The sequence below is a fragment of the Dromaius novaehollandiae genome, chromosome 16, assembly GCF_036370855.1.
Source record: "Dromaius novaehollandiae isolate bDroNov1 chromosome 16, bDroNov1.hap1, whole genome shotgun sequence".
In the NCBI taxonomy this organism is placed as follows: Eukaryota; Metazoa; Chordata; class Aves; order Casuariiformes; family Dromaiidae; genus Dromaius; species Dromaius novaehollandiae.
This window is the reverse complement of record NC_088113.1, coordinates 10,059,630-10,170,139: the sequence shown is the minus strand read 5'-3', so window position 1 is coordinate 10,170,139 and position 110,510 is coordinate 10,059,630. Positions and strand designations below refer to the sequence as shown.

Below are 110,510 nucleotides of genomic sequence, written 5' to 3'. Positions count from 1 at the left end.
CGCAGGGCAAACCTGAAGCGGGGAAAGGGTCTACCTGTTTCCCCGCGGTCTGTGAAAGGCAGCACGAAAGGTCTGTCAGACCGGCAGGGAGTGGGGGACCTCTTCACCTGCAGATCTGGAGGTCAGCGCAGAGCGTGCGAGGCACGGGCAGCGGAGCGACGGCTGGAAATAAACCCCAGAGGTCTGGTTTTAAGCTGAGCAGGGCTGCGGGTGCAGCAAGTGCCAGATTTGTGAGAAATAGCCTGGCAAAGGCATCTGCTAACTCCACTGCATCTCAGAGCAGGGCTCCTTAAAGGAGCAGGCTCTGCGCTGGAAGCAGGCGCTTCACCTCGCCGGCTCTGGAGGAGGCACCGTCTGTGACGAGCCTCGGAGCTCGTGGACTCGCTGTCTCGCCTTCCAAAAGGGAGAAAAACGGCTCAACTTTTTTAATGCTTAAGACAAAAGCATAGGAGCAAAGGGGGGGGTGAGCACTCCTTTCCAGAGATAAATGGGAATTTCTGTGACAGATTAGCTTCTCCAGGGAAGACATCCGCACAGCCCATCTGCGGGGCTGGGATGACTAATCCAGGTTCCTTCCAGACGGAGCTTGTGCATTCGTGCGCCAAACTCACCCAGGGCGCGTGGGGGGTGCGTGTGGGATCCCGTACGGCCCGTCGCAGCGGTCCTGAGCCGTCACTGCACAAGAGCAGAGCACTGCGAGGCCAAGCAAAACGCCACAACAATCATTGGAAAGACACGGATGAATTTTGGGAGCCGGGGCTGGGGCACGGTGCCAGCCGGGTGGTCACGGGGGCCACGCTGGCGAGGCGGGGACGGAGCCCGAAGCAGTGCCACCGCTCAGCCCTTCCCCTCACAGCCCTTCCCTGCCACTGGAGACGCAAAGTGGGTGTCAGGAATTTGCGAGCCTTTGTGCTACAGGGAAATCCCTCCTTCCATGCAGAGAGCGGCGGGAGCAGAAGGGTTGTGAACTGTCTGGGCTTCTCCGCTCTGATGCTCGGTTTTGAATAGAGCAAATTATTTCTGCCCACATGCAGCTTTCATCTGGAAATCTAAAGCAGCAGTTAATAGTTTGATAGCTCTTTTTTGACTACCCATGTCATGAATAGCTAAACTCACCTTTAAAACAAAACTGAGGCATGAACTAAGACCTGGTATGATCTCCACTGCTGGATTATCAAAGCATGCCCCGGCTTACATTTGCAGGAATATCTGGTGGAAAACAGAAGCTTACTCTGGGAAAGTTGGGATTTTCTAAAAAGCACAATGGACAGAGAATACACATGTGTCTATCTAGAGCAATGCAATTTGCAAAATTTCCCTTTAATTAAAAAAAAAATCCTTCCTTTAGTCACCAAAACCTTGGAATTCCTGGTTTCCTTTAGTCACCAAAAATCTCCATAAAATATTGGGAAAAAACCCTCAGATAATGCTAGTCTGATAAATTTTGATATATATTGTAAGCTGTTTTAAGGGAACACCCATCAGAATTACACAAGTTCAACGTGAACTGTTGGGCTTTCAAATGAATTTGTATCTTGTGGAGAAAAAAATCTCTGATTTATGCATCTGTGACAGTAAAAAAATATAAAAACAGATCAAGCATATCTGTAAGAAATGCTAGAAGAGTTTCCCTTGACAACGTGTTTTTTTCTTAAAGGCTTTCAGATAGAAGTTATGTATATTTATTCTAACTGGCAGAGGGGACCCAAGGGAGTAGGAAGGAAGATGCTAATAGACTTTCAAGCGAGGATGCAGTGAGTGCAGGGAGTAATGCACACAGGGGCTTTTCCAGTCGGGTACAATGGATTTAGATTAAGAGGCCAAATAAAAAGCCCTGTACTTACAGCTCAGCGAGGCTTCCCAGCCCGGAGTCGTGTGGCTTCTCTCAAAGGAGCCGTTAGAAATGGGGAGGGAAGGAGGAAACCCTTCCTCCTCTGCCTGTAGTTCCCTGTGGCGCTGGGACCGGGGCCCCGCATGTTCCAGGCGCGCAGGAGTGCTGGCTGCAAACTGCTGGAGAAAGTCCTGCCTGGGGCTGCCTGGGGCCCGCGGGACCGCAGCGGGGACGAGGGTCCCCCGCGGGGTGCCAGGGAGGGGAGTGGGGCTGGCTGACGTGCTGGCTCACGCAGGGGCTGCCGTCCCCATCGGCCACGCGCTGGGGCAGCTGGCGCAGGACTGGGGAGACGCTTGCTTTGCTGTCATACGAAAGTGCCACTGCAGAGTCGCATGGATGAGATGAGTCATGGAGGATGCTCAGGACCAAGCCCTTTCTTTGGGGATGGGGGGATTTCCCTGGTGGGAAGCACGGAAAGGGTCTTCCTGCCGCTAGCCGTTCTCTGCAGCCAGAGCGTTGCTGCTGCTGCCGTACGCAGAGAGGCCCATCAGCGCCCAGGCTGGGCAGGCGGAGGGTGAGGGGTCCCTGCTCCCTTCCGAGTGCAGGCTGCGGGTGCTGACAGCCACTCGGGGTCTGCTCCACGCCGGCAGCCCAGCAAACGCAGTGGATGATGCCAGCCCCCTGCTCCCAGGTCCATGCAGTGGGTGCACAGCCCTCCAGAGAGGACGCCCAGCCCCTGCCCTGCACTCAGGGGCTCCCGGGGGGCAGCTCCCGTGGGGGGAAGACCTGGGCAGAGGGGATTCCTACGCCTGCCTGCGGAGAGGGCAGCGGGAGCATCCCAGGTCTCCGTTCATCCCGGGCTGCCGCTGCTCCGGTTGCTGCTCATCCCAGCGCGCTGCTGCCCCGGGTCCCTGCTCACCCTGGGGTGCTGCTGCCTCGGGTGCCTGCCGCACCCCGGGATGCCGCTGCCCCGGTGCTCCGGGATGCCGGTGCCTGCTATGCCCAGGGCTGCTGCTGCCCCGGTGCTCCGGGATGCCGATCCCTGCCCAGGGCTACCAGTGCCCCGGGGCTCCGGGATGCCGGTGCCCCCGTCCCCGCCGCGCCCCGGGATGCCGGTCCCTGCCCAAGGATGCCGCTGCCCTGTGCTCTCGGACGCCGGTCCCTGCCGTGCCCTGCCGTGCCGGTGTCTCGGTCCCCGCAGCGCCCGGGGACGCCGCCGCCCCGGTGCCCTGGGATGCCGGTCCCCGCAGCGCCCGGGCACGCCGCCGCCCCGGTGCCCCGGGATGCCGGTCCCCGCAGCGCCCGGGCACGCCGCCTCCGCGGTGCCCCGAGTGCCGCCGCCCGGTGCCCGCCGCCCCGCGCCGCCGCTCACCTGCCTCGGCGCCGCCCCCGCCGCAGCGTGCGCGCCCGGCGCGGAGCCGCGGAGCCCTGCGGGGCCGGCGGCGGCCCCGGCTCTGCGCTCCCGCCCCGCCGCCAGCGCCGGGGAAGGGCGGCCGGGGCGGCTCGAGGGGCGGCGGCAGAGGCCGGGCGCCGGGGCCGGGTCGGAGCCCGGGGGGCTGCCCCGGCTGCCCCGGCCGCAGCGGCACGGCGGGGCCGCGGCAGCGCGCCCTGCTCCCGCCCTGGCTCTTGCCGGGGGTGATTCCCGGGCTTCCTGCGGGAGGTGAAACTCCGGGAAACCCCATCCCGCCCGCCAGGAAACCTGAAGCCTGAGCTGTTTCCGCAGGGGAGGCAACGCAAGGACCGATTTGGGGCCCGGCGGGCTCGCAGATTGGCACAGCTCCGGTGCTCCGGTTGCCCGGCCAGGGGCTGCCTGCAGCGGAGGCAGGGCTGCGGTGCCCTGCGGGGCGAGAGCAGGGCCGGCGGCTGGGCCTGCGGGGCGGACGTGGGCGAACCGTGGCTGCTCCGCCGCCCCCGCTGCCTTACCTGCTCGGAGCGCCCTTAGCAGCCGGCAGAGCCGGCGGGACGGCTGGCGGGAGCAGACGCGGCCGGGGCGAGGGCAGGACGCAGGCCGCTGCTCGCCCGGCACTGGCCGCCCCAGCTTTGCGGCGGAGCTGCGGGAGCGGTGCGCGGGCTCCTGGAGCTGCACGGGACGTGGGGCGCTGCCCCCGGCGCGGCGGGGGCCTCCCTCGGCGCCTTCAGGCTGAGCGGGACCCCGGCACCGACCCAGCCCCGGGCCGTGCGAGCAGCGCGCCGCTGCCCTTGCAGCCGCCATCCGTGCAGCCCGGCTCCATCTTCCTCCGCGGGACGGGGCGTTCGTAAGGCGCCGGGGCAGAGCCCGGGCGAGGGGCGTCCCTGGCCCCGTCACCTCCCTGCTCTTGCCTTAAAGGCTCGTTGGGAGCCAAGTGCCGGCCGAGAGTCCCGGGCATGGCATGTGCTGCATTTCAGGTCAGTAGGTTGCTGCTGCCGCTCGGGGCCCTCCCTGTGCGGCACGGGGACCGTCGCAAGCACGCGAACTCTGCCAGGAGTCGGGTAGCAACATAGCGAGATGGTGAAGGGAAAACCTGAGCCAGTCCCTGGGCACAGGCCGGAGCTGCGTGTCTGTGCGGCGACGGCTCATTGCTCCCGCAGCCGGCACAGAGCAGCTGTGCCAGACCAGGCGGCGTGCGCAGGGTGAGACTTCACACCGGGCGCCAGATTTTATCCATCGGCTTCGTTGTCGCAGCGTGAGCGGCTGGTCCCTGCAAGCGTTCACCCTTCTCCTGGGCTGCGCGCAGCCGTCTCCTCGCTCTTTGCGGGGAGAGCATCATCTCGCTTGCCGGCTCGCCTGCCTCCCGCTGGTTGTGCCAATGCCAGCCCCACCTCGCTCGCCGCTGCGGGGGGATCAGCGTGTTTCCATGCGTGTGATGTGTCAGACTGTGTGCGCCGGGTGCTTGTTTACACGGGCAGGAGACCACGGAGGGAGGGGGGAGGGAAGCCTTGGAGAGAGGCCTCAGGAAAAAAACACACCAACAGGAGAAAAAAAACCAACTGAGGGAAATTCCTCTGTTCTGTGATATGAAGCAAAAAGCTTTTATTTTTATGGCAATTAGGGATGGCTGAGCATCCCTGGAAACTGCAAGATAAACAGACCCAGCTTTGTCTGCTCTGAGCACTTTGCATCAGAGACGCGACTGCACAGCTCCCCACCGATGCTGAGCCCCCGGCGGTGCGAGGCCGGGGTGGGAGCAGGGCTGGCTCCCAAATGCAGTTTTCTCTGTCTGCCACTGTGATCAGGGCGCATTTCCTTTCGCCTTCTGAAAAAATCTTTCAGACAGCCATTTTCCTGGGAAGGAGGCCTGCCCCGGTTTGCAGGAGCTCTGAGGGCCCCCCTTCATCGAACGCTTTGCTTTCAGCTGTTTGCAGTGGGAAGTGAGGCCAGGGGTGTTAGGAATTTCCATGGAGAGCAGGATTTCACCCTGAGCCACTGCCCATCAGGCCTCCCGTCTGCCATGGCTCATCCTTAGGGTGTTCTCCCACCTGGGAAAGGAGGGGGGGGTCCATGTGAGAAAGTTCCCGCAGGATCCTTGCACCCCTCTGTATTTCCCTGTTGCACCGCGAAGCCCTGTGTGGAAATGGCTGCAGGAGAGGAAACCTCACCCTCTGGGCTGCAGAGGCTTCGCGCCGGCTTGTGCTGATACTGCCAGCATCCTCCCCGAGGGGACTTGGCTGCAGCACAAACGGTGGCTGGAGTGAATTTCCCCTTTGCTGCACAATGTCAAGATGCAAAAAGATTGCTTCACCCTTTAGCCGACCAGAGCTTTTTGACCTGACTTCTCATTTCCACCCCGACGCCGTGGCAGGGGAGCCAGACTCCCTCTCTAAGGCTGTTTCACGGCAGAGCGGGGTGCACGGACCCCGCCGGGCCGCGGAGGACGCTGCTCAGCCTGCTCCACCGCCGCTGCCCAGCGCCGGCCGGCTCTGTGCATCGAGCCCGACTTCTGAGCTAACGCGCAGTGATGGGGAGATGGAAACGGGCAGAGAAGCAGGTCAGCTGGAAAGGCCTCGCCATCTCTTCCTTTCACGTCTTCTTCGGTCCTCGCAGAAGGTGTATCTCCTCCCCGCAGAGCCTGCGGGGGATCCTGTCGATAACCACATGGCAGCTCCTCTGCGCAGAGCCGGCGGGAGAAACCTCTCGCCACGCTCTCTTTGGCAGCCTGGGAGCGAATCGCAGAGGCAGGGCGAGTCTGAAGCCAGCAGCCATTTCAGTAATGCAGTGAGTCATCCGAACGGCGCTCAGCTTGTGTCAGCTCTGTTCCCTTTTTCTTTGGGCTTTTTTTTTTTTTTTTAATAGCTGATGGAGCAATAAATGTAAAAATAGGAAAGATATAAATGAATATAGCATGTCTGCAGAGCTCCTTTAATTAAAAGAAAAATCTTAAAGCACTTTTCAGACCCTTGGACATCTGTTGTGAAAGGCCAGGGCCACTGCGTATCTGCCACGTGGGAGGTCAGGAGAGAGAAGAGCGAGCGAGAGCGTACCTGGAAATGCAGGGGGGCCTGGGGAGCAGACTGCAAATGGTATTTGATTAGTGCTGGGGGCATGAACACAATGCATTTAAAAATATTCCTTTCCGGAGGGAAAGAACTAAATTAGGGCAGAAGCAAAAGCCTGTTCTTGTGTTTGTCAGCAGCGAAGACATTTGGGTTTTCCTTAATACTCTTATTTTCTGCTGGCTTCCTCACCCCCAGGTGTATTTGCCTCCCCAGGCTTCCTGTGAGCTCGGAAAGGCAAGTTGTTCTGGCGAAAGGAGACATTTAGGACTTCTCCTTCCCGGGCCAGCTTCTGTCCCCGTGCAGCACTGCTCTGCGAGGCATCCTCCATCGCCTGCACCACTGCGGGCAGTGCCAGCTGCCGGGGCCGCAAGCCAGGACACCACGTGTTTGACTGCGCCTGGAGAAGCCCCGGGGACCGGCTGCACAGATGGCACCGGCCCCCAGCTCCCAGCAGCGGTCTGGTCCATGCATCCCCTCTCCATCATCATGAAGCATCGTGCCCCGCGGTCCTTCCTCCACTGCGGGACACCAGCACAGACGTGGCAGCTGCTTTCAACAGGGGCTTGAGCCCTGATGTGGGCTCCCTTGCTGGGGCATCACCCTCCTGCCTGGCTGCCTTTTAGGCCGTTTGTGGGGCGCTGCTGCCGGGATGCAGAAGTGGACGGGATCTCAGTCTGCTCAGCAGGAAGCTGGGGAGATTATTTGACCAGCCTCCATGGAACTTGAGCCTGCCCCAGAACTGTGCCAGAACCCGTCAACGCACCCATCGGCTTCCAGCCTCCCTCCTCCCAGAGCTAAGTCCCTGCGTGGCCGTTCATCTGCGGTGGGTACAGGACATGCTTTTGGGGTATTGCCTTGGAAGCTGCCCATAGCTCTGACAGCCAGAGACATCTTGGGCTTGGAGTTTTCCTGAGAGCCAGGGAAGACTAATGAAAATTCCTTGAACTTGCTGGGGATCTTGGCTCACCATTTGGCTCAGAAGCTATAACAAGAAACATGAGAAAATGTAGAGAGTCTTAACACAGCGGTGGCTGTTTTTTACAGACATGGGGAACCTCTGGCGAAGGAACAGGGAGCTATTGCTGTGTTAAGGTGTAATAAGCTGCCCAGCTATTTCTGAGCACTGATTTACTACCTGGAGGGCTTCTGCATAGCTGGAGGGCATGCATTGCCTTCGCAGTACAGGCGTGTGTTGCTCTCCTCCTCGTCTTCTCCAGCGACTTGCAGTCTCCCATGTGCTATATCCCCTCCATCTGCTCAGTCTCTGCCCCAGGTGGGACAGAGCTCTGCTTCATGGCCCTCTGACCCTCAGGACACATCCACAATAGCAAATTCAACAAAGCCAAGGTCGTTCCCAGGCTGCATCATTAAACTGCTGGAGCAGTCTTGGGCAGGGACTCGCCGTGGGTCGCGTGGCCCTCCCCAGCCCATTCCCCGGCAGCGCTGGCAGCTGCCGTGGGCCAGGCACTGTTTCCAGAGGCAGGTGACGTGGGGCCACGCTGCTTGGCAGAGAGTTTGGTGGTGAGGACTCGGCCTGTTCCCTGCCATCTGGCTTTGGTGCCAGAGCGGTCCCAGGCACATTTAATTTACTAGTGTAGACATAGCCACAGAGACTAATCAACTTACCCAAGCTCACACAAGCAGCCTGTCTCCTGAATCTGGCTTCCTACCCCGGCACAGGCTCGCTGCTTGCTTTCTGCTATAGCAGAGAAGTAGGTTAAGATGGAGGCAGAAATTTTATTGTTATTAAATCTTGCAGTATTGCAGTCATATCATGTGAGTAACAAAGAGCGCAGTCTAGCCTTCGACTGCCCAGACTCTTAAAGTACAGACACTTACTCTGCACTTTTCCTTTTATAACCACACACATCCATGCAAATGTCACTGGAGGGAGCGTGTGGAGGGCCCGAGCCAGTGGTCTGCCCTCCGCTGGTCACAGCCAGGTGACGGGTCCAAGGTGCCCTACCCTGATTTGGGGAGACAAGTTAGAAATCAGCCTCTCCTAGCAATAAAGGGGTTGGGATAAAGGGAGATGCAGTTTCTCAGAGGCAGTTTATCCTGCAAACACCTTTGCACTATAACAAATACGGACAAAGCCACCAGATCCAGCATTGGAAGAGGCAGAGGTGTCAAAACCTGCCCTGGGATTTCTTTCTCTCTGCTCAAGCTGGGGAGTGAGGTTGGTCCTTTGGGTTTGGGCCCCTTCAGTCACAGCCTCACCGTGATGACCCAGCTGGAAACTTTGAGCCAGAACTATTAATTGCTGATGAAGTGTCATTGATCTTGATATTTCGCAAGTGGGAATGGCCTGGTGGTCTGACATTCTCGGTGCGCTCCTATCTTCTGCTCCAGCCCTGCCTCCAATTAACTTTGTGCTGGGCTCTGTGTTTGAATACAGAATCAATTACTGCTGGGAGATGAGCGGAGCCCAGGGCATGGGCTGAGGGGGGGCTCGCTCCGCTCCTCCCCAAGGGACCAATCACTTGGGCTCCCTGCGGGAGTTTTCATCGGAGCTGGGGCTGGCGAGTGGTGTTCCCCGTGGCGGAGGATCCTCAGGTCTTCAGGCTCGTAGGGACACTGAGGGACCCCCTATTCGCCCCTGCACCCCCTAGAACTCAACTTGGCTGAGTGGGGAGGGACTGTGGCTGTCCCTCGAGCCCAACAGGACATTTGGCCGTGGCTGTCCTTTGAGCCCAACATTCCCAGCACTGTCCCCTCCTCTCTTCCCACATGTCCTGCCACCGAGCTGGCTGCAGGTGGCAGAACCACAGGGAAAGCTTGCGAAAGACCACACTTTCGCTCATTTTTACTTTTTCCCCTCGCTGTTGGCCTCCCTTGTCCCCAAGGGCTCACCTCCCACCTCCAGGCAGTGGCCTGTGCCTGCCTGTCCACATTTAGGCAAGCTGTCAGATTCGATCCATCCAGGAATTGCCCTTGGCTTTCTTGCTCCCTAGGAGAAACTGAAGCAGGGCCAGGGGGCTGCAAAAAATCCTGGGGCATCCTGGAATGGGCCTGTCCTGTCCCTGTCCCTGCCCTCCCAGGGCAGCCGCCCTGGCCGTGCCATGTCCCTTCTGCTCCTTCCCACCTTGCACCAGGGCAGCTTCCCTGTTAGCACCAACCAGTCCAGCTCCCCTGCCTTCTCCAAAACCCCCATTTCCCCATGGTGTATTCCTCCTTGGTGGGGTGCTGTGGGGCCACGGGGCCTTGCAGCAGCCAAGTGTGACCTGCCAGCGCGGCAGGAGCTTGGACAGCAGCCAGCTCCCCCCATCCCCATCCTTCCCAGGGGTCTCCCGACCGGGGATCTGCACAGCTGGGGTAAGGCCCCGGGAAGGGCTGCAGAGCTGTGCCCCATGCACAGTTATGACAGTAAATGGTACTGTTGCAGGGGAAATGCATGCTGGGGGGACCACAGGCCTGAAAGACCGATGTGGCCAAGGTCTGGTTGGTTTTTCCAAAGGGTTTTGCCACCGCAGCATCTGTGCACCCATGCATCTGTGACTCCCTGCCATAGCCGTCCCCACTGACACCCCGTCCCCTGGCTCAGTGCTGCCCGCCACCCCAAAGCAGCTCGCACCAGGGTCCCACCACAGGTCTCTGGTCACCCAGGGACTCAGACTGCTGCATCTCCAGAAGCTGATGCAGCTACGGCAAACGACAGCCCGGGCTCAGGGCTGATGTAGCTGTGGCTTTGCTGCTCCACGCAGCGATAGCGGCGGGGGCGAGGGATGCCTGCAGCTGTGCGGCTCGACGTGGCGGGGTAACGTGCAGACGTGCTGACCTCAGAGCTGCGACGGTGAGTCATGGGGCCCACGCTGGCAGCGGACCTGCTCGCCAGAGGTGCCCTTAGCAGAGGATGAGCTCCGTCGTGATTCAGGGCTCGGTGACTCACTCCCTGTGCTGGGAAGGCAGCAGAACTGTGGCTGATGGAAGAGGAATGTTTAACACCTTTTAGGCCTCCTTTTTGATATGCCTCCGCTGCTGGATGGAGAATCGTTGGTGTTTTCATTTCAAAGGCCAGAACTTACCACGCCAGCTGGGGATTTTTCCTTGCTGTACAGTTGGCCTGGCTGCTTGTTGCATATGTTGTAGTATTATTTCTTTAGCAGGAGTCTTTAGTCTGAACAAGCAGCAAAGCAGCAGCAGGGGATGCTGAGCCGGACCTAAAGTGAGAGGCTGGTGACTGAGCCTGGCGGGTTTGCGACAAGCCCAGACACTTGCTTGGGCACAAGCTGGCAACCCCTGGACTGCTTCGTTGCCCTCTTCCACCAAAAGCACCGTGCTGAGGGCAGCCCTCCCTCTGCTTGACATGGGGGGTCCAGGGCTGGTACTCAGGTACAAGGAGGTGACACATCCACTTACCTCCCTTCTGAAGTCTTGGAACAAAGGAAGAGTCATTTGCGTCCTAAGAAAATATCTGGTTTTGGACAGTGCATGCTGGGACAGAGTGTGGCATCTAGGTGGAAGCCCAGTTTGCCCAGCCCCTGGAAGGAACCTCACAATGACATTTCAGAGAAACATTCTTCTATTTTTAGTGCTTACACTGCACAGAGCCAGGAAGTCATTAGATGAGTCCCAGGCTGTCGCCCATTGGCCCAGCACAGCGCTGGAGATCAGGGCTAATGTGAAAAGCAGTCGTGCATTTCTGAGGATGCTCAGAACAGCAGTGCAAGCCGCCCTGGGCTTATTAATACAATCGAGTCACAGGAACTCCTGAAGCAGAAAGGCATGTGGGCAACGGCCCACTGCCTGCGTTTGGGCTCTGATCAGCCGGGCTCTGTGTTGGGACCAGGGGTGTTTCTCTGATTTGCACCATATCTCTGGTTGTTGCTTTGTAGGTCCAAACCTCATCTCTCCATTTGTCTGTCTGTGAGAGAATATAATACAATAGTCTGTAATGCGGTTCTTCTTTTGCCCATCTCTCCCTGATTAATGTGAATCCCAGCTTCATGAATCATTCATGAAGCTTTATTTAGTATAATGATTTCTGACATCCAGTGCCTGGGAATAGCATTTTGGGACAGACCGTTTGCGACCAGCAAACTCCAGAAATAATGAGGTGACGTTCATCCCATCCGAACCAGGAACATGCAGAAAGGGAGGGAGATGGGTGAAGCGGGCATGCCTCCTTCGGAGGGAATCACAGGTTGCTCTCTAATTAGCTGAATGTGTAAAAGCTAAATATTGACATAGCTTTGTGGTTCCCTGTGTCTTGCCATCACATTGCATGTTATTAACCTACATAATTGTCAGGGAAAGGAGCATCTGTGTGTGCTTTGGCACAGCTAGGTCTGAAGAGAAAGGATTCCCTGACTGTGATACAGCTGGCACTAATGGGGAATGGATGCCTGCTGAGACCCAAAGGAATGGGAGACAACTTCCCCTCTGCAGCTGGGTCCAGTGACTAGAAAGGCTCAGTCTCCTCTGTCCTGACTGTGCTCTCCTCCTACAATAAAGCTCTCCTTCCTCTCCCAGAGCAGTTTGCTGCAGTCTGGTACTGGGCTCAGCTGGAAAGGTCTCTGTGCAGGTGAGCTGTGCTGTTTGTGGGGTGGGCAGGTACCCTGGTGCCTGTGTGTGTGACTTGCAGGTGATGGTTGGTTTATGACCCTGACCTTGCGTGGAGGACGTGCCTGGATTGCAAATGGAGACCTTTGCTGGAATCTGGTGGGTGAATGGAGGATGTTGCAAGGCACAAGCCTATGGGAGGTGCTTTACTTGCTGTTAATGCTTTCCTTTCTGCAAACTGTTGAAGTGAGAGTGTTCAAGTGGTTTGCAAGCCTTTGCCAAAGCTATTGTTTGCATAAGGTCTGAGATGCCTTGCTGCTTGGCTGAACGCCTGCGTCAGCCTGTCTGAGGGGCTGTGAGTCCCACTCTGGGGCTCAGTTGGGGGTAGGCAGGGAGGGAGCCTTAGTCAAGAGCAGGCAACTGGCCCTTGCCAGAGCCCCCAGCTTGAGTGCCCTTCTCTGCAGCTTTGATGCAGAGGTTTGGTTTGGTTTGTTTTTTGTTCCTGGGCCCAGGTATCTGCATGAACCCCACGCAGTCTGACTTTTGCTGTGTCAGAAACAGAGCCTGGAAGGGGCTGAGCAGAGAGTGCCTGGAGAGCTCAGCACTGCCTTCCACAAATAAGCTATCACGTCGGTGGTCTGGGGAAATAAAATATATAGCCAGTGGGGAAAAAATGGCCTGCCAAAACAGCCGTACCAGGGAGAGCCCCCTGTGCAGCAGGGTGGCTCAGTGGAGCCTGTTGTACTTACTCCAGTGTCAAGTGCTGTTCCAGTATCCCAGGGTCTTGGCTCTTCCAGTGCGCTTGGTGTTGTCTTTGTCTGGGCATCTCTCACAGCAGTTTAAGAGCTGCTGCTATTCCCCGCCCCCCCCCCACCCCCCCCGAGGAAATAATGAAAAAATTGAACTGAATCCATTTCCAGCACAGGGAGCAAAGGAAATGGAGGGGCTAACAAAGCAGCAGGGGTTGGCTGGAGGAGGAACAGGAGAAAGGCATGGATGCTGTTTCCTGCCTGGTGGGATAACACTGTCTTGCCAGAGATCTTGGGGTGCTGTGAGAGAGGGCAATGCCATGGTGGGAGGGTTGAGGCTGCTTTGCTCAGCAGTGCTCTGACTTCCCTTGCTCCGGCCCCTGTGGCAGCTGCTGCTCCATAGACCCTACCTGTAGCCCCAACTCAGGCATCCGCCTTCTTGCTGGCACCGAATCCCTTGCACCCGAAGGTCTGTGCCTGCCTGGTCCATCCTGCTGCTGCTGCCTGTGGCCCTGGCTCTGGGCCAGGGGAAGGAGGTTTCCAACCCCTCTGCCTGAGAAAAGGGACCACTGGCATGCAGGGATCTCACCTGCTTGGGGGTGCTGTATAGGGTTTGTAACCTTATACAACGGTGTTGTCTGTGTGTCTGGTGGGGGAATGTGGGTGCACTTCTCTCTGGGACCCCCTTCTCCCCCTCCCCCCCCCAAGTGTATTTTGAATCCACTGCCTGGATGAGTCTGGCATTATGCAACAGGCTGAGCTGGCAAGTCCCCACCAGGGCTGTGTCACAGGGACTGGGGCAGCAGGGAGGCAAGTGCTGTCCATGCGCCTGCTTCAGGGCAAGGCTCACTCCTTATTAGACCTCAGAGAAGCCACACTGGTGCTCAGCCTGGTCCCAGAGCTCCCTGGGAGCCCTGTGCTTTCAGTTCCCCAGCTCAGGGAAGTCCCACTGATGTTTTCCAGGCTTCCTTGGTGTACAGCTCTGTGCTGCTCTGGCAGACAAGAATCGGTGAGGATTCCTGGTGGGATTAACGAGGGAGAGGGAGCCAAGACATGCAGCTGAGCGAGGCACAGCTCTGCCTCCTCTTGGCATGCGTGTGGCTGTCACCGGGCATGCAGAGCCAGTTCTGTGCTAGACCCAAGGGCTTTGTCATGAGCTGTTTCTGAGACCTGGCCGCACTTCAGACAGGAGGCTAACCATGGTGGATTACTCAGTGATGCCCCAGGGACCATCCTTGGTGACGCAGCCCCGTCCCCTGCCAGCCCTGCTGCCGTGAGCTCTCCACCACACGTGGGGATGTGATGTGCAGCTGGGGTGACGTGCCAGAGCCATGCCAAAGGAACAGCTCCCACCACAGCTGCCTCCAAGGCTTCCTGCTGCTTTGGCCCAGACCCTGGCTCCTGTTGCCAGCCCTGGCGTTCCTTGTCATTCCAGCGGGAGAAGTGCTTCCACGTCCCCCTCCCAGCACTGGCTGGAGCTGGTGCTGCATGTTTCTCCCTGGCAGTGTCCTGGCTGCATTTGGGGAGGATGGGTGATGGCTTTGCACGTGCCATTCTCGTATGGGAGAGCTAGACTGTTCAGCGTACTGCCTCTGCAGGCAGAAGCAGCTCCCTCTGCCTCCACCATGCTGAGTGCGTGCGGTGGAAAATTCTCTGTCCACCTCTACGCTCACCTGTGCCAGCACAGAGGGCAGCAGGCGGAGCACCAGCAAAGGTTACTGCCGCAGCCTGCCAGACAAGCCAAGGCATGCTCATGGCAAGGGAAGCAGGCTCTGGAGAAGGAAAAAAGGCATCCTTGTGTCCAAAAGCAAGAAGATGCTAGAGAGCCTCAACTAGTGAAAGACAGCTCCGGTCTGGCTGTGACCACCCTCTTCCTGTGGCTGGGATGCGATTTGTCTGGGTAAGGAGTCAGGTTTATATAAACCATTCCACATAAGGAAGTTCAGGATGAATTCATACATACATTGACCTTCAGCAGAGACAATGCTTTCTTTTTCTACAGGGGCGTATTTATTTTATGATGAGGCCAAAGCAATATTGTTTCCTTTTCCCTTCTGAAATGCCACAGCTTCTCTGTGTGGAGGAGACCAGGGCTGTGCTTAGCACTCCAGCCAAGGGATCAGGACACCAGGCTTGGCAGAACCACTGCCACATGGATCTGCTTAGCCTGGGATTTTTGCTTTCTCTTCTGGATTTGATGTGATTGCTCCATCCTGCTGGGATGACAGATTCCCACTCCTGGGCCAGGCTGGTTAAATAACCCTCCTTCTTCAAAGACTTTGAAAACTGCAGTAATTCTTATTAGAATGGTTTGAATCATCCCTTGAAAAGGTCCCTCATCACTCTTGTGCCCTGAACTGTTCTGTATTCAGGTCCTGATCACCTAGTCTCTTAAGCCAGAAAATAAAATATGCAGGGAGAATGCTCCAAGAAAACATTATAAAGATGATCAGGTGTGCTGTGGGTGAGACCCCATTTCTCCATCCTCTGCCCCACCTCTGTCTCTTGAAGTGGACCAAAGCATGTTTCTCCATATGGAGCAAGGTTTCCTCTGATGCTGATGTCTTCCCCTCGCAGAGGGGCAGAGCACAAAGCTGGGCTGAGTCCCCACCATGCTTGCTGTGCTGGAGCTAGCACTGGACAAGTTAGATCTCCCTTCTCAAACCTCTCTGTCCCTGCAAGGTCATCTCTGGCCTGTGTTGGAAATCAGCTCCCCATGCTAGGGCAACTCTGAGCTCACCAGAGGCCCTGCAGTACTTGCCTGCCATTAGTGTTTTTGTGTCACACTGGGCTCTGCCCTGTGATGGTGAGACATGGAGGTGTCTCCTCAGGGGCAGGTGGAGCGAGAGAGAGTTGGATATTTCCTTCGGCATCCCACCTGGTGTCAGTCCAAGAGGGACTAGCCTCAAAAACTCCTGTCTTGAGGGGAAAATGGAATAAGCTGAACCTGTTATGTGCATGCAAAAGAAACGGTAAAAGGAGCATAAAGGCTCTCTGCTCTGCAAAGTGACACTGCTGTGACATGCCACGATGGGCATTTGCTGCCCAAGAGCGAGGTCCTGGAGTGCGGCCTTCAGCCATGTTCCAGCTCCAGACCCTGTGGTCTTGTCCCAGGAAAAGTTCACACATCTGAGCTGTAAGTCCCAGAGCATGGTCAGCCCCCAGGCAGATGAAACAAACCTTCCTGCTTCCCCAGGGTTAGAGCAACCAAGAAGCAGATGATGTGAGAAGGACCAGCAAGGAAATGTCACACATTTGGCACAGGACTTGCCTCTCTTCCTGCTGTCTCTTTGCCATATGCCTAGGAAGCAGAGAGGAGTTCCCTTCCCCACCAGCAACCCAGATCTGAAGGATTTGCAGTCAAAACACTGCCAGGAAGTCCATTATGGTTATGGTGATTACCTCGCTGGGCCTGCTGGAGCATTGCCCTGCTCTTCTGTACTGGAGGCAAAAGGCCCAGATGGATATTAGCTGCATGTGAGGATACAAGTGAGTCTCATCTGCTGTGACCTGAGCTGCAGTGACAGGCCAGATGTTGCTGAAGACTTACTGGATGGTGGTAGGGACCTGCCCCTGGGGACATGAGGGCAGAAGATTTGTCGAGACAGCTCCAGATGGGTGTATATGGCCAGTACAATACACATTTGCCATGGGCAAAGCTGGGCCTATCTCAGGGCAGGAGGGAAGACTTCCCAAGCCCTCTCCAGGGCTTCTGTCTGAGGCCTTGAGATCTCAGTGAGCAATCTGCAGAATGAAGTCTTCTCGTGCTGCCGCCTTGCCCTCATCTCCATGAAGGCACTGCTGCAGTGGACACAGCCATCATCTGGCTGGGCTGTTTGGTGCCTTCAGTGCTACCAGCTGAGATGTGCCCCATGCCTGGAGTTCTGTGCTTAATCAACCCAATTAGCAATTTGATCTTGTTAACAAACCAGGATAATTGCAGCATTATCAAATCGACCAGCAGAATGGAAATGCCTGCTTAATAGCTGATAATAGCTTGCCCTGACAGGGGAGGCAATGCTGTGATCTGTGACTGATTGGTGGGGCATGTGAGTGTGCTTGTCAGCCCGCAGCCTCCCCGCGAGCTAGGGCTGCCCTGGTGGAGGCACGGCCAGAGGGAGCGTGCAGACCCTGGGAGCTGCTGTGTAACAGCTCGCCCACTGCAAACCCCGAGGCTGTATTTTGCATGGTGCGTCTTGGGTGGTTTTGGTGTGAAGAGACATTCCCGTGGTTGGTCGCTGCAGTGCAGTGCTCACAAGTGACATCTAACTGCACACTGAAACCTGGTAGACCAGCTCCCAGCCCCAGGTTTTCGTTCTGCTTTTCCCTGCTAGCTCACCTGGCGTTTTCTTCCTTCACTGGCACTATATAGTGCTATCAAGTTACCTCTCGGCCTCCTTTTGACCAAGCTAAGCAGAGAGGTGGTTGGTCACTGAATAGCTTCTGTGCGCCTTTGCTCGCTCTCTCCTGTTCCTCCACCTTGGGGTGACCATGGAAGATGTTGCTCAGGCAGATTGGCTCTCCCCAGCCTCTGGCAGGGAGGTTTCAGCATCTGCCTTGGACCAGGTGAGATGTCCTTCCATCCCCCTGCAGGCATAGGTTTTATCCTGTTGCATCTCTGGAAGGTTTAAATATCTGACTGGTTTCTCTTTTATTTTTTATTCATTTTTCATTTTACTTTTTGTTTTTCATTTTTTTCATTTTTATTTCATTTTTTTCATTTTAAAATGGAGATATCCTCCATCACGCAGGGAAGTGGGGTCCATTAGCTCAGTCTTCATGTAACAACATCTTTTACCAGCTGCCTTTTGGTTAAGCAGGCTGTTCCTGTGCGATTCCCCACTTCACAGGGGACACAATGTTTTCACTCATGCAATTTGGAGGCATTGCGGAACTATGCAGAAAGGGCTGGGTTTATCACCAAAACTGGAAAGACAGTGGAGCAACAGCTCTGTCCAACATCTTGGAGTGAGGGACACAACAGGTTTCTTTCCCTCCTGGGAACAGGAGCCAGCTGACCCTAAGAGCTCCCAAACCTGGTGATAGCACCATGTCACGGCTCTCTCAGGGAGCCTGGCTCTCACCTGCAATGCCCAACAGATGGCTCAACACACTGGCGTGGGGTGAGGCAGTTGGGTTGTGGGGCGCTCACCCCACCAGCACCAAGCTGATGTTGCTGTTGGATAGGCGATCACCTCCCTATCTCCTGCAGCTCAGGGGTCCCTCCCACTGCCCTTTACCCCGTCCTGGTGGGTGGGCAGGGCCACCAGCCAGTCTGTCTGCTCTGGGCTGGGAGGAGGTGGAAGGGGTTGGGTGTCAGGCTCCTTGTGAGGTCTAGCTCTTCCCTGCATGTCACCCAGTGGGGTGGGCTTTGCCAAGAGCCACCAATTGAAGATGATGAATGTGGCCAAGGAAAGACTCCTCCCCAGCGAGCCACCCAAATGCTCATTTTTCCTGGTTATCTGAAGATCACTAGCTTTCCTCTCTGCCCTCCCCGTACTTGGTGCCCATAAGCCAGACCCCTCTCCCACCCTGGGCTGGGTTTGCCTCATTGCTTAGTGGAGAATATGGCAAAGGGACATGCGAAGCCAGCATCAGCCCGCATGCTGCTGAGTGCAGTTGGGAGGCTGGCCAGGGGCTGCAGCAGGCACAGTCTGCCGGATGTTGGCACAGCCAAAGTGCTGGTCCAACAGCTCAGGCTCAGTAAATGATGAGGGAATTCGGCTCTGCTTGGTGTTTATGTCTGTGTAACCCCCTCCTCTGTCCTCCAAATGTGTCACAAGTTTGGTACCTGCAGGAAGACTGGTGATGGTTCTGCCTCTTGCATCTCCCTGGGCAGGAGGGTCCACCCTGCTTGGGTGTCTCCTGCAGCTCTGCCCCATGAGGGGTCTATCCCCCCCGGGGACACACTGGTCTCCAAGACCTGTCACAGCCTGCCAGGAAAGTCTCCCAAAGTGTCCTGTGGCATTTTATTCTATCCCCTTCTGATCGCCCTCTCCTCTTGGGGTTTATATGCCTCTGGACAGGCTTCCTCCCCAGACTTAGCCCCTAGCCACACTCTAGGTCCATAGGTAGACCCATTTTGATGTCTCCTCCTCAGGCAGAAGTTTGGGGGAATGAGCAGAAGTGGGAACATGTGCCCAGGGTGGATCTGGAAGAGAGACAAGGAGAGGGTGAGGAGGCAGAGGCCAGGGAAAGAGGAGGTGGAGGAAAGGAGTCACATGTCACACAATCCTGGGACAAGCTCCTTTATTAGTTATACCAGCAGTGAGGGAGCCAAGGGAGACAGCATAGGGACAAGAAGGCAGCGCACAGCAGCTGGCAGTGAGGCAGTCCAGAAGCCAAGACAGATGCAGAATGCAGCGAAGTGTGGGCTCGTGCTGTCCCCATCCTCCTGGGACCTGGCGTGGGGCAGGGCACTCCTTAGCAGAGGTCTGAGCGGCCAGCTGGTGCCAGAGGTAACACAGGGATGCTGCAAACACCCTTGGCCCATCCTGGGAGCTGGAGCTCACACTGGGGAAAGGGAGAGAAAACAGAGGTTTGGGTCTAGTGCCCAGAACAGCCTCAACCCAGGAATTTGGCTAAATGGAAGGGTTCTGGAAGCTGGATGCAGCTTTGCCCACAGCCAGGTCACCAGAGCCATTCCCTTCCATCCCCCTGGTACCGTGGAAGGTCGGGATAGAAGATGGGCGAGAGATGCATTTCCTCCCGCAGAAGGTGTCGCAGCACTTCTTGGACCGTGGGCACTGCTGGTCGATGTAGCACCGATTCGGGGGGTTGGCCATTGCACAGGTAATCAGGACAACCGGGCAGTTCCAAGCGTTGCCTGAAAGAGGAAGGGGGTGTTTGCTCCGGGCTGACTGCATCTGAGGCACCCCAAGGAAATGTGCTGTAGCTGTGTCCATCCTCTCCCGCTGCACTCCTGGACCAGGAGCCATCCCCTTTCAATCACATCTGGTGGAAGCATGAGAAGGAGCTGCCCCTTTCTCGCCGCTGGCTCTACGCAGCCCCTGACCCCTGCGCCCAAGCCCAGCGTGAGGTGATGGCTCCCTGTGTCTGCAGCAGGGCCAGGACCCAGCAGTTGCCAGTGCCAGGCTGCAGCAGGAGAGGGTGGCTGCTAGGGCACTGCTCACTGCTGGGAGGGAAGGTCAGCCTTGCGGAGAAGTAGGAGTCCCTGTCCCCCAGGGCAGGCTGCACTGGTCCCTCCATCTTTCCTATGGCTTTGTCTGAATCACAGTGAAATGTCCACAGGATTCAGGGTTCGAGGTTCACCTTGAAACATCCCTTCCTCCTTTTCTCCCTTACATTTCTTACTATGTGTGATGCCCTTGCTGCATCCTCTCCTCCCTTGGCTTTTATCTGTAAGCATCTGTCAGCTTGACTATAGCCTGCCAGTGCAGCTCCTTCCCTTACCCCTCTGGCCTTTTGGGCTTTTCCTTCCCACACCTTATTCAAGGAGGTATCATACCTGCTGGCAGATCTGTCCAGAGGATGAGCATCCCCACAAGGAGGAGGGCAGCCACAGACTTCATGTTGTTGTGTCTCCTGTGAGGTCTGAGTGTGAAGAGCTGGGGGCTGCTGACATTTAAACTCTTTTGGGGAGGATGGGCGGCGAGGAAGAGGGCTGGATGAATGCCAGTGTTTATACCTTTTTCTTCTGCTGTTGCATGTGTCTTCCGGGAGCTTTTTGCACAAGACAAACATGAGATTGTTCAATTGCTCAAAAAGAGAAATCACCTCATTGCACAACTGCCCCATGTGGCCATGCCTGGGGAGGTGAGGGACAAGCTGAGGAGAGCTGGTCTAGGGCACTTTCCCCCTAGCAGAATGGCAGAGATGGGGCTCCTATCTCACAGGCAGGCACATCTGTCCAAGGGAGGTGTCACAGTCGCCCTGCGGTGGTCCCTTTTGGGATCTGCTACTTGGGCTTCCCTCAGTACCCTGGTCCCAGCTGCATCTGCAAACCAAACCCCGCAGTGTATCCCAGATCGGTGCCAATCCAGTGCATCAGGCTGCCTGCACCTCCCTGGGCACAACCCGGCCCTCTGTCTTGGAGGGTTTCCCGGAGCAGACTGGCCCATCAGAAGGGGACTAGCTTGTGCAAACTCACAGTGGCATAAGCTAATGTGGGAAAGTAACTTTGCAGCTGCCAAGGGTGAGTCTTTCCTGAGCTTTGAGAGGGTCACCCGAACCCAAGGGTCTTCTGTGGGTGGCTGGTGCCATGTGGGAAGCAGCTCTGTGCTAGAAGAGAGCTGCTGGATCCACCAGCATAGCTTTACCTCTGTCACCAAACATCACCAGGTACACAGGGACAGCGCAACTGAGGGACTCTGGTCCTTGCTTAGACAGCAAAGACCTCACCAGCTGTTCAGGCCTCCACTTTCCCTTCCCTCACAGAGAGTTTGTCCCCCCTCCAGGCAAAGTTGTTTTGTTTAGAGGCTCTTGGGCAATGGGAAATTACTCCATTTCCCACCAATGGGTCAATGTCCCGCTTGTCTGGTGTAACAGGTTCCTAAATCCCTTCCCTGAGATTTCTGGTACAGGTAGGAACTACAGCTGTGCAGGGAAACAGACCCAGGGAATGTCCCGGGGGAGAAATGCCCGGCACAGCCCAGCGCACCGGACCTCGGCTGCCAGGTGCCCCTGTCCTGGACAGCCCGCATTTCTCAGCCGGGCAGAGGAAGGCCCAGCAGAGCCGGCTGCCGCGGCGCAAGGCCGGCCGCCTTGCCAGGGCTCAGCTTGCCCCGCTCCTGGGCTCACCAGCCCCCGGCAGCGCCGACCCTGCTCCCAGGAGCTGCTGCACACTTCTGTCGCAGGCACTGCTGCTGTCTCGCATTCGTTGTGTCACGCTTCCTTTATTGTGTCTTGACACTGACATATTAACTGAACTTAAGCCCATTAATTTCCTGGATATTTGTTAATAATTGTCCAGTTACCATAATGATACTGCAGCTGCATTTTTTTTTTTTCTGAAGTCATTTATTAAATAGCCAGGAGAGTATTTAGCCAACCCAAATAGGCTTTCTCTGCCTCGCACCAGTAATTTAGCACTTTAAACAAGGAATACAAGCATCGGATTAATTTTTAAGCAACCTTTTTGAGGTCCTTTTGAGGTCCTGGGAAGATGCAGGACAATATTATGCTCTCAACTGTTTCCAGGGTCTGTTCCAATGTCATCCAATGCTGTCAGCACAGTTGCCCAATGCTGAGGCCCAACAAACTCATGGCACAATCGTTTCTACTGCAGGTGAATCATCTTCTGGCCTTGCCCTGGGAGAAGGAGGACCCAGGCGGGACCCCACACGTGGTAACATTCGGAGAGCCAGCTCTGAGGCCAAACCTGCCCCTAGGGAGGTTTGAGATGGGGATGTCCTATGTGCTGCTGGTATTATTTTGTCTCTGAGAAAGGGGGTTTTAAACATCTGAGTCTGCAACGCTTAAGTTGGCTGTTTGGATTCACGGATCTTTAGGGCTGTTGGGAAAATTGTCCCTCCACGTGCTTCAATGGAAAGTGATTGACTAACTGAAAATCAAAGAGCATGGCTGCTTCTTGCAGCTCCTGAAGTCCAGGGGGGAAATGCCAGGGGGAAATGGCAAGGCGCAAAGCTTGCATTCAATGGCAAAAAAAGCTAGGGGAAAAAAAAATATCCCTCGGGGTTTTTTGATAGTGCTTTCTCCATGGCAAGTTCTGCCATAGGGAAAAAGTATAAAATCTAAGTGCAAACTCCCACAGAATAACCCAGATGATGACACCTTTTGCAGACCCTGTGTTGCACTCTGCTGTGGGAGAAGCGCTTTTCCCACCCGCGTGTGCAGGGCCAGGGTCCCGCACGGGTGTCCTCGTCACCCGCCACACATCCCTGCCTGAACAGCACCTCGCAAGCCTCCCGCCGAGGCAGCAGGCCCGGTGCTGTGCAATGCTGGGGATGTTGCTGGCTGGCGCTGCAATTTCCTGGCCGGGGCAGCGCTGCGGTTCGTTCCCCCTCGGGGACGGCCGGAGGGAGGCCGGCTGCCCCGGCTCCCCTCGCGTGGCAGCTGTGCCCCAGCAAAGCCTGGCCGTGCTCCCGCGGGGGCTGCCCCCCCGGGCGAAAATCCTTCCTGGAGCCCTGCAAAGTGCCTCGGCCCCCTGCCTTGGACCTGGCAGCGTGGCAGTGCCGCAGCAGGGGTACGAACGCAGCCGCTGTCTTCCCCTGCCCACGGCGCTCGTGCGGCGGGCAGAGGGGCAGCTGGGGAGGGCTGGATCCCCGGCTCCTTCAGGGAGAACCTGCTGGGACATTTCGCTTTTTCTCAGCCGCCCGGAGGTGCAGAGACAGTTTGTGCTGCCGTCGGCTCACGCCTTGCTCCCTCCCGGCTGGATCGGACCCAGGGTGACGGGGTTTCGGTGGCTCGGGCAGCTCAGGGGGCCCAACCCGGCGGCCGGCGGCATCCCAGGTGTCTCCGCGCGGTTGCAGCAGGCGCATGGCCACGTGCGGCTCGACGCCGCTGCGAGCCGCGGGTTTCCCTGCAGCCCGGGACCCCCAGGGACCCCGTCCCACGGTGGCAGGGTCAGTCACAGCGTTGCCAGGACGCAGCAAGCCCCCGCGACAGCTCGTGCCCCTGCGAGCCGGCGCGCGTCCCCCTGGCACGCCAGCCCGGGTGACACAGCCCTTCCGCCTGGGGCCCGAGCCGGGCGACCCTGCTGCCGTGCGGCTCCCGCCGCCCCCGGGGTGCCCGGAGAGGGGCCTCCCCGGCCCCAGCGGCTCCAATTAGTGCTGGTGTCTGGTGCCACCTAGTGAAACGCCTTTAACGAGGCTTTGCAGGCAGCCCGGTGCTTGCCCTGCTCCCAGGGGCGCCCCACACCCCGGCGTCCCGGCTGCTCCGGCCTCTCTCTGCCCCGAGGCTGCTTCCCCCGCTCTCGGTGCCCGGTGCGGGCCCTGCGTTAGACCAGCTCGCTGTCCTCCTCCTCCGCGCTTTCCACGCAGCCGCCGAGCCCAGCGGGGCGGGCGGCCTCCCTGTGCCAGCTCTGTCCCGGTCTCCTCGCCCCGGAGCAGGCGGCCTCCCGCGCCTGTCCGTGTGCTGCCAGCCCGCGTCGCGCCCGTTCTGCCTCACTGTTAGACCTTCTCCAGGTTGTCTGCAGCCTCCTCAAAGGTCACTGGCCAACGTGCCACTAGGCCAACCGGGGCTTCATAATTCCTCCTAGGGAGAGCCATTGCCCACCCTAATCAAGGCTGTTATTAAATCTCTGAAAGCATTTATTACCCACCCCTTTTTCTTTTTTTCCTCTCCAGTTATTGTAGGTTTTTCATGGAGACACATGCAAAGCAGGGCCAGTCCCATCACTGTGTTTCAGGGTTGCAGCACACTGGTCTGGGTTGTTGGTCGTTGCCCCCCACACACACACACACACCACCACCATAGGATCAGACCTGGTTTATGACCCATTAACCCCCCCCTCCCCGGCAGTTCTCCTGCCTGACCAGTGTCCCTTGTCCGTACCAGCTTATGTGACGTCTCAGCCTCTAATTAATTTGAGCGCTTTGCACTTGTCCTTACTCAATGTCAGCACATTGATCTTGGACCATATCTCCCATTTGCCAAGGTCGCCCTGAGCCCTTCCCACTCGCAGGGTGTTTTCAGCTCTCCTCACCCGATGGCTTCTGCAGATTTTATTTACGTTCCCTTTATCCCAGCAGTGCAGCCATCTGTATAAATATTACAGAAACCCCGGGTGGGACCCTGCTCGAAATGCTCTTACAGGCTGATGCAGCCTATTGAGCCACACTTTCATGCAGAGGGTTACAGATTTTGTTTTGTTTTTAAACCACTTATGAGCCTTACGTGGCTTTTCTTGAGCCAACACTCCAAAGAGTGTCTTCTACAAGGGTGTGAGGCTGACAAAATACTTTCTTAAAGTCAGGCCATGCAGATACGCAAGCAGCGAGGCCATGGGGTTGCTGGGTGGGCCCTGGGGCTGATAGGCGGGCTGTGGGGCAGAGGGACGGGCTATAAGGCTGATGGGTGGGCTGCAAGTTTGATGGGGTGGCTTTGGGTCTGATGGATGGGCTCCGAGATTGAGGGGTCATGCTATGGGGCTGATGGGTTGGCTGTGGGGCTGGTAGATAGGCTGTGGGGCTGGTAGATAGGCTGTGGGGCTGGTGGGTGGGCTGTGAGTTTGATGAGTGGGCTGTGGGGGGCTGATAGGTGGGTTGTGGCGCTGGCAGGTGGGCTCCAAGGTTGATGGGTCAGCCTATGGGGCTGACGGTTGGGCTGTGGGGCTGATGGCTAGGTTGTGGGGCTGGCAGATGGGCAGTGAGGCTGATGGGAGGGCTCCAAGCCTGGCAGATGGGTTTCAGGCCGACAGGTGGGCTGTGGGGCTGACAGAGGGGCTATGGGTATGATGGATGGGCCGTGGGGCTGACACGTCGGCCACGGAGCTGATGGTAGCGCCGTGGGGCTGATGGGCGGGCTGGGAACGGGGGTCTGCAACACGGGCATGGCGCCGCCGGGGTCCCGGCACACACCGCCAGCGAGGCGCCTGGCTGCCTGGCAGGCCCCGGCCCCGGCGGGCCGACAGCAGTGCAAGCGCTGGGGGGGCCGCGGAGGGGAAGGCGGTTTCGTGCCCCACTCAGCGCCTCACCTGTGAAAACAGGGGCCGGGGAGATGGCTGCTTTCCAGGGGGCCGGCGGCCCACAAGCGCCCATTGACCAGCGCGCTCAAACGGCCCCGTTGTGCGCTCCGCGCTGGCGGGAGAGCACAGGGGGTATCGTTTGGGGGGGGGGGACCTCCTCCCTCCTTGGAAATGTCCTCGGGAAGAGGACAGGATGAATTTTGCAGCTGGTTTCGGCTGCCCTCAGTGTGGTCTCCCTGGCACTGACCCACGTCGCGCATGTGCTTGCGTGCAGCTCAGGAGCCGCACGTGCTCACCGCCCTCCGCCCAGGGAAGCCGCCCCTTTCCTTGCTGGGGTCCTGCTCTCCGGCAGGGCTGCGGGACGGCCGTGGCCTTCCCGTCGGCATTTCCGCCGAGCAGGAATGAGCTGCGTGCTGTGGGGACACGAGGTGACGGGGCTCTGCTTTAGGGCTGAGCTCCCCTGGCAGGGTGGTGGCACTTGCCACGACAGAGCTGTGCAGCCGGCAGTCCGCCTTCCCGCAGGCAGGGCAGCTTTCCAGCCGTTCTAGGTTGCTCCAACGGTAGAAAAGGCAAAGACATTGACCATGGCCTCCCATCCTGGGGCATCTCTGCTGGCCAAAATCACAGCGTGGCAAGGTGACGGCTAACACTGCAAGAGGAGGTGCCAGGCGAGAATGGCCGCAGGCAGCTGGCCCTCCTGCCCGGGGCATCGGCTTGTCCCTTTTCGCTTTCTGCTCCCGCATTCCCCTGGTCCTCCTGAAACCCAGGTCCTGTCCGCACCAAACCATCTCGCCGCCCTGGAGTGACTGCAGGCTGTCGGCACGTCCCAGGCGTGCCTGGGGCAGAAAACTTCCCAGCAAACAGCCGCTTTCTGCAAAACCCACTCAGATCTGTTTGAACCTGACAGCAAAGCCCTGGGTTGCGCCTTGTGCAGCGGTAATGGCCAGTGCTTCATTAGCCAGCCCTGCAAACAGACGTAACGAGGCTACAGATGCCCCTCGTCCATGCTGCCGGGAACGCGAACCCTGCTCACAAGCTTCCCAAACCCCACACTGAACTAGGGAAAAGCCGCTTTCAATTTCATGTGGAAAAAGCTAATCCTCTCCTCGTGAAGCAAAGGTCTGGATCCTTTCCAAGCCCTCCCCTGGCCGAGCAGTCCGAGCAAGCCCCCAGCCCCTGCCCAGGAGCTGCTTCTAGCCTTCTGCTCCTCCTCGCCACATCTCAGCCTCGTGCACACACCACCTCTCCCACCCCAGCGCTCACTGCCGAGGGCGAGAGTCCCGCGGATGCAAATCGCTCCTGGAAGCAGGACCGGCAGGATGCAGCCCACGGGCCCTGCCAAAAGCAGTCAAGAGCTGGGTTTTGAGTTTTAGGCCTTTGCTGAGCCCTAGCCCTGGATCTGCCGGCAGCCCTGTCCCAGGACCGTGCGGGGAGCGGCGTGCCGGGCTGGCCCAGCGGGATCAGGGGCCGCGGGCTGCCTCCAGCCGGGGTTGCGCCAAGCCTTGTGCTTGGGCTGGGCCTGAACGGGCCGGTCGGTCCGGCAGCAGCCGCCGCATCCGCTTACCCATGCCACAGGGGACCACCGTGCTGGGCTGAAACTACACCCACCAGCAAGGAGCGGCCGGACACTGCCTCCCTACCGCCGCCGTTCAGGGCTGGTAACAGCAGCCTCCGCAAGCTCGGTGCCGCGCAGTCCCGCCTCGTCCTCACCTCCTGGAGGGAGGAACGGCGAGCAAGGCCCCCCCCGAAAGCCCCTCGTCTGCCCTAGCCACCACCCTCTGCCTGCGCGGGGAGACAGCAGTCAGCGGAGAACCAGGGAAGGGGCTGCAGGACGCAGGGGTTACGCAAGGGGCTCCGGCAATTAAAAAAAAAAGCAACCACTTTGTCATGCACCTCTAGGGAAAGCATCTCCAGCTGCTTCCACATCCCGCCCCGGGAAAGCATCCTGCAGTGCACTGCGCAGGGAGCAAAGGGCTCTCCCGCCCCGAGCAGGGTCCCGGGACCAGGGCCAGGCTCCCCGCGGGCATAAACAGGCCCAGCACCGCCTGCCCAGCACCTTTACCCCCTCCAGGGCAGCACGGCTCTGCAACACGCTCGGGGCGCTCCCCAAAGCAGCCGGAGCCCGCGGGCAGCACGGCCGTGTGAAAGCTCGAGGCACCCGCTCTGATGCAGAGACACCCCCGGTGCCCCTGCGGGTGAGCAAAAAGGAGAGAAGTGTCATAGAAATCTTCCATGTTTTTATTGTCAGGATAGAAATTTATATATATAAAAGAAGTGTTTAAAAATAGTACTAACCTGCTCTCAAAATGAAATATATATATACACACACATAGATATTTATAGAGAGAATTATTATCATTTTGCTATTTGATAAAAACCAAACGGGATAATGACCGATTCCGATACAATTCTGCCAAACGGGGACGAAGGGCAGTTCCGCGGGGACCCTGCGCCCTGCCGGGGGCACGTCAGGGCTGTGCTCCGCCTTCCCTTGCTGCGAAGGGCGCGGGGACAAGCCGCGCGGCGGGAGCCAGGCTTCCCGCAGGGCTCCAGGCTTCCCTGTCTCACAGCTCCTCAGCAGACGTGGGGACAGCAGAGACGCCCAGGACACGCTCCCCACGTTTTTACTCTTGCAAAGCAGCCAGAGGAGCTGTGCGGGGGCCTCTGCAGTGAGGCTGGTGCCAGCAGCAGCTGGTCCATCCCAGCCGCTTTAGGAAACGGCCGTGCATCACATCTCTTCTCCAAAGGCCCAAACTGACCACGCAGTCACATCCCACTGCATCCCAAATGCCAGTTTGGAGGAACAAGGTAACAGCAAAGGCTGGACCCATTTGCTTTGCAACAGGGGGTTTTGGTTGAGTTCTTTTTTGGATTTTTTTTTTTTTTTTAAATACACTCTGAGTCCCCCTCAGGATTTTGTGATACAAGAACAAACAATGACGGTTTACAATAATCTAGCAATAGCAATGCCACATGGCTACTGCACTTCTCCGTGCTCCCGTCTGAGCACTTCTGGCCTCCTGCAAGGATCAATTCTTGTTGGCAATCTGCTTTTCCAAGTCGTCGAGTCTGGCCGTCATCTGAGCAAGTGAGAGCGCTAAGGAAACCAGCGTGAGCCAGGACAGGCCGGTGAGCCACGTACGAGGGCTGGGCCCAAAACCAGAGCAGACTGAGCCTTACTCATGTCTCCTTGCACCCAGGGACAGTCTCACCTTGGTGTGCTGTGAGACCTCAGACGAGACCCGGCTCCCATGCCGGGATAATTAGACACCGCAGCACTGCTTTTTGCTTTCCTTGAAATAGCCTAAATTCTCCCCGATCCTATTTATCCTTTTGTCTGACTCCTAGGAGCTGTGTGCAGTCTTCTGGCTAGACGCAGCTCTGCCAGCACCGTTGGCAAGGACAGACCGCACTGATCACATCTGTCTTCTATCCGCTGCCACCCCTGCACCTCCCAAACCACGGATCCGGACTCAACCCGCCCGGCTATGATGAGCCTGGTCTGTTCCGCAGGCTGTCCTGCACCCGGCAGAGCCTGCTGCGAGCTCAGGCATCAGCCCAAAGGATATTTTTCTCGGTCAGGCTCTCCAGGATGGCCACGGTGTTGGTCTGGAACTGCACCAGCGCCTCGCACTCGCACGGGCTGCGGATCTCCATCTCCCCTTTGCCCTCCTCTGAAATCACGGGAGTTTGGGTGCTGTCAGAGGCACGGTCCCTGAGGCCAGCGTCCCAGCGTCCTGGACAGCCCCGTGCCAGGTTCTCCCCCTCCCTCCCACACAGTGCACTTGGCTCTTTCCCATTTTCCCCTCTTTTTTCCAGCATTACTAAATGGCTTGTGTTCCTCAGGCTGGATCCCTGCATATCTAACAAAATCCCAGCAAGCTTATCTCCAGCGCCAACACCCAGCGAGCAAGTCCCCATGTGGGCCTCCCCTCTCCAGCTCTGTTTGCCACAGGCTGCAGGGACGCAGAGCTTCCCGACAGCCCTGGGAGCTGCTGAGCATGTCGCCCTGACAGGCCTGTCCTCCTGGCCACTGCGGTCTGTCACAGGTCCCAGCAATTCCCACCCAGGGTGCCCTCACCACCGGCTGGGTGCTGCAAGGGCTGTGCACAGACCGGGAGCAGGTGCCGAGCAGCCTGTGAAACGCTGTCTTCACAGCGCTTTGAGGAAAGGCAGTGCTGGGCTTTGGTTTGGGAAGGTGGTCGGCTCAGAGCCAGGCTAGCAAGGGTGGGACGCCGACCCGGCGCCTGGAGCCTCGCTGGAGCCCCATCGGATGCTGAGGGCACTGCTGCGCCCAGCCATGCCACGCTGCTCGCCCTCCCCAGTGCAGCAGGGCAGGCTGCCCGGAGTAACCCGGTCGGGCCTTTTTCGTGTGCCAGCAGCAGAAGGGCAGGTCTGGGCGAGGAGATAAGCCATCCTTGGGGATGTGCCAATATCCCTTAACACAGTGCGACCCCCCCAGAACCTGCCCTTGCAATGGCACCAGGAGCTGCTGCTCACACACCATCCCTTTTGCATTAAGCACCCCCTGGCTCTACCTCGTCCTTTTTCAAAGCCCTCCAAGATCCACCTCTCTCTCTATGTCCATAACAGCCTTAAGGATTCAGAGAGAGAGATGCTAGGACAACACCAGCCCAGCTGCAAACATGACAGCTGTCTGATGGCCCCCCACTGTTGACACATCACGCATCTTCATGGCTTGTAGGCAAGGGGTGGCCTAATGCTCAGAGCATGAGTCTCTGGTTTGGCAGCCAGCGCTGGACTCCTTGCCCTGTCACAAATTTCCTGCATGTCCTTAGGTGAGTTCTCTGGTCTCAGGGCTAGTGGCACTGCCTGTCCCTATGAGACTACTGTGAGTGTAAGAACATTAATGGACGTGACACAGGGTGGTCACAGCCATCTGAACTACCAGTGACATCCTGCCGGGGGAGGAGGTCTTACTTCAACCTGGGGCTGAGCTGCTCTGGTGCAGCTGGGGATGGGGGCCATGGGCCTGGCCTGCACCTACCCGGGCAGATGTTCAGCTTGAAGTTCTCCACGAGATGGGTCATGGTGGTAAAATCTGCCGAGTAGGAGAAGTGCTGCTCCACCGGCTCAGAGGCGATTGCTCTTAGCTCCTCTTCCACAGCTTTGCCAACACCAACAGCGAACATGACGATTCCTGTGCGGAGAATGGGATGGTTCCTCAGCACTGCACACAGTGCAGACCTGCTGGCCCCAGCCCCAAGCAGCCCCATGCCAGCCAGAGGGAACAACACAGAGTGGCTCTTGTGAGGGATGTGGGGTTCCCTGGGGGGCTCAGCCCTGGGGCATCCCCCTTAGCATGGCAGGGTTTTGGGGAGGAAGTGGCTTCCTCAGCCCTCTGCCCCCCATACCTGATTCCTTTGCTCTCCTGGCCCATTCAGAGATATCATCCTGGGAGCGCCCATCTGTGAAGACCAGCCCAATTCTGGGCACATTGTGGGAGAGAGGCCTGGCACCTTCCAGCTCGGAGAAGCTGTGCTCCACCATGTGCTTGAGGGCGAGGCCTGTCATGGTGCCTTTCTCCATATATTCCACGTTCATCACTGCCTTCTTGATCTCGTCCGCCGTCGTGTACTTGTTGAGGGGGAACTCGGTGCGCACGCGGCTGGAATACTGCACCAGCCCCACCTGGGTGCCGTGAGGGGACACGTCCAGCAGATCCACGATGCGGTTCACAAATTGCTTCACCAGCTCAAAGTTCTGGGGCCGGACGCTCTTGGAGCCGTCGATCACCATGACCAGGTCGACGTGCCCAGCCCCGCACTCTGCAGGCACAGGAGGAAAGTGAGAAGGGGCCAGCCCAGCTGGGGCCCAGAGGACACTGCAGAGGGCATGGATGGACAGGGCTGGGGCAGACCTGCTGGGCTTCAGGCCACTGTGTGGATGCGTCCCCTGGATTTGCTGCTAGGCTAAAGCTGGGAATCAGGACAAAGCATGTCTAGATATCTCAGCCTGAAGACTTCCACTCCCACCCCAGCATCCCCTGAAAGTCTCTCCCCTAGGTCTCTCTTGTCCTAAAACTTTCCCCAAAACTCCCACTACATCTGGGCCATGTCTCTTAAGCACATGAGCCCTGACCTGTCCATGCAGTGCCCCTTAGAGCCCCCATCCAGCAACCGGGGCCCTCCACCAAGCCCAGCAGGCTCTCTGCTCTCTTTCCAACTCAGCTCAAATTCCCACTTAGATCCACAGTCTAGTTCACATCTCAGCCCTGCCTCTGCTGGGTGCCCAACAGCCGTGTACCGAAGCCTGGCATCGAGGATGCCACACACTGCATCCTTGTACTCACTGTTACACGTCTTCCCGTCAGCCTGGAGCTGCTGTCCCTCGGGGCAAATGCAGTGGTAAGAGCCCTCGGCACTTATGCACTTAAACTCACAGCCGTGGTCCACCCCATTGCAGAGGTCGGTGGCTGAAAAAACAAGCCAAAGGCATGCGGTTATCTTCATCCAAGCAGCATGGCCTGGGAACAGCCTGCAGAAACCTCTCCCTCCCGGGGACCCTGGCAAGGCTGGGAAGATGGCTGGTGTCACACAGGCCAGTCAGCACTCCCCTTGTCCAGGAGAGGGGCTGTCCTGATCCATGGAAAACCCTTGCTCAGCTCCCTGGAGGACAGCTGTGGAGGTCAGATCTCAGCACCCCGGGTCAGAGGAGCAGAAAGGCTCAACCTTCAGGATCCACCTGGAGGAAGAGCATCCTACAACACCTCTAACGTGTGCCAGCCCTCTCCCCTTCCCTGGGATGCCAGGAGAACATAAACATATCTCCTGTGTGCTGCAGCCTGCACTTGCAGGGCTCTCCAGACCCACGATGCTGGTATGGGACTCACCCCTGCACGACTTGCTGTCGGCCTGAAGCGTGAAGCCGCTGCGGCAGCGGCAGTAGTGCCCGTTGGGGATGCTCACACACTCGTGCTGGCAGCTGTGGTTTCCGAAGCTGCAGTAATCGATCACTGGTGGGAGAAGGAGACGCATGGGCAGGGGGGCTGCTCTGTGCCCCGAGCCCCGCAGGCTTTGCCATCGCTGGCAGACCAGCCATTGCGTGGGGTCGGAGCGCCCAGGAGCAGGACTCGTGCATGCTCCTAGCACCATGCTAAAACCAAGAGAGCTCCTAGTCCTTGCTGTCGGCATGACCAAGGGCAGGGGAAGGTCTTAAAGGGAAGGGTTGACTTATTGAGAGATCAGCGAAACAGGAAGAGCGAGAAGCAGATGAAGAAGGAAGGGAAGAAGCCGCAGGAAGGGATGCAGCCACTTACTCGTGCAGGTCTTCTTGTCCTGGTTGAGGTAGTAACCTGCATGGCAGCGGCACGAGTAGGACCCACGAGTGCTGACGCACTGGTGCTCACAGCCATGCCTCCCGTCTGCACACGCATCGATGGCTGCAGGGGGAAGCAGACACCCCGTCAGGCTCCCTGCTTGGCCTCCTGGCACCACTGGCCCCAGTGGAGGCACGTGTGCCATCGGCACCTGGGGCAAGCCTGTCCCCCAGGGCAGCCGGAGCAGGGACTGCTCCAGATGGTCACAGGGAGCTCCTCTATGCACAGCACCTCAAGACAAGAAGGAAAAGTCCCGGGAGCAGTGGCCAGTGCCAGCTGATACAGCTTTGCACACAAAATATGGGGCCAAAACACAGTGCACTTCAGTGGCTGGGACATTTGTTCTCCAGTAGCCAGTGCCAGGAGTAACCTCACATCATGGACAGCATTTTGTGTCCACGTGAGCCCCAAGTGCCCAGCACAGAGAAGTGACCAGGATTTAACAGTGCAGAAGTCTAGTCTGCAGGCCTTTCCTACTGCTGTCAGCAAAGGTTCCCATGGTACAGTTGAGCCAGCAGGTAAAAAGCACAAACTCTTTAGCGCAGAGCACTGTTTTCAGCAATAACACAAATGGGAGGCTGTGACACCCAGTGAACAGAGCACCTCAGGTTGTCACTGGCCCTACAAGGTCTTTGCTGTATTTCAGCTTCCCTACATGAGACCCGTAACTGCAAGTCCTCCTATGGCAGTTAGAATAAAAAAGGGCTTTTACGGGAGCATGTCTTTCCGTCCACGTTGAGCCTGTATCCCGGGTTGCATTCACAGTAGAAAGAGCCGGGGATGCTCACGCAGCTGTGCTGGCAGCCATGGTCCCGCTCCACACACATGTCCGCCCCTGGAAGACAGAAGGGCATTACAGTGGTTCGCGGGTATGCCAGACGTGTGAGGGACCCCAGCGCCTAAACACACCCTGTCCCTGCAGCCAGGCACCATGGAGTGGTCACTGCAAGCTGCCAGCCCCAAACGCTCACGCGCCCATTTCCCAGGCAGGGACACAGACAGCTCTTGTACGCTGCACAGGGCCTCAGCTTTCACATGTACTTGAGCACTAAATCAGCGCTCGATATCGATACCGTTAATAGCTTGAGCTGAATAAGTGGACGCCTGAGCCCAGCTGAAAGGTGCTGTTCTCCAGCCCCAGAGGAGCCTTGCAGAGCCTGGGAGCATTTTTCCCCCTCTGTGCAGAAAGGAGATTGCGGATGTGGCTGGAAAACGAATGCTAAGGCAGGCAGGCACCAGCACGGCATGGCAAGCAAAGGCGTATGGCCCGCAAGCATATCAGGGCTCCAGGCAGCCTCTGGAGCAATATCGCTCAACGTTGCTGTGTCGGTGCAGCCCTCCAGGCTCAGGCGTCCCCCAGCAGTGCCAGTGCCACTCCGGGAAGGAAACACTGCCGGAGGGATGCTGGCAGTGGCCCTCTGCCCTTCAACAGACGCTAGAGTTGGAGAGCAAGGTCTTGCCAACTGGTTGCAGCGTGAGGCATCTGGCAAAGCCCATCGGCACAGGAGCTGCAGCCAGGCCCCAAGACTTGTGAGACTACCGAACTGCACCAGTGCGGTACGGCCATGGGGCAAACCGGCCTCTCCTCTTCCAGGCAAGACCAGCCGGATATTGCAGAGCAGCAAATACGTGGCCAGGGTTTTATTAAATACAAATGTGCATGGGAAACACACAGGCAGCAGATGTCACACACATGTCCGCGGAGGAGGAGACCCTGCGAGAGCCATGCTGAAACACATCTGCAGCTCTGAGATGGGTCATCTGCCCTGTCGCACCCAAGGAAACCCTCTCCGCTATTTAGTCCTCCAATTACTGCTACTGCTATGTCCTAGCCCAGGGCAGAACTACAGGGCACAGGCCAAGAAAAGCACTCAATAGCAGTATTTTTGCAGCTCGCTTTATCTCGCCCATGCAAAGGAAAGGTGACCAAAGGAAAGATTGCCTGTCAAGGCACTGCATCGGGGAGTCGACAACTCGCAGGGGCATTGATGTCCCTGTGCTTCCCCTTCGCACTGCCCTTGGCGAGGGCAGAGTGGCTCCTGGCACCTCTCTCGCTGCTGGGGAGCTTCAGCGGAGCCAGCGCAGGCTGCTGGGCTTGTGTCCAGGCCTCTGCAGGTCACACAGACAGGGCTATGTCATGCAACCAGGGGCCTGAGCTGCGCCTCGCCCTGCGCTCGCAGCTGCTCCCGCTCCCCACCGCCGTTGCCAGCGCCCTGCTGACACCGCGGGAAAGCCCCCAATTCTCCCTCAAAAGCCTCCTCCAGAGCTCATGCAGGAGGAAGCTGCTTGGATGCAACCACAAATACCCATCTGAAAGTCATCTTTTGGCCCAGTTTCTGGCCAGGCTCCAGAGGCACAAGGAGTAGGCACGGCGAGCACCCCGTACCGCCTCCTCGCAGCCATGCCGGACTTCTCTTACCGCAGAGCTTGTCCTGGAACTGCTTGCCGAACTGCTCGATGAGCTCAAATGACTCCACCAGAAAGACGTGCTCCTCCAGCGGTGGTGAGGCCATGGCCCGCAGCGAGTTCATGTCCGCCCGCTGGATGCCCACGGCATATATCTCAATGCCAGCAGCACGGGCCTGGGCGGCCACTTCACTGACGCGGTCCTGGGGCCTGCCGTCCGTCACGATGATGGCAACCCGGGGGATCTTCTTGTGCGGCGGGCGTGCACCCTCCTGCGTGGTGAACGCCACGTTCATGGTGTACTGGATGGCCAGCCCTGTCATGGTGCCCTGGGCCAGTGGCATGATGTTATTGATGGCCTTTTCCATGTCCTCCTGCTTGAAGAAGGTCTTGAGGGAGAAGATGTTCTGCACCTGGCTGGAGTACTGGATCACCCCCACCCGCGTGGCATTGGGGCCCACGTCCAGGCTGCTGATGATATCGATCATGAACCGCCGCATGGTCTCGAATTCAAAGGGGCGCACGCTGCGGGAGCTGTCGATCACGAACACGATGTCCAGGGGGCCCGTCTTACACTTCAGGGCTAGAAGGGGAGCGAAGAGATGGTTTAACCCCATGGCCGGCCTGGGCCGCTGCAGGGAGCAGGTCTGGGAGCAGAGCCATCAGGCAGCTTTAGGGCTGCTCCGAGGGCTGCAAGGGGGTACGGAGAGGACAGGCTTGGGTAGCCCCTGCACCGGCACCTTCCCGCTGCCAAATGAACCCAAGGCAGGTGGGTGCCTGGCAGACCAGGAGGAGGGCCCGGCTCTAGGGGCAGGCAGAGGAGACATGCCCTGGCTGTGGGGCTATAGGGGAATGGCACTGTCCCCTCCTCCCCTATATTGTCCTGGCAGCTAGATCCAACTCCTGCTTCTTGCATTTTCGTCCCCCTCCGGCTGTCGACAGCCTCAGGCTGTGCCCAGCCTCTGAGCTGCTTGGCGAGAGGCTCCCGGTGCCCTGCTCTGCTCCGAGGGGCTGCGGAAACACCTCTGTCTGCCAGGATCTGCCCTGGCAAGATGGGTTCAGGCAGTGGCGTTTCCACCTCTGGAGCATCGAAATATAAAACAGCCTGGTGCCCCGTGCTGTCCTCTGCAAACACGCTCCAGAGAGAGCCCCCAGCCTCTGCACTTTATGGGCTCCTGGGCCTGCAGGAGCCAAGCAGAAAAACATGAGTTTGGGCAATTCTTGTTCCTCCTGCCTCTCCTATTTTTCACTCCATTTTGCCTGCTCCTGTTTAAAAGCGGAGCCTTTACTTTACTGGCACAGTGAAAAGCACCACTACGGGCACGCACATCAAGTGGATTTAGCCAAAGAGCCTCTCTTTGATACGTGGATGTAACTCCCAGTGCAAACCAGGAGACCGTTAGCAAGTGAAATGCCAATGAATATATTTCGCTTGGCTTATCTGTACCCATGCGTGGGAGAACTTGGCCATAACTGTAAGCAAACACTTCAGATCCTCATGGGATGATGTCCAGAAAGGGCTGTAATCGCGATCGCTCCAGAATGCCCAGAGGTCTCTGAGACATACCCAGCTCCTTTCTCCATTCAGTGCCGCCACGGAGAGCGGGCATTGGGTCTCCCCACCTCAAACAGCAGGCTATTCTCCGAGGGTTTATTGCCCCACTTCTCTCTCTCCGCCAAACAATTCCCACCTAATTCCCACTGCCTTGGCCTCAGCTCACCTGCAGGTTTTGGTCTGGCTTCCAGCGCCGTTAGGACCAGCAGGAGGAGAGGAGCAATAGGTAGGATCTTCATCATTGCTATCCAAGGCCACACAGCTTCTGGGACTTGGGGAACTCACTATGGGGAGAAGATGACATGAAATCAGTGCTAAAGGCGGCCACTGCCTGCAAGCACTCATCTACGGCATCAGCACATCTCCCCATGCCAGCCCAGGCGGGATATCCTCAGCAGGTGCCCGTGGGAATCGAAACACATGTGCCAGCTTTTGGAAAGAAGGCTTCAACCTTGTGACTGAAGGAGTGGAAATGGGGGGAACAAGACAGCAATCCACTTCTTCCGTGAGAAAGAGCCCAATGAGGAACTTTCCCATGGGGGACACAAGTCCCCTGGGGCTCAGACTCCCACCCGCAGCTCCTCGAGGCAAAAACACACATGCGGTGCCCCTGGGCAGTGCCAAAAAACTCAAGCAATAATAGCAGTTGTTGCAGATCCCCAAACTTCTCTGCACCCACGTGAGACTTTTCCCGCTTGAGGACTGGCAGTCTCAGCAGAGCTAAATTTCATTAGGGAAGCAATGGTTTGCCAAGCAAAAAAAAGCTCAGTCTGATTTTCTGCTCTGGGTGGAGCTGGCCAGGGGACAAGCCTTATTTTCACTTGCAAACCAGGCGGATTCAATGTCCAGCCAAACACTGCTTAACTGGCTGCACAGCTGCTCTCTTCAGCCAGAAGAAGAATGGGAAATCTGCACCCGGGAATGTGGAGCGATGGCTCTCCCAACACTCCCTCCTCATGGCAGATCGTAGCGATGCCAGCGGTGTGCTGGGTAGAGAAGGCCCCAAATTAACACCAGCACAGAAAAAAGCTACTCAGAAGTCCCTGCAAGTCACTGGCAAAAAACATTTTTCCAAGGAGTTCCATAAATTTAATCTGTTTTTTTTCCAAACTACCTTTGGAGAGCTGAAGGTAAAAGCCTCCACAAGCACAGGACACACAGCTGTGCCTGTGCAGATGTGTTTGCCCACGTTTCCAGGTTCTTGGCCAGGGATATGCCTCAGCACATGCCAGCTTGGTGCTCTCACTTCTTCAGGGGAAGCACTACCTTGAGCAAAGCCACCGGTCTTCACTAGTGTTTTGCAGCGCTCTCCCTCTCAGTGGCTTTTCTGGGGTATGCTCCATATGTGGACGATTATTTCATGTGTGTGAGGTGGGTGCCCAAATTTTTGGGGTGTTTTTTAGACTACTTATCCAAAACCTCAGCATGTCACTTCTCTCCCTCTCTGCCCATCTCTCTTTTCCTGCCTTGGCTTTCGCCACCCTGGCCTGGCTCCTGTAGGGACACGCATTTATTTGGAGGGGGAGGAGGAAGTGCTATAATGCAAGGACTGACTGGGCGCCAACGCTCCTGCAACAACCAAGCCTAGTAAAAGAAGTGAGAAACAATACAAGTTGCTAAACAATAAGGCCATGGTGTGATGAGAGCAAAATCAGGAGTCGTTATCTAGGTAGCGCCAGAATAATCTGATCCACCAGGAAACTCAAGCCCAGCCCTAGCACTGCTCCTCTGAACGCACAAGAGAGCTCTGTGTGCTCCGGCCTTGCCGAGAGCCCGCTTGGGCAGGGGACACGACCGCCCTGTTCCCAAAGACCCCGGGGACAGCTCAGGTCTGGCAGGCCCGCGGCGCGGTAGCTCGGAGAGCACCTGTGGCACCCGGGACACAGCTAGGGAGGGAGAGCAGGAGGCAGCTCTGGGGAAATATAACCCGAGGGGATAAAACAGAGGCAAAGGCACCGTTCCCAATGCAAAGAAAGGCACCATGAGTTTGGCAGCACCCTCTGGCTCCGCTCTGCTCGCATTCAGGATAAATCGCTTGCTAAGCAGCCACTCTCCGAGGGGGATAGTCAGGTTAAATTGGCACCTTGCACCCCTAAGAAATGGTCTCCAGAGACATTGATCTGCATGTAAGCCTGGTGACAAACTACTCAGGAATAGATTGCTTCCCTACAGTCAAAGGGGACGATCGCTACGGGAAGAAAAAGGGACAACTCAGGATCACAGCGGCTGGAGTTGGGCTATAGCCGTCCTCACCCGTCAGGAGAGAAACCCACTGCAAACATCTGGGGACACAAGCAGAGACAGCTCCATCACTGCCCGTGAGCAGGGACCTGCCCGGCTCGTGCCTGCCTCCCGCCTGCGGCAGCGCGGGACCAGGACCCTACGCCCCTGCTGCCGCACTGGGCCTGCCCCGCAGCTTCCGCTCCCGTCGGAAACCTCGGACGCTGCGGGGCAAATTCCGCAGTTAACACGGCTTCCCCCGGGAGACATGCAGCACCGTGCCCAGGAACAGATACTAGAGCAGTGCTTTTAAAAAGGACATTGGAAATTTGTTTTATCGGTAGTTATCAGCCACTGTTTATTTAGCCCCGCGAGGTCTCAGTTGTAATTCATCACCAGGGTTTCCATTTAATTGCCAAGTGATAATGTTCAGCCCTGAACATAATGTATTTGATAGCAGGGATGCTGATAAGAGATTTCACAGCTGCATCTTAAAATTGTCTCCAGATTCAGTGTTCACACCTGGAAAGTGACACTGAAGAACTCAGAGGGACAGAAAGCCAGAAAAGGGTGTCAAGAAGGCACTGGGATCCAGAATACCAATATGAAAGTGTGAGACTTAATACCTATCTTTAATTTAGCTGTCAGTTTTTAACCTCCTGTTTTGTACCCAGTCATGTAGCTGCCTCCATGGGAAAGGTTTCTGACAGCAGCAATCTGGCAGGAAAAGCCCAAACAAAATCCAGTGGTTGAAGCCGAAGCCAGACAAACGTGGCGTGCAGAGGAGATGCGGCGCGGTGCCAGGGCACGCGCCCAGCCCTGCCGGCCCGGGCGATACGGAGCTCCGCGTTGCCTGAGGGCAGCGAAGGGCGAGGAGCTGCTGGAAGGAGCCCTGCCGCGGCAGAGGCAGCAGCCCGGCAGCCCTGTGCTGGGGAAGGGGTCAGGAGGATGGCTCCAGGCTTTTGGAAACGAGGGGGGATGCAGCACCAAGCCCCCCGATCACGGTGGCACTCTGTGGCCTGCCGTCTCCAGCACCGGCCCAGAGCACTTGGGTGCCTTCGCCCTCACGGCATCACCATGCGCAAAGGGAGAAGCAAACAGCCCCCTCCCCTCGCCCAGTTTGCTTTCCCTATTTTTTTAGCACATTCTTTTCCCAGCAATCCTGTTTTTGGGAGAAAGCACTCGCTAACCACTAAATATTTTGGGGGCAGTCATGCCATCATTTCTGCAGATCTCCGCTCTCCAAGCCTCGCTGCAATAGCAGGCTGGCAGGGAGCCTGCATCTCACAGCATCCAGATAGCTTCAAAGCCAGCCCAGAGAGAGGAATGAGCTCTCAGGCCAGGAGGCGAGGAGGAGAAAACCAGTTCATGACTGATCTATTTTTAACAGCATCCAACTTTTGGAAGAAGCCTTCGCACTGCCCAAGGCTGAAGGGAGCAATGTTGCCCAGATAGGGTACAGCACGGTGGCTCCATCACGCACACAGCTCCAGCCCTTGCAGCAGAGACCCTGGCTGGGACATTGCCCTGGCTCTGAGAGGGTGTTTCTGTGGCAATCCCCAAATCATAATGCCCAGCCGCAGAGCCATGGGGGACATGGAAGAGAAGGTGACTGGATGGAGGCCCCAAGCTCAGTGAGAGGCTGATGGCCAGGCCCATCTCTTCCTCCATCCCCTGCTAAGTGGCTTCCATCAGGGCTGCTCCTGGCCCCCAGCCACACGGCGCGGCCCCTGCTCCCTCCCCTTGCCGTGAGCCGGAGGGAGGTGGGTGGGAAGCGAACGGCTGGCAGGCAGGTGCTGCAGCGCAAGGCAAACACGGCGCCGGCTCAAACGCCTGGAGACCTTGAGATAAAGCCGAGCTATAAAGCAGGAGAGGTTCAGCTGGGGTGAGCGCTCCCGGCAGCGCTGGGGGAAGCCGCTGCAGCTGTGGCGATGAGCCGTGGGCTCTGCCCAGCCTCTTAGCAGGTGAGAGGGGGGCCCAGCTCGGAGAGACACCTCGGACCATTTCCTGACCTCTCCAAGCAACAAAGGGGAAAGTCAGTCCATTGCTTTCCACTGCTGAAGGTGGTCAATACTTGACGCGAAGAGGGTGACAAAGGAAGAGCCACAACTAAGGAACAGAAGGGTCAGCAATGACCCCAGACACCTCTCAGCTCCCCCAGTGATCTTGGACAAGAAGGACTCAGAGATGAATCTCCAAAGGCAAGTGGGTAAGTCAGCATGCCTTCCCCGGGCACCGGTGTCTCCTTCCCCCTGCACATCCCACCAGTGCTGCCCCCCAGCTTGCTTGTCTCCCTCTCTGCTCCTCCAAATGTCTGTCTGTCTGGATTCTCTGCCAAGTGCTGAGTCTCAGAAAAAACACCCGCTTTGGGTTTCAGCGCAGCCTCCTTGGCAATTCTCTCCTGGCTACAGGTTAATAAAAATGTTCTGAATATCCCCCTTCTGACTCAGCCGTGCAGGTCAGGGACCTGGGAGTATCTTCTCCTAGAGACAACCCAATACAGCAGCGCATGGAAGGGAGCAGGGGACAAGGCTCGCCACGAAGGGATGCACATCTATTCTGTGTTCTCCCTGCTCTTACAGGGTGTGAGGGCTTTATATATTGAATGAGGGAAGGGACGAAGTAGATGGAGAAAGAGAAGGGGCAAAAGGCTCAGGAGATGGCCGTGCATTTGTAGACCTAGCAAAAATGCCCTAACAGTAGTGTCTGGAGGGGAAAAGCAGATTTCAGATCATGGTTATGGAATCAGAGCCAGGTCTCAGACACAACCTGCTTGGAGATCCTGTACAGCTGGGTACCTCAGCCTTTAGCCAAGATTTTTGTTCAAGGCAAGAAAAAGCCTGAGTCCAGCCATTTGCCTGCGATTTGTAAACCTTCAGCATGTTGCAGGAGCAGTAGCAATAGCGCTGGCTTCAGCACATGCAAGAAGCCAGGACAAGGACTCGCTGTGCGTTGCGGGGAGCACGACACAGCCAGCACGCCTTTGACCGATCGCACTGCTAATCCAGCATGTCCTGGCTGCGCCAGGCTTGCAGAGCACGAGCAGACCCAGAGCACTGCCACGTGTGGCATGCCCAAGCATGGGAGGAGCGTGCGCAGCAAACTGCCCTGCATGGGAGATGCCAGGGCACCCTGCAACCTGCACCATGGGCTGGCATGGCAGGGGCACGCGGCACTGATGTGGCACCCAATATGAGCTAATAGCAGGTATTTCTGTCCTGGAAATCTTGGCCAGCAATAGAGCAGCCCTAAACACAGTGTTCTGTGGCTCATACAGCCCATCCATCTCTCCGCATACCCTGCTTTGCTCTGCACACAACTGCAGGGCTTTTCTTTGCAGAGGGCCAATCAGGCAGATTTGGCAGGCCATAATGTAACTCCCACCTGAGTGTTATTCAACAGCAATGCCAAAGAGCCCAGAAACGGACTCAGGGCCCTGGACACCAACTCACCTGCTCAAAACCCATCTCATGCTCAAAACCTGCCGAGGCAGCAGCAGCAGGACAGCAAGACCTGGCCTCAGGCTGGAGGACAGGGAGGCACATTTGCATCTGTCCTTGATGAAACAGGAGGTGATCCTTCAGGTCCATGCGCAAGAGAAATGGACTTCCCAAAAAGCATATGTAGGACCAAGAGAGGACAACAGGTGTGAGCTACTCTAACCCTGTGGGCAAGAATCAGAGCTGACTGGAAAGATTCCGGCAAATTATGCCTATCTGGAGGCATCTACTGATGTCAGGTTCTGCTGTGGAAACCCCAGGAGACCTCTGCCACATTGCCTAGACATTCGGAAGATGCTCAGCTGGCAAGCTGTGTGAATGGCCTAGGACTGCCCCAGAGCTGGGATTCACCCTCTCCTTGAACACTTCCCATAGATTGCTGTTTCTTCCTTGCTGGAATGAAATCCAACTTCAAAGGGGAATTACGTTTCTCTGCTCCTTTCTGGGAATAGTAATACCTGTCCTCTTCTAGAGCTTGTTACCTGTAAAGCAGTGTCAGCATCCCCCTTTCCTGGCTTTGCCTTTGTGCCTCAGTTTCCCCTGCTGGGAACTAAGGTGCACTAAGCCCACCCCAGGCTCTCACAGACCAGCCAGGTGCAGCCTGAGAGATGCTGGGCTTGTACCCTGCTCCCTGGGGAGGAGACCTTACCCCCACACTTGCCTCATGCTGCAGTGAAATAGTTGCTGGAGGACCAGAGGGGTTCAGGAGTCAGCCACAACTGTCTTTATCAGTGTCATTTTTCAGCCATTTCTGGAGCTGTTTATTCCACCAAGGGAGGCAAAGCTAAGCGTTTTCACAGCACCCTCTCCCACCCGGCAGCCCCCACTCCACACAGACTCACAGCTGTGAACTCTATTGCTTTGGGCACATCCCCCATCCCACCGTTTCCAACAAGCCGAGCCCATCTCTGGCAGCCTGTGGCTACCTTGCGCCCCGGATTCGGGGCAAACAGCGCCAGTGCTTGTGCAGGACTCCCTCCGCGGCTGCCGGGCACACCCCATCCCCGGTTCGGAGCCACTTGCACCGAGGCCCAGCCCTGGAGCACCGCTCCCTGCGGACAAACCCGGCTCGCAGATGCCCGTGTCACTGAGCTTGAAGGGGGGCACACCCGGCTCCCTGCAAGGCAAGGTGTGCCAACGCCGCCCCCCCCATCACCAGATCCTCCCTTCCCAAGTCTCCGCAAACAACTCGGACGCGAAGCTCCCAGCTCCTCGGACACCCCCAGCGCCTGCTGGGCCCCGCCTGTGCACCCTCGGGGAAGCGCTGGGACCCCTCCCTCGCGGGGCTCTTGCACCCGCTGTGGGCGGCAGCATGTCGCACGCTGTCTCCGTCGAACACGGGCTGCCAGTCCTCGCGGCATCGCTCCCCACACACTCCCCCATGCTTTAACTGAACTGAACCGATTTTAACCACATCGGAAGCCTCCTCCCTCCTGCTAGTCAGAGTCTCCAGGGCCTCCCAGCTCCCACGGGTGCAGAGCTCCCAGGGGTGCAATCCAGGCTAACCATCCTGCTGTGCCTCTGCTGCCCGCAAACACCAAGTCCACCCGCGGGAGCGTGCTCAGGACCATTTTACAGGCAGCACTGACACTGCACTCAACCGAGCTCCGGTGTCGCAAGGCTGGTCCTCCAGATCCGCTGGGTCACAAGCTGCACATCACGAGAGTGAGGACAGTTGTGCAGTTTTCGGAGTGAGAAAGCTTCAGAGAGCACACGCAAGCACACCGAGACCAGAGAAAGCCTGAGCTTCCAGCCGGAGGGCAAGGCAGAGGATAAAACTATCCCCCTCCCCTTTCTTTAAGGGCTGGTCTTGGTTCTTCCAAAACACACGTGTGGGAGAACAAGAGCAGACTATTTCCAGGACATCACAGTACTCTCCGATTACAACTCCACGGTAGCTTTTCTGGGCCAAGCGCCACCTGGAAGGACACTCTGTTTAAAAGTAAAGGCTGTATTTCTCGAACAGCACATAGGGGCTTCAAACCCAACAGGAGCAAGTCAGCAGGAGTGCTGTTACAGGGAAACCTTGCTGGATGCTACAGGGACTTTTCGCTTCTCTCCCTGCTCCCCAGCAAAAGGCCGATTCCCTGTTTTATGCAGCTCATTCTGGCACTCATTAGGGTCAGCATTTTCCTGCACAGCACAGGTTGCCCAGGGGGGGAGGATGGTCGGAAAAGAGGTTTCTTGTCATTCACCTTGAAAATGGGCAAAGTCTGTCTCATAGCATATTCTAAATGGACTTTGTGTTGTACCTGTCCCAACAGGTTTATACTAAGAGATGACATAGGAAATCCTTTGGAAGGGAAATGCTAGACGTAATAATACAGCTTTCCCTTTTAGATGTTTTCCATGATAGTAGCTGAAGTCTTTCTCTGCCTCTGATCTATTCCTAAAATCTCTCTCAGTGGTCTACAACTCAGCTAGGCTGAAAGCCTCTCATCTAGCCAGCCTCCGCACTAAGACAGACTGTACCTGGGCTACCACAGCAACAACCAATCAGAATAAATTCCAAAAACACTTGCAAATTAAAAGGTGGTAAAGATACAGTGAAGAAGAAAATATCAGATGGTCAATTAATGCCCACAGGTGAAGGGATGGCCCCTATTTGAGAAGGGCTGGTGGCATCACTCTGTTCCTCTTCCATTCTTCTTCTTCATCCCAATGGAGACCTTATGCTCTACTTTTTCCCTGAACTACACAAGAGGCAAACTGAGCCCTGGTTGTGCCTGCTCTTGCCAGGTCTGCGATGTTGGGCAGGAAAGGACCAAGTGGAGATGGAAAAACATGGTTGTTCTGGGAAAGCATCATGAATTCCAGCAGGAAGGACAAGATAAGAGTCTGTGGATTTTCTTTAAGCTCAAACACAGCATTATCCAGTTGCCGACTTCAGTTAAGCTCCCTGGCTGTTTTTAGCATTAACTTCTATTGACATAGGGTATATCCAAGAATGCACTTACTGTATTGTCAAATACTCCCTGAACCTCCCAATAGGCCATTGACTGACCCTCTGCAAATGCTGAGGAGATGGTGAGCACCAACCTTGCCCCAGGAACGTCTTCTGCACATCTGAGACTTCCCTGGGAGGTTCCATGTGCGAGCCCCGGAGAAGAAGGCACCCAAAACCCAAGCTGGTAAAAACAAAACAACCACAAAGAGGAAATGTGGCCCTACATGAAATTCTGACACAAGTATGGTTTTCATTCCAAATTGGAACAACTAGTTGGGAATTTCAAAACTTATCACAGGGAGGGAAAAGTTATATTAGAAGCATCAAGATATTTTGCTGGTGTAACATCACATCATGTCATTTCTATGCTGTTAGAACATTTTGTTTTGATAATGTCAAAATAAAGACAACGGAACAGAATCTAACATAAGCACTGATGTGCCATAAGAAAGGGTAAAAAGAAGAGAAGTTAGATAAAGAGTCAAATGAAAGAACCTATCTTAATAAAGCAGCTTTTCTGAATGAAATGAAAATTTTCAAACAATTTGATCTCAGTGCCTCCTATCCAATGTTTTAATGAAACTGGGTGGATCTTGCAATACTTTTGGATTTTGATGAAAAGCAATCAACAAGAAAAAGAACACACCTTACTGACTCTCCTCAAAAAAACAAATGCTCATCCACAAAGGAGCCCATAGAGGAAAGCTGGACTGGGCCAAGAGACTTCAAGTTTTGGAGGAAAAGAGCTCTGGGACATTCAGAAACTGAGACAGCAATCCACAGCCCAAGTTCTTGTTCTGGAAGGAAGGTGTTGGAGTGCATTTTCTTCCCCCCAGAAATATACACCTTCAGCCACAAAGGAAAGGGAAATGGCCCAGATCGGTTCCTAGGTTGGTGCAGAGTTTGTCAGCTGAGCTGCTGACACAGCCAAGCCAGTATCTCCAAGAAGCAATGAGACTGATAGTCACTTGCAGGACATATTTCTCCTGAATCCACTTGAGCCAATATCCCCAGCTGACCTCGAGCAAGCTTGCATGACACAACCAGAGAGCGTCTGCTAATTTAGCCTCACAATCATAGATTTGCTGCCTGACCTCCTTCTCCAAATCTTTATATCATATTTCTCACTCAGCAGACGTGACTCAAAGTGTTGGCATAAGGAAATATGCCAGGAGAATATTCTTGTGTCTCCCCCCCCTTATCCCACCCATCCTGCTAGGAGTATAATTGAAATAGCAGAAAATGAGGAGCACTTGGCTGCTGCAGAAAAGCACGCAGAAACTTTACAACCCACTTCAAGGCAAAAACCAGACTGAATTCTTTTTCTAGATACTTTTCAGATGGAGAATCCCAAAGGCAGCAAGGGAAATGGTTCTCACATAACCAGAATGTAGGCGTGACAGTCACCAGCTTCTAGCAGTGTCTAAGACTAAAAGCACCTCCTATTTTGGGTCTGCTTATCTGCGACTGCTGGCCTTGAAGGCTACACCACAACCTTCTGGTAAGAGCACCACAGGAGAGCTGCTGTCCCAGGGAGCAGGATGCTCTACAGGAGATGGGCCACAGGAAGAACTTTTATGAGTGTCACAGGAGACTGACCTAACTTCTGAGTGTGCTGAAGGGCAGGCACCTTGGGGAACCTCGCGCCTCAACACCAAAACATCACCCTGGCTTCTTCAGCACACATATGGATGTCCTATGGAAACCTCCTGCTGCAGTCTCTCCGGGGCCTCAAAGCAGCACTTGAGGCCCATAGTTGAGGACCATTTGACCTGAACATTGTGCATATGTGAAGTTAGCCCTTTTTAGTCAACCTGTGCAAGTAGCTGAACTCATCTAATTCTGTTATGTTCTCTGAGTCCTTGCTAAAGCCACCTACAAGCTCTTTGCTTCCAGGAGAAACCAGGGAACAGTCTGAGGTTGTTTCATTGAGTCTTTTAAGCCCCATGAGGCTCTTCAAGAAGAGTCCTACAGTGCAGGAGGAGGAACCAGAAGCCAAGAGAGTCAAAACCACTTGCTCAAGACTGCAGGAAGCCTGTGGCAGAGCTGGGACCTGAGCTGTTTCCCATCTGCATCTCAGGAGGAGGCCACAGAGCTACCTAGCTGGGAAGAAATAAGGCACTTCGGACAGCACAGGGAATCCCTGGGCATGCTTTAGAGCACACTCAATCTGGGCAGGGGTAAGCCGTTCTCATCCTGGCATCTGTCTTGACAACTGACATGAGAGGTTCAGAAGGCAGAACAAAATGGAGGAACAGAAGTGAGATTTCTGCCTGGCATTTGAAGGCAGATTAATGTTTTGTGTCATTCTGTTCCTGGCTGGTACTGTTAAAACCAAAGCAAAATGCTGTGAAAAGAAGAGGAGGGGAAAAAAAAAGAACAAGGGGGATGTTTAATGTGACACTGTGGGGAAGCCATCCAAGTGCAGCTTCAAGTGCAGGAGTTGTGAATATCCAAAGGCAGGATTTTTTCCTTTTTTAGTTTGTGGACCCCTGATAATTTTCCAGCCACGACAGACTCTTGCATAGTGGGTTAGTTCTGCTGACAATAGATCTGCCTCTTGATTCCTGTTGTAGACCATGGACTCCTCGGGGCCCGCAGACTGCAAGTCAAAGACTCTCATCCTTATACCTAGGCAGTCGATGAGCAAAGCATCATGACACAGGCAAATAATGGAAAAGCTGAAATTTGGAGAGAAACCAAGTTACTGCCACCTCTCTGCAAGGGAGCAGAGCTGGTCCTTATGGATTTTCCTCTGATGTGCACCAGAGGGACCAGGTTAGTGATAGATTTCATGTATGCAAACAAGGGCTTGCAAGGCGAGGAAGAAGTCTGGGTGGAAGAGGGACGTGGGCAAAGACAGAATTTTGCTGGGGAAGAAGGATCCTGCTTCCAGTGAAAACTGCTGGGAAGGATGGAGCCACCCAAGAACCAGAAAAGCTTCACGCACGGGACCAGACGCGGCAGCCTGGAGGGTATCCTGTGGGGAAACACTGCCACAGCTGTGCAACAGTTTCTGCAAAGCCTCCCGAGCACACGCCTATACCCTTCTCTTTAAGGGAGCTATTTTTAAATGCTCTTCATTCAGCCAAGACGGGAGGGGGAACAGAACCCTTCTAACTGCTAGAAGTGTTACTCGATACTTCAAGCTATGTCTGTGCTGCCAGGATCTATAGCGGGGCAGTTCCTGCCAGCCCGCAGCATGCAACAAAAAGCGCAAATTCCCACTTCCCGCGCCTGACCTCTCAATGCAGCCCTTGTGGCACCTCTGACTACAGGCTGCTCGAGCTCCACTAAAGCGAACTGAACCCAAGTGATCAATTTGCTACTGTTTGGACTCAACGTGGAGAAAACACAATTACTCTAATGACTAGTCCTAGGAGCCGCTGAGCCTTCCGGCATGGCTGGAGGAGACACGTGTGTGACATCTGGCACAAGAGGGACCGTTTCTTTGGCAATAGCTCATTTTTAATAAGTTGCTCTACAAGCACAACTCAATCACTTTTTTGTCGCTTTTTCCTTTCTAGGTCCTATTTATTCACTCACGGTAGAGTTCATCTGTAATTCACATGTGTATGTAGACACACACACTACTTATCTCTCTCTCCACATGTTTCAGCCCTATTCATCAAGCGTTTGTAAATGGCATTTTATGAGCACTGATTTTTAACAAGGCAGGCACACTGTTCGGAAAGCTAACAAAGGGGCCCCTATTGGAAAGTTTAAAAGTGTTTAAACGAAAGTTTCTCTTGAAAACCTTTAACCCCTACTGCCAACCTCACAGGAAATACTGTGTTTTGAGCAATCAGAGCACAAACATCTTCTGCAACCGCAAATTGCCTACAATAGGCTGCCTTGTTGGCTATGTTCTTTCTGTTTGCTGCCGTCTCCAGCAAAGGTAACTCCCAAGCCCATCTTGCACTAATCTCATAAAATGCTTTTTAATTCTTCAAAAAAAAATGCAGCTTCCACAAAAATGAACAACAGCTTTTTCCAGTTGGATGCAGCAATACCCCGTCTGCTTAGATGTAAAGTGTCGTTTTACTATAAATACCAAGATCTCTCGCATGCCTTCCAGATGGGAATTTGTATTTCAGATGAGGCCAAATTTCTCCCTGGAGTTAACTCTGCTGTTCATGTTGCCGTGTCCTGGTGGCAAGTATCAGAGCCGAGGTCCAAGAGCAAGTCCTCCTGCCAGCCGGCAGAAGGAGGGGAAAAAAACCCAGTGGGGCACATACCATCACAGCATATATCTGCTTAACTTCACTTAGCTTGGAAGACTGTGTGTTAGCACAACTATGATGAGGACAGAATAGCCTGACTTCCCAAACAAGTTTTCCACATAATATTGCTTGTGCCAAATGTGCCCAAAGCTAATTTTTCCTGTGAAATGATTAGGATTATAAGCCAAAGGTGGGTGATTGCTTATGCAAACGTATTTACAAGTATGCACAGACCCAATTTTCCAGTACTGCAGAAATGGTGCAAAATAGACCTGAGGCACAGCTCTGAGCTTATCTTCTTGCACAATCTAGATTTCATATTGCTCAGTATGCTTCACCCAGGTGCATCAGACCTTATTCTCCTCTGCTAAAACAGACCCTCAATTATATCAGTAGAAACTTGCCCGAAAGCTAAGCAAAAGGTGAGGCCGTAGGTTGCAAGCTGAGGCATCCCGACAGCTGGGAAGGGCTCGCATCCCCCGCACGGGTGCAGCTTGCTGCCGCGGGGCCGGGCGCCCGCTTGTTCCGCTGCAGACACCGGCCCCGGCCGGCGCGTCGGGCGGGGGGGCGAGCGGCGGCCCCGCAGCGCGGCTCCGACGGGGGGAGCGCATCGCCGGGAAACGTCGGGAAGGCTCCAGCCCGCGCCTCTGGGGCAAAACCCTGTGCCAAAAGCCCCGCTCTTCCCTCTCTCCCTTCGCTATTCCTTCGGGGCGGGGGGAAACCTCACTTCGCTCCCCGCCGGGAATGCTGCGCCCGGGGGCGGCGGGTCCCGCCGCGGTGCTCGGCGCTGCGCACCGGCGTCCCGGGGGGCAGCGCGGGGCTCGGGCTGCCTCTCACCTCCCTCCCCTTCCCCGCCAGGTGCGGCGGCGCCCGCGGAGCCCCTCACTCACCCGGGCCGGCCGCGGAGCCGGTCCCCGCCGCGCTGCTGGGCCAGGTACGGCGGGCGCGGGGCGGTGCGCGGGCGCGGGGCTGCTCGGCGGCGGCGCTGCGGGCGGCGGGGCCCGGCGCGGCATTTAACGGGGCGGCGGGAGGCGGGAGGGAGGGAGGGAGGGCGGCGGGGCGGCACCACCTCCGCGCCCGGCAGCGCCGCGGGGGCTCGAACCCGCGGTCCGGGAAGGGCGGCCCGGGCCGGGGGGGGGCGAGGGCCGCGGGCAGGTGGAAATTGCACCCGTGGAAGGTGCCGGTCGGGAGCAAGCGTAGCAGCGGGGTTATTCACGGCTTCAACAGCCGGGAGAGGCTGCTTTTTTTTTCTTTTTTTTCCTTTTTTTCCTCCCCCCTCATCGGCTGCGGGAGTGCGTTTGGGAACTCTGTAACTCTCACGGTCCTGGAAAAGACAGTTTAAGCTCACAGCATCCTTCGGTGTGAGCTGCAGTGATCTGGGAGTTTAGGAAACCCTGCAGGTAATGGTCACGGAGTAGGAAAGCGGGTCCGAATCAGTGACGGACCAGAGCACTGAGGATTTCGGAGGCTCTGGTCTAGCTGCTCGCAGGGAGGCCCAGGGATGCGCCCTGCCGGAGCGATGGGGGGATCAGCAGCCGCTCACGGACAAGGCACAGCAGACCTTCCCCTGCCTCGCACCTCCTCACAGCACTTACGTGCGCGTACTGGTGGCAGGAAGGATTTGTCTGCTTTAAAAACTCTTTTTTCCCACTTTGCACTAACATAAATGACTGCAGGAGGAACACGAAAAGGGACATCACAGTACACCATACGCATTACTTGCATTTGTCTAGCAGACAGGACAGTACTGTGTCACCCAGCTTTTCGGAGCTGAGCGTCTCGGTGCTGCTGGGGTGGTCAAAGGGCAGTGAGGAGCACCGCCGGGACAGCCAGCCCCCTGGCCGCCGTCCCCCCGCGGAGCGCGCAGCGGCACCGTTTCCGCACTGCCTGTGCTGGGCTGGTGTTTGCTGTTGGTGTGGTCAATAAATCCCCCAAGCTCAGCAAAGGCTGAATTTCACTTGTGTGTGCAGTGACAAAAATATAGGATTTATAAATACCCATGCATATACAAGAGCTTGTGGGTTGGGTTGGTCTGGATTAAAGGAGGTATTGAAAAATCAGGGAAGCCAGAAACTGCAGGCTTCTCGTTTCTGTGATTTCTAATGGCTTTTCCTTTCGCATAAACATTGCATTGACTCCATACCCAGGAGCACTGCAGGCATTTACTCCGCTGCTCAGCACAAAATATAGCTCAGACCTCTAAAATGGGTCTTCATTATTAGGACGCTCGGTTTCCATAATCACAGGGAAGAACAATTGCACTCTGTGGCAGCAAGTCTCCGGCAAGCCGCAGGGCAGCTGGGTGCGAAGCAAAGCGGCAGCTCCCTTGGTGGGGAGAAGCGAAAAATAAAATTGAATTCAGTGCTAGCTGCACTCGATGACAGCGTTAGCACGAGTTCGAGTTACTTGCACAAACAGTGGTTTGAAGACCCCATCCTGGAGCAGCAGCAGAGAGGATCGTGTTTTGATCTCCTGAGCCAGGTGCTTTGATTACGAGGGGACCAAGAAAGTCGGACCGCTTCCTTCGCCGGCAGAACCAGTTAGTGCCAGCCAGCAGCACGCACCAGCCTCACCGCTGCTGCTGGAAAGCCATGAGGCAGGCGGCATGGTCCTGTCGATGCCTGCAAAATGCTGCTCCTGCTCTTGTGAGCACCTGGGGGGACAAACCCTCCCGAGCTGCCCTCGCAGAGGGAGGGTGCCGCGGGAGCAGGCCAGCGCACGTCCTCCGCGGCGCCCCGCAGTGTGCCTGGGGCAGCAGGACGCGCAGCCAAGCGCAGGGGCCAGGGAAGACGCAGGAGCGCAGCTGGGGAAGGCCGAGCTGAAAAGGCACCTTTGTTGCGTTTCCTCTTTTTTAATATATATAGGAGTGGCGCCTGCGACAGGGCAGGTAACACAAGAAGCCGGCCTGAGTGGGAAGCGTGGGAAGCTCGGGGCTGCAGCGAGCTGTACGGTAGGAGATACACAGCGATGCACGGTGTTACCTAACCCCGTGGGGACAGAGGAGAGGACAGAACACGTTCCCCCGCTGGACAAAGCGGGGATTGATACGGCCACGCCGAGCAGCTTGCACTTGCTGCTTCGGAGATGATGGCTCGTTTTCAGCTTCCCCGTTAAACAGCAGCTCCCCTAAAATCAGCAGTGCGGCTGCAGGCTCTAACGCCACCAAGCCCCGTTGCAGGAATTCCCTCGATGCTGTGGTCAAACCTTGTGTCTTCTGCGGAAAGCGTCCAGGGCCCTGCTTTTCCTCGACCTCGCGGCAGCTGGCGGCTTTTGCAGACTCAGCAGCCTGCAGTGCCAGCGCGCGGCTCCACGAGGCCGGTGCCTGCAAGAGGCACGCGCGGGGCGAGCGGTGAGCGTGGGCGCTGGTGACATGTCCACCCAGGACCGCGTAGGACTCGCCGCTTGCGATCCGCTGCGCTGCCCATGAGTGAAGGCCCTGCGCAGCAATACGGCGAATGCCCGCGGGGGCCTGGGTCTGGGTGCTGCTGTCGCATCTGCGCCTTCGGGACAGAGGCACCCAGAAGACGCACCTCTGGCTGCGCTGGCAGCCTCTCCTGAATTATCTCCGAAAATACTGTACCAAAAGGCAGGAAAAGCCCGTGATGCTGCCAGCCAAAGGAGGGAGAACCGGTTCACAGGAATCAGCTCAGCAGAGAGGTCACGGCCCGTGGAGCCGAGGGAGGCAATGCCTCCCCACCCCTCGCTCTCGCTTTGCCTCCACATAATACCGGACTTTGTGCGAAAGCATTTGATTCCCAGCTGAGAATTCAGGCTCTGAAAAGGAGGCTTTTAGCCCACGCTCGGAGAACCTGGCCCGCGCAGCGCTGCTAACACGACACTGAACCAACACTGCACTACAATCAAAGCATTTTAATAATTTAATATAATAAATGTCAGGAGGAGTGAATAATTCCCTGTAACGCTGAACAGCCTGTAGGTGCCAGAAAGAGCCAAGTAGGTATATTGAGCTCCTTTAGCAATAGCCCTTTGACTTTGTGAAGGTAAATTTAAACCAGATGACGGATGCTGGGTGGTCGCCTCCACAGTCAGAATGGTGAGCACTGTTCAGAAGTGCGTCACTGGGACAATTTAGCCCCCAAATTTGGAAAGTAATGGCTGCAGAGAAAGGACAGGGGGAAGAAAAAGAAAAAAACACAGGTTTCTAAGTAGTCATTATAGTTAACCCAGCTAGACATCGAATCCAAAGAACTAGGATTTGTTTACCTGCCTTTGGCATGTACAGTCCCACTCTAAGTAGTAAATAGCATGTGCATAATTGCGCCAGAAGGCTCCTTGATGAGCTCTGCACAGCAACCTGCATGCCTCCGGTGTTACGTACGGCTGATGGGGAGCAGTGATACCTGCACAAGCCCGGCCCTGCCCTGAGCCGGTGCAGCGGGAGGGTCTGTGGAGCAGGCGTCGCTGCTGGCCCTGCTGTCAGCATGCGTCTTCATCCACAGGTTTTGGCTGTTTGCACCCGAACGCTCCCTGCCGCTGCCTCGCCGCGGTGCAAGCCTCTTCCTTACCCTGCCCCTGCAACGGGGGACGTCAGCTGGTAGCGGCTCTGGCTGGCAGAGCAGCTGCCTGTAGGTGCCTCGTCCTTGCGTTGCCATGGGCTGGCAATGGGCATCTTCCCAGAAAAGCTGAAGATTTTCCTAGCAGGCTCCAGGCCTCTCCCAGCTCCCATGGCTGCCGCCTCCACGGTGCCTGCCTCCGCATGCCGGCCCTCCGGGAGGAGCGACCAGCAGCTCCGTGGGAACACGCCGCCTGGCCGACCCCCAGCCACGCGGATGGGCGCCAGAGAGTGCTTTGGGGCTGGCGGACAACACGAATCCATTGCTGAGCCCTCCCTTAGGGCTGCGCCCTCCGGATGGAGCACGTGTCCCTGCTGAGCTGTAACAAGGACCCAAAGATATGCTCCTCATTTTGCACTGAACAGTGAAAGATGAGACCCACCAGGGAAAAAGTCAGGCCTTAGCCTGGTCCTCCACTGCACGGAGTTCACTGTCGCTGACAAAATGAGGGTGAAATGCTACTGCATGGAGCCAGCAATGATTTATTCTTGTTTTTCACTGTGTTGTATTAGCATGAAAGAACAGACAAAGTCAGGCCAGTGGACAACCTTCTCCTTGGTCCACATCAATATGTATCCAGATCATGATCAGAAATGATTCCACCAAAAAGACGTTTGCACATATATTCACAAATCCTTTTTTTAGATGAAGGGAAAAGTAACGAAGGCCAGTCAAAGCTTACACTGCAATACTGTGTATGGACTGAATATTGCTGCTATGGAAAAGGATTAGATAGCTTTCCTACTGGATATCTTAGGTTGTGCAAGGGCATAAACCATTAAGCAGAAAGGCTGGAATTATCTTTTCAGCAAGATGAAGTAACTGGTGCTGCCTCAGTCGTGTGCCAGTGGGAAACCAGGTGGTAAAACCGCACCTTCAGCGTGCTCGTGGTGCTCCACCAGGACGGAAAGCAGGCGTCTCCCTGCCCCACGGCGACGGGTCGGAGGGAGCAGATCCAGCCTCAGCACAGGAGCTTTCCAGGGTGATCCAAGGAGCGCCTGGGGCAGAATGGGCCAGCGAAGGTGCTGCCTGCCGGTGGCGGCTGGGCGGCACGGCCGGGGGAGAGCGGCTGTATGGACAGCCGGTGTGCCGGGCTGTCGCCTGGGGCTGGGCACAGTCGCAGTTCATACTCTGCAGGTCATAGTCTCCAGTCAGGGACGGGCTTGCTGTCCCCATAAAACATCCATTTCTCAGATGCAGGGCAGCAGGTAATGCTGTGGGTGACACTGGCACCAGCTGTAAACCTGATTTTGGTGGAGCTCTGTTGATTTATGCTTGCCAGTGATCTAACACATCTAGGATAAAGCATGGAGAACAAGGAGGGCAGGAGGTCTATATTGCCACCTAATAACCGAACAAAGCACCAGTGGGAAAATCCATGGAGTGCAAAGGAGCTCGTCCTGGTGGGACTGCCTGCCGACAGGGGAGGCGCTGGTCTGTACTTGCTTGCACGCGAGACGTGTTTGCCTTCCATGTACAAACAGGAGATCATCAGCGCTGTTCACGAGGCAGCAAGGCTTAAGTGAAGGGATGCAAGTTTGAGGCTAATTGTAGCACAGTCAGGAGAATCTGTAAAGGGCACGGCCTTTTTTTTAAATGCCTCTGTTGCACTGAGAAGAGCAAAATTGACAGGTGAACTCTCTTACAAGGCTGCTTGGTTGACGGTGGTTGCTGCTTCTCTTCCCAGGATTTGAGGTGGCTTGTGATGTGGGGAGCTCCCCACACACTGCCTTGGGGTGCTGGGCAGGACTCGATCTACAACTCCTCCTGTGTCTGACCCGTTATGCTCTCACTTACTCTCAGCTTGTAGCTAGGGTGATGCACGTTTAGGAGTTAGCAAGACTGTTTTTAATGGGGATGTTTGTGGAGCTGAAGGGCCCGTCCTCACAGCTTCTCCTCCTCTGGGTACCCTTGCCATTTTCTCCTGGTGGCTCAGCAATGGATTAGCAGCTGTGGCTTGGTACTTCACAGCCTTCACCCACACATGTTATGTGGGGAAGATGCAGGCATATTTTTAAAGGAAAGCTCTCCTCCTTTTCACAGCCGTGAAACTTGAAGGCTTGGCAGGAGGGGAGCAGCTCTGTGCACCAGCAAGCCACCTGGGAGCTTTTGTGGTGAACAAGCTGCATCTTTGACCACTGCTGTTTGTCTCTGATGTGAGGCCATCATTTTGTGGAGAGCAGAAGGTCATGAGTGACCCCAGCAGATTGGTGAGAGTCAAGAACCAGAGCCTGAAACAAGTTTTCACATGGCTCTCTCCTGAGGAAACCAGATCCGGTTTGCCTGATACTTATCCTGGCGTGCCCCAAAACATCCCTGTTGCACATGAAGCAGAAACAGAGAACCATGGCCCCAATACCAACAGGCAGAAACATCCCTCTGGAGCAAGGCAAGGAAGTTGAGCGTGTGGAATAAATGAGCTCAGGTTTAAGTCATGCTTTTTTCATGACCAGCCAAGCTGTGTCCTGTTGGTAGGAGCAATTGCTATGGACTGTACCCAGCTGCCACGCGCCAAACGTCGCCAGATGCACTGAGGGGCTCCTGTCCTGGCAGCTCCCCCTTTCCTCTCCTCTAGTGTCTTCTCATTCAGCCAGAGGCACTTGGTGGGCTAAGGGGGTGTTCAGCAGGGCATGAGCTGATGCTCTCCAGAAGGATGGTCTCACCTCCTGGGAAAGCAAGTCAATACCAGAAAAGGTCTCCCTAGTAAAGCCCCTCAGCTCTCCCCTGTGGTCTCCCTGCTCTGACACAAGTGTCCCACGTGGCAGGGCAGGGCAGCGGAGGTGACTGGGACTTGCCTCAGCTCTCCCCAGCCTGCCAGCACACAACCTGCAAGGTTAGCAAGATACGAGCTGGATGCCCAGCACATGGGAACTCCTTCCAGCCAGCAGAGCAGAGTGAGCAAAACCACACAGTTTTTAGGTCTCAGGGAGAAAAATGCAACTATTTCCACCCAACAACTATTGCAGAAACAAAATAGGAACTTTCGTTTGCGTGACAGGTCCCTAACTGCACTCACTGCTCAGCAGCATCCGTTTCCCGATTCATCAAAAAGATGCTCAGAAACACATCACGTGACTGCATCAGGTGAAGACATGCATTAACGATCAGTTAAAGCACTGCCACCACCATGTGGGACTGGAAGTCCTACAAAGGAGCGTTTCAGAGCTATAAACATAGTCCCCTGTACGTGTTTGATCAAAAGCTGAAGAAGCAGCTTATTCGGTTATCCAAACATGATGTTTCTATTAAACAACGACCCTGGTCTTACAGCAGCTGAGATGTTCTCTGACCTCCAGTGCTTTCCAACAGAAACACTGGCTCGTCTTGTCCTTCCTCGTGCCGTCAGGCTGGACACTGGACGGAGGGTCTCTGAAACAGAGACCAGTGACCGAAAAGTGGACACAAGTGGTGCGAAAGGGCTTGTCTCAAAATGACCCTAAAAATTTTCTGGGCACTATTCTATGTCTAGCTGCATGATGCAATGGGCAGAGAGAAACTAGGCAGCATCCAGACTGCTTCTGCTCTGCTCAGTGCAGGGCTATTTTGTTATCAAGGTGCAGGTCTGGTGTTACTAGTGCTATGGGACCACTGTTTTTCAGATCCAACCCGTACCAAACTGACCTGCTTCGGGATGGCGTGCGTAGGTACCTGCAGCTGCCGGCAGACCAGACGGTACTGATACTGCATGCAAAAGTCGCACAAAAGTCATACGGCAATGAAAAAAGGTAGGACATCTCCCCAGCTTCTTAGATAGCTCTGTGCTTAGAAGGCCACTTCCAAAAGCAACTACCTAAAGCTCAATTTTCACCTCACTAGATTTTTCTAATCTACTCCGATGAGGCAAATAACTTAACCCCTTTCCATCCACCCGTGACCTCTTTGCATCCCAATCTGTCTTTCAGTCTGCATGAATTTAGTAACATAAGAAGGCATATAAACTCTCCCCTGCATTGATCTGAGTCAGACTTTGCTAGTGGTTAGATTCCTCCCTTAAAGTACCAGAGATTAGAGAGAAGATGAAGTAAAAGGAGAAAAGAAACTATTCGAATCTTACCCCTTAAGAATGAAATTAGGAAGGCTCTGAAAAGGAAAGGTTAGTGTTACCAGTGCTCTGGAAATCTTGTCTTAAAATCTGATATACCACATCAGTGACTGGGACATTTCCATCAGTGTCCAGGGTCTCCAAAAAGCTGCTGTTTTTGAAAATACTTCCCACATTGCAAGAACACCTTGAGGTTCTTCTGGTCAATTCAAAGCTTCAGAATTGCTATTCCTGGGCTGTGACGTCAGACCATGCCACTGCAATATAATTAATCTTCCATTAACCTTTGTGATATAAATAACCTCTGTTATTGCTGAGTGGGGAGAAGGTATGAGGAGACAAGCTCTACCTCTAAAGCTTAACTGCATCCAGATGCAAACACCCCCAGAAAGACAGCACTAAGCTGGCTACAGTATATCTACAAAATCCACATCCATATCCAGCTTCCCTCCCGGTATGGCTGGGCAGTAGGCAAAGGTTTTATTTCAGACCTGGTTTCCTGGCCAGGAGGCTCTTGTCATCTCAGTGAGCTCAGCCGGGGAGGGAAGGTACTGTGTCCCCAAGCCTAGGAGACAGCCCCTTCCCCTGCTTCGGGTACAGCTCAGAGGATGAGCATGGAAAACAGATGCCAAGTCTGAAGAAGAGCAAACCAGTACACAGCTCCTAGGTTAAAGTTTAAAGGCACTGCTGCTGGTTCTCCTTCATGGGGGGTTTCAGGGTCCCATGCTATAGATGACCTGATTAAATAACCCCTTATCCCAGGACTTTAGGGCCCAGAAATATCAAACCACCCTGCAGGGGTGTTTCCAGTGCTAGCATTTTACATAGCATCACTGGAGGATGAATTTGCACCATTCACACGAGTGCAAAGACAGTGGAAACCTAAATAAAACACAGGAAAATATGTTTCCAAAATGTTGGATATAGATTTATTTGCATTGGGCGCCGAAGCTGGCTGTGAATGTGGCCTCTGTTCCCAACCTGCCGAAGGCGCCACATTCCAGGCTGGCGCAGACGCGGGGAGGGGAGGCTCTCACCGCCGCTCGGGGCCGCGTGCGGCAGGACGGGCAGCCCCCAGGGCCCCCCCCCAGATGTGGCGGCTGCTGGCGGGTGCCCGTGCTGGGGGCCGCGGCCGGAGGAATCGCACGTCTCCGGTGCTGTAGGGGTGCCAGGAGCAGCTGCGCTGCGGCGCGGGCCGGGGGGGCTGGAAACGCTGCCTCAGCAAGGCGAATTGCTGCCCGTGCCCGGCTGGTGCTCGGGCCACCAGAGCTTCCCCAGCTGCCTCGGTGGCACTGAAACACGAGCTGCTGGCTGGGCTGATGTTATGCTCCCCCAGCCCGTCCCCGTCCCCGCAGGGCCACGTACCTGGGAGGGGGCAGCTTTGCTCCAGGCGAAGGGCTCCAGTCTCAGCACCGCTGTGCAAACGCCCCAAGCTGCTCTTCTCTGTGGAGCGCCTTCACTGGGCTTTTAAGCACAGTCACAAAATATCCTCATGTCTTCCCAGGTTTTTCTGCCCCCCACCTTGTGTTTATCTGACCGGGCCAGGGTGGAAGTTAAAGCAGGAGCAGATCAAAGGTAAGCGCTCGGTGGCAGCCCTGGGCCACCTCCTCTGCGCCGTGGAGGACTGATCTCATCTCTGCCAAGGGGAAAGTTATGCAGTTATCCTGTTTCTTTTCTTTTTTTCATCCCCGTGTTGCCCCGTGTCCTGCAGCCAGGGACCTGGGAGAGGCCGGTTCCCGGGTGTGCGGGTACATGGGGCTGGACAGCATGGGCAGCAGCCTCACGGAGACGCAGAAACTCAGCTTCGAGGAGCAGCCGGACTCGAAGGTAAGTCCCGCTGCTCCCGCCACCCGCTCCCGCCCCACAGGCCCCACGCTTACCCCGGGCTGCCATTCCCCTTGCCTCACCCGCAGCCGACGAGTCCTCGGCAGCGCTCGCCTTCCCGCTGCGCCGCTATCTGTGCAAGGACGCCGGGTCCGTGCTGCAGCCTCAGCAGCGGCTCTTGGGAGAGGTGCTGTGCTTTGGGGGTCAGTGCTGGTGCGGGGAGGGCGAGAGGACAGCACCTACCCAGGGCTGTCGGCAGGGATGCGGGGCAGGATGACCGCTGCTGCTCCAGGGCACCCGCCAGCCTCCCCCGGCCGCTGCAGTCCCCAGCCGGCCCCGCTGCAGCCAGCTTTCGTAGGGTGCTCGAGGACACCCCGGCTAACGGCCGCCCGACTGCCTGGGGGGCTCCCGGTGATGTGGAGGCAACTGCCAGCACCCCAAGGACCTGCTGCGGGGGTGGCGTGTCTTGGCCAACACTTGGCCAACACTTGGCCTGACTCAACAGACCCTACAGACGCCTGGTTCCTGTCCCTGCTGCAGTTACCAGCTGCAGGACCCCCGCCACGGGTTAGCTCTGCCTGGGTTAGCTCTGCCCCCGCATCCCACTGCCCGCGGGCAGTTGCGCAGGGTGCACGCGGATGGGAGCACACATCGGCTGTGCTCGCTTCAAGCCGTTTGAATATTTGCTGCTGCTCCCAGCAGCTCCACGCCAGAAGATGCTCCTGCTCCCCACTGTCCTGCTCGGGGTGTTACATTTCTGCCGTTGCACAAATCGCTCTTCCCGCTTGCTCTGCCGTCCTTTCGTGGCACGTGCGGTGGCCAGAGCAGCCAGCCAAGCTCCTTGGGCTTGCAAAGAAACCAGTCTTTCTTCATCACCATCTTTTAAGGTCTGCGGCCCCTGTGGTGGGCAAGCTGCCAAAAATCACACAGCTTCCTCCGCCCGTTATATTCTCCCCATGAACCGCAGTGCTGCTTATCGCAAAATGAAAGCCGGTCTTTCAGTTGCAGATAAACAGCTAAAGAAAACAGCAGTCGATCCCAAACTTCAAGAGCGCGAGCAGAGATTTGGCGTCTTTTGATAGGGGAAAAAAAGGAAAAAAGTGTTATCTCGGGTCTCTGAAGAATGCGGGGTCTGAGCTGGGCCGGAGGTGGCACAGAAAGGGCCTTTGTGTGCAGCGCTTAGGTACCGCTAAAGCGTGGCCTATCAGCCCAGACGGAGAGCTGGGATGGCTGCGAAGCTGTAAACCCAGGGCGACGTCTCATGTTATGTGGGATAAATCACGTGTGAACATTCGTTTCCATGAGGGATTCTCTGCCCCCAGTGTAAATAAAGCCTCTGCCGATCCCCAGCTCTTCATTGCACCTGTAATAACAGCTCCAATTGTTTCCCCCGTTAAATGAACCTGGGGCTTTTGAATGAGAGCTATTATGTCCTCGCGGGATGGCCGTGTCCAGCAGGCGAGGTGCCGGCGGCTCCGTGCCGGCGGGCCCCGCACACCTCCGGCCCCGAGGGATGTGAGCAAATCCCGTGCACCGCGCGGGGTGGCCGGGCCGGCGGTGAGGAGGGTGAAGGCTCGCAGCGAAAGCCGAAGGCTTTCAGCAGCTGGTTCCTGCACGCTGGGTACGGCGTGGGGCAAGGCGAGCTGCTGGTCTGGGCTCGCAGGAGCAGCTCGTCTCACCCCGCTCAGCAAAGGGTGAGCCGGACTGCAGGAAAGGTGCTCCCGGGCCGGGCTGGGCTCTGCGGCCTCCCTCCCCGGCGCCTCTCTGCCGCAGGGCTTCGGCTGCGCCAAGGCGCTCTACATCTCGGACGCGGACAAGCGCAAGCATTTCCGCCTGGTCCTGAAGCTCTTCTTCAGCAACGGGCAGGAGATCGGCACCTTCCACAGCAAGCTCATCAAAGTCATCTCCAAGCCCTCGCAGAAGAAGCAGTCGCTGAAGAACACGGACCGTGAGTAGGGGCGGCTGGGCACGTGGGGCGGTGGGAGGGTGCCACATACCCCTCCCCAGGCGCCCGCCTCCACGGTGGGGGACAGCATGCACCAGCCTGGGGTGGGATGCTCGCTGAGCCAGGCTTGAGCAGCCAGGCCAGATCCAAAACCCACTGGCGCCCCTCCAAGAAAGGACATACCTGGGTGCACTGGTGGCTCTTTTCTGAAGGTTCGCCCACCGTGATGGATAGTGCCCTGATGCCAGTGCACTCCCTCCTCTGCAGGCTTCATCTCTAGTTTTTCAAAGCCCGGCTTGGCTGGCTCTTACATGAATGGAAAGCCAGCAGGGAGTGCTTTTAGTGGTGGTTGTACCCATAACTGTGACTTCTCCTCCATGGGCTTGACCAAAACAGCAGTAGTTCAAGCCCATGCAGCCCTGGCAAGTGCTAACCCAGCCTCTTCCCGCCCACAGTGTGCATTTCCTCGGGCTCCAAAGTCTCGCTCTTCAACCGCCTGCGCTCCCAGACTGTCAGCACCCGCTATCTCTCCGTCGAGGGGGGAGCCTTCATCGCCAGTGCCCGGCAGTGGGCAGCCTTCACCCTCCACCTGGGTAAGGAGCCTCACGGGGCTGCTCAGCGCCTGCCCTGTGTCCAGAGCCGCCCTCCTCTGGCTGCGGAGCCGGCCCGGCACGCTGGGCTGAGCTGGCTTGGGGGGGTCAGAACGCCAAGCTGCACCTCTACAGCCCTGGCTCTCCCAGCCGCAAAGCCAGCTCTTTGGGGGTCAGGAATTAGCCTGGGAAGGAAGGAACTTGGGCTCAGAGCTCACCTCTGCCAAGGCTTTCTGGTGTGACCTCAGTCATGTCACCTAGCCGCACTCTCTCACCTGTAAAATGCAGAGAAGAGTAGGGCTGGAGATGGAAACGCACGTTAACAGTGAGCACAGCCATCGAGGGCTGGTGGTAGAGCAGGGCTGTCTCTGGCCCCGATGCTTCCCACGCAGGGCCTGGGTTCACCTCCTCGAACGGCAGAGCACTGCCCAGGCCCGGCAGCAGGGCCCTCCCCGGCAGCTCCTCCCTCCTGAGCGGGCTGAAGAAGCAGCAGGGGAACGTGCGGAGAGCCCAGTCACTCCGCTCTTTCCTCTCTCGCAGCCGCCCCAGCTCTCCCTGGAGCCGATGGCCACTTCCCACGGGCTTTAAGGGTTGGGATCATGCCCTGAGCGGGGCAGCAAGAGCGCTGCCGCTCTGCAGGCTCGCGCCTCCAAGTTAGGTACATGCCTGGAAGAGGCCAGATCCCAGCAGCCTCCCTGCGAGCTGCCAAACCCCAGCCCTGCTCCTTTGCTGGCCCCCGGGCGACCAGCGCTGCCTCCAGACGCCATCGCCCGTGTCGGCAGAGCCGGAGAGCGTCCTAGCGCGGAGGTGCCGGGAGCACGCTCAGAGGCGGCTCAAGCAGCTCGCGGGGGCTCGGGGGTAGCACTGTCTCTCTCCCTCCCGCGCAGCCGACGAGCGCTGCGCCTGGAGCGAGTTCCCCCTGAGGGAAGGCTACATCCGCTACGGCTCCGTGGTCCAGCTCATCTGCACGGCTACCGGCGTCGCTCTGCCTCCCCTGGTAAGCCTCCCTCGCCGCGGGGCCCCACGGACACTGCTCCCGGGTTTCCCGGAGCGCTGCGAAGGGCAGCGGGGCTCCCACCCCTCTCCACACCCACGCCTTGGCTCTGCCTCCGTTTCCGAGGGGATTGCCGGGCTGCGCGGTGCAGCACCGGGAGCGCAGCCTCGCCGGCGGCAGGAGGGAGGCCGGGGCGCCGTCCCCCCTGAGCCGGCCGCCTGCCGCCCGCAGATCATCCGGAAGGTCACCAAGCAGTGCGCCATGCTGGACGTGGACGAGCCCATCTCCCAGCTCCACAAGTGCGCCTTCCAGCTGCAGGGCAGCGACCGCATGTACCTGTGCCTCTCCACAGAGAAAGTCGTCCAGTTCCAGGTACCGCGGCGCGAGGGGGCTCCCGCTGCTTGCTGGGCAGCGCGTTTCGGGGAGGGGAGAGGGCTCCGCTAGAGAGGACCGGCCTCCAAATTAAGCTAAGAGTCGCTGCAGACCTCCACCAACCTCCATCCTACCTGCTTCTGGGGGGACCTTGCCACCGGGGAGCGCTGAGGCCTTTGCAAAGACATCACCAGCCCCAGCTGGAGACGCAGCGGCACAGAGCTACTGCCGAAAGCCAGGCGCCGGGGCAGAGCCCGGGTGTCCGGGCTGCCAGCGCTCTGCCGTGACCCTCCCCGCAGGCCTCTCCCTGCCCGAAGGAAGCGAACCGGGAGCTGCTGAACGACGGCTCCTGCTGGACCATCATCGGCACGGAGACGGTGGAGTACACCTTCAGCGAGAGCCTGGCCTGTGCCCGTGAGCCCGTGAGCCCTGTCCCGCTCATCACCGCCCTGCAGGTAGGCAGGGGCCGCGGCCGAGCCAGGCCCAGGAGCATCCCGGCTTCCCGGCACGGGGGCAGAGCAGCCGGCGGGAGCAGGAGGCCGGCGTGGGCCGCCCCGTGATGCTCTGCTCGCTGCAGCTGACGGGCGGAGGGGACGTGGCCATGCTGGAGGTGCAGGGCGAGTATTTCCACGCACACCTGAAGGTCTGGTTCGGAGACGTGGAAGCAGAGACGATGTACAGGTAAAGCGGTAACGGCGGCCGGAAAGCAGCCTGTGAATGAAAGCCAGGTTTGAGCATGGGCTGGGGGCAACAGCATGTGCAGGCTTTGCCGGGTGGCTCTCGGAGCAACATTACTGCTGGTCCTTAAGGGCAGGCTTGCACCGCCCATGCTGCAGGATCAAGCAAAATCATTGCAGGGAAAGACAGGATCGGTTTTGGCTGGCATCTGCCTTGCAGCCAGTTCAGGGTTGCTCCTGGGGTCGGTGCTGGCAGCCATTGCTCCTGGTGGGAGAGGCCCTCCAGCTAGCTGCAGTCTCAGATAGCGGTGGGTGGAGGAGGCAGAGGGACCTCAGAGGGCAGAAAATGGGTGAGCAACCAGCAGAGAAGAACAAAACACCAGGGAGGAGCAGGGAGGCTGGCCAGAGGCTTCCCAAGTCCCAAAGCCGAGCTTCAGGTGACACACGAGACCTCGCCACCAGGTGCAGGGGCTGCACGGGGGCTCCTCCTGAGTTGATGCTCATTTTCCTCCTCTGCGCCCTTCCCAGGAGCCCCAAATCCCTGGTGTGCGTTGTCCCTGACGTCTCTGCGTTTGGCAGCGACTGGAGGTGGCTGCGATATCCCATCACCGTCCCGCTCCTGCTGATCAGGGACGATGGGCTCATCTACTCCAGCTCATTCACGTTCACCTACACCCCAGAGCAGAGCTTCCTCCCCGGGCAGCCCGTCCTCTCGGACATCCCGCAGGACTCGGACAAATTACTTGACAGTATCCACCAGGAGTTCACCAGGACCAACTTCCACCTCTTCATGCAGAGCTAGCAAGCTGGTCCCCCTGGCCACCGGCACTGCAGGAAGCAGAGAGGATCCCTGCGGGATGCTCAGCAGGCTCAAGGCAGTCCCTGCTGAAGGTCCTCGCTGTCCATCAGCTGTCCACCGCGTTATTTTGATTTGCTAATCATCTCTTATAATGACAGCACCTCTCCCTAGTGAAATCTCATGGGGGAGCATCAATAAACCATGCTTCAAGGACACTTAACAGATTCAAGTGCTTCTTTACTGGTCTTCAAGATTTGCCTCCTGGGCTGGCACAGAACGTCACAGCTCTCAAGGTCCTTGGTCTGGATATTCAAAGTCCAGGAGGGACAGAGAAGATGAATGAACGTCACTGGAAGTACTATTGATCTATACCAGGAATCCTTGCATCACTTGTCTGCTTTCCAGTAACGAGATGATTTCCAGCAGCCAAACACCCAGCACCAGAGAGGTTTTTTTTCCTTTTTTTCCTTTTATTTTTTTTTCCTTTCCTTTTTAAGAGGCCCAAATGGGGTCATTTCAAAAGGAAAATAAGACACACACAGAAACCTCAGTGTGAAACCTGGCCCCCTCCTTGTTCTCGTGGCTCTGCTGACCTCAGTTATTTCGTGCACACAGTGCAACGCCTGCATCAGTATCAAACTGCTGGTTTAAAGGTGCTGTAAAAAGAAACCAGGTTTCTTGGGGCTGAACCCACGCACTATGCAAAGTGGCTCTTACAGATTTATTTAGCATGTTCAGCTCTCCGTGGCATCAAAAGGCCCATGGTGTACCGTGAAAACAGGCTGCTTTGGCAGTCAGGAGGTCGATTTAGACACAACCTGGGTGCCAAAACCAGAGAGGTTTTTAACCTGAGTTCCCAGCGGCAGGGGAGGAGCCCGGTGCCCCGCTCCCTCCGCACCCGCGCGGTCCCGGACCAGCCCTCCTCGCACCGCTGCTCCCGTCTGCCCGCTGCGTGTCGGGTGCCAGCACTCGGTCTCCCAGGTCTTGATCCAGGGCTTTCCCAGGAGACAGCCCCACCACGAGGTGGGACACCCTCTTCCCAAAGCTGGGACCCACAGCGCAGGGCTGCAGGTTTTTGGCCGGGGGGAGGGCACAGCATCCCCACGCGCCCAGACCCCGCTGCCGGGAGAAGTCCCGCAGAACATGGTAGTAAATACAGCCACCAACGGCCAGTCCAGGAAAGCCCCGAGGAAAGGGAAAGGTTAGTTGGACCTTTAACATGGAGACCCGCAGGATGGCTTCAAACTGAAGAAAACCCTTGGAGCAGCACTAAGACCCGGGTCCATCCGTTAGGTGCCGAGAGCAGCTGTTAGAAAAGCCACCACTCTCATCCCACGTAAATGCCATAGCGCTTTATACAGGTGCTGTGCCCGTGCCCATTTAGTCGTGGACTAAATCCCTTAGTCGACAACCAGGCAATGAAACGCCCAAACCGAGGACACTTCGTATCGTCTCCTCCCAAAGCGTCTCCTCGCCGACTTCCTCTGGGAAGCGCTGGGGGTCAGCGGAAGGATGGGGCCGTCCTTCAGGCTGCTCTCCGAAGTCCCTCCGGCCGGCCGGAGGAGCCGCTGCATGGGGCACGCTGCCGAGGCCGCTGCCCGTCCCCTCGGAGGCCTGCGCGTGGTGCACGTTTTGTGAACGGAAAGCGCCCTCTGCTACATTTAGCAGCAGCCCCGTCCCCAAGGGCAGGAGCAGCGTTTCCCATGGACTTCAAGGGCTTCAAGCGAGCCCGCCGTGTTTTGATCGCTGCTGGAGAGGCCGGGCAGCACCAAGTGACTCGCTCTTAAAGCCTGCTGGATTAAGCAAACATGAGCAGTAATTCAAGGCAGCTGGGGCACGGGAGCACGCAGCGGGGCTCGCCCCTCCCCAGCCCTGCCGCCGGCTGCCCTCGCTCAGGGCCTTTGCTTGGCACCCCAGGTCCCTCACAGGCTCGGAGGAGCTGTGGGGAACATATGCTCGGCGTCTCTGCGGAGGAGCTGGTAGCGCCGGCAGAGCCATTGCTTTGCATAATCGCTGATTAACACAAGCGTCTCAGCCCGGCACCAGCCAGCCGTAAATTCTCACTCCCGAGCTGCAAATCGGCAGCACCCGGCTCCCGCCGGGGAGTAAAACAGCCCCGCAAGCAGTAGGGAAACACGAGCACGGAGCGTCCCGCCGGCTCTGCCCTCCGGTGCCGGCCACCGCAGCTGGCTGGAGCCCACGGCCGCCCTGCGCACCCCGGCTCGCGAGCTCCGTCTGGTGTCGACACATCGGGAGTGCGTTAAATACCAATAGCAAACACCAGTGCCCTTTCTCTGTGCATGGCTTTTCTGTGCTTTTGAGTCACACATTGAGCTTTCCCCTGTCCCCGAGCAGGCCAGAAACGCGGGTTTAAAAGGAAGTGGGAAAAAGACTTCACAGCGCTCCAGGAGCTGGGGATTCAGGAAAAGCATCGAGCACCCTGGGGACGGCACTGCCTGCGGGCTGCCACGGCGTCGCAGGAGTCTCCTGGTGACTCCACGCACCCAAGGCAAGATGGCAACGGGGCTACGCAGCCTCCGCTCCCTTCCTCCCCCCGGCCCCACCGCTTCCCTGCCTCGAGCGGACGAGTGATGGATGGCCGCAGATTTGGGGAGCAGGTCCCCGCAGACTGGATGCTCACCAGCTCCGGAGGAGGATAGCGGGCACGGAGCCCGGGCAGGAGCCAGCAGTGCGGCGGCTGCAAGCAGCGCGGTCCCGAGCGACTGCTCACCCGAGGTGCGGGAAGGAGCCGCTTCCAGCTCCTGGAGATGAGCGTGCCCTCAAAAACACCAAGAAGGAAATAAAAACCCGGCTTCCCCTTCTCCTAAGCAATATCTCAGACAAATACGAAGTCTGGTTGTGGTGTTTCCCCCTTTCAGCCCACTCCGCCTCAGTAAAAGGGGCAGAGGGAGACCGGAAAGCCACCAGGGTTTTAAGCAGGGGATGAATCCCGCATGGGTTTCAAGAAAGCAAGCGGGGGGACCTGGGCAGGAGACATCTCAGAGGAGGAAAGCACAGCCACGCTCTGGGGATGAGCTCTGCCCTGCGAGCCTGGCCCAGGGACACGGCGCCCAGGGGCAGACCCACCACCACTGCCCTCCTTGGAGGTCCTCTGCATGCTTCCAAGGCCACCGCGGAGCGAGGAACCGCAGGAGGTCATGGTTCCCCTCTGGCCTCCCGGGGTTGGGGCTCGTCGCTGGATTTACAGAAGGGAAGAGCGCAGTAAAAACTGTTCCTGCAGCGCTGCATGGGGAGCCTGGGCCAGGCACGGGACTGGCCTCACCTCCAGGCAGCACGGGGTGGAGGAGACGGGGCGCCGCCGGGGCGAGGAGCACATCCACAAGCACATCCAGCCCAGCGCGCCCGCTCGGACGCGCGGCACCGGCCCGGCCGCTTGGCAGAAGGGCTGCTGCCATCTAGCACAGCAAGTCGAGAGCCTCGCTGCCGCTGAGCACGGCCGCGCTCGTCACACCACCCGGGGGCTGCTGGGGGAAAGAGTGCCCCAAGGTGCCGGGGCTCCCCTGGGCATCGCCGGGTGTCACACCGCCCCGGCCGCAGCGACCCGCAGCCCCGGCAGCCTTTCGTCGGGCTGCCCCAGGGCATCGGCTGGGACCGCGGCCCAGGCTGCTCAGCATCAACCTGCGTTTCCCCGGCCCGGGGGAGGGAGGGAGGGAGGCGGGGATGCTGGTCTACCCGCTGGCCAGGGGGCAGAAGCGGAGAGAAAAGCCCCTTTCTCACAAACTTTGCATCCCCAGGGCTGATGCACAGGGCTCAAGGGCGGCACGGCACGCCTGAGGTTAACGGTGTTCAGCCGAAAAGCATGAACCAACGAGCCGATTTCCATTGGCATCACAAGCCAAAAAAGCCCCCCTCCACCCTGGCCCCAGACCTACCCACGGACCCCATGGGATCCCGTCAGCCCGAGCGTCCCCCCACACGCTGCCCTCGCCCCATCCCCGCAGAGTGGCATGCAGGTTTGGGCAGCACCCGCAAACCCTGCGCTGGCTTTGCCCTTTTTCTGTTGGGGCTATAAATAACTCCACAGGGCAGCAGGATGCAAAACTTCGCCAGGGCCAAAATAAGCCGAATTCAATTGCTGAAGAATTAGTTACCTGCTCGAGAGCCTCCAGGCGTGTCGGGAGCTGCCCAGGCTCAGACGCGAAGTGCATTGAGGTGGGAGGGAGCTGGAGATGTCCGCGAGGGCTGCATGAGTGCCGGGGTGCGAGGCCAGGCGTGGGCATTATTAGCTTATTACCTAGGAGCAGAGACTGTCCCACCGCTGTGCCCGCGGCTCCTGCACTCGGTCCTTCTGACAAAGCCAAAAAATCCTGCGGAAAACGACGTGGGGGGGGTGTTGGGTTTTTCATAGTGTAAGAAAAACAGACTTAAGACAAGCTCATTCGTGGCGAGCTCCAGACTTCCTGTGCCCCTGCAAGGGATGGGCCCTGGGGACAGCCAGTCGCTGCCCCCGGGGCTCAGCTGTAGCACCGGGGCACACGGGAGAGCGGGGCTCTCCGGAGCCGGAGCTGCCGGGAGCGCAGGGTGGGAGCCAGGCTGCAGGCGAGCAACGGGGGGAGCCCGCAACGCGCTCAACCCCTTCTTCAGAAGAAACAAGCTTAGTTTTCTCAGGGAGAAAACTAGGGAGGGAAAGTGGATGTTTAAACAGCTTAGATAAACAAGCAGGCCTGAAAAACACAGGCTTAATTTCCACGCACGGTTGCTGCAATTATGCATGCAAGCAAGGCAGACGATTAGCACCTAGGAGTGATTGGGACGGGGAGCGAGAAAGAAATTACGGGGTTCCAGCTCCCTCGCCGTGAGCCCGGCAAGGACTCGGCGTCCGCTGAGCCGCCAGGCGCTGGGAGCAAGCCCGGCTGCGGCACGCGCCCCGCAGCAGCGAGCCGGGGCGCACGGCTCCAAAGGAAAAAGAAAGGGGGAAGGCAGCTCCGAGCCTTGACGCGTGAGCGGGGCTCAGCCGCGTGCACACGTGCTCCCCGAGAGGGAAGGGCGCCCGGGAAGCTCCCGGGGGAGCCAGGCCTGGAGCGGGCAGAGGTGCCCGAGCCAGCGCCGTGCAACCCCCGCGCTGCTCCTAGGGCCGCGCTGCCCCTGCGCGGAGCCAGGCTGCGGGAGGTCCCCGGGAGAAGGGCTGGGCCCCGGCAGGGCCAGGGCGCGCCGCAGGCACGGGGAGGATGCTTGGCGCCCGCGCCGCACCCAGAGACGCTAACGGCAGCTGAATTCCCCTGCACGGAAATGCCAAAAGCCTCCCGCCTACCTGGGCATCAAGGCCGACGCTGTCTCTGCCGTCGCTCTGGGCTGGACCAGAGAGCTCTGGAGGGGTCGTCTTCCCTGTATCCCTGTGGTGTCCGCTCCACCGCGTGCTGCTGAGGGCCACAAGCGCCACGGCTCAGCCGCGCTGGCCCGGGTGGCTGCTGGGAAGCGGAGGCACCGATAGGCAATGCCAGGAGCATCCTTTCTCCTGGGGGTTCACAGGGCTGGAGACTTGGCTCTGGGCAGGGTAACGGGGTCACAGGGAGCTGCAATCACCAAACGGCACCCGGGGAGGCCGCTAAGGGCCGGGGGTCCCTCAGGAATGCCCTGGCAAACCCATGGGGTTAATTCGGGATAGAGCTGGGATAGGTGGGACATAAAGGGAGGCTCCGGCTCTGGAGCATTCTGAGGGGTCTCTCGTTTGGAGGAGCAGCAGCTGGCAGGCCAAAACCAGGCCTTTCCCCTCTGCAACGCCAGCATGGGGCAGGACGCCCCGAGCCTGCCGCCCGCTCAACAGCCGGAGCTGGCCACGTAGGGGCTGCCAGCCGGCTCCTCCAGCCCTCGGAGGCAGAGGAAAGGCGGCCCCACAGCCGCGGCAGGCTGCTTTCCAGCAACCGGCGGGTCCTTGTGGTGTAATCAGTGCAAAAGTCTTCACTGCTCCCTTGAGCTATCCCGAGACGAGCTGCAAAACATCCACGCTGCCGGCACTGCTTATTTCTAATGCAACACCTGGAGCAGGAATCTGGGTGGGGGCTGCTCCCCGCGGGGGGGGGTGGCCAGTGCTCCCTGGGCCCCCTCCTGTCCATTCCGGGGTAGGGGGCCAGCCTGCCCATCGCCCCAGCTCCTCCACTTCTCTTCTAAACCAGACGGCCACAAAACCCAGCTCTGCCTTTAGGCCAGCCCTGCTGGAATATGCGCACGAATGCACGCAAGCGAAAGCAGAGACGCCCGAGCGAAAGCAGAGACGCCCGTCGAGAGCGAGAGGTACCGATGGCCATCAGCAGGGACCAGTATCGGCACCTAGTGCTCTCCGTCCCCATAAGCAGGTATGGGAAGCAACGGGCCGCAACTCCCCTCAAGATCAAGAGGTATCCACGCCTACCGAGGGGGACCAAGAGCTACAGACGTGGTGCCCTAGTGACACATATGGACGTGAACATGCTCCGAAGCCTGTCGCTACCAAAAACAGTCGGTGGCACCAGCCCGCGGTGCCTCCAGGAGCAACGTCAGCCCCAGCGCAAAAGCTCTGCGCGCCTGTCAGGGAGTGCTTTGGGGCTGCATCGACGGGGGTCGAGAGCGATAGCGAGAGGCATTGGCCCCCCCCGCTTCCGGGGCCCCTCCCCGTTTGTTATGCCCCCTACTGACATATTACATCACCTTCCAACTTATTACCCCCCCCAGATTTGCGCCCCGCTGGTCGAGGTGGCACGGCCAAGTGCTCAGCACCTCCGCATGTCCGGCCGCCCCGGCCACGGTGCCGGCTGGCTCCGATGCACCCTCGGCAGCGCTGGGCTCAGCCCTCGTGGGTCCGGGCTTGCCGCTGGCTGCCCGAGCTGCAAACCCGGCGGCACGGAGCAGCCGCTGGCCCCAGTCCGGGGCAGAGCGCTGCCGAGCGTGTGGGGGGCCCAGGACGCCCGCCGGCAAAGCCGGCACCCCGTGGGCCCCTGCAGCCCGGCAGGACCCACGCAGTGGTGGCTGGTGAGGGACAGCATGAGTGTGCAAGCACACGCCCTGTGCAGGAAGGCACCCCACCAGGTCCTCCCATGGACCGCACTGGTTGTCACTGCAGAACCGCTCTCCTGAGTACACCTACATGGAGGCGGGGGGCTTTCGCCAGGGATCCCAAACGCTCGCCCCAAGGGCGCGTGGTCCCACGCTGTCAGGAAGGGGCTGGGGTGCAGTGGGAGGGCAGCCCGGGCCCTGCAGCGTGGCAGGGGAAGGTGCCTCTGGCCCCATCACGCTTTGCGCAGCCCCGGCCAGATTTTGCAACGTGCTCCACAGCTCCTAAAGCAGCCATGACTCAAAGCGCCGGGGCAGGCTGGCTGCCACGATGCACCTTGCAGTGGGACCTCATTGCCCTCCCACCTCCCGCCTGGCGGCTGCTCCTAGCAGAGCCTGGCCGCAGCGAGGTCTTCTGCAACCTACAGGGCCGTGGGTCAGGTTGGCACCACCCCACGGCAGCTCATTCATCGCCCAGCACTCGCAGCCACCCGGCTACAGCGATCCCCCGCCTGCCTCCATGCCGGCCCCCTTGCACGGCACTGGCACTGCCACCACGCCAGACGGAGCATCCCCAGCCCAGCGGCACTTTGAGGGCAGCATGGGAGGTCACGGGGCTGCGAGGGACGTGCTGGCCTTCCCTCCCCAGGTCTGTTCCCCACGGTCGAGCTCTGCTGATGCTCCCTGAGTTGATCAGACTTGTTTCCCAGGCGGTTACTCCACGCATCTTTAAAGCTTTTTCCACCCACACTTTTCCCAAGCCACCAATATTTTAACAAGCCAGCAGAAGTCCCTGCCCTTTCTGGGTGTTTCCCTCGAACAAGCAGCCTGGTGTGAAACCCACTCCTGCTTCTCCCTGGCGTGCCCGTTCTCGGCCCGGCCGCTTTCCCACCCGCCCGCCCCAGAGCCCCGGCCGGGCCTTGCCGCTCGCGGGCTCCCTGGCAGGGTTCTCGCAGGGAGCCTTGCATGGGGACGTGGGGCCTGCGTCCCCCTCTGCTCCACCGGGGACGGGAGGGCCCATCACCGGGGCATCCAGGCTGGGGACGATGCCCCGAGCCCGGCAGGGCTCTCGCAGCACAGGTTGCTGAACGCGTGGGCTCCGACCATCTCGGAGATATAAAACTGGAGTGAATGCTTCAACTGCTGGGTCCGATAGGTCCTGCGGGGAGGGAGCAGCCTTTCCCGCTCGGTTAAACCATCTCCCTGGCTCAGCATTGACCTCAAACACGAGACAGTAAACTCTTGGGACAGAGCCCGGAGTTGTGAAACGTGCAGCCTGGATTCGCGTGCGGGAAAAGCAAGGTCAGCACGCTGCTGTCCCTGCTCGCGAGGGCTCAGCGCCTCGGCCACCCGTGCTCTCTGCCCCCCGCGCCGCCTGCCCTGCCCGGGGCCGGCGAGGCCCGTGAGCTGCTTCGCCCGGGTAAAGCTCTGCTAGCGGTTATTCCGGTTAGTCCTGGGAGCCGCGTGCGAGGGGACGGGAAGGGGGAATGGGGCCCCCGCAAGCCCCGCACCTGCGCCCGGCGGGGGCACGCGGATGGGCGGCAGCGGCAGGCAACGCGGAGGCTCAGCTCCCCGGGGCACAGCCGAAACGCCCTCGAGCCCGGGACGCGGCCAGGGGAGCTCCCGGCCAGGCCTGCGGGCAGGCGCAGCCGGAGCAGAGGGATGCGCGAGAAATGCGACAACCCGGGCGCCGCCGAACCTCCCCCCCCGCTGCTGCCCTTCCACAGCCCTTCTCCTCCGGTTTCGAGTGCAGAAAACACCCCCAGGACTCGCAACTCGGGTGGGAAGCGGCGAGGGGAGGCCAGGGGCAATGGTGCAGCGGCGCCGGCCGGCCCCAGGCAGCAAGGCGACGGGGCGAGCGTCCCCTCCGGGCGGGCAGCAGGGCTGGCGAGGAGGGTGCAGGGTGCTGGGTGCAGGGTGCTGAGCATGCCAGGAGGGGTTTGCCCGGGAGATGGCAGCAGACACAACGTGAGCGGGAAGGAAAGAGGCCGTGGAGAGCTGCGCCTCGGCCTTTGGGGTGGGATGTGCTGGGAGCCTCCACGGTCTCCAGCGCACAGCAAGGACCGCCGGAGCCCACTCCTCCCACCTTGGCACCCACCTTCAACCATGCCTCCTGCGCTCAGCCGCCCTACTGGAGGCTTTTCTTCTGGCTCAGGGTCTCTTCAGTTCACCCTCACTCTCCTCCCAGGCCAGCTCTCAGGAGGGAACCAAGGGTCGCGTCCCAAAGGGAGTCGTTCAGGACGACCTCCCTCCCCTTGGGACCAAACGACCAAGTTCGTGATGCCCTTGGACTGAATTAAGGTGAAACGACACCAGCCAACCAGTTTTAAGATTTATTAACACAAAGATAGGGCATGTGGTCAAATAGGATCAGCTAGCTAGACAAGTCCCGTGCCACATATTTCCTACTGATTCAACAAAGGAGAGGGGAAAAGAGAGGAGAGAGAGAAAGAGAGAGAGAGAGAGAGAGAGAAAAGATATCACCACCCGTGGATCCAGCGTTGTCCCGTTGATCCTCTTCCTTTGGGAGTCTCAGCAGTGGAGGGGGGAGGGCTCCCGTCTGGTGTTAGGTGGGTCCTCTTCACATGGCTCGAGTTGGGTACCTCCGAAGAGGGACCCCGAACAAAGAAATCCCTGGACAATTATACCCTCCAATCTAAGCTCCCCACCCCTTACGCGGTAGTTCAGACCAGTAGCAGTTTTTTGGGTCTAGGGTCTCCTGCTCCTTATTGGATCTCATCGTCGTTCCTAGGCAGGCTGTTTTCTGCTGCAGTTTCTTCCACAGGTGTGTCTTCATTCCTCGGGTTCTGCTATTGTCTCTCAAGGTCCTGACAAAGAGTTGGTAACTCCAGCAATTAGCACTGTTTCAGATGCAAATTGCTGGTAACTCCCTTATCGTTCCCGCCTGCACCAGCTCTGGGGCCCTTTTCTCACCAAACTAGGGAGTGCGGCCCAAGGCTCCAGCAAATTCAGCCACTCATGTCAAGCAAGTCTTATAGAAGTTGCGCTAAAACCGGACAATAATTTACAGTCCAGATCCCAAAGTCTCTGCCCGATTGTGGTCTCGTTCAGTGCAGGCTCGGTGTGTCCCGGGTGGTCGCAGGGAGACCATCTCCGGGGTTGCAGCAGCCCAGTCCTGTTTCTGCCAGGGACAGATGGCTTGTTCGCGGTTATGGCCTGCCTGCACCCCATGCACCAAGAAATGTTTAAGGCAAAAAGGTTCATTCATCGGTCCGCCACACCAAGGACAGACTCAAAACGCAATGGACCCTGGGCCCCACATCCAGCCCCCCATCCCAGCTTCCCAGCTCACACCTACCTCCAGAAGCAGAATTCCCAAAGCAGAGCTGTGGATCAGCCAGTCGCAGAGAGCAACCAGGGCGAGATGCTCCACAGGGAGATGGTTCCAAGGATGGCACTGCCAGATGCCTCAACAGGGTCTGAAGACGCAGGCAGCACAGGGTCTGTCAGTAGGCCACTGAGCACAGACAGGAGAAGGAAAAATATGCATCTCAGACAAGCTCCTACAGTTCAGAAAATTTGCTACAAACACAGAACAGCTCTGGGGCAGCAGGGAAATACCTGCGCGGAAGGGTCGGCTATGCCCAGGGGTAACAAGGAAAGGCTTTTCACTGGTAGCCTCAGCTCTGAGGGTGACCTGCCCTGTTGTAACCACCTGCAGAGCCCCAGGCTTGCTGCACCTCTGGCACAAGAGTGCCCCAGCCTCTCCACCACCCCTCTGGGAACACAACGCACCCCGTCCCAAGGCCGAGGCACTTGGAGACACCCACCAGCAGCATCCCACAGGGGCAGGGGGCTGCTGGCAGTACCGGACTCCCCCCTTCTCCTGGGGTCTCTCTGCTTGGCCATTGGGAGCCTGGCTGTGGCGGCCGTACGCCCCGTTCAGCGGCCGGCAGGCTGGGGGTGCTCCCAGGAAACGCCGTCTCACCACTCCCAAAAACATCCCCTGCCGAACCCCAATCCCCTGGAATACAGCCCCAGCGTGGACCCTGGGAGGCCCTGCCCAAAGAGGGGGGTGCCCTGAGCAGGACGGAGAGGGCAGCAGGGCCCTGGTGCCTCGCTGGGGACAGACCCATCTCCGCAAAGGGCAGTGCCTGGACCAGCTCCGAGCGAGCACAAAACATGGCCAACATACTCAAGCCCAACAGGACAGCAGATGAGCGCAGAGCTTCCAGCTACCAGCGTGGCTCAGGGACGTGACTTCCCCTCCCAGTAAACAAACTCCTTCCCCCAACGCTGTTCCTTTGTGGTGGCCCGGACACAGACCTTCCCCACGACCCACCTCCGCACCCCTCTTGTGGGCTTGGCCCAGCACACAGCATAGCGCTTACCCAGCTCTGCACCTCACCCTGGGAAACACGTGGCCCAGCTTTGGTTACACACCTGCAAACTCCACCTCAAAACCCCCTGAAAACCACTAAGAAACGGGGATTGGTAAGGTTACACTTCCCAGCTCCTCCAGCTCGTGGCCTCCTGTGGCCACGTGTCTCAACCACATCAGTACCCAGGAGGGTTTAAGCTATTTTCAAGCCAGGCAAAGCAGGACCTCTGGGTTTTGCTTTTAAAACCAGAGCAGTGCTAGGAGGAAAAACAACCAAGTGACATCTCATGGATCAGAGCTGAAGAACAAGGCTCTGCAAGGTGTTAGTATGAGTTGCCCTTCAGCTAACATCAGATATAGCCAGCCCGGCCACACAGCAATCCTGGAGAGCAGGAAGGCTGACTGAAGGGCAGTAACTATGAACCCCATCCCAGGAACCGACATCCTGCAAGCACGGGAAGGCAGCCAGGCTTGTGCCCCTGGGATCTGCAGAGTACCATCCAGATTGCTTTGTAAAAACAAGGCTTTTGCACTGAGGGTGTTTTTGGAAAGTACATGCAATTCTTGCAGTTGAGAGATGAAGTCCAGGCCAAAAAAACAAAGCAAAACAAAAAACCCAAAAACTCACAAACATACTTTTTTCCAAGAAGCAAGTCCAAGAACCCGTCACAGCCATAGCGAGGCACATGAACATGAGCATACATCACCGATTTACCGACACAAACAGCGACTCAAGAGAGCTCGGCTGCTATGTTACTCAGAACCAGAAGCAGATTGCTTGGGTGATCTCCGAGAGCACAGCTGCAACGGGTCAGACAACGACAAGGAGCAGAAAAGGTGTCCGCGACGCCCTCACCCTGAACAGAGTCCCTGTGTACAAGTTTTGATTTGTTTCCTCCATCTCCAATAATCCTAAGTGCCCAGAGTAGGAGTTCCCACCAGGGAGAAGGGAATTAGACTTTCTCAAGGACTATAATCCATTTAAATACAGCACTTCTTAGGAGACTCAGCACTTTTCCAAGTGAGCAGCATACAGCCCTCCCTCTCCCTTGTGCCCAATGGACAGATCAGTCCCCTCCCTTCAGGGTGCCGAGCCATCAGCGCAGAGGGGCTCGGAGCCGCACGACCCTAGAGGAAGCTGCTGCTCCCCCATGTCTTGCTTCTGGCAGAGCTGCTTTAGTTGAAAGCGGCAGGAAGTCACCTGCAGCCTTGCTCCCATGGCAGCTGATCCCAGGGGAGCTGGAACAGCTCTACTCCCTCTTGAAAGCTGGTATCAGTTAAGTAGGGTTGGTTTGAAACCTGGTCAAGCAAGACTCCATACACATTGCTCCCTTATGTCTGAGAGCATGGGGACATGCTGTTGTCATCAGGAGATATGCACAAGCCCATCTGTACCTCCCTCCGTCCTTTCTAGCTGCAGGGGGATAGTGCTTTCAAAGTCCCACCACAAACCTGTCAACAGAGCAGCAGAGAGGGGATGGACTCACCTCTCTGCTCTACTTACCTGGAAGACCTTCTGTAGGACCAGCATCACCTGGTTTCTAGAGCTACCTGGTACTGAAGTCATTTGTGTGTCAGACACCAAAGATAGCTTGGAAGCAGCTGACAAAAGCCCCTTTGAGCTGCAAGCCACCACCAAGCCAGTTCCCAGCACGCCTTCCCCTTTGGTAAGCCAAAAAGTTACAAAAACTTGGGCTCCTTGTTACCCAGGTCCCGAAGGTAATCTCAGATCAGAAAGAGTCAAAAAAGCCAATTTTAGAAAGTACCAGTTTATTTGAGCAAAAAAAAATAAATCGGTAACAGTGGAAAATCCCCCAAAGCAATTACACAACAGACTCTAAACATCCAGAGATGCAGACACTGCTCCTGCCTTCCTGGTAGTGCTGACCATAGGCAGTAAAAGTCCTCCCAGTCTACAGTAAACTCTAAACAGTTTTTTTTGTTTGTTTGTTTTTTTAAACAGTGTCCCAGAGCCTGCAGTTTCCAGGAACAAGCTTGTACTGGAACCAAGTAAGGGAGTCAATCTGGAGGAAAAGCCTTGGGACAAGTCCTCTTGCACTGACAACCCAGTACATCACTCCCCTGATATCTCCACCTCACTGGCAAAGAACTTACAGCACCAGAATTTCTTTGTTCTGTTGGCCTAAATTTGGCCCCCAAGCCTACAACACAGTCTCTGTGAGAAGGCTTGAGGAGTTGATGAGATTTGTTTAAACAGTCTTCACAACCCACTAGTTTTGTACTGCCTACAAGATCACTCCAATTGAAGACATCACACTCAGATCGTGTCCTAACACACTAGCAGCTGCAATAGGACAAGATTTGCACAAAGTAGTTCTGTAACTCCTTCCTGAAACAGAGACCTAGGACACGCACGTTACCCTTCACTCTAGGAGCATTTTGGGGAATTGGTCTAACTCTCAGCAGAGGTAGGAGCTATTTACATGATACGTTGGAGGCCCACTGCAGGAGGTTCAGAGCTAGCAATGTGCAAAAGCCCGGAGTTCCCGCACGGGAGGTACCACCCAGGCAGGCTTCTAGCTACCAAAGCCAGCCTTCTGCAAGAGGCAGGGACTCAGCACGGCACCACAGGGGACTCCGCAGCTTCGGCATTCCCCAAGGCAGAGTGCCTTCCTCTGCACTGCGAGCTGTCAGCACTTGCTCCAAAGGGATAAAGCAACCCCAGGAAGAAGACAGGGATCTGAGCTCCGCCACAGAGGAGCGGATCTGACACATCACCTACTGCAGCCTGCGTCCAGGGCACGGCAGTGAACCGAAGAGCACTGCCTCGGGCCCCAGCCGGGGTGCTACAGACGCCAGGGCTCGGTGGCCATGAGCCAGGACCCAGCTGCCACAAGAACACCTGCACTGTAGACAAGACACTGGACAAATAACAGTACAAGCTAGATCAAACCTCTCTCACACAGTAAGGCTGCTGAAGAATTAACTCCAGCCTTTTTACTCTTAACTGTATTTTCAGTAAAATATATAGCTCTATAGGACTGATTATAATATATTACAGACTAAAAATACTCTCATCTTTTCCCTACTTCAATCATATTATGAATCCCATTTTGCATACAGATTAATTCTAGGAGTTATTGCCTTGAATTTATAATTAAAATTCACAGAATAAAGCTTAAATAGTTTCCACAGAGACTCATTATATTAGTGTTTTACATAAAAAGGATAAAAGTTACCAAATGAGAAGAGCAGCCATTTCAGAAACTATAAATAATTCTATAAAAAAAGAAAAAAAAAATCAAATGCAAAAATAATTATGGGAAAACCATAAATACCTTTATCCTCTACAGTAGCTGCTATAGAACTAAAGAAACCTGTAACACACTGTAGCTAGCACTGCTTCAGTTCAGAATATGAATCATATAAAAAACATATCTAGAGAAATGCCCAGCAAAAGGAAACACAAAGGGATTGAAAAAATAAATCTGAGGAAATTAAAAAAGTAGATTTTTTTATTTCAAAACAATTTCTACAAACTTTATATAAACATTAGGCTATTTTCTTTAAAATTTTGTTATAAAAATTCTACAAACAATCCTAGAAAGGTAAGAGACTGAAGGCAAGGAAAGGGTGTTGTCATAGCCAAACAAAACAGACTGTCCTGATTTCATGGACTAGTGACCCTTGCCTGGGGCCAACAGGAAGAGAGAAGTCTCCTGGGGAAAATGCTCCCATAGGCCCTTTATGGTGCTCAGGGATTTTAAGCCCTAAAGTGCTCTATACTCCCTGATAAGGCAACATTATCTGTAGTGTAAGAGATTCATAAATAGTTCTCCACAAAAATGCTTCACATCAACAGCCTGCTGCAAGACATCTATTAGCAAGGTTTATAAAACAAAAAGCCATCTTCTACAGAAGAAGCCAATCTGAGCACTGCATACTGGATGCAAACACACAGTGTTTGCTTCCATACAGTCTCTTTTGTGTTTATATACCCTCTACCAAACCAAACAGAAAATTTGGCATTTTTACACTAGCTTTAGAAAAAATAGACTGTTTTTTTTTCAGACTCTTTGTATTTCATTGGGCCCTTGATAGCTGAGCAGGATGGGAAGGGTCATGTAGAAGTTTTTTTTCCTCAAAGTCACTTTGAAATTCAATCCAAAAAGAACATTTGTTCAGCATGTCTCATCTGAGGGCACACTATCTCCACACAGTCTGTTTGTCTCTTGATGGGCACAAGGTGCTGTTGAGCTTTAAGCATAGAATTCATTTGTAGGGGCTTTCTTGTAGATTGGTTTCTTCCCAAGATCGTAACTGCCTTCGTCCTTTTTCTTCATACGATAGACTAAGAGGAGGATCAGGAAGACAGCAAACAGGAGGCCCACTGCCCCTCCTGCAATGAGAGCTGGGAAAAAGAGCATGGATTAAGTATCAACTCCAGGAAAATGATCTGAACCCTAGGTTAACTAGCTGTGCAAGCACACTGTGGGGACTCTATGCTTCAATTAAACAGCAATATCTCCCCCAAAGCAAAAAAAATTCTCTTCTCCTCATACCCTGAGATGGCCACAATACTTGGATCAAGTTTATCTTTTGCTGTGACACCTATACATTGCACTAAATTGGCTTAATTGGTCAAAATCCACTCTTCCAGTCAGCCCTCCAGTTGCAAGAATGGCTGCACATTGGCAAAATGGCTGAGGAACACTAGGAACATTAGGCCAAGCACTTGATGAAGCTTGCCTTGGGAGAGATCTATCCCAAGGGCTGGGGCGGGGGTGGAGCCAGTCGCCTGGTTTTGCTCTACACAGAGCTACTTAGATTCCAATGAGTTGACTAGGTGCTCAAACCCTTATAGGAGTTGTTTGTTTCCTGGCAAGCAAAGTGCTTCCTCAGAAAAGGCAAGACTTGGGCAGCAGGAAGAGGAAAAATGCCTGTATTTGATTTAAAAGTTCATGATGTCATTGACTTATGGCTAGATAAGCCTCCAGCTGAGGGAGACCTGGCACTTGCTTAAGCCAACAGCAGATGGCCAGCTCAAAAACAAGTTGATCCCTCACCCCACCAATTCAAGTAGCATGCTTCTTTGCCATTTAAGGCAGGCAGAAGTGACCCTGCTACAGGCAGTCACAAAGCTAATGCATCTCACCCTTGTCAGAAGGAAATTGACTTCCAAAGAAAAAGGGAAGAACACAAGCCCTTTTGATTTACAGTATTAACTATTTATCACCAGAGTTCAAGGACAAGGTAGAGTATTACCTGTAAGCACTTCTGTTCTTTCAAAGATGCTGCTGTTGGCTGTGCTTGCCATGGAGATCTTGTTGGACAGGTTCTCTTCAACAGGTAAGGCTTTATCTGGAATGATTTCATTGTCCACCATCGTGTTTTTCTTCTCACCTTCTCTCTTTCTCTCAGTATCTCCAGGGATATAGTTGTCAGCTATCTAAAGAGCATAGACAAGCCACACCCGTCAGTAAGCAGCACTCAGCTTACCTACAGTTGAAAGCAGGAGGGTGTGCGGGGGAAAGAAAGTTTGCTTAGTGCATTATGAGTACACTGTTCTTGCACACATAGGTCGTGCAAGCTTTGTCTTGAAGCCACGTCTTGCGGGGGAAGGCTATTCAGAAAGCTTCAAAGACAGGTCAGCGTGGCTACGTGCTGTTTAAGAAAGGCAAAGGCAATACCTACCACAGGACTATCCGTGGTGGTTGGAGACATGGCATCTTCAGAGTCTACGTAGTCTGCAGAGGGGAAAAACAAAAGGGGACACAATTTCCCTTTAATTACACAACTCTGGCACTTCCAGCAATCCCAGCAGCTGCAATTAAACTAGGACTCTTGTTCTGTCCTGACTACAGTTCCCACTTATCTACTAGTACTTTCACCACTTAATGACTTTGATTGCACAAGACCACAAGATGTAATCTCAAGACCAGTAATCCTTCCACAGGAGAGATCTTCAGCCATATCCATTGGCCCCTGCTGCAGATTATCTGGAGTTGCTCTGCAAAGCAGGTCTGGTATAGCATGCTAAGCTAATGCCAGCGGAGGGCAATGCTCTTACCACCCATCCCTGAAGGTTGGTTTGCTAACCCTCTAGCTACCAGATCTGCCCAAACATGCCAGGTACTGATTTCAGCAATTCTTTTCCTTTAGAGGGCAAATCATCACATAAAGGGGACATGCAACTGCTGAAACTGGCTTGGGCAGGGAGCTTTGCATGTCACAGAGAGTTCACTTGAACACCAGCTAGTCCTTTGCCTTATTTGGCCTCAGCCACAACACTAACTTTAAGCCTTTTAACACTGCCTCAAGATTAGAATTTTTTTAAGTCCATCAGAAGTTTTTTGTAGTTCAACAGGAAAAAGATCCAGTCAGTGCAATGCCTTTTCACTTGCAGTAAGATGAGCTTGGCTTGACTCCATCTGTCCTCACCGAGTGATTCAACATCATGGTACAACCACTTTCACTGTTCTCCTCTGCAAGTGCCTAGGATCTACACGGCTTCCGCATCTTCACCTGACACACTGTAGTTCCCCTTGGAGCTCTGGCTGTGCCCTCAATCCATCATTAGTAACTGCTGGTGCTGGAAAGTGTTGCACAGCACGAACTGAGGGAGAGCCATTTCCCCCCCTTACCTCCAGAACCAGATGCCTCATATTCATCTAACCCATCAGAAGTGAAGTGAGGCTTGAATTCGCCAATGTCTTCATCATCTGGCAAGTCTCCAGAGGCAGGGTAGTCGAACCATCTGGCATCCATGGTCTCAGTTTCTCTCACCTGAAAATGGGGGGGGGGAGCATTAAGTAACAAGCAGCTACTCAAGAGAGTTTCACAAAAGGTCAGGAGTTCAGGCACTGTGCTGAGCACATCATTTCCATCACAAGAACATTAAATGCTGAACTTCCTCTCTGCCTGGAGCATTATCTTCATTGGCCTGGAAATAGCTGAATTCCCCTAAAGTTTCTCAGAATAGAAACGGGAGCCTGCCTGGGAGGGGAATTTCCTGAGGGCAGCAGATTCAGGTGGTTCACTTTGGCAATCATGGGGTGAAACTATCACAACAGGATCTTGGTCAGGAGTTTGTAGCAAAAGCCTTTGGAAGAGCAATACCCACAGACTGCCATAAAGGCAGATTTGGAAGGACTTGCTATACCCAGAGAATGAGCCTGTCACCTACAGCAGGAAAGATCAGATTGTTGCATAGCACTGAAACTTCGGGTCAAGGCAATTTGTTGCTTCCTGCACTGAGAACAAACCTACTTCATCACCCAAGGGTTAAAAACTGGTCTGTCAGTTCCACTGAATTGCAGTGCGATATAGTATGACGTTCAAGAACATTTGCTATCAGTATTGACTTGCCTGAAGGAAGAACTTCCCCTGCTTCAGCTCCTAAAACTCAAGTAAACAAACAAATCTGTTGCTTGAAAATGAAGTCCAGGATACTGGGGTCAGACGCACATTAGCAAAATAGCAGCACAGGAAAGGCACTCTGCCGAGCTTGCAAAGAAGCAAGGCCAGAAGAGCCAGCTGTTTTGCCATGACAGCAATTTATTCACCAGAACTCATTTGCACTTGGGCCTTTGAGGAGCCACAGGACCAAACCTCTTGCCCTTACCAAGATTATGCAACACCCCAGAACTATTTCTCCAAACCCCGTAACCCTGGGGCCAGCCCTCGTGAGGGTACCACAGATCTGAGCTCGCAGGATGCCCAACACAAACCCACAGATTCCAGCAGCTCTGGCTGCTTCCAATTCCAGAGCCATGAAGTCATGTGCTTAGCAGGGGACTTAACCCCTTCCCCAAGGCCAGATGCGCAATGCAGAGAGGTGGGTCCTGCTGCCAGGGGCTAGGCTTCCAGAATTCTTCCATGCTATCCCCAGACCTGCTCCATCCACCATGGAAATATTGGGAATGCAGACCCACCCCTCCCCATTTCCTGGCCCTTTAAGTCCTGAAGGTTTATCTACCTATCAAGTTGTTCTTAAACAGGCACAGCAGAACACACACCTTTATTCCACAGCCCTGTTCGTACAGGAGAGCTCTCCACTGTGCAGGCTAACCATGAATGCAATTACAATTTTACCAGGCTGGAAGGACACAAGGAGTTGTAGGGACAGTTAAAACGGGGACCAGCCACGTCAGCCCTGATGCCTGCTGCTTTATCAGAGTACGAGGCAACGGGGGTAGCTCCGATGGCTCAGAGCAGTTTCACTGCTAGCCTGGTCAGGTGTGGCCCGTTTTACAGCCCGGCAGTAAGACAGGCTGATGAATTATATCAGCTAGTGATCTTCCAAGTGATAGCTAGCTATCAGCCACAAGCCATGCGTCAGCTTCCTCCTCCCACAGTCCCAGCCCTGTTTCTAGCCTAGATTTCCCTGCCTATTAGCATACAGGTTTTGCCACAAACCAGTGCCTTGTGGCCAGAGCAAGATGCTTCTCCTTATACCCCAGGTTTTGCATAAGGAGCAGTGGCTACTGCATGTGCTTTTCATTAGTTTATTCAGGCATCTTTGGTTTCCCCAGCAACTCTGCTGGAGGACAACCAAATGAATAGCCTAGAGGGCATGAAGTGCTGAGGCCAGCTCTCCTCCTAGACCCCATGTCTCCACTCTGCCTGAGCCTGGCACTAGGTGATGGGGAGAGGGTTGGGGAGGAAGGACAGCTGGAAAGAGACCCCCTCCCAGCCTGGAACTAGGCATTCCTAACATTATGGATCACTTGCTCCAAGGCAAATTCATCTTAAGACATCTGAAGCCCAGCCAAAACCAAACATGCAATAGAAACTGCTGCCAGAATGCAGTTGCTGTTCCCATTACTGCTTGTGGCTGTTTCTTCAAGGAGCAGGAAGAGACTGACTCCAGTTTGCCACAGGCCATGTTTCAGCAGCCGTGCTCCACTGAGCTAGGACGCTCTGGGGCCAGGGACCGCGTTTGCAGCAGGGCTGTACGGTCAGGCTGCTGTGCCAGGGCAGAAAGATGTTGGCAAGAGCGCCGTGCTCAGCTGCACCCCTGTGCCAGCTCACTCCGTACTTCATCATGAATCATGACCAGCTAATGTCCTGACGAGGGAGGCTCAAGAAAACCCACGTTTTGGCCACCAAGCGGCTGGGCAGCAGGCTGGTCTTATCAGATCAGCCCAGGCATGAGCAAAGCTGTGGCAGACAGCCACAATGATTACTACATGCTGTGGAATGCACCAGGTTTGGCTATCAGAAAGACCTATTTAAACCAGGACAGACAGTGTTTACAAGCCAGGGGACATAACAAGGAAATTAGTGACTCACAACCATAAATAAGATTATATGGGAGCGTTCCCAGAACTCACTCTTCATCATTCTCTTGAGCAAGGAAGGGGAGTTCCTAGAAGCCACGGGAGCTTCTCAAACTGTACAGGACGTTTTTCTTGTGGGCAGCGAGCCTCATTTTACCAATTCATCCAACAGCTTCTCCCTGAATCACAGGGAAGCTAGAGGGCTGCTTTGCATCTCAGTATTCATCCTCTAGTTTTCAAGATGTGATCTCCTAGGGAGCAAGTTCCTCCTGGAAGCTGGGGGCAAAGGCAGCAGTGGAGCGCGCTGCCTGGGAAGAGTTAACACCGGCAGGCCGGTACCCGAAGGGCAGCTCTGGGGCAGGCACATTCCTTGCATACACACCTGCGCGAAGGCACACAGGCAGCTCAGCGACAAAGCAAGGGCTCGAGGCTTGCTAAGCACCACAGAAAGGGCTTCCCAGGGAATGACTCAGAAACAGCATCCCTTTCCAAGGGGGAAGAGTCACTCTTCCCCACAACACAGGTCTGCAGAACCCTGAAAGGCACCATGGGAGGGTGCCTATGCTTCCTCTCAGCTGGTGGGCTGGGGCCACGAGGGAAGAGCCAGAGGCTGCAGCAGAACAACATTCAGCTCTTGCCAAGTTGTCCTTGGCCACGTTCAGCTTAACACCTTCGGCAACTGCCAGCTGCAGAAGGGCATCAGTGCTGCTCGGAATCTGTTTTCTACCACCTGTTAGCCCAGGGCTGGAGCCAGGCCAGGAGCTTGCTGGGAGAGCCGGACTGGATGGCTGTGCAGCCCCACCTTGCCCTGGCAGCTGAAGTCAAGCCCTGCTATTAATACGCTCCTCTCTAGGAGAGGTCTTCACAGAAATCTGCCATTTCTGCAGAAGTCTAGTTCCAGGATTTCTTCCTAATGTTAAGCAGCTTTTATCCCCAATCCACCAAGGGGGATTAACCAACATGCTGGGGGACAGAGCAGCAGCTTTTCCTGCCCGCCAGTAGCAAAAAATAAACGCTCATTCCCTGCCAGCCAGCCAGCACGTCAGGCACATGAGCGCCAAGCGTCATTCCCGGAAAAGCTGGGCACAGAGGTCTCAAGTTTGAGCCCGAGACAGGCTGCGCTACTGGATGAGGTCAGACGCGGTTTGCTCTGCTCCTGCAGCGCTTCCGTAGCGACCGCGCAGCAGTCACCCCCTCGCACTCCAGGCATGAGCTTGCAGGGCTGCTGGGCTCAGTCCCTAGCCTGCCCCACTCCATTTCGTGCTCCTGGGACCTTTCCTCACACCAGCCTCTTCTCCAAGCAGCAATATTTACTGTGGCACTAAGCAAAATTTGTCTAATGAGTGAATTTCCCCAGCCGCTGGCTAGTTCGGGGAAGTAGTAAATCCAGGCAGTTCACTGCCCCAGCCCACGTATCTTCACCCCTTGCCCCCCTCCCAAAAAAGATGATGTTTTGGGACATGGATAGGGTTTTCCAGACATGGAGTTGGCTTCTAGGGCTGACTGTTGTCTCCAATCAAACCCACCAGCGTTTGAGTTCATGAAATGCGCCTTTGAGGGCTGACAGTAAGCAAGCTGCAAAGGGAGGCAGGTCTGCGGGGACTCGGGCACCCAAAGCGCTGGGAGCGCTTTATCTAGTTTACAACTCTGTAATGGAGACCAAGCGCTCGCTTCAGTGTCTCCCTCCCCAGCACTGTGTACACAAGTCTGCGAGTAAACAGGAGCAAGGTGAAAGTCAACCTTTCCTAGACAAAAGAGTGTGGAGCTGGGCCAAGCTGGGAGGTGGTAGAAGGGGAAGAGGTGGCAGAAGCACAGGCCTATTAACTCATTGGAGCCTGCAGGGACAGACACATGCAAGCCACAGTTGTACTGATCGTCTTTGTTTCGCTTCACCGTACCAAGGTTTAAGAACTGGACCTCAGGCTACCAAAGCCATGACACGAACCTCAGGTGCACTGAGGAATGCTCTACAGTCAGGACTAGGTCTCTAGCCAAGGAGATCCACAGAAAATGTCCTGTGTTGAAAGGAGGTGGCCATACGAGAACAGGCACGTGGGCATGCACGCTGTCTGCTAAGAGTCCGCAGGCAGAGCTTTTCCCAGTCCCCGTCAATACACAGTTTGCTGGTCCCAGGGTGCGATTCAGCGAGTTTGGGACTGCACTGGGTACCGGCTGGGGTGCTCATTTGCTCATTTGAGCTGTGTTTCAGAACGGGCCACGCTGGAATGATATTACACAGAGCATCTTCCCCAGACCCGTGGCATGACAGGCAGGTGCCACCTCACCTCACTGTACCACCCTACACACCAAGAGCAGCTCGAGAAGACGGGGCTCCCGGAGGGCAGGCGAAGCTGCCCATGTGGCTCGGCCCTGGAGTGCCCTCGCGAAGCCGTCACACCAGCCCTCCTCGCGCACCAAGGGGCACCGAGTGCACGTCTCCAAAGCGAGGACGCAACGCGCAGCTGGCGGGCAAACGCTACCCCCACCACAGGAGCTCCGTGCCCACCTCAGGGCTGACACCTTGCCGCCGGACCCCAACGCCAGCCCCACTGCTGAATTTGCACGGGGGGAGTCCCGCTGCAATGCCCGTGGGGCTGACCAAGGCTTGACACGCCAAACAAACCCTTGGGTACCAACTCTAAGGGAACCAGGCGCCATGGCGCGTGCCAAGAGAAGCTCAGCTAGGAACAGAAACTCTAAGCCGGCAGCCCTGGGACAGGGGATTTCCATAGGGTTTCTTGCTCAGAGCTCTCACAGGAGCACACAAACCAGAAGGGTTTCAAAGCCTAGGCAAAGCACGTGAGGGAGCAGAGCTCACCCCCCTCGAGCCCCAGCACCGCCAAGGTGGCCGCCCAAAGCGAGCAAAGCCCAGGACCCACGTAACACTGGGAACAGTGGCTCAGACCGGAGCCAGGCAGCTAAATAAAGCTCATCTCCGAGGGAGGCAGCCAGATAACAGGCAAAGGCAGCTCTATCTTCCCGTCTTAACGAGCATTACCAGTAAAGTTATTAGAAGCGACATGAGCTTCCAGCAGAGGCAACTCCTGCCAGGTGAGCGAGGGGAGGGACTACTCTTCCCCTCAAACAACCCTCCGCTCCCTCCGGCTCAGAGCAGGGAGCAAGCGCCACTTCTGTCCTCAGAGCAAAGCAAATACCAGTATTTCAATCCAGGTTGCACCCAATTCTTTCACACATCAGCCACCGGGGCTAACTCCTCGCGCCCGCGTTGAGGGGTACCGTTCTACCTTCAGGTCCGGTCAAGCCCCCCCCCATGTAATTCGCAGCACACGTGGCCCACAGCAGCTCGCGGGCCAGAGGAGCGGCAGTAATCAGCTTGCAGGCGCACACGTGCGTTTTGCCGCACGACAGGCTCGCGGGCACGGGCCCCGCGGCTGCGCCTCTGCTCCGCAGCGCTTCTCCCAAGCTCCTGGAGCAGGGCGGCAGGCGCAGCGGTCGCCGGGCAAAGCTGGCCTGGCCTCGCTTCGCTCGCTCGCTCGGATAGCCGTCCTGCAGGCACGCTCTAACCACAACGAGCTGTAAAGGCAAATCCACTATGTCTGAGGGCAAAGGGGAAATTAAAGACGGAAGCAGGACCAGGGCTTGTAAGCTGCTGCGGGCTGGCAGCGGTAGGGACTGGCACTGCATCTCCAGGACCCCAGGGCAAGCCATGGCACGACACCTGTTACATCTGTGCCTTGTATTTAATAAGAAAATATATATTGAATTGTACCTGCTAATACAGGCAAGGAGTCAGGCCTTGTTTAATAAGGCAGGGCGAGAGGAGCATGCAGGCTGACAAACCGTGCAGCTAGCAGGAGTGTCACCCATGCAAGGTAACGTAAAAGAAGCATCCCCAGTGACCTGTCTGGCCAGGCATCTGTCTCCCTGCAGCCACATCGCCCGTCCTGCGTGCTCCAGCTCAGCAGATCACGTGCTCATGCGGGACCTGCATCAGCTCTGCAGGGGCAGGGACGGACACAGGGGCTCAGCTCCAGCTACCCCCCCGCTGCGAGTCTTTAAGCTCCGGCACGGCAAACGGCTCTCCGAGGTGCTCATGCGGCAGCGGAGCTATAATCCCCGTGGCGATTACACCGTAATCCGGGGCTCCGGAGACTGAGCCGCTGTGCCGGGTGCCTCCCTCGCAGCGGGGACGGCTTCTCCCAGGCCCTGCACGCGCCTGGAGCTGCCTCCCAGCAGCTTTCCTGGCGCTTGTGCGTTACAAAGTCAAACCTTGGTTAGCTTTTAACTCGTGCGCATTTGCTTACACGCGGCCTGCTCTGCTCAGGCCACGCTGCACGCTGGTGCCTCCCGGGCCCTGCTGCGGAAGCAAACAGGAGGGGGACGGATAGATTACAGAGGAATGAACTCGTGTTTACCTGCTCTTGCCTGATTATTAGCCAGGAGCAAAGCCATAAAGATCGAGTCCTCTGCCAGAGAGGCACATGCTGGGATCTGTTTACAGCAGCGGTGGCAAGAGAGCTGCTCTAAACCCTCAGCGCCCAGCCCCAGAGAGCCTGCCGAGCAGCGCGCACCAGGGCGGACGGAGGGGACTGCTCCCCCCCAGCTAGGCCAGACACAGCTCGGCAGGCAGTTGCAGATGCCTGCGTGTCAATCACTTGCCCTGAAGCAAACAGAGATAAGAGTTTGGAAGAACACCCAAGGAGGGAAAGCAGGCTCTCATGTGACTCGAGTAGGAAAATAACTGTGACGGAGCCATTCCCACCCCCTGAAATCCAGTCCTGGACAGGAACTCCTACCTGCTTCACGAGGAGATTTTGATACCAGCTACAAACACAGTCAGAGCTATTTCATATCCTTCACTACCTAGGGCTCAATTCAGAGGCTGAACAAATCTGTTCTGCCAGGATCCAACCAAGGTTAAAGAGGGGATTCAGTTTTTAGACTCATGACTCACTCGGAGATGCCCTACTCTAAGCTACGGGGCTCCCATCACATCCCTGCCTGTGGGAAGAGAGGCCAGCAAGGCCCCAGCAAGGCAGCTTCCACCAAGGATGATTGCTCATGCTGATACCTCAGGCTTGGGATATTTATTATATCATATTTCCCCCTCCGCCCTGGGAGAGGTCTGCCCTTGCTGCCCTTTCCTAGAATACAACTACAGCCCAATATTTCCCCCGACATGCACACTAGCAGACTTTTTACTTGGCAAGAAGTGCACGACATGCGTTTCTGGAATCTTTAGTCCCCTTCGTGCCAGAGCGTCAGCAAGATTAGGGCAGACGGACACCGGACTTCAAAGGAAGCTCGACCAAAGCACCATGCCTCTCCGAGCTGGCTCACCAGGCTAATCTCAGCTCGTTTGTACAGTCAAGGTTCCCAAGGCTGCACCTCACAAGTGCTTCCACTCCCACAATCCATTTTAATCTAATCAGAAGTGGTAGCCCAGAGATCCAGGCTTGGCCCACGCTCTTCAGTCCTGCCAGCACAGTTACGCTCTTTGCAGTGCTGCTCCGCTGGCAGAGCCACCAGCAAGACCCGCGGCAGAGCGGAAGCTATCAGCAGGACAGCACTTTAGAGGGAAAGGCTGTGCCACTCCACTATCAAGCTATACCCGTGTAAGCAGTTATCTGAACAAGCATTTCGACAGCGGGGTCTTCCTAGTTAGCTACAGCAGCAGAGGCTAAACTTTTTTATTATTATTATTTATTAAATAAAGAATAAAATAAATTCATGACTTTTGCAGAGGTTGCCTTGGCTTAGGCCCAGAAAGCAGACACCAGTCTGCGCTACTCCTGATAGAGCAGCTATGTTTTAGGAGACTTGTCCGCTCCCAGGAGCTTCTCCTCCTCGAGAGCTCCCAACTCCAGGCCCTGCTTCCCCTCCCCGGAGAAGGGGGCAGGCAGCTGGCAGCAGTTTTCCAGCACTCCCTGTGCACTTTACTCCTTGCTTGGCTCTGGAAATCCTGCGCTCGGCTGGCCAAGCGAGTCATTTAGTAACCAGCACACAGTACCAGCTCCTCATGCTCAGCCTCAGGAAACTTACAATTAGCGCCAAGAACAGCCCTCACATAAACAGCCTCCTGCAAGATCCTGGCTCCAGAGCCTGCTCCGGTGCACGCGGTGCATTTGCAATAAATATTTATCTCACCGGGGAATGCAGCCTTCCAAGCAAAAGCTTGACATCACTACGGGCTACATCCAGTCGGAGAAGTGGGGGGAGACAGCTAGAAACATCTGTGTTTTTAAGGAGGACACCAGCCCCCAGGTGAAGCCTCTGCCCCCTTCCTAGCACCACGCCGGCCCAGATCGTCCCTCCACCCGAGGGAGCCCAGCTCTGCTCTGGTTCAGTGCCGCAGCGTCCCACCTCGCCAGGTGCCTCGCTCCCCTCCGAGCGGGCACCTCGCCTCCACGAGTGGCCAAAAGCCTGACGCGCATCGAGACTCCTGGCCCGCCGCGGCACCTGGGCTATCTCACTGTGAGTCCAAGGCAGGCACTTTTACAGTGCCGTAACGAAACGCATGTTAACACTTCTTTTTATTGCTGTAGCTTTACTGTAATGGCAGCTAAAGAGCAGGAGGCAGGGTTAGTCTCCCAGCAAGGTAAACAAGGCAAGGGCACGGCGCCTTGTCTTTGGGGGTTTTACAGCACAGTCCGCATGGTTTTAGTTATACTGTGGTCGAGTATTTCCCCCTCAGCAGTTAAGGCAGAGCCAGAAAAACATCAGAAGAGAGAAAGCCTTCCCAAGGAAGGCTATGTTTTCACCGAGCAAACACAATTTAAGCGAGCAGAAACCTTGTTTTTGCTACGTGAGCGCGGCTGTTTGGATAACTGTGTCGTGGGCCTAGCGGTCTCCCTCCCAGCCCAAGCAGTGTTTCACCCAGATTTTAATTAGCGGCTTTGATTTTCGAAGTTATACCAATAAGCTGTCTAACAAGAGCCGCTCAGTGTTTTATAAGCGGAGTCTCAGCCTCAAAGGGTAACCAGAAGCAGCACTCTGCGTTTCCAGCAAAAATAAGACTTTTACGAGAAGTGCCAGCCAGCCTCTGGCAATGGAGAGGGCCATAGCTATTTCTTGTGTGCTTCCCCCTCCTACACTGACATTTTGTCTAGATTCAGGACTAAGTATTTAACCTCATCCTTGAGACTTCCGAGCAGTTTGGCTTGCTTTGAGCATTCACAGTCATTTCAGATAATACCGCTTCTTCCTTCTCTCCCCCATGCAACTCCGTCCCAGCTGCATCAGTCTGAAAAACACAGCAAACACGTAGCTGCTGAAGCAAGTTAGCTGCCGCTCCAGACAAGGCCAGTTTCTGATCTGTTTTTGCCAACGCTAACTCAGCTCCTGGTAGCAATAAGGTGTCAGAGACCAATAGCTTTTTACCCACCAAGTCTCCCAGCCCCAGTCCATGGCAGATTAGACAAGAGGCGGCAGTTAAGATACTTGGCCCTACCGAGGACGGCATGGAGCGTCCATCAAGCAGCACCAGCTCTGCCTTCACCCTGCCGCTCCCCCCTTTGTGAACAGCGTCAAGGAAGTTTGAGTCACAGTTTTGGGGAAGGGGGCAGAGCCCTTACTCAGACGGTGACAACTCCGACAGAAGCACGGGGAGCTGCTGCGCCACGCAGCTGCCAGAAACCTTGAGTCAGAGCACAGCTGGGAAGAATCGGAGCTGCCGGCAGCACGCAGGAGACCGGAGCAGGGGCAGCACGTCTGCCAGACGGCCGTGCGGCAGGATGCAGGCACCCGCTCGGGGCAGAGAGAACGAGAAGGCTGAACTACCCCGAGAGCGCAGCCCTAACCCTTCATTAATACAGGAGCTTTTATAGCCTCTCGGCGCAGCAGCTTATTACAAGTTAAACTCTTTAACCAGGCCGCCCTGCCTATTCAGAGCGGCCAAGCCTAGTCTCATCACAACAGTCTCATTCTAGTGCAAATCATCTGAATCCTTAATCTAGAGGGTTTGCATTCCAGCGCGTCTCAGCCGCACAGGCACACATGCTCTGACGACGGCAGCCCCGGGGTCAGGCATGCACACAGCTTGTCCACACCACTTCTGTCGCCCTTTAACTACATTAGCTTCAAGTTTGAGGCTGCAAAAGCAGCACAACCCTTCTGTTGTTTGGGCATAAAGGAACGAGCTGTACTGAGGGGAGAGGGGAAGCGTGCAGCTGTGAGGATCTGGGAGCAGTCTGGAGAGGATAAATGTTAACTCAAGAGCAAAGAAGTGTTTTGAAGGATGCTCCATTTTGTCTAGCAGAAGCGATAGCCGGGGAATGCTGAGGCACGAGCAAGCCACAATAACTTAATCAAGTAATCTTATGAGTCAGCTTCAGAGAAGTCACTTACTCTGGCAGCATTAGAATCACGGTACCGTGCTTCCTTCTTTGGGAGAGTCATTATCCAGATACCAAACTTAAAAAAAAGCCCAGATGGTGTTTTTGAAGACAGCAAAGCTCAGCAATTCTCCCATTTGAGGGAGAACAACTTAACACGCACAAGATGTGACACAACCTATTGAGAACTTGCAGCCAGCCAAGTGGACTCAAGTGGCCAGCACGTTGTCAACAGAGTACGTGCCAGCAACAGGAGCCTGAAGTGTAAAGGGGAGGGAAAAATAAATGCAAGAATTGTGCTGGAGTTTACGCCCCGAGCAGCCAGCCAGATTCCCGCCTCTCCACCGACACTGTGAAAGTCAAGCGAGCAGCCCTCAGCTTTGCGGTGGAAGTAGGACACAAACCTATCAAGGCGGCAGTCAACCACCACAGAATACTGAGGCAAGGTCACATTAGGCTCCACTTCAAGCATCTGGAGAGGAGCAGTGAATGGTCTCCCCACCCCAACCATTCAGACAGCCCGAGGCAATATTAAAGCCATTAACACAGGTTGGAGGGGAGGAGGAGAAAAGGTATACAGAAAAGAAATTAAAAGCAAAGCAAAACACTTTTCCACAGTTGTTGGGCCGGATACGGGTCTTTGCAGGACCTTGACGCACCAGGGCCTTGGGACACAACAGCAGAAGGGGCAGGAAAGAGCGTGGTCACCTTGGAAGAACAGACTTTTAACTGCCTCGAGTGAACAAGTCTGGTATTGAGAGTCTGAAAAATACCGAGTTTAGCCCTGATTTCCCTTCAACATAAGCCATTCAGTGCACTCTGAGCCACAGGAAAGTGCTCTCCAGCAAGGGAGCTGAGAGCTGAGCAGCAGCGCAGGTTCCCTGGCAGCACGGCGCGGGGGGCGACCGCTTCACCAGCGGGGCACTTCCTTCCCAGCGCGCCCAAGCGCTGGGCTGCACCTCCGAACTCCCACCCCACGGGCTGCACATGCAGTTCAACCCCTTACAAGGGGCTAGGCAGGCTATTTCTTTCCACATGTTATGGGGGTTTCACCCCGACCGCCAGCTCTAGACTCAGCTACCAAGCCACAGGCTCCTTCTCTCTGTTTTAGGGCTAAGCGACATTGCCTTAGACTTTGTAACAGTTCGTTTTTCTGCATTTTTAGGGAGGCTCAAGCAAAAGCTAGGATTTGTTCTACATGTTCAGCTGCCCCGGGGGCTTGCCAAGTCAGAAGGTAAAATAAAGTAAAACATGCAGTTAGCAAGGTCTTGATTTGATTGGGAGGGACAGATGAGAAACTGGGCAAAGAGCAGAAAGAACAGGCCTCGGGGATCAGTGGCAGCAGGACAAGCCAAACCGGTTTTAACATTAATAATGCTGCACTACTTTCCAAACACAGCTATCATCAACAAGACACCAGCTTTGCCAGTCAGGAGGCCTCCAAGCACAATTGCTTTAAGCCAACAAACACAGAGCCCAAAACAGCACTAAGCCTCCCCCCTCGCCCAGATCAATCCTCAGCCAGCAACTTTTGGGGTGGATTCCTGCTCATCCCCGCTGCTGGGGATGCAGAAGGGTGATACGATGCTGCATGGAGACTTTCTGCGCTTACTCTGAGGCGCAAAAGCAGGAGTGCTGCCTCAAACCCGCAGCGGCCGTGCCCATTATAACGCTGCTAAGATCCTGCCGAGCTCATTGCAGCTGGGACTAACACCGGGAGCAGCCTAAGCCACAGCGGGCAGATAAGCATCAGTGCCGCGTGGAAATTCCCCTTGCTTACCTCCTGTGCTGCCAGTGGCCAGCGAGATGCTGCAAGCACAGGGGAAGCTTGAAGATGCTACTCTGCGCATGCAAGGCAGAAGCAGCAGCACACCTCAGGCTTCGCAGGCATCAAATCCTCCCCGAACCCCGCTGATCCCACGTTTTGGCTGAACTGGTGGTTTTCAGCTCTTCCCCATCTGCAGGCCCCCAAAGCATCTTTTGGAGGCACCACGTCCTAGCACAGCGCAAGCAGAGCAGAGCCCCTCCCCGCGCAGCCTTTGCCTCCTGAAGTTTGTCCCAGTACCGCAGGCTTCAGCCTTAACCTCCCCCCACACACACACTGCATTAAGACGATGTTCTCACACCAAGGCACTACGCTGTCGTAACACAACCCACCCACGGGCTAAGCCCAAACGTCACGCTTCGACACTTCGGCAACACTCCCCACCCTCTTACACATCCACGATTGCTTCATGTGGAGAAATCCCATCTACACCAGAAAGGCACACAAGGGGGAAAGGAGCCAAGGCATTTCTGTTTGTACAGGCGCGGGGAAATATTCGAGCACAGAATCACTCTCAGAAGCCATGCTCTTACATAAGCACAAGAAACACAATCCCCGCCTTGTTAAGAAACAGCTACCTGTCTTCACCCTTCCCGCACAGCAGAACTAAGAGCCACATGCTGTGCAGCCCTGCACGTTTTGGCAGTGCTATTAAAAAAAAAAAAAAAAAAGGGAGGCGCGCCAGCCAAGCTCTCCCAAATACCGTGTCATCCTCAGCCTCCTCCTCAATGGCCTGTAACCCAAACAACTTGTTTGGATAAGGCTTTTCGGTAGTTCAGTATTACAGAACAAGCACACAGTCCATCTCACGTAGCTCAGCCGACACTGACAAACACGCCGAGCTCGTAGCTCAGCCGACACTGACAAACACGCCGTGCGAGCTCTATATAAGGATTTACAGACTACATCTGTTCAAAATTTGTCCTCTTTGCAGAAATCCGACGCTCGCGGACCATTCAGTTCCCCAGGGACACCGCGTTGCATTTCATACCAAACATGGTCAATGCAACTTCCAGATGCCTTCTGCCCCAAAGGTCTGCCCTGCTAGCTTGGGCCAGGTCTCCAACAAGCCATTTGCACGCCGAACGGCAGGGATAAAGACACTAGATCAGAGTAAGGTGGATTTGGGCTGGTTGGTCTTAACAGAGGGCAACTGCCCATCCCGACAGATGCTCTCTGTGGAAGAATTTTCCACTCTCCGGCCAGCAACCCCCCTAAGCCAGGGTCCTCACTAGAGAGCAGCAACAGCGCTGCACAGCAGAAAGGAGCAGCAGCGCCTAAGCACTCCTGCTCTGCCAGCCCAGAAGGAAGCGATGTGGATGATTAAAGCTGGTTCTGAGATTCTCTGATCTCCTGCAATCATCTTAATCTCAACAGCCCTTTCAGGCCAGCAGAGGAACCTGACCTGGCCGCGCGATCGGCAAGATGGGCACACACAAACGCAAGAAGGCAGGATCCTGACACCTCTGCTTCACCAGCAAGATCTCCACATGGGCCCAGCTCCAAGCAGCCAGACTCTTCACTTCATTAGCGTTAAGAGATTCTTAAACCCTTCACGGTAACACATCATTTTTCACTCCCATTTGCAAGTGAGGAAGGTTTAATACACTTAAAGACACAAGGTACCAGCTCAGTCAAGTTCGGATAAGACTGTGGAGTGTATCTACAAGCTGAAACACACTGCATGTACCTAACCCATCACAAATTCACAATAAAGGAGGGATTAAAGGACTTAATTCTGTAACCAGCAGTTGGAGATCAAAGCTGTAACGGAGAACAGGTCATTTCTATCGTATTGCCATCTACGTCGCGGTGCCCTACTCTAGCCCCACCGGGCTCGATTTGGAAAAACGAGAAGCGGCTCCCCAGCATGTTAGGGGTGAAAGAGGCCCGTGAGGAGCAGCACAAGATGCGAGGGGCAGTCAGTCCCAGGGCGAGAGGTCTACGCGGGGTGCGACGAGGCCGGGAGAATACCTCTCCAGCATTTAATAGAGGAAGCAGGGTGAAAGCCAGGAAGGAGGCCGGGGAGCCAAAAGGAGAACGGGAACTTTCTCCCTGCTGTGTGACCCATTTTGTGCCCCCTTCCCAGGGAGGGGGCTGGAGCGCGCAAGTGCCTGAGCACCGCGTCGGACGCAGCGAGCGGCAGAGCAGCCCCGCTCCGGGCACGGGCGCGGGGCGAGGGGACCCACCGGCGCGGGGGGGCTCCGGGCCCGGTACTCACCGACTCGGCGGCGGCGGCGGCCAGGAGGAGGCCGAGCAGGAGGGCGGCGCGGGGCAGCGGCATGGCTGGGCTGGGCCGGCGGAGCGGAGCGCGGCGGAGCTGATCGGAGCGCGGCGGGACACGGCACGGCGCTGCCTGCCGCCGCCCCGGCCCTTATAGCGGCGGCGCGGCCCGCGAGGGCGGAGCGCCGCCGCCGCCCGCCCCGCCGGGGAAGCCCGCGGCCCCGCCCGGCCCCGCGCTCGGGGGAGCAGCGGCCGCCCGGGAGCCTCGGGCCGGCTCCTCCCGCGGCTCCCTGCAGCTCTTGGGGAACCCCCGTTTCAGCACGGGCCCAAAGCCGGGGAGAGCCGAGCTGCTGCGCCGAACCGCGGAGCTGCGGAGCCTGCGCCCCGCGGCGCCCCCCCCGCTGTGGGCAATGTGGCACCCATCGCTAACCGGGGGTGGGGGGAGAGGGAAAAGCCGTCGGGGGAGGGAAAAGGGAGCCCGTCATATCGGTTCTCACAGCATTCCACAAGTGACAGTAAGTTTTACATTTACCCCAAACCGGAGACAGCTTTCTGTTTGACTCCCTGGGTGTCACCGCTGTGGTTACCGAGCGGGGAATTACATCACCCGCTTCTTGTACGAGATGAAAACGCAAACTGCTCCGTCTGCTTTCTCTGTAAGTGGCAAGTGCAAAAAATACACACCGAGATAAAAAAGGGGAAAAGAAAACCAACAGCACAATTCAACTGTTTCGGTTTCTCTCACTAATAACTTTGACCGATTATGAGAATTTGTTTGCGTCTATTGAAAGCATCCATTTCAGCCCCCTCGACTCTCACCACGTTAGGCTGCATTTAGGCTCTATTTTGTAGAGAGCCAATAATTTCCTTCACGGGGAAGCAAGGCACAGACCAGAAAGCAGTACGTGCTGTGATCCCATCCTCCAGTGATGGGTGAAAACTGTGCTAGAGCCGTTCTCAGCCTGCTCCAGCCCTACAAAGCTATCCCAAGAGATCTCGTAGCATCCCCTGTCGCCCCTTGACATGATACCCTCAAACGACAAAAATCTCTTAAGGTGAAGTGGCCTTCCCAAGTGCCCGTCCCTTTGGGAAGAACTGGGTACAGAGGGCGTGAGCTGAGGTTGAGAGGTCTCCTCAGTGTTTGTTAGGGCTGCGCCTACACACACGACTTTGCTGCATGCCAGGAAATTCTCCTGGCAGCACCGTGGAGCTGGCTGGCTTCATACGAACTAACAGAGAACATTACTCCGAGTTTAAAAAAAGCCTGAAGACAGCATACGTTATGGGTAGGAACCTGGAGGATATCAGGATGGAGGCTGGGATGGAGTCTCCTGTGGTACTTGAACCTCCGTGCTCTGGACAGCGATGTATTACCAAACCTCTAGCTCACCTCAGCACCCGAGGTGACCAAGGCCCCAAGGCAGGGATCTGCGCTGTGGGCTGCATTACTGCCTTCCTTATTACCTCTGCTTCACCACACAGGGAGCGGCTGATGAAAAAGTCATTTCTTTTGTGGCCCAGGAGCCCAGCTCTAGTGCGTCTCCAGCTCTGGAGAGGTGGGCAGCAGAAGAAGGAGAGGAAGAAGAGCGCACTGGCTGGGCTGAATGGGCAAAGACCGGACCACTCTACAATGGCATCTACCAGACAGGAGGCAGCCGCAGCAGCACAAGGGGCCTGGAGGCAGAAGCATTTGCTCCTCCCTGACCTGCACTGCCCACACGAACGTGGGCTGTTTGAGCAACAAGCTCCTGTGCCGGGCAGCACTGCAGCCACCAACCACATCCCAGCCTGGGCCATTACCACCCCATAAGGACACATCCAACTGCTTCAAGAAGTAGCATACGCGTACCCTCAAGCAAAGACCCCTCTAACAGGCACCTATATTTCAGTGTGCACATGGCCACAACCCCTCTATTCCTTCCAGGTAAAGCAGCTGCCACAGCACCCAAGGACACCTTGATACCTTCAAAACAGGGCTGCCTGTATTGTGGCTACAAACACTGCTAGCTTCCCCCATTAACTTCCTCTTGAAGTAAGCACAGTAAACAGTTCTCCTCCTGGTTGTGATATTCCCCAACACATCCTTCCACCAAAAAAATCCCTCTGTAAGGCACGGGACACCATCTTCCCTCCTAGAAGGAGTCCACAAGCACTTCTGATCGCAGTCAGCTTCCCTGGTTTGACAGAATGGCCAGTCTGCCTGCTTGACCCAGAGGTCACAGTCCCACAGCAGTCAGACCTGCAGGCACAGTCCTTCCAACAAACCAATAGGAATCTTTGGCTTCTGCTTAGCTGGAAACAGAAGGGAAAATTAAACTCAGCCCTAATGTATTTTCCAACCTTGAGAACAAATTTACATAACCCTACCAATGACATTTTCAAAATGCACTCTGTAGATCCACTTCCCTGCCACATGCAGGCAGACTTTCTGTGACAGTATCTCAAAAGAAACCATATGAGAGGAAACGCAGCCACAAAGATTGTAACTTGCTTCTATAAACCCATGACATAAAATAGCTTGCTTCATCGTGCCCTTCAACTGTCCTCTATCAAAATGTTGACATTCTGCTCCGGAACAATGCAGAAAAATCACGGGTACATGACACTCACCGAGTGCGACGGGACAAATTGGCCCAGGGAGAATGCATGTGCAACTGAAATGTATGTTACTGAAACCTTACTAGAAGTGAGACAAGCGGGAGAAAAAGCTGCATTTTGAGCCTCAGATTTGTTCTGGACTGTGAACTCTCACATTTTAGGTGTACCAATTCCCTTCTCCATTTAAAATTAGTTGGCAGAGAAATAAAAAAGTTAATGTGGGCTGGCCACCACTGTTCCTAACCCTATGTTCAATACTGAACAGTTAATTAATTCCTACATCAAAAATAAAAATAAACATCTGCCAGTTCCATATACGTAACACAAACATGCTGGAAGAAGAATGCAGTGCCCAAGCAATTCGTTTGGGGCGTGAGGGGAATCACCTTTTTGTATGACATGTAAAGAAGTGTCTGAATTACCCTGACAAGGTCATGTATGGAGCCCTTTCAGACAATTCTAGATCTACTACTGTATTGGCCAGGAAAAGAGGTTTTTCAGCCAAGCTCAGTGCAGTTCCTACAGCCAGATTTGAAATGAGCTCAGAGCAGGATTCGCAAGCACTAAGAAACCTTAATTAGATTTTCAAAATATCTCAGCTCTCAAAGTCCATCCAGCATGCTGAGCTCTTTGGAAAGACACATCTGCACACTGCATGGGTAGAGGAACAACTGTGAAAATCTCGTCCCACATTTTGAACTCTTTAACAGAGTTATTCTGAAAACGTGTAATCTCAGCCTTACTCTCCCTTTAGCGAAGATGACCTTAGCACAAACCCTACCTGCCTGGCAAGGGGGAGACAAATCCCAGCAAAGGTCAGCTCAGAGAGCCATGTCCTTTGTACATTGACTGGTAAAACATGGATCACATAAATAGCTTCCTGTTTTAGGCAATGATTCCTCAGGAGGAAGAACAATGCTATCCTATACAGCCACTTCTTATGGAAAGAATCCCTGGCTAAACAGGGCATTCTTCTTCCATACCCCTGATAAAGAAGTGACCACGATAGCTGCATGTGATCTGGGTACATTCTCAGGGCATCTGATATGTCCTGGGCATGTTGCCATTTCTTCTCCCACCTGCTGCTCTCCATGACATGCAGGTGTCACGCACAAACCACAAAAACGCCAGCTGTTTAGAAAAAACACGTTCTAATCAGAAGCCAGGAGAACAAAATTGAGGGTCGCCTTCAAAAGCATAATCTTTGTGTTTCAACATCCTTTTCTCCTTTAAGAAGTCTTCCCTCCACAGCTACCTCCGTCTTTCATTTGAACTAAGAGGAAGAAAAGGAAAATTACAAATGCACCCTTTATTTCCCCCAAATGTTTGCTTTCCAGATCCATTCTGAACACCTCCTAGGAAGGTGGCCCACAGAGAGCAGGGGTGGGAGGCTAGGCTCCCCTTGGTGAGAAAATCCTCTCTTTCAGGAGAAGGACACGGCCCCCTAAAAAGGGGCAGCTTTGGAGTGGAGGAAGAGCTGAATTATGGAGTGCACACAAAGAAACATGACCACACAACATGCCATCACTAAGTCAGCGAGGAAATGAGCTCACACTTGTGAACTGGGCTGCAGCTGACTCCCAGGCCGCTGCTCACAAACGTCTTTGTGCCACATCTCCTCACTGTGTCAACGCTGTTACGTTCCCCGAACGGGGCAGGAGGCAGTCTGCACTCATACATGTCTGACGTGACTGCTGCCAGGCTAATTCCTTCAATTATGGGGCAGCAACCAAGCAGGGAGGAGTCTCAAATCTGGAAGGAATTCAAGTCAGCACCTCCCAAAACAGCAGCTGATATTTTGTGATCCCACGGACGACTGGATACATCAGAAGTATTGCTGCTGATGACTCTGGCTGTGGAAAGATACCCATCAGTCATACCAGCAGTCCTAAAGGGACAACTGTTGCACTAGCTCAGAGTTTCAGTTTGCTGTGATTAAATAACCAAAATTCTGCTCAGAAAGGGAAGTCTGCTCTACAAAGGTTGAAAAGGAAACGGGGAAGTGAAAATTAATTATCTAAGTAGTGGCTGGCATGTCTCAGAGACAAGCACAGCAGATTTCAGGAAAGGAAACCAATTTCTACCAACAGTTAAAGAGGAAGTGTTGAGTCTCAGAATTGATGCTCAGCAATGTGTAGGCAGCAGACTGCCTTACAGGACCTGGGATTTTCCCCGTGTTCATTTTTGCACTCGCTAAGAACGATAAGCTCCTTCAGAGATAAATTCTCTGAAGGCCTGAGTCAAAACTCACAGTTTTGGCCCACCTCCACTGGGCAGCCTCTGCCTTGCACAACACTTTCTAGGAGCAACGGGTCCAGGAACATGGAGGAAAACATGCTGAACTGGCACCAGCACAGTGACACTCACAGAACGAGGAAGAAAAGACGAGCAGCAAAGCTACACATGGAACTTCCCATACAGGGAAATGGAAAAAACGTCATCAGAGTGTCAGAGATCATAATCTGAGTTCCCGTAGCCAGAAATATTCCACACCCACATGACTGATGTTCTTCTACCATCTCCCATAAATGCTGGATTCCTCTTGTTCTCCTTCCCTCTCTCCCTTCCGAAAAGAGCTCTGTGGCAACTCCTCACTTCTCCTTCCATCCGCAGCAGCCTGGCATTCCTTCTCTCCTCTTTCCAGCTGAGGGTTTATCTCCAGAATGCTCCTTTGTCCCTTGCAGCCTTGGGGACTTTAGCAGTCAGTTAGTGACAATTCTCTCATCCGAAGCCAAGCTAGCAGGGAATCTTATTTAGGCCACTAAACTGAGCTTCAGCAAAGACTGGATCATAAAGTGGGCAGGGCAGAAAGCGAGGGACTCTGGCACCCAGCCATTTCACGAGGCATAAAGAGAGAAACCACCACACCTCTGAAGAAACCTTCTCCCCAAAACCCCCGAGCCCTAAACCAGACCAGCCCTGTAACAGAAAGGCACAGTGAGGGCATATCAGGGCTCATAACCAAATCTTGGTGCCCTGTGGCCCAAAGCTAAAAGTCTAAATAAGAACAGCTGGGCAGCAGCCACCTTCGGCACCTCTGGGAATTGGGCAGGAGATGACAGGAAGTATTCCTACACAGTCGTTCCTTGTATGCTCAGTTCCTGGATCTCTTTAACAAGGCCCATTCAACCAAATTATTTAATCTGTTGAAATAAACCCAGACCACCACCATGCAGGAAAAGGAAAAACCACCGAGCTGCTGCCTGCCAACCAGACAGGAAGAACAGGCAACATTTGCCGCTGAGCTTCTCATGTAGACTAAATCAAGCGGGTACTCCAACCTCTTAGGAAAACCACACCACCTCTTCGCGCGTACACACGCCTGCCCCTTTCGCGCTCAGCACAAGGCTTGCGCGTGGTGCCAAAACCCTTGCTGAACGCCTGCTTTGCTGCTCTGCCTACAGCGAAGTCCCCTGGCACGTACCACCCAGCCCTGGACGCCGCCAAGCTCTGCCCTCACCTACCCGCGCTGCAGACCCTTTCCCCCTCGCTCCCTCCGTGCGAGCTCGCCGCTCCGCCGCGGGGACCGCGCTTCGTTGCTGTTTAGCGAAGGCCCAGCCCTTCGGGCTGCTGGCAGCAACAAGCAACTCCGAGGCCTCGGTGCACCGCGGCTGCGCGCCGGGCGCCCACGCGAGCCCCGCAGAGAGCCCCAGGGCCGCGCTTGTGCCGGCGCCTCGCCGCGGGCCGAGGGCAGCGGCCAGAGCTGCTCACCTGCCGGCGGCCGCGGCACGCACGGCAGCGGCAAGCCGGGGGAACGGCCGCAGGGCCAACGCTGCGCCCTGGAGCAAAGCAGGGTCCGGCGCAGACCCTACCGGGAGCGGGGGCACCACGGGGCCAGCCGGGCCGGGTCCCCCCTCCCCGCCGCCGCAGCCGGGGCCCGGCCGCCCGCTGCAGCCGGATTTCACCCCGGTCAAAGGGCGAGGGTCAGAGGTCAGGGCCCCGTGACCCCGCCGCCGCCCTCCCCCGCGCCAGGGAGCGCGCGGCTCCCCTCCCCCCCAACCTGCGCGGTTACGTCACTTCCGGCGGCAGGCGGCGCTCTGCGCGGCGGGGGCGCGCTAGGCGGCCGGCGGGGCATGGCGGCGCAGTTCCGCAGCTACGTGTGGGACCCGGCGCTGATCGTGGCGCAGATGGCGCTGCTGCAGGCCGGCTACTACAGCTCCCTGGGGCTCTGGCTCGCCCTCCTCGGCGCCCTCGGCCGCACCGCGCCCTCCCTCCACCAGGTCTTCAGCGACGAGGTGAGGGCTGCTCCGCGGGGCGCGGGCCCGCTCGGCCCGGCGCAGCCAGCGGCCCGCCCCGGCGCAGGCCCCCCGTGACCCGCCCCCCCCGGGGACCCCCTCTACAGGGGCTCAGGCTATGGGGGCGGCCCCTTGCATAGGCCCTTCCCAGTATAGAGACAGTCCCCCCCCGCCCCACATAGGTACTGCTCTGGTATAGACAGACGTTTCCCCCTCCCCGCCCCCCGGGTTACAGGTACCCCCCAGGATAAAAACAGATCTGCTCATATAGGTACCGGCCAGTACGGAGACAGATCCCCTCCCGCCTGTGAATAGGTGGTACTCACTCATGTGGAGAGGGCCCTTCCCTGTGTAGGTGCCCCCCCCCATATAGCTACACCCAAGTATAAAGACAGACCCCCTGCTCATATAAATACCCCCCGCATATGGAGACAGACCCCCAGTGGTTTAGCTGGTGCCCCTGATACAGAAACAGACCCGTCCCTCCGTGTGGGTACCTCCGGGTATAGAGGCAGACCCTCCTGAAGGATCGCTGCAAGGGCCGAAGCTCTCCTGGTGGATTATAAAGTGCAGGGCTGCCCCGATGTGGCTGGTCTGTGGGATAAGCTTGACTTACCGTGGGCTGTGGTTTGTGCTGCTGTCTCTTACTGATCATCCTGTGTAGATTTTAGGCTTCTCGACCCCACCTGGGAGGCTCTCCATGATGGCTTTCATCCTCAACGCACTCACCTGGTAAGTCAGCAACTGCCTGGAGCTCTCACAGTGCTCCTCTGCTTCTAATGGTCCCCATGTCTCGTATTTGATCTTTCTCAACATTAAACTTAACTGGAATGACGTGATGATAAGTAGGAGCAAGACCTACAGTCATTTTGAAGACATCTCCTGAAAGTGCTGCGCCTGGTTTAGCCTGTCTGCTGAGGCCAGATTATTTCTTGTCCATCCTGCCTGGAGGGGGGGACAGTCAGGAACCGTTGACTCTGAAGGTGACTTTCTGCCTCTTGCCATAAGTCATTTGACTTCACTGCCTCAGTTTCCCAGCTGGGAATGAGATCTACTTTTGAGAGATTTTACTGAAAGTTGGAAATAAACAATCTCAGCAAACACTGATCTATAAACAGTAATGTAATTAGCCCCTGCCAAGGGACAAAGATTACTGGGAGAGATAGGGCAGAGAGCCCAGCAGGAATTTTTAAACTAAAAGCTTATTTCCCTGCCATCATATAATTAAAAAGCTGTAAGCCATTTAAATCTTGCTGCAGTGGCTGTGAGCAAGGTCAAAAGCAGCCTGTGCTTAGAACGTTTAATAAGTTTTAAAATAGCTAACTAATCAGCACTGACAGCTCCTGACAACTGTTCCTGTATCCCCTTTTCCGTAGGCACCGAGCAGTTTATTTGTTAACCTCTTGTCTTTATTTTGTAGTGCTCTGGGTTTGCTGTACTTCATCCGACGGGGAAAGCAGTGCCTGGATTTCACGGTCACGGTTCACTTCTTCCATCTTCTGGGCTGCTGGATTTACAACTCACACTTTCCCGCAACTCTAACGTGGTGGCTAGTGCACATCGTGTGCACGGCACTCATGGCTGTGATCGGAGAGTACCTCTGCATGAGGATAGAACTGAAAGAAATCCCACTGAATTCTGCTCCCAAATCCAACGTATAAACTTGCTCTGGCAAAAACAAGTTGCATTAAGTCATTGTTTCCAGCACAAGTGCATCTAACGCCTGAAAATCGTCACTGAAGAAGCACAGCAGGTCTGTTTAGAGTTTTTTAGACCTTGGTGACTGCATGAGTATGAACATCTCTGCTGTCATCATCAGACAACGGGGGAAGGGGGAGCAGATGTTTATTTTATTAACACAAAGCATTTAACATGACTGCATTGCAAGTGCGCTATTAAACTCTTCATTCATGACTGTTAAAAGCCAGGTAGCAAAACTTGATGCACAAGAAGCATCTGGAATTTAAGAAATGTAGCAGGTCTGTGTTGCCAGAGCTGGGGTAATGCAATGGTCAGCGCTTCCTGCAGCAACTGGCACAATGAGCAGTGGGGCTGGGAGCTGCTGCTTCTAGTTTGTAACCTGTTTGTTCTTCAGTTGTGCTTTGGTTGGGAGGAGAGGGGAATCAAGGATGTGAATAGATGGGGAAGAAAGAAAATACTTGTACTTATCTGAATCACCAGCTGAGACCCTCAATAATCTATAATTGTAGATGGGTTTGGTTGCTGTTTTCATGTTTAATACATAGAGATATCAGGCAGCAGTTTGCTGAAGAAACCTTTTGTAATAATAAAATACAATGTTGCTGTGACTGTGTTACAATTCTCCTGAGAAGCTGAGCACTTCAATAATTACCATGAACGTCTGTATCCTGGCAATGGAGAAAGATACAGCCAGAAAAGAACACACGGCTGTGGGATGCCCACTGTCTAGGGTGCAAAGCCTCCTGCAGTAAATATTTCATAACTCTACTCTGAAATCAAGACAGAGTGCTATCTTGGGAAATCTGACAGCATAATTTTCACTTTGGGAAGAGCATCAGCAATCCAGGGTCTGTAACTGCTCAGTCCTGAAAGTGTCTTGGGGAAGCCTTCAAAGGTTTTATAGAACCACTTTGCTGTTCCCATGGGCCTGGGTCTTCCTGTCAGACTCCAAAGTGTAGGAACAGATCGGGTCTGGAAGAGGTGATGTTTAGTTATCTGAGAAACTGCTGCTTGTTCCTCAAAATGACAGCATAGTGCTTGTTTAGAGGCACTTCAAGTAAGCCTTGCCTGTCATCAGGTACAGACAGCGACCTTGCCACTGAAAGGGCAAGACCAAATAGTTCTTCCAGATCCCACAGCCCCAGCAAGCAGACTCGCTTCCTGTGTAGTTCCCTCTGAGGGCTGTCCAGTCTAAACAAGGGCAAAGTGAGCTTTAAACACTAATTTTGTCCCATGCAGCATCTTGCTGCTGTAACTTTCCTTTGTATGTTAATATCTGTAAATGTTAATTTGCATAAATTACTTGCTAATTTAGTTTGTTGAGAATTGGTGAGATGATTTGAGATGCAGAATTTGATAAACTCTTTGAAGTTGCTCCTCTGACTTTTTTGTTACTAGGGGAACTGTATTTGAAATCCTGCTTTCTTTTTTCAGAGACTGCAAATTCAGGCAGGGCAAAATCCTGATGTTTTTAACACCTGTCAGGTGTACTGCAGAGAAGACAGGAGTGCTGGTTTTTTTGTTTGTTTGTTTGGTTGGTTAGGGTTTTTTTTAGGTATTAGGGGAATGTAAATTCTCCTGTGAGATTTTACTCTGACCTCTTCCTGACAAAACCCCTTTAAGCCAAGTAGTAGTTCCTTTACAGGTACAGCAACAGTCTTCTTCAAAGGGAAGAGCTGCAAGTTTTTCTGGGCAGAAGCCAGAGCTTGCTGGAGGGCCACACAGAAGTCACTTCCTAGCACTCCCCCTCTAACACTGCTGTGCATCCAGCAAGAGTTCATCCCTCCTGTTCTGCCTCATTCAAAGTCTGCTTCTTTCTCATCCCTAAGGATACTCATGTTTCCTTCACACACTCAGCCTAGACATAAAGTGGTGTTTGGTCTTCCAGTAGGTGCCACTATCTCCTTGTTTAAGAAGATGTTTACAGCCAGGATCAGCGTGCACAGCAGAGGGCATGCTCTGCCTCGGGGCTGACAAACACTGGCTTGGAATCAGTCATATTTTAAGACTGTTCCAGGACTGTTTTGTGCTCTTCTGCTTTTTGTTACTGTTATTGAGAAGGAACATCCAAGTTGCCACACAGGGAGAATTTGCAGGATAATTCAAGGATTAGTAATACCCCACAGTTTCTTTCAGTGTTACCCCTGTGTTCTTTAGGGGTGATCTTAAAGAAAGGGTGAAATAGAAGACTAATTACAGTGAATACAAGGGAGAAGAAAGCAAGCTACATTAGTCCCATTTGTTAAATAAGAACAGACATCTGATCCCAGAGTTGCTGTGAGACCATACTAGTGGCACAAGTAGCAACTAGAGTTGCTGTCTTTGTTCCCATTTAAGAATGGGGATTAAAACTCTGAACAGAGGAACATTTAGCCCTCTACCTTCTGGATGCACAGGATCCACTTTAACTGCTTCAGCAGCCACCCTTGCCAGGGGGATGTGTGTGAAGTTCAGCTTCAGCTTTGTATCTGTAGAAACTCAGGTAGAATAAGGCCACAAGAAGCCTCCGTGACAAATCTGGATTTAACACTGAGGCTGTGGGATATCTAACAAGCTGCACTGAATTAGCATGAAATGTACTGTAGGATTAGAAATGATTTCTTAAGGTCTGCTGACTTTGCCTTTGAGGGCTGAATCAGTATAATGCTGCTTTTTTTTTTTTTTTTTTTTTTTTTTTTTTAAAAGGAAATCTACTATAATTGTCCTAGTCATAAGGAAAGTTCTGCTAGAAATCAAATACTGAGTCAGGAACCTCTGAAACTCACCACTTTCATATTGAGACCTAATTTTCACTTGCATACATTCGGTCAGATTTCAGCAGCACCACCAGCTTTAGAAACTTCTGCTGCTCCATACCTGAACAGTGGCAGATGGTCTTTGTTTCTTAATGAATCTTTTTTTTTTTTTCCCTGTGCAGTAGAGTCAAGAAATTTGCTTCCAGGAAGATTATTCCCAACAGCTGCTCTTCACAGAGGCAGTGGTAGCATCAGCTAACCTTTTTCATCCCAAGTTTTGCAGGAAGGTTTCTCAGGGATCTCTGATTGCTGAGATCTTATGCTCCCCTTCCCCACAGCTGTTTAAAAGTACAAAATTTTAACAGAGAGGAAGATGACAAATCCAAAGCCAAGCTGAGAAAGGCAAGTTTGGGGGGAATTGTGCTTGCTTGTTTTTCTAAAGGCATTAAACACCTACTAAACAACAGTTGCAGAATTTGGATACAAAAGAATCCAGCCTGGGTTGTGTGTGATACCCACCTACTGCAGCTTTCCTCAGCTACAGACCACAGGCAGCTGCTGAGACAAGAAGGGTGAGAGGAACAGGATCAGACAGCATGGCTGTGCTTCAGCATCTAATCACCGTTGTTGGACCAGGATAGGAAGAAAAAACAGAACAGCCGAGTGGTTCAGTCCAAGTTCTGCAGTGCTCTGAGTAACCCTTTTTCCACCACTTCTCATCAGGCTTTGTGCCAGAGATGCCGTGTACATAAATAACACTGTCATCTGCAGAAAGCCTGGGTGCCTTGCATCAGAGTGAAGTGCTGTCTGAACACCAGCTGCTCCTCCCCGACTTTTTCATATTTCTTGTAACATGTCTCAATTCATTCATTCCCTCCTGCCTCTGCAGGAATTGAGCAGTAAGCGATAGAGAAAATAAGAGGAAAAGCGCGAGAATGCCAAAGGAGAGGAACATGATCATCATTAAAAAGACACCAACAGCACTGTTTTGCTATAGGAAAAGCTGGCCCACACGCCTGTAATGCATCCGGTGGGATCTCTGGTTTGGCAACACTGTTTCAGACCCTCAAGGTCGACTCACTGCTACTTGTATCTAGTGCTGTGCCCAGCCCCCTGTAGACAGTGCTCAGATCCCCAGTACAAGGTCCTGGTTCACCAT

General features: G+C 55.5%; 5 protein-coding genes and 1 long non-coding RNA gene across 9 annotated transcripts; 2 read left to right on the top strand and 4 right to left on the bottom strand.

The window, feature by feature from the left end:
* Positions 1-18,787: 18,787 nt before the first annotated feature.
* On the bottom strand, positions 18,788-20,160 carry LOC112979104 (elafin). The gene is made up of 3 exons (XM_026093014.2): positions 20,024-20,160; positions 19,220-19,381; positions 18,788-19,068 (listed from the first exon to the last, which is right to left on the bottom strand). Exons 1-3 carry the CDS (start codon positions 20,085-20,087, stop codon positions 19,064-19,066), a joined length of 231 nt encoding a protein of 76 aa, XP_025948799.1. The 5' UTR covers positions 20,088-20,160; the 3' UTR covers positions 18,788-19,063.
* Positions 20,161-27,379: 7,219 nt separating this feature from the next.
* MATN4 (matrilin 4) lies at positions 27,380-50,328 on the bottom strand. Its single transcript, XM_064521434.1, has 11 exons — positions 50,243-50,328; positions 36,629-36,746; positions 34,921-35,490; positions 33,214-33,336; positions 32,442-32,564; positions 32,016-32,138; positions 31,476-31,598; positions 30,538-30,951; positions 30,171-30,323; positions 28,732-28,836; positions 27,380-28,250 (listed from the first exon to the last, which is right to left on the bottom strand). The coding sequence occupies exons 2-11, from the start codon at positions 36,702-36,704 to the stop codon at positions 28,192-28,194; spliced, it is 1,869 nt and encodes a 622-aa protein (XP_064377504.1). The 5' UTR covers positions 36,705-36,746; positions 50,243-50,328; the 3' UTR covers positions 27,380-28,191.
* On the top strand, positions 40,629-65,384 carry RBPJL (recombination signal binding protein for immunoglobulin kappa J region like). Its single transcript, XM_064521435.1, has 12 exons — positions 40,629-40,891; positions 50,211-50,286; positions 57,526-57,651; positions 59,473-59,543; positions 59,680-59,795; positions 61,566-61,740; positions 62,193-62,330; positions 63,215-63,324; positions 63,553-63,693; positions 63,993-64,148; positions 64,271-64,374; positions 64,899-65,384. The coding sequence occupies exons 1-12, from the start codon at positions 40,870-40,872 to the stop codon at positions 65,170-65,172; spliced, it is 1,509 nt and encodes a 502-aa protein (XP_064377505.1). The 5' UTR covers positions 40,629-40,869; the 3' UTR covers positions 65,173-65,384.
* Positions 65,385-78,251: 12,867 nt separating this feature from the next.
* Positions 78,252-105,788, bottom strand: SDC4 (syndecan 4). 4 transcript variants are annotated; one of them, XM_026092983.2, is made up of 5 exons: positions 105,645-105,788; positions 83,104-83,245; positions 82,154-82,206; positions 81,725-81,908; positions 78,252-80,870 (listed from the first exon to the last, which is right to left on the bottom strand). In XM_026092983.2, exons 1-5 carry the CDS (start codon positions 105,729-105,731, stop codon positions 80,719-80,721), a joined length of 618 nt encoding a protein of 205 aa, XP_025948768.2. In that variant the 5' UTR covers positions 105,732-105,788; the 3' UTR covers positions 78,252-80,718. The 4 variants fall into 4 exon arrangements, with proteins under 4 accessions (XP_025948768.2, XP_025948770.2, XP_025948769.2 ...); XM_026092985.2 differs by lacking the exon at positions 105,645-105,788 and adding an exon at positions 105,532-105,585; XM_026092984.2 differs by lacking the exon at positions 105,645-105,788 and adding an exon at positions 104,681-104,809.
* Positions 101,813-104,455, bottom strand: LOC135330106 (uncharacterized). Its single transcript, XR_010391876.1, has 2 exons — positions 104,392-104,455; positions 101,813-101,953 (listed from the first exon to the last, which is right to left on the bottom strand). It is a non-coding gene; the product is annotated as an uncharacterized LOC135330106 (long non-coding RNA).
* On the top strand, positions 104,754-107,224 carry SYS1 (SYS1 golgi trafficking protein). The gene is made up of 3 exons (XM_026092989.2): positions 104,754-104,915; positions 105,580-105,647; positions 106,336-107,224. The coding sequence occupies exons 1-3, from the start codon at positions 104,754-104,756 to the stop codon at positions 106,574-106,576; spliced, it is 471 nt and encodes a 156-aa protein (XP_025948774.1). The 3' UTR covers positions 106,577-107,224.
* The last annotated feature ends 3,286 nt before the right edge of the window (positions 107,225-110,510 follow it).

Excerpts from the sequence above, each read along its gene's own strand:
- LOC112979104 (XM_026093014.2), bottom strand. The coding sequence starts at position 20,087 with ATGAAGTCTGTGGCTGCCCTCCTCCTTGTGGGGATGCTCATCCTCTGG. Across the intron at positions 19,382-20,023 it reads CTGGACAGATCTGCCAGCAG|GCAACGCTTGGAACTGCCCG; the intron begins GTATGATACCTC and ends TTCCTCTTTCAG.
- MATN4 (XM_064521434.1), bottom strand. The coding sequence starts at position 36,704 with ATGATGAAGATCCTACCTATTGCTCCTCTCCTCCTGCTGGTCCTAACG. Across the intron at positions 33,337-34,920 it reads GTTCCAGGACAAGCTCTGCG|GGGCGGACATGTGTGTGGAG; the intron begins GTAAGAGAAGTC and ends TCTGTCTTCCAG. Across the intron at positions 30,324-30,537 it reads CAGGAGAGCAAAGGAATCAG|GAATCGTCATGTTCGCTGTT; the intron begins GTATGGGGGGCA and ends TTCTCCGCACAG.
- RBPJL (XM_064521435.1), top strand. The coding sequence starts at position 40,870 with ATGAATCTCCAAAGGCAAGTGG. Across the intron at positions 50,287-57,525 it reads CCGCCGCGCTGCTGGGCCAG|ATCCAACCCGTACCAAACTG; the intron begins GTACGGCGGGCG and ends ACTGTTTTTCAG. Across the intron at positions 57,652-59,472 it reads TCATACGGCAATGAAAAAAG|GTTTTTCTGCCCCCCACCTT; the intron begins GTAGGACATCTC and ends ATGTCTTCCCAG.
- SYS1 (XM_026092989.2), top strand. The coding sequence starts at position 104,754 with ATGGCGGCGCAGTTCCGCAGCTACGTGTGGGACCCGGCGCTGATCGTG. Across the intron at positions 104,916-105,579 it reads ACCAGGTCTTCAGCGACGAG|ATTTTAGGCTTCTCGACCCC; the intron begins GTGAGGGCTGCT and ends CATCCTGTGTAG. Across the intron at positions 105,648-106,335 it reads ATCCTCAACGCACTCACCTG|TGCTCTGGGTTTGCTGTACT; the intron begins GTAAGTCAGCAA and ends TTTATTTTGTAG.
- SDC4 (XM_026092983.2), bottom strand. The coding sequence starts at position 105,731 with ATGTTGAGAAAGATCAAATACGAGACATGGGGACCATTAGAAGCAGAG. Across the intron at positions 82,207-83,103 it reads TGAGGCATCTGGTTCTGGAG|ACTACGTAGACTCTGAAGAT; the intron begins GTAAGGGGGGGA and ends TCCCCTCTGCAG. Across the intron at positions 80,871-81,724 it reads AAGAACAGAAGTGCTTACAG|CTCTCATTGCAGGAGGGGCA; the intron begins GTAATACTCTAC and ends TCTTTTTCCCAG.